This window comes from Tachysurus fulvidraco, chromosome 10 (genome assembly GCF_022655615.1).
Source record: "Tachysurus fulvidraco isolate hzauxx_2018 chromosome 10, HZAU_PFXX_2.0, whole genome shotgun sequence".
Taxonomy (NCBI): Eukaryota; Metazoa; Chordata; class Actinopteri; order Siluriformes; family Bagridae; genus Tachysurus; species Tachysurus fulvidraco.
The window spans coordinates 11,144,148-11,281,810 of NC_062527.1; the positions used below are offsets into that span (position 1 = coordinate 11,144,148).

At 37.6% G+C, this 137,663-nt stretch overlaps 5 protein-coding genes across 10 annotated transcripts in view; 2 read left to right on the forward strand and 3 right to left on the reverse strand.

Annotated features, from left to right (window-relative positions):
* The window catches only part of pamr1b (peptidase domain containing associated with muscle regeneration 1b), a 25,987-nt gene extending 24,211 nt beyond the window's left edge, over nt 1-1,776 (forward strand). Inside the window, exons 13-14 of the mRNA XM_027173508.2 lie at nt 28-377; nt 725-1,776. Coding sequence (XP_027029309.2) covers nt 28-377; nt 725-1,279 — 905 coding nt within the window. The 3' untranslated portion in view covers nt 1,280-1,776. The remainder of the gene's footprint in view (nt 1-27; nt 378-724) is intronic.
* Nucleotides 1,777-11,288: 9,512 nt separating this feature from the next.
* On the forward strand, nt 11,289-36,623 carry slc1a2b (solute carrier family 1 member 2b). 3 transcript variants are annotated; one of them, XM_027173212.2, is made up of 11 exons: nt 11,289-11,521; nt 25,521-25,660; nt 27,165-27,317; nt 27,425-27,675; nt 27,751-27,901; nt 28,002-28,128; nt 28,253-28,486; nt 29,184-29,378; nt 29,704-29,838; nt 31,161-31,392; nt 33,029-36,623. In XM_027173212.2, exons 2-11 carry the CDS (start codon nt 25,531-25,533, stop codon nt 33,101-33,103), a joined length of 1,683 nt encoding a protein of 560 aa, XP_027029013.1. In that variant the 5' UTR covers nt 11,289-11,521; nt 25,521-25,530; the 3' UTR covers nt 33,104-36,623. The 3 variants fall into 3 exon arrangements, with proteins under 3 accessions (XP_027029013.1, XP_027029012.1, XP_027029016.1); XM_027173211.2 differs by lacking the exon at nt 11,289-11,521 and adding an exon at nt 22,014-22,337; XM_027173215.2 differs by lacking the exon at nt 11,289-11,521 and adding an exon at nt 22,015-22,337 and having other exon boundaries at nt 31,161-31,346.
* Nucleotides 36,624-37,783: 1,160 nt separating this feature from the next.
* On the reverse strand, nt 37,784-53,876 carry cd44b (CD44 molecule (Indian blood group) b). Of its 4 annotated transcripts, XM_047819352.1 has the most exons (9): nt 53,471-53,865; nt 45,620-45,788; nt 44,907-45,043; nt 44,643-44,702; nt 43,842-44,219; nt 42,342-42,437; nt 41,515-41,593; nt 39,678-39,938; nt 37,784-39,598 (listed from the first exon to the last, which is right to left on the reverse strand). In XM_047819352.1, the coding sequence occupies exons 1-8, from the start codon at nt 53,535-53,537 to the stop codon at nt 39,725-39,727; spliced, it is 1,200 nt and encodes a 399-aa protein (XP_047675308.1). In that variant the 5' UTR covers nt 53,538-53,865; the 3' UTR covers nt 37,784-39,598; nt 39,678-39,724. The 4 variants fall into 4 exon arrangements, with proteins under 4 accessions (XP_047675308.1, XP_047675309.1, XP_027029017.2 ...); XM_047819353.1 differs by having other exon boundaries at nt 37,784-39,938; nt 42,342-42,434; nt 53,471-53,876; XM_027173216.2 differs by having other exon boundaries at nt 37,784-39,938.
* Nucleotides 53,877-66,294: 12,418 nt separating this feature from the next.
* pdhx (pyruvate dehydrogenase complex component X) lies at nt 66,295-102,366 on the reverse strand. The gene is made up of 11 exons (XM_027173431.2): nt 102,050-102,366; nt 97,071-97,154; nt 91,802-91,902; nt 82,462-82,658; nt 80,913-81,011; nt 76,077-76,251; nt 74,755-74,902; nt 72,859-72,917; nt 70,934-71,092; nt 69,434-69,498; nt 66,295-67,218 (listed from the first exon to the last, which is right to left on the reverse strand). The coding sequence occupies exons 1-11, from the start codon at nt 102,174-102,176 to the stop codon at nt 66,969-66,971; spliced, it is 1,464 nt and encodes a 487-aa protein (XP_027029232.1). The 5' UTR covers nt 102,177-102,366; the 3' UTR covers nt 66,295-66,968.
* A 6,932-nt stretch (nt 102,367-109,298) lies between these two features.
* On the reverse strand, nt 109,299-118,069 carry ehf (ets homologous factor). Its single transcript, XM_027172913.2, has 9 exons — nt 117,945-118,069; nt 115,632-115,740; nt 114,458-114,715; nt 113,605-113,664; nt 113,438-113,494; nt 113,292-113,360; nt 110,327-110,371; nt 109,958-110,153; nt 109,299-109,847 (listed from the first exon to the last, which is right to left on the reverse strand). Exons 2-9 carry the CDS (start codon nt 115,729-115,731, stop codon nt 109,748-109,750), a joined length of 885 nt encoding a protein of 294 aa, XP_027028714.1. The 5' UTR covers nt 115,732-115,740; nt 117,945-118,069; the 3' UTR covers nt 109,299-109,747.
* Between the last annotated feature and the right edge of the window lie 19,594 nt (nt 118,070-137,663).

The window sequence follows — 137,663 nt, forward strand, 5'->3', positions numbered from 1 at the left end:
CTCTTATTTACACTCTCTGCATGCCAGTATGTGGCAAGTTGCAGAACTATGATTCGCAGGGTCCAAAAGACTCTCATTGGCCATGGCTGGTTGCTGTCTACCGACGATCTGCCCAAGCTCAAGGAGAAAAGCTGGGGAAAGTGACTAGCCTGGGGAAGGACGCAGGTCTGCTGTATAAAGAAGATGATACATCTTTGGAGAACTGGCAGCTGGTTTGTAGTGGAGCTCTGCTTAACCAGCGCAGTGTGGTGGTGGCAGCCCACTGCGTCACTGAGCTTGGAAAAATCTACCCACTGGACGTATCTAAAGTACGGGTGACACTGGGAAAACATTACCGCAGTGATCTGCATCAGACTAAGAGCCTGCAACACCTCAGGGTGAGAAAAACAACAGTGGGGGGAAGTGGTGGAAATGATTACTCAGCACTGTGATTGACCCTGAAAGAAGGTGGAACAGCAGTGATAAAAAAAATCTTTACTATTTTTCTTTCCACCCATGTGGGCACAGTGATGCCCATAAATTTTGCTCTTATTGCTAATGACTAAAATGAAAATATGAAAAAATTTTAAGGTTAATGTACCAATGTTAACATAAATGTAAAAATTATATTACTATAAAAATAATCTAGGTAAATGCTAAGTAGTAAAGCACTCATGAAAATGAAAGCTAAATCCTAGATATTTGCTCTAACCAAATCTTTTTGAATTTATCTTTAATTTCCTAGGTGTCCTCCATCACTGTACACCCGAATTATGACCCTATGGTACTAGACTCTGACCTTGCAATCCTCAAATTGCTGGATAAAGCTCGTATCGGTGAACATGTTCTGCCCATCTGCCTTCCAACCACTCATGATGCAGAGGAAGAGGCTCTCCCCAGACAGGCCATAGTGACGGGCTGGTCCCTCATTCCTGATGCCAGTGCTGGTGAGAGTGAGAGGGCACGTGTGGGCACAGTGATGCTGGGTGATGTGGTGCACTGTGAGCAACAATACGCTCAGTATGGTCTTCCCATAAGTGTCTCTGAGAACATGTTGTGTGGCCGCCTGGGTCCTGGCACCAGTCCTTCAAACATCTGCCCAGCTGAGACTGGAGGGGTTCTGATTGCCCCACCCAGTTCCTCCCCTGATCTGGCTTCTTCACCAAACCCCAGACAGGAGTGGAAGCTCCTGGGATTGGTCAGTTTCGGGTACGACTCACTAGACTGCAATCCGGAACTTTATACGGTCTACACACATATCTCTAATTTCCTTGACTTTTTTGAGAGCAATATGAAGTAATAAATCATGTGCAATTTAGTCAACCAATGCCTCCTCTGCTCTGCCCTAATAATCCTTTCATATTTAGCTTGATATAAAGGCTGAACTAACACTGGACTATGCTGCCATGAGAAGATAGAGGTAGTTAGGAAGGGCATTTACTCTATGCTGTGCTATGAGCAGCTTCTCCTAACTCTAACTTTCGCTTCAATGAATAGCAAAGGGACCATAAAACTCGACTTAAAATATCATCAAGGGAAACGTCTTCCAACACTGACCCATCACTTAACCACACGCAGGTCCTCAGGTATTCGGGTGCTGTAAGATTTGACAAGAGAATCAGATCTCCTGATATATTGTATACCAGGTGATATCTGATTTTCTGAATATTGGTTATGTATATATCGTTTAATGTATTATTCAACTGTAAACATGACAGATATGATGTATATATTGTACAAAACTATTGTGAACGTATTGCCTTTTAAATAAAAAATAATTTGGTGGTTGTGTGTGAAGGAATTTTTTTGGTTTTATTTTGCATATTTGGGGTCTAAGGAAAAAAAATATGATGGTGTATGTTAACCATATCTAACTGCCAAACTAAACCGCCAAACCCCATACAATAGTACTCAGTAGTGGCTGTTTACTTTTCATTCTTTTATTTTCAGTCTTGAAAGGAAAGTCTTTCTATTTATAATGTCCAATTTGAATATATTTAAAAAGGGATTGGTTCAGGGGTGGGCTACATGTCCAAACAAAACTTGAAGCAACAAAAACATGTCAAAGAAATAGAATACACTGAACCCAAAGCCTTAAACAAAATTAAGCACAAAAGGACAAAGAAAAAAAAAAAAGGCATCCCGCAAATCCTGCAGGAGAGTTTAACAGAGAAGGTGAATGCACATGGCAGATCAGGCAGTTCACTTTCTATCTTGACAGTTTAGTGGGGAAAACATAAAATCAATGACATTTTTTAACTCAATTTAATGTTTGATGTGATCATTATGTAAAGCTCTTGACCTGATCTGATCTGATGTTTTTTACATCTATTAAAAAATAAACAAATTAATAGTGTATAATCACGATTAAGAAAGTATACGCATATTTAAGTACCATTTTTTTAGTAGCATCTTTTTTTAAACCCGGGACACAGATTCTCTTGTGTGAGCAACAATTTTCTAATTATTAAACCATCAATGGCCACAAAACTGACTGTCAGCTGAAAAGCATATTTCTTATATGCACGAAAACAGTAATAATAACAAAACCCAGACCTATATTTTAAAGTGCCAGCTAAATTTCCAACCTACCAAGGCCATTAAAGTGAGCTTAGAAGGCAAGCATTTATTATAAGCACTCATATAAATGAAAATGAACAACAAATGTTCTTCATGTTCAAGTGCAATTTTAAAAACATAAAAAAGAGTAAATGCAAAAATATGTGTGTGTGTGTGGGGGGGGGGGTGTTGGGGGTACATATATTAAAAACCTCAATTTGCAGCCTGATGCTTCTACATTTGTACTAGTTTTTAATAAAGACTAATCTGGAAAAAAGGATTCATCTGGCGTTGTTTAACTACTTACATTATTACAAAAACAAAGAGCATGACCACTAGATGGCCATAATGCTTCAAGTTTGTTTTAGAGAATCATAATCTGTGGTATGTCTGTAATCTAATCAAATCCACAGCTAACATGTCTTTGTTGTGCTATCATTTTATCTACCATGTATTATATTATATTTGATATAAGACAGTAATCAGTTTTTTGTCTGCGTGTGGGTCTTTTTTCAGAAACAATTTACCTTTATTTGGTTGGTGGACTCTTTGCTGTATGTGTGCATATAATGGTAACTTTATTGGTCATTGGCTTGGATTTTATCCTGCCATGTCATCCAGAAATCTTATTTTTCCCATGTATGATGCAACTTGTTTAAAAAAAACCCTAAACCTATAGGACTAGTACTTACACTACTATGTCAGTAACACTGTTGTCCGCTTTAATACAAGTGATTCCTTTTTATTCAGTACTGACTAACTGTCTAATCTGAAAAGATCAGATGGTTAGTTACTCTATTCATGCAAAGTGACTTGCATGGTTGCTGATAGCAAGGTGGTTGTACCTAATAAACTGGCATCCAAATGTAATGCTAGTCACTGTACTGTACAGCCAATTGTATGTCTGTTATTTACAATTTACTCACATACAAAATAAAGCAATATTTTGAAAAAATGGTTGCATCCACAACTATGGATGATCATGAACTATTAATGACCATGAAAAGAAATAATCAATTCAAATTCCCTTATAGCTTTTTAGATCCATTGTTATATGGTTCTGTAGAAGTTGCTACAGGCAAACCGTCATCTACACACAAAGGAATCAGAACTATTTACCCAGGAATATATAAAAATCAAACCACACATGATTGTCCTCACAAACATACAACTTTACACACACACACACACACACACACACACACACACACACACACACACACACACACACACACACACACACACACACACACACACACACACACACACACACACCCCAATCATTCTCAGGTGGTACAGGATTAGATCCTTCTGTACTGAATCCCCTTTCCGGAAAGATGCACACAGAGATGAAAGATTCTACCATGAACTGATGCTGTGAATACAATTTGTGTGTGTGTGTGTGTGTGTGTGTGTGTGTGTGTGTGTGTGTGTGTGTGTGTGTGTGTGTGTGTGTGTGTGTGTGTGAGTGTGTGTGTGTGTGCGTGTGTGCATGTGCCTGCGTGCGTACATGTGCTTGTGTGTGTGTGTGTGTGTGTGTGAGAGAGAGAGAGAGAGAGAGAGAGAGAGAGAGAGAGAGAGAGAGAGAGAGAGAGAGAGAGAGAGAGAGAGATGGAACCCTTTGTCTTGGGGCACAAACCCTTCCCCCACTCACAAGTATAGCCGCTCACACTCACACAAACACACACACATGGTGACGTATGATTCTCAGGATTTAGTGTTTGTCTGAGCATGTCCAATGCTCTATTTGATACTAAGGCAAAGCCCTCTTGGGCATTTGGATCGAACATTTTTTCCCATTCCTCGACAATTAAGACTTGTGCGAAAGATTTGCTGTTGGAGGTGATTTCACTTGGGAGCCTGTGTGCCCTGCACCCTCTTGTTGTGGTACCTCTTTATTTTACAGGCAATCCTACAGAATCTTTAAACATGTCAGGCAAAGTGAGAAAAAGCTTTTCCAGTGCCATTGAAATGCAGCTTCTTCTCACGCTCCATTAACTCATAGGGCATCATTAGTGACTGAGCAGAAGCTAACTTCTCATTCACCTGATTGGTTGAGAGCCTTAAGTTGACCCAGTGATTTGCAGGGAGCAACTGCGCTGGGAATCGAAAGCATAAAGGCTATAAAATTTTCTCAAGAAAAACAACTACACAAGTACACACTGTGATCACTGAGCTGCTTCGAAAACGGTTTTCGTAATATGTGTGGTGGCCTTCACAATTTTGACATTTTCAACTATATAAAATTATGAAAACAGATTTCCTTTACCTATAATTTATATATTTGAATTACAAGTAAGGTTCTAGTATTTTGATTTTTTTTCCACAATCCAAAGTAAGGAAAAAAGGAGAAAATGAGAGAAAATTGCATCTAAAGATAACATAAAATGTAGTGGGCATTTTTATTTTGAAAGCAGGTATCTGATTACAAACTGACTTGATTAGGTTTTGATGTCCATCATGCTATGGAACGTTATAGACCAACAAATTGATTAAAGCCTGTCCACAAGCTTCGTTGCACATGATATTTTTTCTCAGACTGGACCTGTCTTTCTTGAGAGTTCATTTGATGAAATCAAATTGAAACAAATCAAATCAAAGCAACCAAATTACATTTTATTGGTCACACACACAACCATAGAGAGTGCAAAATGCATTGAAATGCCTTTTCCAGCTCTCTGGTGACATAGATAAAATAATTAGCATAAAATTGAATTTACTTAAATCAAAATAGAAGAACTGGAAAATATTCCAATAAAAGATGGCATAAAAAATGTATGAGCTGAATGTGGTTTAAAGTGCAGATATGTGCAGATGTACAGTATGTTAAGTGCATTGCTGAGCGACATCAAGCCGTGGCAGTTGCAGTGCAAAACCTAACAATACATTTATTTATACACATATTTTTAAATATGGGATAAGTGGATAGGTCATGTGTATTGACAGGAATGTTGGGTATGTGGGTGTTGTGCAAAGAAAGCCAAAGTCCGGGTTTATATGCCAATATATATATATAGGCTCACATTTGTCATTTGTAACCCTACATGAGGCAGTATCTGTCTTTGGCGTGAATGTACTTACATGCCTAATATGTTCACATGGATTTCTTGGGCTTTGTGTTTTGAAGGCTTCTTGCTTTTATTTGTTTCCATCGCAACTAGAAATAAAATGACCAAATTCGTTGCAAACGCTGGATGATAATGATTGTGACATGAGCTCCACATTAGAGTACATTGGAAAAAAGCCACATGAACTCTGATATGAAAGTAGCTCAGGTCTGATTCAAACACATTTTTGTGTTAAACAGTTCTGAAGTAAATCAGATCTGTGATAAATTTAGGCATACGTATTGTTGATTTCATCACTTCAGGTTGAAATGGAGCCATTTGATTTCTGTAAACTGTCAAAATGCGTCATAAGCCCTATTCGGACGGGACTAGTTTTCTCACATGACCTGTGTAAAAATTCCAGAGCAAATTACCTACTGTTTTTCAGCAAAATCGAAAATGTTTTTTTCCAAAACGCGTTTTCTTGTCTGTTTTGGTCAACGTGAACTACCGTATTAACCCTAGCGCACCGGTATTGTTTCTGCTTTCTGCACAGCAATAATGGATGTAACTGTGTTTGCTACCCTGCGAAGAAATATTTTGTATGGATGGACAAACCTCACAAACTTTTTTTATAAACTGCATCCCAAACCTTGTGGTTGTGTATACAATTTTCAAACTGAAATGGAAACGTAGGTTCGCTCCAAACAGAAATTAAACCCAATGTTTCCTCCCAACTCCAGTGTCGTGCCGCTTTCTTTTTCGCCGCCATTTTACTATTGATCGGTCATATGACCATACGCAATTCACGCATCCTAGACATGTTGTCTGTGCAACGCCCACATGTAAAACAAAGAGATGTTAGTCCCGTCCGAATCCATACATGAAATGACAGACGTTGGCTGAAAAAAAGTCTAACTCAAACGTCGTTTGGAAAACTAGTCTCGTCCGAATAGGGCTGTAGGCAGAAATTTCTTTGGCTAATTGCCAAATTTACCCATCGCAACCATGAACTTTTTTCCGACAAACAGACTGCTACACAACCGGGATAACATATCTGTATGTGGCTCAAGGCCAGACATATCTTGCCCTCAAAGGCTGTTGATTTTGATAAAACTTTCTTGTTTTAATTTTGATTATTTATGGGAAATAAATATTAAGGGAGAAATAAGGTTATAATACAAAGATCCTACACAGGGTCAAGGGGATTCTATCTTGGATTCTGTCCTAGGGGACACAAAGTGTGAGACACCCAGCCAAATTCAGTGCACACACACACACACACACACACACACACACACACACACACACACACACACACACACACACACACACACACACACACACACACACACACACACACACACTATGGACAGTTTAGAGTTGCCAGTCACCCTACTACTGACTGGCAACTCACTTGTCTTTGGACTAGGAAGGAACATGGAGTGCTCCCAAAGCACAGTGAGAACATGCAAACACACACAGTCAGACCTGGGAACTGAAATATAAGTTTAAAATAAAATATCTGTAGTACACAAAGAATATTAGAAATGTACCTATTTGGGTATAAACCCATTTTGTCTTTGATCCATATACACTCCTAAAATAACAAATTTAAAGCTTTGTTACTAAGTCACTATGAGAAGCACCAGTGTTTGTTAGCGCTTTTTTTTCTTGCACATGGTCACATTCCCACTACTGTTCATTCATTATGCAATCCAGCAGCTATGACAGACACATTGACACTCCAGTAAAAAGTGCCATTCTTTACATATTATTAACTTCTCATCTGTGAATCTTGGTGTTTCTTGGAGTTTGATTAATACAAGGTCTGAAATAAAATTGCTCTTGGGTTTGACTTATTGATGATGTTGAATGCTGTAAGTTGCTGATTATGTCTTCACTTCATTTTTCACTCAAATAAAATGTGCAGTTTGACTTGATTATTGTATTTAATATGTAAATATAGATGCTCGTATGAGTATAATTTTGTCATCATTCAGCACCATTTAGAAAGGCAGCTATTTTTGCCTTTACTATTGTCACAGACCTGAGGTGATGGTTCAATCTGTCTGCCTGCTGCCCATCACCCATGCTGCTCCCATGAGAGGCCTTGGGCTTTGCTGCTTTATTAAGGATTAAACACGCTTGGGGCAGAGTCGCTGCTTTTCACTGGAATGGTCGAGCTGCATTAGTACACCACAAGATGCTATAACATTAATACTACATTGTGCCTCGCTTACACATGCACCCACACTCGATTTAGTCAATAAAACAAAGTCAAAGCATGCTGACATCAGCTTTCGATAAGTGTGATTGATTGAAGTTAATTTTATCTTGATCTCATCCAAGGATTAAAAGGAAAGGTAAAATCATGCTTACTGCCTAGTAAAATGCTATCCATGTCTCTATACTATCTCTTATCCATCACTACCTATAAAATCTATTAATATATCCATATATTCTCAAATAAAAAAAATAATAGCAGCTTTGACAGTATTCATATTCATAGTATGCATGTAATTGAAGTGGTAGGATTATATTAATGCACTTTAAATGAATTGTTTCCATAGCAACAGCTCATACACAGGGACTTTGGTGGACTTTCCTCACAATCAAAGGCTAATAATAAATAGATTTATTTTTATAAGTGTTATTTCACAAAGATAACGAGAGGCACAGACAGTTTCTAGCTTCTATAAACTGAGTGATAACAAAAACTTATCTTTCCCACACGTCTGCCTTTCAACTAATGATCACAAAAAGGGTTTTACATAAAAAAAATAAAAGATTCTCTTAATTCCGTCAAGATCTAAGTGATTTATCATTGACAGCAAACCTTGTGAGTAAATCTAATTTTTTTTCCCTCTAAAACTACTGTGAAACAGTACATAGTAACACAGCAACACATGGAGGGAAGCCGTCATCTTGAGGCCGTGAAGTGTGACAACTCTAACGAGAAGAGAGCCTTTCTCAGAGATGCAACACCACATCATTATCAGGAATAAACAGACATAACAGAGCTTGTATAATCATCTCATACCTGTATTTGATGACTGAAAAAAAAAAAAAAAACAGAATCCAAATCCACAATTCTTCCACAGAGACTGTCCTGAATGATCGCCTTTAGATCAATTAAGCAATATATCACAAGAGCAACCATGCAGTTATATTGAATATTAGCAGATGTGATTTGGCTAGTGTGATATTTCTTTTATATAATAGTTCTATAAGCAAGGAATTGATTTAGTAAATGACATTGCACATATGGTGTATCCAGATTTTCTGTTCTTTTTGCTTTGCAAGCTGAAACAGATCCTGAAGAAGCTGCACTTAATATTATAGCATGTTGGCTACATGCCTAGGCAACACACATCGATTTGAACATTACAGTTAAAGGTGCTTCTTGAAAAACTGGCATAGTTTTTTCTTTTCACCTTCATCTCACAAGTTTCCATATTTTAAGACAAAAATTATATTTCTGGAAAGTATTATTTGGCATGTTTACTGACGGGAGGTTTTGAGTTCGGAAGTGAAATTGAATGGCTTAAACACAGACGAATAGTGTGCACACAGTGCGGTTATAGGAGACATAAATACTGTTGGAATGCTGCTCAACCTACCAAATTAGTGGACAGGAACTAACCGTTGTATAATATAACATTATAACAAGACAAAGAGCATTTCTTATTGGATTTAATCCCAAACCCAGATTATGGCATTTACTGAGAACCCATGTTTCTTAACTGTAATATATTTTTAAATATGAATATATATGGACATAATGTATTTAATGTACATCTTTACATATGATTGAATAAAAAAGCCATCATGCATCAGGTAATATTAGTTTTCATACATATTCCACAGCTGATCATTTGTTTTTCACATGTTTTTATGTGAGTAATGTTGTATGCAATCACATAGAAACATGTTAAGGTGCATTAAACCTTGTACATGTGAATTTCAGTAAACAAATGTGAATCATGTGAACTAAATATAATTACATGGGGAAAAAAGAAAAACACATACTGAATGTGTGAAAAAATACGTGTTGAAAAAATTGAAAAATTCAAATGTGGGAAATGCGTGAAACATAAGGTGTAATATTCACATGAGGATTGTGTAATTATTTAGAGGAAGTTGGTATCTTTTCACTAAATGGTGCTAAATTATTTTAAATGAGCTCATTTGAAAGAAACCAAACTGCACTGTAAAGCACATTAGATTTTTTAGGCTTGTCATCCAAGACGGCAGATTGGAACTACTACTATCTTTTACTCCATGGTAAGATGAATATATATATATATATATATATATATATATATATATATATATATATATATATATATATATATATATATATATATATATATATGAACTATAAAGAAAAAAAACTGATGAGATTTGACTCTATAATGAATCTTCTTCCATATCATCTCACACAATTCATTCTGACTGATATCCTCTGTCAGCATGCCAGAGAAGCAGTACTATTGAAGGTAAAATCATATCTTTATTCTCTTTTATTCTTTTATTTAGTCAGTTTTGTGACTTAAAATGAAGCCCTCTTTTTTTAGCAGATTTCTACAAAATGTTATGACTTCACAGTCTCAAAATAGCAGTGTGATCATCATCAGCTCCTCGTTACACAGCTCCCCACATGGCTTATATAAGTTTAGGCTTCAATGTGTATGTTTCAGTAGCACTGAAGGATGCTTTATTATTTCCTCAAATGTGCATAAATACTGTTTATGAATGTTTTTGGCTTCAGACATTGAAAATGTCTGTTAATATTAATAATAATAATGCACACACACACACACACACACACACACACACACACACACACACACACACACACACACACACACACACACACACACACACACACAAAACCATACACTCAAAGTAATCAGAAGAAATGTACCTTTATTATCCTAATAATATGGATCGTTCTATATTAAATATTCTTATTTTTAGTATTAGTATTAGTATTATAGGTTCTCCTGAAATATTGAAGGTTTATTAAAGCACTTTTGATATTAAAGCACATAGCTTGATCTTCAGGTGATTGCCTATTAGTAACATCACCTGTTACAGACAGAGAGGGAGACAAAAAGTGTGTGAGAGAGAGCAAAATACAGAAAAGGTGAAGAAGGAGGAGGAGGAGAAGGAGTGTGAACGACAGTGAAGCAGCATTCATTCAGTGGAATTGTTGAGCACAGAGCTCCAAGCATTACCCTGTATCTGAGGACCCATGTTTCTTAACTGTAATATATTTTTAAATATGAATATATATGGACATAATGTATTTAATGTACATCTTTACATATGATGAAATAAAAAAAGCCATCATGCATCAGGTAATATCAGTTTTCACACATATTCCACAGCTGATCATGTGTTTTTCACATGTTTTTATGTGAGTAATGCTGTATGCAATCACATAGAAACATGTGCATGTGAATTTCAATAAACAAATGAGAATCATGTGAACTAAATATAATTACATGGGAAAAAAGAACAACACACTGAATGTGTGAAAAAAGACGTGTTGAAAAAAGTGAAAAATTCAGAAAGTGTCTCAAAAAGAGACAATAAGTGTGTGTGAGAGAGAGCAAATTACAGAAAAGGTGAAGAAGGAGGAGGAAGAGGAGGAGGAGGAGGAGGAGGAGTGTGAACGACACACACTCGGTCGTCAGTGAAGCAGCATTCATTCAGTGGGATTGTTGAGCACAGAGCTCCACGGATTACCCCGTAGAGATCATCGTCCTCTCCCTCTCTCTCTCTCTTTCTCTCTCTCACTTTCTCTCTCTCTCACTTTCTCTCTCTCTCACTCTCTCCACATATCAGCGATTCTTCACCCAAAGAAGTGGATGCGCGACAGCAGAGCGCCAAAGAAGCCTCTGATTTCTTCCAGGTAGACAACAAACGTAAGTCTCTCTCAGCTGACAGAACCACATGCGACAGCGTGCTTTCCATAGAGTAAGATTAAACACTGCACTAGATCATCTATAACAGCTACAGTAACTGTGATTCTAACTACTGTAAGTATCCTTATAGGTTAAGGTAATACGTTAAACGCTATAAAACACAGCCATGTCTTATTTGGTTTAGTGCCAGAATGTCCAGGATATTTCTACATGCTGGATGTCTGTGACTATTTAAACGTTCACGACTGATCCAACTATTCTGAACCCGTTTGTAAAACCCGGCTCAGGATGTAATAAACAAGAGGATTAAACATCACTGAGTTCACAGTTCACTCTCATTCACATGAGCGGTGCGCTTCATGCGCGCGCGATGCGCAATAACGCACCGCGCTTCCGGGAACAAAATAAACCAAGCAGGAAACAATCAGCTCTTATAGTGTTCATCAATCTGCGTGCATTATTGGTCAATTGTCCCGGTGTGGTGTAAGGCGTTTTGGTGTACTGAAACTTATTGAATTCGATTCCTAAGGACTAACGAAGAAGAGCAGCATGTAATAAAGCCACGAGAGATAACATGATATTTATAGCGTCTTTGTGCAACACTAGTCCTTACATAGAACCCTTCTGATCTGGGTAGGAATAAGACCTGTCACGTACACGACACAGGATAAATAAATAGATAGATAGATAGATAGATAGATAGATAGATAGATAGATAGATAGATAGATAGATAGATAGATAGATAGATAGATTGATTGATTGACTGGTTGATTTCTATTTGGGTAACAGTCACATACTGCTATAAATTATTCAACAATATGGTGTTTTGTGTAATTCATGTCTAGGACATAATACACAAACTTTTATAAAGAATAAGAAATCTTTTCACCTCTTAACCTTGTAAATTATGATAGATAGATAGATAGATAGATAGATAGATAGATAGATAGATAGATAGATAGATAGATAGATAGATAAAATAAAAATAAAAAATAATGTGGAAAAATTTTTGCATGTGAAAATTGTGCAAAACATATGGGAAATGCCAAATGTTTGGCCAAAAGATTTACTCACTGTATTGGGTTTGGGGGATCATTGAAATTCCAGTGCGAGATCTAAGCACAGGGCAATGTCTGCCCTAAGGCTTGTAGCTGATGGAATTCTGTGGTCTGTGTAATTGTGGAGGAAATCTGAATGGGTGAGACGAACCATGCAGGTAATTTGTTTTGTTTGTGACCAAAGGCCCTTCTCATTAAATTCCTAACAGCAGAAGAAAGGTGGAGCCTTTGGTAAAACGAACAGTTATTATTTTGTGTGCTTATCGAGCAGACTTGCATTTACCTTGTTTTTCATTATTTTATATAGATACTCGTTTGTCCATCATCCAAATCTCCAACAATCATATGCTAATCTGTCTTTTCCTTCATGTATGTATGCACAGTGGACCAAGAGCATTTGTTTTCTGCAAATGCAATAGACAAGAATTCTTAAGAGAGTCTACAGGATCTGTCAAGTTAAGACAAGCTTCTCTCAAAATAAGACAAGCTCAAAATATGAGATGTGAGAATGATGCCATGTTTCTTGTATTTTGATAAGAATAAAAAAAAAAAATATCAGGCATCATAAAGAGGAATTTCAGTTTATGTTTAAAATTTATTTATTTATTTATTTATTTATTTATTTATTTATTTATTTATTTATTTATTTATTTATTTATTTTCAACTAGGGTAAAAAAAAGTGGCTTCTTGTAGAGAGTAGAGCAGTTAAGATGCAGGGAGTCAAGTCTATCCATTAGATCTGTCTTACAAGTGCAAAACAGGTGAAAGGAGAGAGAGAGAAATGATGAGGACAGTGGGGCTCTGTTCATTTGGGGAGCTGTAGGAGTTTTAGGAAGGGATAATGTGGCAAGGGGTGGGGGTGGACAAGTGATAGATCATGTCAATGCCTGATGCCTGGGGCAGCTGAACCTAACCTGGCAAACTGCTTCTCATGAGAATGGGAAAGAATTGCATGGAAAAGGAGAAGAAATAAGAAGAAAGGAAAAATGGAATAATGATAATATACTGTATGTGGGAATAGATAGTCTTTGAAGTGGAGAAGACTTCAGAATTGTGTGTGTGCCTGTGTGTATGTTTGTGTATATATCCATTTAATCTATTCAGAGCTGTGGACAGGGTGGTACTCGGCGGCATCTACTGTAGCGCTTGAGTAATCCTCATGGGAACATGGAGACACTGCCAAACTCCGAGCCATCCAACTCTTTTTTCTATCCTTCTCATCACTCCTCCCTGTCCTACTCCATCTGTTTTGCTCCACACCTCTCCCTCTATCTCCCTCTCTCTCTCTCTCTCCTTGTGTTCCTACTCATTTAGTGCTTGTGTAGACTATAAATGAATTTGAAGGCACAGAGGGATTAGTCACTTGCTCTTTCCACTGTCTGGAGTGTTAAAATCTGTGAACACTTCCAAGAGCAGTGCTAACAAACCTGAGATTCAGAAAGCTAGAATAGAAGAGCTTGTAATAGACATCCATCACTGTTCTATTGAACATTCATCACGACTTTGTAATTTAATGTTCAATAAATTGTTAACACATTTTTAGCAATTTAGAGAGCTGGACAAAATGAATCCTTTGGGATAATGAGAGATGTTTTTCATGCTCCCTTTTACTTCTGAAATTATTTACAAAAACTTCTCTTAAACCACTGATTTTATAAAAGCGTGATTACACAGCATGCACATATAGTGTAAAATATAATGTATATGTAGTGTTACAAATAAGACTGTCTTGTGCAAAAATCCCAGAAAGGGATCAGGAATTTCTCAAACCAGCAACAGCAAATCCTCTGGCAGAAACATTCATACCACTGTTAAAGTGTATAGAAGCGGTATAAAGGAATGATTAGAAACTTGATTAGAAATCTGCAAAGATGTGTACAACAATTGTGATTTATGCAGTCAAGTGATTGTTTGAACCTCAATTTCATACAAATACTGTAACCCTATTCCTAATCTTATAATCAACAGTCCTAAAGTATGGTTATGGAAGAACAGCACCAGTTGACTCTGTCTAATTTCATAATCTTAATTGAAGGTGTTTGCTGTTATGTCCCTGTTTTGTAGGTGTGATATACTCAGATAATATAGCTATCAATTTAGAAATTAATACTGTTATAAATGGTTGATTATGTCCTACAGGCCTGATCACAGAGACTCTGCATTTGCAAATTCATTCCATTTCATTTAATTGAAAATAAAGGAGAATAAATTTTTTTAAGTATTTTTAAATTTAGCAGATTTGAAGTTTGTTGAGCCCTATGATTGGACTAAAGCTCCAGATCGACCATGACTCTGACCAAGATAAAGCAGTTATTGAAAATGAAATGAACTATTTGTTGAAGAAATATATTTAGATCTAATAGTTAATGATCTACCAAGCTTAGCAAGCCTTTGGATGGATCTATTTTATTAATTAACTTAATCACTATAAGGGCATGATCATCATCTGCACATTTGGAAGACTATGAAAGCTACAGTACATGTTAATCTACTTGTATACAAAATAAAACCTTCTGTACTGTCTCTGAATGTACCCATATATGGTGGAATGTGCCCTTTCAGCTCATATTAATAGATGAAGAAGAAAAAAGCTTTGAGTGGTGCTTTTGGAGACTCAAATGTTAGTGGAACAATCTCTTCTCACCCCAAACCCATCTTAAGAACCAAGGATGAACCTCAGGGCATCTCTCACCCTCTTCTAGTTTCTTCTTCTAGCCTCTCATCCCTCATTTAATTTGCAGCTAAGTCTCTAATGGGCCTTTGAGGAAGCTTTGTGTGTATCTTTGTGCCAGCATCAGGGACTGTGGGGCATTAATTCAACTCTTGAGTGTGTAAATACCCAGAGCTGTGGGAGCGGAGGGCTGAGCTGCCACTTACTCACTTAATCTCGTAGAGCTTCATCGCTTTTACTTAACGATCTTAACGGGCACGCATGTGAACCCTGATGCCACTCACAATGTTAGTTCTCCCCAGGAGACACTACAGCACCCTACACCCACCACCTTCTTCTTCCGGAGGGCCCCCGTTCCCCCTCTTCTGCTGCGCTTTGCCCACCTCTTCCCAGCAACCCCATGGAGGCACACAGGGCTGCCTGTGTTTACCTCCGGCCTGGACCAGTGGAACACTAAACAATCCCCTTCACTGCTTCTTTGTCAGTCCTACATTTGAAAGCAGGAGAGAGAGAGAGAGATGAGGAAACAATTAAAAAACCCCTCCTGAACCTTTGCAGTAAGAGTTTCCCATCCCAGGGAGCCTGTGAATGGGCATGAAGCCCTATAAACTGCTCTATTATTCCTCTGCACTTGGCGCATTTCAAGAGTGGTTTGCTTCAATGGCTTGCCCAAACAGTGGATGTTTTGTGGTGGACTTGGCTCACCACATCATGTGGTTAATTAGGAATCACATTCATTTATTTATCTATCCATCTGTCTGTCCACCTACCTATGACCTCTCCTGCAGGCTCCATAGCTACTCTGCATTATCTGCTGCTGTGTGCCATTTTTCACTGTATGAAAATCAGTGATTTGGTTACATTTCAGTATGCACTCACCTGTGTTTGAAATTTTAACAACAAACAATGGCATAATTTATAGAAATTTATGATTTTGGTTTCAGTTGTAAAAGTTTGTATTATAGTTTATACCATATTAGTAGGTTCCTGTCTTATTGCTTCTTACTTCTGATAACAATCATAGATATGTTGAATCTGCTTTCACTTTTCTTGAGAGCATGGCCAGTATTATATATAAAATGCAAATACAGGGTCAACCTGGCAATGGCTGTTTGCACTGGTATCCCATATAATCAAATTAAATTGTTTCCTGGGAACAGTTGTAAGGCTGTCTAAATAAATGGCTCTACCTCATTCTAGAAAATAGCTGTTTTTTTTTTTCTGAAAAAGCTTTTAGTACATCATTATGCAGGAAAAAACTATTTCAAAATCATTACAAAATCAGTTTAAGGATATTATTAGATTGAAATAATTCTTCAAGGATTTTTGTCTAGTTAACAGTATAATATTTTAAAGAGGATCTACAGGGAAGATTTTCTGCACTCATGAAAAGTTAAACATAATGCTAAAAGAAGAATTTGTTTTTTATTATCTGCATCATTCTGATAATATTTCAATCAAAATGTAAGCTTGTATTGAATAGAAATCATTCTAGAAATGTGATGTATGATTTTCTTTGGATATAGTTCTACACATTCCATCGCAGGTCTTTTGCAGGTTGTGGAGTTTGGGTTTTATTATGGATCGCAATGCTAATCAGAGCTTCACTGATTCTGTTTGTAACTAGTTGCTAAATCAATTTCTAAAGCCTGTATCCAGTATCGTTGTTGGAATTCTTGCTGGTTGCTTAGGATTTGTTCTGTAGAATTTTCAGTCTTTTGTAATGAACACATTAATTCCGTCTTAAGTCTTTAGTCCTTCTTTCAGGGACGTAGCACAGGATCGTGGGCCCTATGCAAAGATACTGTGTGGGGGCCCCTATTTCACTTTTTTAAATGATAATGTAAAATGAATAGCAATTAGTATATTAAAATTTGCATTACTATAGACAGGACATATGATTCAGTGATTTTATAAAAAAGTGCAGTTCACTTTCTGTGGCTGTTTCTGGAACAGAGTGTTATGTGCTTATTTTTTTTTTAATTCATTCATACTTTGCCAGTTTACAATGATATATACCATTATTCATGTAAAATAGTGGAGCACGTTCATAATGTTTTGATGCAAAAACTCACAATGTGCAAACATTGTTTTATATTCACATTGAATCTCTAAAAATACTTCTCACACTTTCCGTGTTACTTCAGAGTTTAGTAGTATGATAAGAACATTTACAGTATCACATGCTTGGAAAAAAGTTGTGTATTATGGAAATAGAGACAATTGTGCAGCAACTTAGCAAGCATTTTACTGGCTAGCACTGACATTGTGCAGTAGTGCTTTAGATCTCACCGGCTCTCTTTAGAAAAAACTTGTGAGGAGTTGTTTTCCCTCATTTTGTTTTCTTTTTCTCTCCTCCCTCTCCTTTCTTTTCTAATAGCCAGATTTTGGTTTTGACATCATGTGCAATGGCGGCGCGATTATCGCGTCTCTCAACACCGGCGGAACACTCACAAACTCCCCTGTATCATCCGCCAAGTCCACGCACTCTCTACTATCCCTCACAGCCAATGCGCGCTTTGCATCGCTTCTAGGCAACCAATAAAATTATGTCCAGTCTGTGCATTGCTGCATGCACGCTGGAGGTGGGAGGGCTCTACGTAGATTCGTGTCAAAGCAGCGGAGAACTAGAAGTAGCACATAATCACGACTGTCAAATAGATCGCGCAGATAGTAAAATAACAACATTAATACAAATTGTAAAATGATCGTCGAGGGCCCCTCACATGCCAGGGCCCTATGTACTCAGGTTCTCTTCCCCCAACACACACACACACACACACACACACACACACACACACACACACACACACACACACACACACACACACACACACACACTTACGATGCCCTGCCTTCTTTGAAATTATTTTATTTATGAAAATTATCCATATTCCTACAACATGTGTCCCATTTTACATACATACATACATACATACATACATACATACATACAGTACATACATACATACAGTACATACATACATACAGTACATACATACATACATACATACATACATACAGTACATACATACAGTACATACATACAGTACATACATACATACAGTACATACATACATACATACATACATACATACAGTACATACATACAGTACATACATACAGTACATACATACATACAGTACATACATACATACATACATACATACATACAGTACATACATACAGTACATACATACAGTACATACATACATACAGTACATACATACATACATACATACATACATACAGTACATACATACAGTACATACATACAGTACATACATACATACATACATACATACATACATACATACATACATACATACATACATACATACGTACATAGAGATTTTAATATGTTATGTGTGAAGTGTTTTTCTCTGCTGTCAAAACTATTCGGTATAAAACTCTTACCACTCCCCATTTTTGATCCAATCAGCTATCTCAATGTACAGTCATCACCCCAGTCTTTGTCATTGTCCCTCTCGCTTTCTCTCTGAGTGTGTGTTCTTATTCCTGTACGAGTGAGTAGTAGAGCGGGGGAAGGGTGTTGGTCCAGGCTGATTTAATGAGATCCTTTGGGATTCGAGTTGAGCTGAGCTGAGCTGAGCTGATCAAGTGCAATGCATTACAGTGACCTGTCCTTAAACACACACACTGATGCAAATCATAAAGCTTGGACTTGCTAGACTTGATAAGGCCAGGAGATTTCCCACTGGGATGTGTTAATCAATAAAGGGGTGAATATGAGATCTACAACCGTCAGATACTAAACACTGATGAGCCCTTGTGGATTTGGACAGAGTTCTTGAGAGTAGAGTAATTTCTTTCTGTAGAGATGGATGACCAAAAAAAAAATTAAAAAAGGAAGAACACAGAAAGCAGAGCAGAAAGTCCTTAATCTCTAGGGCCCAATTTTATTTATTTGCTATTTACCACTTGAATAAGTATCCTCTGGTGTTTTCTAGCTATCAGTCTTGGCATAATGGCTCTGTTAGCCATAATTGCGATGGTGCTGCTCACATGTGAAAGCTCTCGACATGCAGTGGAATGGCAATTTCCCATAATTCCCTAATCACCTCCTCATTATGAAAACAAGAAGGTCGCTCCAAACAAAGAAAAGCACTTTACTCATGCTGATAGCACTGGATATAATAGCCAATAATGTGTTTTTGTTCAGGTAGATAAACAGCTGATGATGGAAACCTCACCTTCTGTTATCTCTTCTCTTCTTCCGTACCTGATAGATTTCTGTGACAAAATCTCTTTATACATTTTATAGAAATGATGAGTCAATGTTATAGACAATGCAGTAACACCTCATGAGTTAGCTATATAATTATGCAAAGCCTGAGGATATCTAATGACCACATTCCTTGCCATAACAACCATATAAATAACGCTATATGACAGCTAATGGACCAAAAATATTACTTTTTATATATAGAGAGTGTAATTAAGAATCTTCAGATATTGCATAACTGCACAACTGACTCATTAGCAGATCAGTCATCCTCATCCATGCATACTGTTGCATCAGAACATCACATGCACAGCCTGTAGCATGTTGTATTTTACATGTGTTTAAGTGCATTTGCATCCTACAGCAGCAGTTTGACCTTTGTCTGGATTTGCTCAGATTTGAGCTGCTTCTGGCGCTGACGTCAGGCTGTGTTTATGTTGTGTAGTGTGTGTGTGTGTGTGTGTGTGTGTGTGTGTGTGTGTGTGTGTGTGTGTGTGTGTGTGTGTGTGTGTGTGTGTGTGTGTGTAAAACTGATTTTCAGATAGTCATGGTCAATTTCTCTCCCTTTTTTCACCTGCAGCACAACTGAAACTGACTGCTATGATATTTCCTCTTGTTCTAGATACAATTCCATACTGTACGTAACCTGAAAATAGGGACAAATTTTACTAGACAGGAATTGAATAAAATTAGAACTATTAACAAAATGCCTGTTTCTTGTTACTTCCAAACATAACTGATCTTAATCATTTGCTAATATTAATGTAGATTTTCCAGTGTGTGATGGTTAAGAATGGAAATCTGATTGTGAAGCCCAGAGGTGCAAAATCTAGCCAAACTGCTGGAGATCAACATGGCAAGAGTTTGAGCTCCCAAACGAGCAGGGGTTGGGGAGGGCTATCTAACCAATATAGAGCCTTCACAATGTGTGTTAACGCCAACATATGAAACATGTCCAGCGTAATGAGAGGAAACATTGTGTTTGTGTGTTTTTTTTTCAGGCAAGACACTACATGTGAATTTCTATCACCAGCTATTATTGTTAAGTATTTTATGTATCAGAACTTATATATTTATGCAAATGAGACCTGATTCAATTCATAATCATTACTGGTTCTCTCTGTAGTGTCTAGCTTTAAACTGGTTCTTCCATACCACTTTTGGCATTAGTGTATATCTAATCACCTGTATTTTCATATTCTTATATTATTCAGTTGCTTCTTTTTTTTTTCTGGTGACTTAAGCGAGAGTTGTGCAAGGGTTCTCTCTCTTTTACCCTCTTTTCTTTCTGTGGTTGCTAAGACAACTTGTCAGAGCCATCACTGCCTTGAATCCTCTATGAAAGGCCTGGAGATTCTGAAAGAGAGAGAGAGAGAGAGAGAGAGAGATAGAGAGAGAGAGCGAGAGAGAGAGAGAGAGAGAGAGAGAGAGAGAGAGAGAGAGAGAGAGAGAGAGAGAGAGAACTCTCTCCGGGAAGGCAGCATAAAATCGGGATAATCGCTGTCGATTATTCTGCACAATGGTCTGCCGTTTCTGAAAGATTCATTCATACCGGAAAAGAAGGGCTGGAGAGAGAGGAGAAAGGCCTTCCATCACCCTCTAAGCCCCTCTACAGCTCTCCCACGGTGGGCACAGGCATGACATCAGTGGCCTAAATGGAGCTGGCATTCTGCATGTGCCCACCATCCCTCCCTCCGCTATGCAAATTCGGAGGCCGAGCTTGGGCAACGAGACTGGGTGCAGGGGGTGGGGGGTTATGGGATAGCAGGGGCCACTGACACTGTTTGAGTATGGGACAAAGAGTTCTCAGATGAGGAGAGGGGTAGTAAGGGAACTTCACATGGTGCTAGCCAAGAGAGTGAGAAAGATAGAGAGAGATTAATATGCCTCTCACTGGGATCTTTTGGCTGAAAACTGTGAGCCGTACACAGCAACACATGCACACAAATGTCCACATTTCCTATACGTTCCCTATACATCAAGATTCTTTTTAAACAAAAAAGCAGGGTGTCCTAGGCCCCTTAAAAAGTGATGGGATTCCAGTGGCTGTTACCATGGAGCTGTCTTTCACTACATTTTAATGTGACTCCAGCTTTCCCTTTCCATTCTTCAACCAAACTTTTAATGGATTTATTGCTTTTTCTTACAAGAGATACATTATTATAGTGGTGTTTTTTTAGTGCTCAAAGGTATAAAATGGATTAATTTCAGATTAACCTACCATTCTTGCATAATACACTTATTTCTAGAGTTTCTGTTATGAATAATTAATGTGATTAATGTTGGACTAGGGATTAGCACCAGTACTGTGCCCTTAGTCATTGTTATACATTGTAAATTCTGAATTTGAATATGTTGTGGACTTTTTATCCATGATGAGGTGTTTGAATCTTTTATCATGGTAGAGGTTCTTGTTAAGAGACCGGTCCTGAGAACGGATAAGAATACATTCTGGGAGATTAAGGTTAGAGACTCCTCCTTCCCACTGTAGCTACCTCCTTTGGAGAGTCTCAGTCTCTCTCTGTCTCACTGGGATGGACTTAGACTGGTGGATGGGGTTCAGAACTTGAAGCTTTGCTGTTGGTCCTTATTGTCAGGATCTGACGCCAGGGGTGGCCTGGGCTTGGATTTGGAGTAGAACGAAAGGCCTTTAAGGGGATCACAGGGTAGAAACCTGAAGCTAAACTGGAAGTTGTTATTAGTGTTAAGTTTGGAGCCTAGGACACTGGAAGAAGATTTGTTATTTAATTTTTTTAGACATTTAAACCTGGAACACAAGATTCTGAGCTTGAAGTGAAGATCTTGTTGGCTATTATTAATCAAGAGAGACTGTGATGACGTAAGTTTTTTCAATTTATTAGTTTTTTTTTTAAAGTAAAAAGTACAGTATTTAGTGCTTTTTTGACAACTTTTAAATGCTTTGCATAATATTAGGTTAATATTTTTGCTTTACATATTGGTAAATATGTTTAATGATACCTTTTGCCTGTATGATTTTAATTTATTTGTATTTTCCATCAGTTCTTTGAATTGCATATGACATAACATTATACATTTTAGGGTATTTTACCAATAACCTCTAAATCTCATTGCTTGAAGCACTTGCCCATTGATTGCACCATGTTTTTTAGGTTCATGTGTTGTGTTGAATGTAATGAAGGAGAAACAGCCTCAGAATATTCATGATCATGACTCAGTGTGCTCTCCGCATTATCTGTTGGCTGGAGTGACAGGGCCGGTGGCTTTCCTTACTGCATATTAGCCCAACTTTACTGCAGGTGATGCATGTAGCTTGTTGTTTGTATGACCTTGTTCTATTAGACGGAAGGTCACTATATGTGATTGGAATAGAAAGTAGGTCATACACTTACTCTATTAAAGAGACACTGTGTTGAGTGAACTTAGGTAGCCTTCACTTTGGTGGTGGTGGTGGTGGTGGTGGTGGAGTAGGAAAGCTAGAAATTCTTTGTTAACTTTAGGAAGTAAAATTATAACTGATATTATAAATTTAGTAAAGTCATTAAATATGGAATGAAAAGAAAATGAGAGATAAAGCTGGAGATACCCGGCAATTTGAGGTTTGAAAAAACAGATGGTATAGAAATATCACTGTGATTGGCACCTTGATGAAAAGCATATATTTTCCCAAGGCTGAACCTAAAATCTGTTGTTCCAGCTCTGTGCCTTGTTATTTTTTCCTTTTATTACATTTATTTGTCTTTGCTCTATAGAAATTCAATTACCTTATTCAGCACAGCCTTAACTCATTTAAAAGGCCTACGGGAATGAGATCCTGCATTAACTTAGATGCAATGCCTCACCATTTTTACCTATAGTTTTCCTTTATTATTCTACGTGCTGGTAGAATAACGATTATTTAAATTCTTGTTTTCCTACCTTATAGCATCACACAATAGCACTGATCCTATATAAGGATTTTCACTCTTTCACTTTACACTCTTTATGATCTAGACTCACTTTGTTAGGAAGGTGTCAAAGCATTTGCTAAGAGACCGTAGTGGTAAAATTCCACTTTTACATATTCACACATATGAACTATTATGAGGCTCCATCTGTGTGCCTGACAGCTGACCAACTGTTCTGTCTATAGGGGGCATGTAGGGAATGCCTTATTAGGACAAAAACATTTAGCCTTTCCTTAAAAAGGTGCTCAATTAGCTAAGAACAACAAACAATAAGGAGGAAAGATGCACATATTCTTGGACATTCTAGCCTTGCACACATACACAACTAGACATAGTCTAGTTTAATTCCATACACTATGTTGTTTAGATGACAGCTACCTATGGGGAAAGGCATGAACTAAATATTCTTCTTCAACGAAAAGTCCATTCATTTATTGTATATAATTATACTGCTGCGGTCCAATAATGATTTCCCTATTAGGTGTTTCTGAGCATGCCTCGGGGGTTTCCTCCGGGTACTCCGGTTTCCTCCCCCGGTCCAAAGACATGCATGGTAGGTTGATTGGCATCTCTGGAAAATTGTCCGTAGTGTGTGATTGCGTGAGTGAATGAGAGAGTGTGTGTGCCCTGCGATGGGTTGGCACTCCGTCCAGGGTGTATCCTGCCTTGATGCCCGATGACGCCTGAGATAGGCACAGGCTCCCCGTGACCCGAGAAGTTCGGATAAGCGGTAGAAAATGAGTGAGAGAGAGAGAGTGTTTCTGAGCAACTCCTACAAATGCCTTCCTTTTCATTCGGAGATCAAGGGTCAATTTTACAGTTTGTGGGGATGTGGTAGCCTTGTGACTATGGTGTTGGACTAACAACTGGAAGGTCATGAGTTCAAATCCCAGGTCCACAAGCTGATGGGCCTTTGAGCAAGGCCCTTAACCCTAAAATTGAAGTCTCTCTAGATAAGGGTGTTTATGAAATGTCATAATGTAAATATTCCATGACTCCAGGAATAGGATGCCCCTTTTGTAGGAATTTAAATTCACATTCTACTTGAAAGTGTTACTCTACTTATAATTTATTACACAGCATTGTAAAACAATATAACATACCAATATAGCATACCAGTTCATGAATAACTTTTATTGATGCTTTCAAATCATCCCCAAAACACTGAGAACTGGGTTTCCAATCCTCCTGAGTATATTTACTCAAATAGTTAGATTGACATCCATATGGTAACTGTAGGAGAAAACTGCTCATGGGTCCTTCATGAGTGAGAAATAAAGCCAGTATGTTCTGTTTTCAGACCTGTCACACACACACACACACACACACACACACACACACACACACACACACACACACACACACACACACACACACACACACACACACACACACACACACACACACACACACACACACATGCACACACACACATTCTCTCTGACTTGCCTCACTAATTAAAACATCTAACAGGCAGTCTGTCAGATGTGTGAGCTCCACTACATCATTAATGGGTATAAAGCAGGATGAATATAGGGAATTTATTATAATGTAGGGAGTTTATGCAGAAGGTAAAAATGGTTGCATATTTGTTTTCAAAACCCCCAGGTATAGCCAAGCCACTAACATTATATATTTTTGGGGGATGTCAGGTCATGAATAGAATTGTGCCTTACATTGTGCATTGTGGAGTATGAGCACAGATTACTTTTAAATCATACGCAAGTCATTCTGCCTGTCTACTTTCTTACTAAATAATAACTGCCCCCATTGACAAGCATACAACTATTGCCTGGTTTCACATAAATTCACATTTGAAGAGTCTGTGCTAGGAGCCCATCAGCACTCCCAACATCTCAACATCTGTTCCTTCTTAACAGCTCAGTGTCTCTTGCAAAGTATACTGCACACAAATCTGATTTTTTTTGCTTTTAATCATCAGCAGCCTAGTCACACTACAACCCTCATCCATCTGTTCATTTTCCTAAGTAATTCTTTACTTGGTATAGTCCAGTTCAGTTCATTCTCTCAGTGTGCTCTGAAGCTTTATGCTACAGATTACAAATATCAACGTGATTCTCTGTCTGACTCTACAGTGCCAACAGCATGCCTAAGCAAGTGGAGGTACGAATGCATGAGAGCCACCTGGAGCCCATCGAGGCCACACCACGCTCCAAATGTGCGCTCATCTGCCAGAAGATGCGCAAGAACCTGCTCCTCACACTCACAGTTATGGGTGAGTATCAGATCTCAGTCTACAGGCTCATCAACCCCAGTTGTCTTTCCATATATAATATGCTTAACCATCCTGATTTAATATTTGACTTATTATAATTATTATTCATTTGTAATAACAAGACTTTTGTCTTTCATCTGAACTGTGGATATCTCCTTAAGAGTTATCCCTGGCTTCTTGTTGTTCATCTGAATGGCCTTTAAGGTGCAGGTGTATTTACATAGAGATCACACTTGAATTGATGTTTGCAATCTGATTCCATACAGCTTTTCATGTGACTTCTGATAGAAACGATATACTCCAGAAGTGATTAAGTAATTTGCTTTATTTCTAAATATACATGTATATGTTAACTTTTTCAAATTTTCGTGAATATTATGGGCTGTACTGTGTAGTTGTTTGCCATAGGGGATGTGGGGGATAGGGGTTTTACAAGCCACTGCATCAACGGTTTTGAATTAAAGATGTGTGTTGTGTTCAGGCTTAATTTACGGGTGTATTGGAAAGGCAGAAACTGTCCTTTCTGAAATGTTAATCAGGTTGAGCAAGCACATTGCGGATTCTAGTACATAAACAACACCATGTCACTCTGTGTGCACATCACGTGTGAAGTCATGCCTTAAGTGCACATACAGTAAACACATGCAGCTGTATTTAGGGCATATCTAAAAGGCATATAGCACCCAGCTGCTTGTTTTCTGAACTGCAATGAGAGCAAAAGCAGAGTAGTGATTCCATTTCAGATATAGATCAGACTCTCAGACTCTATTACAGACTGTTCCTGATGTTTTAGAAGTCAATAGGCTTGATTGAAAGAGGATTTTGTTGTAAAGGGCATGCTTGCTAAGAAATTAGGTGTGCTTTATTAAGGGAAAGCATTATTGAGCAGCTTCTCTGGATCTTAATCTTTGCCACAAGAACAAAAGACCAATGTCTGCTTTCATGGTAGATGGACAATTCCTGCACACTATATGGTCTGGCTGTGAGGGCTCCAGCCTGACTGTTCACTGGTCCACAGAGTCACCATTAATACAGACAAGCCTTGTGTAATCTCTTGGGAAATTATTGTAGGAGGCCATGGTTTACAACAAGATTTTTAATTTAGAGATCAGTAGCACCATTCTTGACATAGCTGCCTTCAAAGACATGGTTAGAGACCCTGCATACATCTTATTTGTAACTATGTTTTACACTGTTAATACGGTGCATTTTTATGTCCTTTTTTTCTTCTTAGTTCACAGTCTTGTCTTTGTTTAACCACATTATTCAGTAGTGTGAACATAAAAAAACATGCCACCAGTATTACCACATGCCATCAATATTACCAAGGTTTCTAAATCTGTGTGTTGGCAATCAGACTGCATGGACATTCTATCACATTTTTAATTTTTGGAAAATCTATGCAAATTACATGCCAGAAAGAATGAATAATGAATGGATCTGTGAGAAATGAATCCATTCATTTTCTCCTTTCAGTCCCGTTTTCAAACTAATATCTCCCCAGGTGTGATATTGGGAGCTGTATTTGGTTGTCTGCTGCGTGTGGCCTCTCCTATTGATGACAATATTGTCATGGTAATTGCATTCCCTGGAGACATTCTAATGAGGATGCTAAAAATGCTTATCCTTCCTCTCATCATCTCCAGTTTAATCACAGGTAACTAGATATACATTATATACTATCATGTCACCAGGATAAAGGTCATAATGCAGCTCAGAAAATAAAAGGTAGATGCACTAACATGTTACATATTCTCAATCCAGGCCTTGCAGGTCTAGATGCCAAGTCTAGTGGCCGTCTGGGTACTAGAGCCATGATTTATTACATGACCACCACTATAATTGCTGCCGTGCTGGGAGTAATACTGGTGCTGATCATCCATCCTGGCAACCCAAAACTAAAGGAGGGACTTGGAGAAGGACTCAAGAACGATGATGTCTCAAGCCTTGATGCCTTTTTTGACCTCATTAGAAACCTCTTCCCTGAGAACTTGGTGCAGGCTTGCTTCCAGCAGGTTAGATAAAATACACTTTTTTCTGAATTTAAATGTCCGTTATCACACTTACTGAGCTGTTGAGTGTATTTACAGATCCAGACTGTTGTAAAGAAGGTTGAGATTGAGCCAGAATATGATGACACCAACAGTACAATGGATGAATTCCTTTCGGGTGCCACCAAGCCTCCTCCCATATTCAAGGAAAAGAAGTCCCTGCAGTTTAAGAGTGGAATGAATGTTTTGGGTATGAAAACACTTGCACATAAACAGAATAAATTCAGAAATTGGATTGTTTACTAATTTGATTAAATTCTGAATATCAATGCCATTACAATCTCTCTCAGGTTTGATTGGATTCTTTATTGCCTTTGGTATCTGCATGGGCAAGATGGGTGAGAGGGCAAGGCTAATGATTGAATTCTTCAACATCCTGAATGAGATTGTGATGAAGCTCGTCATCTTGATCATGTGGTAAGTGATAATATTACACCTGGGATGTCTGAAAGAGATTCCTCACCACAGTTATGTACATGCATATGTCTCTTTTTCTAAAAACTTTGATTGTTGTCAAGAGATTTGATATCTTCACTTACAGGTATTCTCCCTTCGGTATTGCCTGCTTGATTTGTGGTAAGATTATCTCCATCAAGGATTTGGAAGTAGTGGCCAGACAGCTGGGGATGTACATGGTTACAGTCATCATTGGCCTCATCATTCATGGTGCCATTTTCCTACCATGCATTTACTTTGCTATTGTGAGAAAAAATCCCTTCACATTCTTCATGGGTATCTTCCAAGCCTGGATCACTGCCCTGGGAACAGCTTCAAGGTATGACATATTATTTCTCTTATTACCCTGACAAGCACATCTGTGATATACAGATACAATCTAAACTGTAAAAGTAGTAAACAGGTTTAATATGTTCAGCAGTATTGATTTCCTCAGTAAAATGTGTATAAATAAGTCAAATTCCTTCACTTATGATGGCAGATTTAGTGCCATTTTTTGTAGGAGGAGGGTTCAAAAATTGCAGTACCATTTATCCCTCAAGAATGAGCAAATATACAAAACTGGGATAAGCGGCATGCTATGCTAATAAAAATATGGAAAAAATATGGTCCATGGTGTAAGGAATGGTATAGGATGCTAAAAAAAAGAATTGCTATTGTTTGAGGAAACTAGAATGTACATTTTTCATAACCTATAATGTATGGCCTATGGAAAAAAAATCAGCATGTTTCAAGCAAGATGTGTTAACTGGATTCATGCATTGATGCACAAATAATAAGAATGTTGAGAAGGTAAATGTCTTTAATCTTAACCTAATATATCTTTATAAATGCTAATCCTCCCCAATCATGGAATCTCCCAAGGGACCATGTTATAGTCTTCAGCCTTCTTCTACCCAGATTAAGAGTGAAGCTGGAATGGATTCCTAAAACACTACATGAGGACAGATTGCAAATGATTTATCTGAGTAAAAGATTCTGATCATTGACTGATTGTGTAACACTCCATCTTATAGTGCTGGCACGCTTCCTGTCACCTTCCGCTGTCTAGAGGACAACCTGGGCATTGACAAGAGAGTAACCCGCTTTGTACTGCCTGTTGGTGCAACAATCAATATGGATGGCACTGCTCTTTATGAGGCAGTAGCTGCTATCTTCATTGCCCAGATGAATGGCATTGTCCTGGACCCTGGTCAGATTGTCACAGTCAGGTAAGCCTGTGTGTATATAGATAAATAGATATTTAACATCCTTAAAGTTATTGCTGTTTTCATGTTATCTTTCACTAGACACTAAAAATAGGCTCATAAATTAAGTCACTGAGGCAACAAACATACTCATACATATACGTTATACTCTAGACTAATGCTAACTGACCACTAACTGACCACCACTGCCAGTTTTCTCATAGTATGCTGTATATGTTTGTACTTAGTCACAAAATACTATTTCATTCGTTAGTAAAGGTCACATTACATACAACTGTCTCCCTGCCTTTTGTTCTAACTGTAAAAATGTTTAATACCCTGTTATCAGTCTTACAGCTACTCTGGCCAGTGTTGGAGCAGCCAGTATTCCCAGTGCAGGTCTGGTCACCATGCTGCTCATTCTGACAGCAGTGGGACTGCCGACTCAGGATATCAGTCTTCTGGTTGCTGTTGACTGGCTTCTGTGAGTATATTTTGAATAGGCCTCATGGCCTCAGTTATCAGTGATTTTTACATTTTTTTAAATGTATATATTATTTGAACACATGATAGCAATTTCATTTATTACCTTGACATGATATAAATTTTATTTACTATCTTGACATGAAACCAGTGTAGAGGAGAGGAGAAAGCTGTTGATTTAACCCTTCTGCAGACCTCGGGTCAATCTGCCTCGGCTGGAAAATTTAATGTGTCATAACTTGGGTTTCCTTCCACATATTTGCCTGAAATTTTTCAGGATTGTTCCAAATTATGAACTTTGCAAGTAATATTAATTTTGTCTATTTTTGTTGAACATATCACACCACACACACACACATGCACACACACACACACACACACACACACACACACACACACACACACACACACACACACACACACACACACACACACACACACACACACACACACACACACACACACACACACACACAGGGCATTGCATTTCATTAGGCCTCCAGAAAAAAAAAGCTACATATTTGTAAATAATTCACACTTTTGATATGCCTTTGCCTAGCAGAGGGCAAAATATGATCTACCAAAATGATGCTACACACACACACACACACACACACACACACACACACACACACACACACACACACACACACACACACACACACACACACACACACAAACACACACAAACACACAAACACACACACACACACACACACACACACACACACACACACACACACACACACACACACACACACACACACACACACACACACACACACACACACACACACACAAGCATTGGGCATTTTGATTTATAAGCATTCAAGTCAATTTGGCCTGGAAAAAACAGGTTTTATTATTTGCTGATATTAAAAATGGTCAAAATGGTTTCAAAACAATCCCCTGGCTTTGAAATATACCAGCCTATAATTGTGCATTAACCTTTGTGCCTCTATAGTAAAAATAATTCTAAATTTCTGGGGGGTTTTTTTTACTAGAAAATGAGGCATTTTTGCATATTAATGATGTTTGTTATACCAAATATTACAAAAATGTTTGCAAAATATATGTTAATATGTTGGAAACAAGTTATACTAAAAAGGTGGGGAAAAAAAGCTATCATATATACTTCATTTTTTATAAGCAGTCAAAACAGACAAGGTCAACTTGACTCGGCGCTCCTAATTTGCATAGGAATGCAAAGGAGGTCTGCAGAAGGGTTAACACATGGCTTCATGCACAAGTAAATAGATATGAATTTCAGTGAAAGCTCTTGCCGACTCACATTCTCTCACTGATGTATTTTTTCTATTTTAGGGATCGTTTCCGTACTTCTGTCAATGTGGTGGGTGACTCATACGGTGCTGGGATTGTGTATCACCTGTCTAAAGCTGAGCTGGATGCCCTGGATGCTCAGCATGGGAAGTCTGATGACATAGAGATGACCAAGACACCGTCCTACTATGATGACCTCAAGAACCATCATGAAAACAACTCCAACCAGTGCGTCATTGCTGCTCCAAATTCAGTCGTAGTAGATGAGTGCAAGGTACAATTCACGCTTCTGGACATAGAGACTTGTATATAGCTCATCCCTGCTGCATGCCAACTGCATTCCTTTCTCTGTTATTTACTGCACGTCTGTGCTCTCCATGCCAGAGTAAATATGTACACAACAACCCACACGCAATGGTGTATATATTTCAGTGGGCATTTTCAGAGGCAGCAGTTTCCTGTCATTTGTTCTGTCAAAATGTCTGTCAAGACAGGAATTATGTCATGTAAAAAAATACTTTTCAGAATATATATAATATATAATTCCCATTTGCGTAGATATGAAAGTGGAATTCAACTCAAATATTTTATATTCTTTATACCATTGTACATAATATCATCATTTTCAAAACAGTTGGACATTTTTTGAATGAATCATTTAAACAGATGTCTGCTAGGACTTCTTGCACCATAGGTTTAATTCTATCTCAAATGCTGTGACATAACACTTTATCATCAAAATATGGTAATGTTCTAGAAATCAGTCTATGTGCATTCCAATTTCCATGATTTCCATGAAAAAACTTTAGGGCGTGTGTATATAAATACATAAAGACATTTGTACTATCAATATGACAGAAATGCTGCTGCTCTGCTGCTTTTGTTTGTGCTTGCATGTCAATATGGATTAAATTAACTCTAATTAAACTAATTCAGCCAAAGATGCAAACCATTGTAGTGGCTTGGCAAAATAACACTGAATAGATCTAATACTGCTATTCACCTATGTATAGTCTGTTCTGTTTCTGTGCATATAATACATTATTTTATTGTTATTTATTTATTGTGTTATTTAGTGTTTATGTCTTATATAAAGTATTCCATACTGTATATACAAAACTATGCATGCTGAATGAATATTGGCTGTTAAAGTTGGATCTGCATGCTTTTTGAGTTCCAATGAAACATGCATGAAAATACCAACAGTTCTTACATCTACATGTGTTTACATTTTAATAGATTGTTGAATGCGTAACAAAATATACCAGAAAGAAATTTGAAAATCATACAGATACAGGGTAAGAGAGAAGAATGGCCAGAATGGTTCCAGCTGAAGAAAGGCATATAAACACAATGGGCATAGCATAGCTAAAACTGAAAAAAAGCTTTGGCTTTTCCCACTCTTGAACTATCCAGTTTTGCTGATCCTGTGCCCACTGTAGCCTCAGATTCTAGTTCTTGACAGGCAGCATTGAAACATGATGCAGTGTTCCTCTGTTGTAGCCCATCCGCTCCAAGGTTTGACATGTTGTGTGTTCTGAGAATATTTTCTGCTCACAATGGGTGTAAAGAATGCCTATTTGAGTTACCATAGCCCTTTTGCCAGCTAAATCCAGTTTGGCCATTCTCTTCTAGACACTGCTGTGTGTGAAAATCACAGGAGATCAGCAGTTTCTAAAACATTCAAACCAGATTGCCTGGCACCAACATCCATGCCACAAAGTGATTCAATTACATGCAACATTTAGGACCAAGCTGTAATTAATTTTTGCTAATTTAATTAGCTTAGTCATTAGTCAAGGCAGCTGTATTTTGTCAACATTTAAATGAAAATCATTCTGTTATATCAACTTTTATCAACTTTTTTAAATATGCAGTGTTGTTTAGATTTTGCTGATAATTGCTTCCAGGTAACCTCGGCGGCCACAAATGGCTCGACTACGGAGTTTGCACTCATTGAAGAGGAACCGCAAAAGAGTGATTAATGCGAGCACACAGATCCTCCTGTATTCGAGTCCCCAAGTTTTTTATCTACTGAAAAAAGAGAGGAATAAAAAGACCTGCTGAAATCATGCAAACAGAACAAATGATGGGTTTTGTAGTTTAAGCTTCCCCCATTACAGTTCATTTTATCTGAAATAACCTATACTAATGTAACAAGGGATTACAATCACACTGTCTGATAGTGCACTTACATGTGCCTATGAACTAACACTTGCATAGAAAGCAAGGCTTGGCTGAATAAAAGGAGAAATAATATATTGTATACCTTAAAGTATTTCTGATATTAATATATACTGTATCATATGCATTCTGTGTCTCTCAAAACTGGTATGATGTGAATATTTGAATGCTGTTAATGACTTTTAGAAAATAGGGAGAGAGTACGCAGAAAACCCATCACTTTGCTTAGAACTAAAGAAGCCAGTGCAGTGCCAATGCCTTCCTGTTCTTTTACAGCAATAGTCATTTACTCCTGGATAACCTCACTCCATGACCTCTGATCCATAATCTGGCACAATCTGTTAGTGCCTTTGCTATCCAAGTGTGTCTGAGATCCCCAGTCATCTGCAGGCAGATCTGGGCTTGTGTAACAACACCATATCAAAAAAAAATCACCTTGACATTAAAATCCATCCGAATGGTGTAGCATATATGATTACTGACCAGGGGCTAGTGTTTATTCCCCCAACTGTACTGAAAGAAATTAGTACAAGCAGTAAGTTGGTTTACAAATGCTAAAATTTGAATACCTATACCATAAACATAGGCATAAGTTTAGCTACATCGTTTACGTTTATCATCACTTTGCCCTCTGTCGGGTTTGACTGAGTAAGTTATGAGGTTCGCTTTTCTAGCAACTCTTCTGTAGAATCTGTGTACACTCTCTCAAAAGACAGATTTACAAAAAAAACAAAAAAAAAACAATTCTTAGTATGCGTTACATGTAGAATTCGATTAAGAAGCCCTGGTGTTACAAGAAAATTATAATAACTGTAGATGTTACTTCACACGCATGAAGAAATCAAAAGCACAAGCCATGAGACTGAATGCTTCCCCTTTGGGACCTTCTCTTTTTTCCATTTACTCCTTTATTTACATGAGAGAACTGATATGAGAAGGTGGGACTAGGGCCAATTAGAACATCAGCGAATGGACCAAACAAGCAACAGCCCATAGTATTTTTGACATTCCCTAAAACTGATGTGAATAATAAACAATCTACCTTTAGCCTAAAAGCGCACACTGCCTTTTGTAGACAGCATTAGAGCTGGTAAAATATCTCGGACTACTGATATTTAGCACATCATGCGGAAAAGGAATAAATAAAAAGCAGCTTTATTGCTATTTTAACAACATATTTAAAAATGCATGTCTTCGAATGTCATTCACAGTTAATCTCTATGTTTGTCTTGATTGGGTGAAACATTAAGTATTTAAAAAATTTAACTTTGTGCCCGAAACAAAAATTATAATCACGTACAGTACTCTAAATGAGTGAATGCATAGCACAAGGTGTTTAGTTTTCAAATTCTTACACTCTCCTTTCTTTCTTCTCCTATTTGCAGATTGTAGAACGTTAGATACTCAGGCAAATAAAGATGCACTCAGTGTTATCAGGGAAGACATGTTCCTAATGCAGCCAGATGAAATATTTTATACTAAGCCCTCTGAACATGCTGGAGAGTGATTACTGTTTACAATTACACAGTGGGTTTACAGCTTGCCAACTGCCTATTGCCTTTTCATTATAAAGTCTTGCACTGTATGTTTCAGCTTCTCACACTTACTGTCTATGAGTTTCTATTATAAAACAAATAAAACACTTTTTAAAATCAAGAAAGCAAGTTTTACCTTCTACCCTGCCAAAATAAAAAGGAATATTTTTAAAATAACATCAAATGAAAAGCACATTTTAAGGAACAATGTTATGGCTTACATTACAATTCGCATTACCTTGACATGTTTCTTATTTTAAAGCACACTAAACAATCAGAAATTAAGAAAAATGTAGCAAGTCTAAATAAAACGAGAAACGTAAGGCAAAAACGATAAATAAAAGTGGAAGAGAGCAAAAGTTTATGAGAAAACACTACCAGCTAGAGCATCTCAGTACAATAGAGTTGTGAACTAGTGCTACTCACTGCTATCCTTAGATGTCTCTGTCCTTTAACACTCACTCCGTAAAATATTTCCCCTTTCCGAAACATGACTATGACTGTTGTGGCAGACCCACCATGCTGCAATACCTACCTACACTGACAGCACAAACCTCAAGAATTATAATAACTGAAACCAGAAATGCAGAGTATTACCACTTAACCAAATTATGAATGAAAGTGCACAAAACATATACATAGGCATGTTTTTTAATGGATGGTTGTAGTAAATTTGCTTAGTAACCAATTTTAAAATCTGCCTTGCCTCTAAAACCATTAACCGCTATGTATTGTGTGGATATTTTGTATGATTCGTTTTTTTTTATTTTTTTTAAAATCTTAACACATATGTTTGTAGCAGTAGAAAACCACATTGTGAGGAGCACAAATATAACAAAAAGCGCAGCCCTTTGTAACACTGAGTTCTGTGCCAAGAGAATCATCACTGCATCTCTGTCTTGTGTTTTGATTTGCTGTTACTCTATCTCAACGTTAATGCTTATCAGACACTATCACCTATGAGGAGATGTTGATTTGATGATGTTCTAGTACCTAAGGACTGTCATCAACTCACAGAAATGTGGACATTTCATTTTCTTTCTCTCTTTTTTGGGAACCATTTACTTCAAAGCATGATGTGAAAGTGCCTCCATGCACTTTGTGTACATATTGTAGGTAATGGATTTGTTTTCTGTTATTTTTAATGTAGTGTTTAATTGCGTGACTTTTTATAATCCTATAGAAGTGTGCCTTCTATGTCATGGATACATGTATTAGATTAGAAAACATATAAAATTGTGTGTAATATATTGCTTGTTCCTAAGCTTAAATAGCTGTATGTAGCTATCTCACATAAATGTTCTATATCCAATATATATCATTTTTGTATCTAATGTTTTGAATGTTTGTTCCCTGCAGGAAAAGTCATGTGTTCATTCAGTTTCATTGTACATAATTATAAATATATGATATAAACACACAATATATTACAGTCTGCCATTAGGAAATCTTAGTAGAAGGCAAGAAAAGCAAGTCTGACACTATAAGGATGCGTCCGCTCTTCGCCTGACGTTTTGCCATTTGAATGTTTTGCCATCTCAGCTAGGATGCAAAGAATATCAAATTAGGAGCAGTAAGTGTAAAGCTCCAAGATGAGCTAAATGCTTCTTTGAAATTTGGTGGCAGAAAGCAAGAGCAATCATTTTTGTCAAACTGGCAGCATTCTTATTGTGTTCTATGCTCCTTTGTGGTTTCTGTTGGATTGTCCAATAGAGATGTTGCTTGAATTATGGTTCAAGTCCAGAGGTCTTTTTTCACTTCCAGAAATAAAAAAAAACTAGTCAATCCCAAAATATCCTCTTATACAGGCATTTACTGTTTATAATCCATTTCCATTTCCTCTAATCCTCTAATATTCTTTTTTTATTCTACATTAATTTGTCAAGTACAATCTTGGAAACCCCAAGGCAAATTGGTCCCTTCTTCCTACAGTTGAATGGGTCAAGAAAATACACTCAAAGGATATCATATAGACCACAGAGTACCACACAATTATTCCTCTTATGTCATCCTACATGCATAATTGATGTTTTAATTAAAAAATATATAATTTCATATAACCTATCTCACCTTTCACCACTGGGACCATCTGTTCTGTTTTTAAATTCCTCTCTGTATCTTTCTTTCTTTCTTTTTTCATGTTTCTTTTGATTTAAAAAAGAAAGGATAAAAAATGAGCAAAGAGATTAAAAAATGTACCCATGGAATAAAAGTGTGTTCGTACATATCGATATGTGTTGTACCATTGGTGTACTGTACATACAATTATTATAACTAATAAATGTTGATTCATAACTAATGCTGGCCTTTCTTTGTTTCTTAGACAGCTTCATCAAAGAGGAACACACTGCTAGCCTAATTTACCTCAACTTCAGCTAGCTTATCTTATTACTTAGCTTACTTCTCATTGGAAGTTTAAAAAAAATAAAATCCTTAATATCTGTTAAAATCTAAACCATTATAATCTGAATCATTATCCCTAATGAGGATGAGCCTACAGAGGTACTATATATACTATATACTCACATATACTGTATACTGGTCTTGGAGTGTAGTAGAGCAAGTGAATAATAAACCTGCTGATGCCAGTTCTCTATTTTGAGGGACATAAAAGCCACTGGTTAAACAACTGGTTAAATATTAAAGTGTAATTCTAAATCCTGAAGTCTATTTAAATTCAACATAACTTAAAATGTGATGAATAAAAACCATAACCAGAAAAATTCAGTTTTCTCAAAATGGCTTCCATCTCCCCAATGGCTCCAAGCTTGGGTGGAGAAATAATACCCTCTTCCATCATGGCAACTGATACCATGGCAACTGCACTACCTCCCTTCCACCCTTCACCACATGCACCCCCACCTGCCCCCTCTAAGTCTTTCTCAAATACATTGTGCTCACAATCACTCATGCCGTTTCTTATCAACCAAGAATGATGCAAGAAAACACATCTATACATTTTTTTTATTTTATCCTGGACTTCACAATGTTTTTTAATGCACAATAATTTGTTATTTGATCAATGTACACACTCCTACCTCTACTGCATATCCTAATCTTTCTTAAACAAAGCACGTTCAAGAATAGATGCCATCATAAAAAGACAAAAGAGAAAAAAGCAGAAATATGAAACAGAAATGTGGAGAAAGCTTATGTGTGCTTATATGTACATATGTTTCAAGCTTCTGGAGGCAATGTAAGGTGCAAGGTATGAACATTAAGAGACATAATTTAAGCATTTAAACAATTTTTTCCATTTTAAATAACTGCATCGTTGGTGATATTGGTACACTGTATTATTGGCATTTAAAAGACCAGCTGTAATGAGAGTAAATATATGTAAATTGCATATGCATGATCACATGATAAGAATAATGATATAAATTTTTTCAATAGCATTGAATTTTCTTTGATAGACTTTTGGAGATCAAAAATATGAAACCATTGGTAGCAAGCTACAGTGTCATTTTACATCATAAAGGGTGCAAACGGGTTTTCACTTACACTGACTAAAGTAATGGATATGATTCTCTGATTATTCCAAGCTCATGTTGAAGACAATATTAAACAAGTATAGTGGTACGGTATATACAAGAGATAAATTAAGTGGAAAAAAATAAAATATAAAAACAATCAGTCAATCAGCCAGCCAAGCAAGCAACCAACAAGAAACAAACAAACAAACAAACAAACAAACAACAATAAAAAAAACAAAAAACAAACAAACAAAAAAAAAAACACGTCATTCGCAGAGAAAAAGGTTTTGTAAAAAAAAAAAAATTGATTTTTTTTTGTAAAAGGCTAAAATGAATGTCAGAAAAGACCTTTTTAAAGGACTCTAAAACACATATCAGCATCTCTTCCAATTTATTTCACTTTATTTATCCTGTCTTGTTTTATCTCGAGTCGATTGAAGAGGAAGTTGTTGCGCTATGATAGCTATGTGCATGGACTTTAATGGCCTTTAATTAAACCTACATTATTTTTCTATCACCTGCTAAAACCACTCTGCACACCACAATATTAAAATAAAGCTTAACAGTTTTTCCTCACAAATCCAGTTTAAATAAATAATCATTCTAATTATGAAAAGGTTTTTAGGTCAGCTTGAAGCTGTAATCGACATTTACATCTAAATACTGACATTAGGAGATAAATGTGTCTTAACTGTGGTAAGAGGCCTCAGTAGTAACAAGCTTTGAGATTTGGAGAAGTGAGCTGGTGAGCAGTATTAACATCTCTTTGTAATTATTTTACTGATATCAGAAAATTTTTTTTTTGTAGAATCAGAGTGTGTTGTTTAGACCGAATTGTTTGGGGGAAAAGGTGAAAACTGTCCAAAAGAGCGTTTTCTTTTGTGTTAGATTAACTAACAGAGTCTCCTGGTGTTATAGGCAGAATAAAATTAGAAATGATCCTAGATTCAGGTTGAAATTTAGGATGTCTCCAAGCTGTGGTAAGAAATCTTTCATTTTTCCCCTTTGTCTTAAATTGAACAGTTTGTTATGTCGTTTTTTTTTTTTTTTTGAAGCCACAGGACAATTATAGATGATTCCTTACCATTAAGGAAATTGAAATGTTTCATATAAAAAGTCTGAACATAAGGACAGAATTTTGTACCACCCTTATAGATGTTACACAATATTATGTCACCAAAAGTATCTCACTGTTTTTCTGGTTCCCAAAGCATCTAACAGCTTCTCTCTGTTTGGTCAAGACTTAAGCCAAGACCCATCTCTCTCTCTCTCTCTCTCTCTCTCTCTCTCTCTCTCTCTCTCTCTCTCTCTCTCTCTCTCTCTCTCTCTCTCTCTCTCTCTCTCTCTCTCTCTCCCTCCCTCCCCCTCCCTCATCTCATCCTCACTATGTCTTATATTCTCCTTCTGTATTTCATGCTTGCTCGTTTTTCTCTGGCGATTCTTCCAGAGTGATCACAGTAAACTCCTCCGTGTTGCCGTTCTCCTGTATCTTCTCTTTGTTCATGAGCGTCACCATCTCCTGCTCTCTCTCCTGAGCCTGGGGGCTGGCCACTGATGCTGCTGTTCCGTTGCCCTCACTGCTGCTCTTGGACGTGATCATCAGAGTCTTTCTCTTCCCACACCACCTATGCCAATTCACCAAACACACACCGATAGATTTAGATCCTGGAGCATGTGGCATTGTGGATCTGCTGTTCTGCATTCTTCATGCCCTACTGCCTCAGTTTCGTCTGATTTACACTATGTATTGTGGATCTATACTGGATTAGTTGTGCTAAAACCAGACAAACCAGTTAGCTTATTTCAGTGCCAGAAAGTATTTGGTGTCTACAGCATTTCTACTCATGTTCGATTCTGGTGCTATATTTTATACGTATATAAGTTCAATAGATGATTTTAAATGAGTCACACTTTTTTAACAGTGCCTCAAGACTCAAACTCAACATTGCTTCCTCTGTTGCTGTTGTTATCGCTGGTGTTACAAAGGAACTAGTTCTGGTATCAATTTATTCATAAATCAATATGTAGTTTGTTACCTATATCAATTATTGTCACCTATCATTTCTGTAAAAAACGAATACTACTTTGCTCAGAGGATATTATTCAACTAGCTATTCCCTGTGGGGTTTTTTACACCTGGTCAATTCATACGTTTTCTGTGATCCGATAGCTATCTGATCGTAAAAAGACCAGGTGTAAATGCCCTCCGAAACGGTTTCGAGACGGATATAAATCCGATCATTCAAACCACTTCAGGAGTTGGTCTGGGACGCATTTCAGATGAAACTGGACAGGTGTAAATGCATGTGGTTATTAAAGCCACATACATCAGCGCTATACTCCTCCCAAACGGAAGTACGTCACTCGCAGGTGACCACCATTGCTGGCTCCGATCTTTCACCCAAGTGTCTCGTTTGGTCTTAAACTGCACTGCTGCTGAAAATGCTGTTTTTTGTAGCAACCACATACACAAAAAGTGTGTTCCATTTCAATTACCCCGGAAATGAGGTAAAATTTTTGCATATTGGCGGGAGTAGAAAGATCGGATTGATATCCGATTCGCCAAGACGCATTTATCTGGCCTAATGTAAATGGAACAGTTTTAACAAATCAGATAGCTATCGGAACAGAGAAAACACATGAAGTGACCAGGTGTAAAAAGGCCCTGTGTTAGGCCTACTGTAACCTAAGCTTGGAAAGAAAGGTACTGTACTTTAATGCCTCATCAACCTGGAACAACTTACAAAAATGCTTAAAACTTACTGTGCTCCCTTCACTTGTTGAATTTATGGCACTTGTAAAGAACTGTGAGTATAGACATATTGGAGGTTGAATCAAATATTTGATGTATTTGTTTTATGTTCATTGTTTTTGTGTCTTTCATTTTTGTTGTGTCTTTTGCTGCATTCTTGGTTCCCTCCTTGATAAATAAAGGTTACTAACTATCTATCTAACTAACTAACTAACTAACTAACTATCTAACTAACTAACTAACAAGCTTCTCCCAGTAGTCTAGTGATATTGCTATAAGGGGCCATCTGTTTCACTGTTCAATACATTATATTTTATAACCATCAACATCACCTAAATACTTGACTTTTTTGCTTCATCAGTGCACTGATAATGTACATACTTTTAAGTGGTGAAAAACTAAAACCCGTTTATTGTGTTAGTGTAAGTAAAGATCTATGTGAGTTTTACCTGTTCCTTGTTACCACAAGAACACACACAAGAATAATAGCAGCAATGGCCACAATCACAAGCAAGATGACCAACCAGTCTGCAGAGGAGACAGAATAAATTAGAAAAGGTCAAGACTAAAATGCAGATATTCTCTTATCAGGAAACAGTTAATGGTAAGGTGGTGTGATGCAGTTCTACATGAATCTAACGTCTCAAACTGTCTTATTCCACAATTTATAAAGAGTTACTGTTTTATTAAATACAAATGACACATAATACTATTGTAAGTTCATACAGTCCTCACTATTGCTTTTATAACTGATATAAAATATTTTTCCTTCCTTTCTCAGTGTCTGTTGCATTATTTAGAAACCAACCTGAAATGACAGAAAACACCTGAATGGCAGAAAAACTGACCTTGGCACAACTTTGTATCTGTTTAATTTTTAATTAACAAGACAACATTTAATGTAGTTATTATCACTCTTAGTTTATGTCAAGCAGCCAGTATACAAGTCTATGTGAATGAGTTTTTACTATAGTAATAATACTCTATGATATTAAGTAAATTGATATAAACCTTTGATTTAATCACAGCTGCTACAATTGTTTTAGGAAATTAATCAACACCGATTCTGATTCTGACTAATCATATATGAGAAATCAACAGTGTCTCTAAGTTGGTAAAAATATAACATTAAGACATACACAGTATTAATTAACAGTAATAATATGGCTGATGAATACTGATAGTGCTTTAGATGGGATCATTATACTTTTAGAGTATCCAAAGATTGAATTTGGCATTCTGTTATATGAGAATATGAGTGTGTGAGTGTGTGAACCTTTATTACTGCCAGGGCTGGCGTTCTCCTCTGGTGTTGTAGCCATGCCTGGTGCCTTCCTCCCTCTTGGGTTCTCAGAATGTACAGTGGATGCTACTTTAGAAATAATAAGCAGAAGACAGCGCATTAAAGTTTCGTTTAAATGGAAATGTTGTTTTGAACATTAAAAACCTGCACACTAAGAAAAGTGTGTCTCTTTTATGGGATATTTCTTTCATAGTTATTCGACTCTGTTAGAGGCTTTCCAGAGGGTATCCATATGAGTAAACAAACCCTTTTAAGTGTTAGAGAGAAGCTTTTTTTTAAAGATTGTATACACATTAACATATGCATTTAGATATATGAAATAATGACCTTGTAACAGTACACATGGATTAAAAAAGGAATAAAAGCGCTTGCAGTACTTTTGACTGAGCAGCAGGGGGCGAGCAAGCAAGATTTGCTTCAATGTGAAACGACACCTGTTCTAGTATGATAAATGTTAACTCTCTAACAGCAGAGGGGGCTTTACACTAAAATGTGCGCCATGTTTTTAAATGCTTTCACCACTTAGCAAAGGTGAAAAACATCAGATACACTGAAGTCCAGACACAATGAAGGCAAATACACTTAAGAATATTTGGTGCTTTATACTTTCTGTTTCTAATTATACAGCAACAAAAGCCACACATTATAAAGGTGCAAACTCTAAAAGTTACTCATGTTAATAAAGATTTAATCCTAAACATGTGCATGTGAATTATGGCTTTGTTGAGATCATGAATGAACAGACATTTAATGAAGTAACATTTTAATATCGTAATGAATGGGATATCTAAATCATCAATTTGGTCCTACAGAAAATCCCTTTTTCCCCTATAAATTAAGGCGGTATACTGAATTAGCTATTGCTTGGAAATACAGTAAGTTGTCAGGATGCTGCGGATGTGTGTTGGGTTTTAACCCTTTGGTTCTGTTTACTGAGTCTGCTCTTCAAGTGTTGGTATCTAAAACCATCTCTGAATGAAAAAAAAAAAATAATAAAACAAATAAATTGCTTTAAAAAAAAAAGTATATACTGAGTCAGGCCATTTCTTTGTATTTTACATGAAATTCATACTACAGAGACACATCAATACACAAAGTATTGAAGACTTTACTGTGATGGAATACGTATTCCAGCTGTACCTCTGACTTACAAAGCGTTGATGCTAGAGACTAGACTGTTACACTATAACAATAAAATAGTTATCAATGCTTACGTTTTTGTATTAGAAAGTACACACAATTTATAGAATTTGCTGATGTAGAGTGTCCCTACCTACAACATTTAGTTACACTAGAAATGATGACATACTAAATGAGTGCATTATTATAGACCTTGTATCTAGAAATATCGTCAGAGCTGCTGTTATAAAAATAATCCCTTTGACCAATCAGAATTAAGCCCTAATATATAGGCCAGACATATTATAATAATTTGTCATGCTGGAAAAGTGTTTTTTGTCTTTTATCCCTTACCTGGAATACCTGAAATGGTATACACATCCGATTTGTCCACCTCTTCATTGGTTGTTTCAGTTGTGGTGCTAAATGTTGCGTCTCCCATACCTGAGCCAGCACTTTCTAGACTAGTTAGTGCGGTTGTTATCTCATCTGTAATTTTATCCTGTTGTTCAGGTTCAGTAGTCGTGAGGGGAAATTCTGTGGTCAGCACCTCATCTGATACATTGTCATCCTCATGTGAGCTGTTTGGATTTTGATTTTTCTCCTCTAAAGCAGGAGGTGAATCAGTATCAGTTAGTATCTCGCTGGTGGTGTCTACAGTCTCTGGAACCTCTGTAGTAAGGAAGTCGGTTGGAAAGTCGGTGGTGTCCATATATTGGGTTACACTGTCCTCTGAAATAGGGGTAGAGTAGAATGAAGAAACATGTACAAGACAATATCAGGTTTAGTGTTGATCAATATGTGTTTAGAACTCCTCTTATTTGTTACATCTGAAATAAATAGCGGTAGTGCATAAAGTCAATGACACAACTGCTTCAGATGTCCTTATAGTATAATGTTCTGATGGTACATTCTCATGTATGATACATCCATGTGTCATGTGGAAGAGAAAAAAAATCTCAAGTCTACTATTATGTCATTTTTTAACCCAACATATATGTTATAACTACAATCATCAAAAATATAGTTATTGCTTCAGTGTGCAGACACTATTGTAGGTGTCATTGTGTGTGTATTACTATTACAACTACTTCCTCTTCTACTACTACTGTACAACTACTTCTAATATTAATGATAATAAAAATGTGTTCTCACCTGTACTCTTTACAGGATCCAGATATTTTATTTCAAAAGTGCAGTTTCTTTCAGACTGATCTGTTTTGAGAGACAGAATTGCATTTTGTTAAAAGTTTCCACATTTTGTATTATTTGCCTAATATCTGTTGGCAATAATCAGAATAAATCAGACATGCAGATGCTGTACACACCACATCTGTATTTCACAGCTCAACTTGTATAAGTAAATAATAAATAAAATATTAAATGATAACATTCTTTTTTTTTCTTCATTTTTACTACCTGTCTGATCATAGCAGTAGGCATCATATCCATTATCTGTTGGCACCAATGAAATAACGCCCGTCTGATTGTTTGCACACTGTTGGGTCGGCACGTGTCGAGGAATGGTGACATTTCCATTGCTGATCCAACCATACCTGTTCACAAATACCAGTGCAGCTTTCTCATGATCAGCTATATTTATAGCATTTTTACTGAAGTTACAAACAAACCATAATTCTAATTGTTTCACTGCTGTAAGAGAGACAATGGTTTAACATATGGCTCAAAATCCCAATTATCCCAAGTAGTTTGTTCTATTTAATGTCTCGTTGTCTTGGTTACTTCAAAGCAGAACCTGAGATTTTGTATAAACCCAAAAGCAGAACAAAAAGAAAAAAAAATCTTGGAAAAGAAAAAGACATATTAATAATTGTTACTATCAATGTTTTCCAGGTTTTTTATTTAGCTGTATCTAAATTCCCTCCCTAGAGTATATGTCTGGTAGAGAATAGGCCTATGTGACTTCATCCAGAAGATCCCTTGCCAGATGCTGACATTTGCATACATTGAGTGTGTATCTAAACACCCCATAAATAAATATATAAACAAACAAGCAAATAAACAAATAACTAAACAAACAAATAAATAAAACCTCAACATGTGCTGTTAAGCATTCTTTAGGAACTTTTATCAATAAATCCATTGGCATGTAAAGACATAAAAAGAATTACCTGCAGCTCTCCAAGCCCTTGTCATGTGCAGCAGTCACCTGCTCCAGACTGGCCAATGTCGTGCCCAATGCTTCACATAAGTCATTTGCTTTATCAAAGGTCAAAGTGTATCGATCCTTGCCCTGAATATGGAATACTCCTACATAATTGCAGCTTCGCAGCTTCACCTCTGAGTAGAGAAAGAGAGACAGAGTGAGAGTGAGAGATACAGAGAGAGAGAGAGAGAGAGAGAGAGAGAGAGAGAGGGAGAGAGAGTACTGGTGTTTACTTTCATCAGCAAAAATGCTGCAAAATCATACCAAAAGCTTAGAGAAGCAGAAAAATTGCATATAAATATTTCATTTTTTGTCACAAATTTTTAGTAATTCTATCCACAGTGGATGGGGAGAAAACCTCCTTATCAACATGTCCTATACACACACACACACACACACACACACACACACACACACACACACACACACACACACACACACACACACACACACACACACACACACACACACACACACGATTTCATATGAAGACCAAACACAAATTACCCCACAGAAGATTTGATACAAGGCTCTAGAGATTGATTCAGTACTGAGGATTTGCTTCTGTGTGATTTGCTTCCCCGTGTTTTCACTGCTCTTTTCTTTATCTTTATACTGAATATATTTGTGCTTTCCCCAAAGAAACACCCTTGACTCAGCTCAATGCCTAATTATCACACCTTTCATGAGCTGAGCAAAGCTGTATTTGAGCCTCAGAAATACTGTGGATTGTTTCCCAGGACTCAGAGTGAGAGCCGCTGTGGTGGCTCCAGTGTCTATACTTCAGGCATATTGCGAGAGCCAGACTGAATTATTCTCAGTAAAATGCAAATCAGATTAAAACCTATTTAAAATGATGAATGTACAAAGAGAGAGATGAACGTGCAGACGCTGTCAGACACAAAGCACACAATAAAGTTTTATCATAAGAGAACCAGAGCAGTATGTAGAAAACAGTGTGATCAGGGGAGAAAATCTCATTTCACTCCATATTGACTGTGGGAGGATGAGCATGAATATGGATTTAAGTTTTTCATTTTCAAGAGTGTGGCTTGGTCACCATGGTCACACATTCACTTATTACTTCTAGAGTTTGGAGAACCAGACATCTGACCAACAAATATGCAACCTGCACTATTATTCTGAATAAATTTCACATAGAAATAATAATATAAGCAGTGCATGTTGATTTAAATACATACTGTCAGCAAAAATGGCTTTTGAAAAAATGATTTTCAGGCATTTTCTATTACACCAACATCATCATCATCATCATCATCATCATCATCATCATCATCATCATCATCATCGTCATACACTCAAAATAGAATACATTTTATATACCTAAATATACAGTAGATCTTTCACATACTGTATAAATGCATGTGCAACTTTCAAGATATTAAAGTAATCTCTTTTAAAGGTAAATTGAGACAAGATTCTAATACTAATTTAAAAATTGTTTGACTTTCCCAATACTATCAGCTGCATGAAACTAGATGTTATTTGAATATATTATTAATAAACATAAAGTTTTTGAACATAAAAGTCATGGTAACTTCTAAACTAATTGAATATGCATTTCTTTTAGACCCTGTCATAGTCATGACCCTTTAATTCTAAATTACTTTACCATTCTACCTTAAATATACCGTTCTACCTTAAATATTTGTCTCATTTCTCAACCAGATATCATATCTCTAGATAAACCATGACTCATAATTACCAATCATGCTGAAAAGACACCAAGCTTCCAGTTACCATAGCAACAAGGAAAGCACAAATTAATTTCCATTTCCATGAACAAATCCTGGTGTAGCACAGTTCACACAGAGAACACTACAGACTTCACAACCTGTTTCTGTATTTTATGTGCGCTGCTGCAAAAATGCACAGGAAATCTCAAAATGTGTACACTCCACAAGCTAGTGACAACTGGTTACCATGGTGAAGTGCATAAATAGCATGTGTGTTTACATAGATAAAGGCAAGCGACTTTATCAGTCTCATTTCAAGTGTTTAATGGCTTCCATTTCATGTTCAGCCATAAAGTTCTTAAGAGCTAAGAAAATACACTGGATCAATTTTATTAGGAGCTACTGGTTCCCATGATTACTTTTCCATTAGGTTTGAATGTTGTTTAATAGCATTTTCCTCTAACATTTACATAACCTAGAGGAAACTTGCAATTGCACTCTTAATCAAGTTTATAATTATTCACTTGCTTATACCATTTTCTGACTAAATATTAAATCATATCAGTGGTGCAATTCAGAGCGGGTGAAGATGAGTTCAGTGAGATGATCTATATTTACTGCAAATTCAGAGCTGGTTTTTGCAGGAGTTTATTTTCTGCATTCAAATTATTAAAAGTAATCTGAGAGCTGTCCTGTTTTTATTGAGTAGAAGCTTTTGACACATGGAATTTTAATAGCATTTAAATCACCACCTTTAAACATATGCACATGCATTTGGGCCTGAAAAAATAGGGGATAGAAAATCCTGACTGAAGAAGCAGATTGTGTTTTTATTTGTTGCTATCAACTATAATGCTATGTAGCAAGATAAAAATAAAAAACAAACAAATCAAAAACTAGTATGGGTTTTTATTGATATATTGATGATCAAATTAGATGCATTTAAATAAACAAATAAATAAATGTCACCATATTGCTGAAATAATTGTTCTTATCACAACAATCACTGCAAAAATGTCCCTCATTTTAACAATATTGCTTCCATTTTCATCATTCACCAGTTATATATATAATAATATATATGCTCTAGTACATCCTGTCATTTTATATATTTAATTTGAAGTACAGCAAATTGTTACAGATATTAACACTGGCAAATATTTGTTTTGCTTTCACGAAAAAACTACATATTCAAATTTTGACATATTTTTCTTCTTGTTAAGAAATCCTTGTTCATTATAACTCTGGCCAGTTCATCTAGCTATGTTTCACTGATTTAAAATAGCATACAGAGAAAGGGCTCTTCCAGCACAAGTTACATGCCAACCTTGTAAGCACATGGCTGTATGTACTGTATGTGGTTTGTAAATGTTAAATGCATTACATTAATAATGCTGTCTTTTTCACTTGGTCAGCAATTGTAATATCACAGCTTAGCATTGACTTGACATAAACAAGCACAAACAAGCATCAAAGTTCATTTACATTTGTGGTCAGAAATGAAAATGCTGCAACAGCCATGTGTGTACTTTCATTGCTAAGCCTACAGCTCAAAACACACCAAACCCCAAAGAGGAAGAGACGCTAGCATGGCTGTTAATGACGGTTGGGGAGAGGGTTATACTGGCATGCTTTCAGAATAATTCCAGCAGTGGCACACACAGACCTACTCAATAGATTGTCCTGAAGGAAAAACATAGCTTTTGGGCCTGCAGAGTCACTTAATAGATTAAAGACAGCATCACAGGATGAAAAACACCCATCCAAGGTATCTTCATTTACATGCAAAATCGGTAGTCAAGCTGGTTTACACAGCATGTTGAGTCCTGCTTGTTCAAAAGCGCTTATTTTAAAAGCAGCCATTGTCTCTTAATGGAGTTAAAGGGATTTGGGCTGTAAACAAATGATGTGAAAAGAAAGAAAGCATGAGTGATGTTGTCTATAGAATGGTTGCCAGAACCTCCAGCTGCTCTAGGTGGGGTTTGTGACCTGGCTTGTGGGTTTCTGATTAAACCACAAAGAAAGCAGCAGCAGTAGCAACAACGTAGAAGTGGAGTTGCTTCATTTCAGGAAATTATAACTGAAATTGTAGCTTGTAATGTGTCAGCTGAATAAGTGCTATAGCTACAAATTAATGTACCAATTTAACAATATAATGAAATTTGATTAATGCTGATGTCAGTTCAGCATACTGCTCCAGAAACAGTTCACAGTATGTGGTGTTCAGTGATAATTACTCTTTTTCTGATCCATCCTCATCCACTCATGAGTGTAAGCAGACATTGAAACCAGAGATCTAATAGAGCTATGTTATATTCAACTGAAGGACATCCCTCACCTCACCTCCACCTCACATTCTCTACACCTCCATTGTTTTTGGAGGACACTGACCTCAAGAAGTACTCTTCTGTAAAGAAGGCACTTAAAATTTTGTATAAGTGCACTTTGTCTCTTGTTTATTTGCTAGAATATTCTGTTACAGTGTATCTTTATTTAAAACTATTTAACTATATTTGGAAAATAAATCGCACAAGCATGAATCATTTGGTATAAGCCTTTCTAATTCTCAAAACTTTAGAAGCATGCCCAAAATCTTCAAGCCTCCTTTCCACTGGATCCTTTAATAGGACATCTGGAATAATAATCTGGATCCTTTATTATGGATCTGGAAATGACTGCAGCTATACTGTGGTATAGTTGGCATATTCAGGATCTGCACTGAGCTTTTTTTTTTGGAGCGCAGCTTCATTATCCCACAAAGGGCTGAGTGTATGTTAAAAAGAGCGAGAGGAGGGGAAGAGAACAGGCAGAAGGAGCCCACAGGAAGGCTTTAAAATGTAATTAATAACTTTAACAGCAATCCTGAGGATACAGTTCAGCTGAAATGTGAGAGTCTTGTCATCTATTTAAGATCGGTGTCTGGGAGAAGGAGAGAGAATGAGTGAGGGAAAGAGAAGAAGATTAAAAGAGTACACAGAAAGCTATGTGAAGAGGTTAGAGGTTAAACAGGGGGTCTGCCTCTTGGCTCTTATGGGATTTCATTTCAAGTCTGAAACTAATTTTGCTTCTATCACAAATCGAGTATCATTGTTTTACTACTACCAGACATGCCAGTCAGTGTGCTTGTATTAATGCCAGCTGGTCCCTGATCAAAGTTAGAAGAAGATGCAAAGCCAAATCAGTAGCACGTGGAAAAGCTGGGAAGCAGCAGGTGACGCTTGGCCACGCACAAGTCCTCTTTGTGAGGCTTTAGTCGACACCAAATGGCCTTCCTCACCTTGAAACATTACACTCCAGGTAATGTAAAGGTCTTCAAGTGTGTCACTGTGTGTGTGTGTGTGTGTGTGTGTGTGTGTGTGTGTGTGTGTGTGTGTGTGTGTGTGTGTGTGTGTGTGCGTGTGTGTGTGTGTGTGTGTGTGTGTGTGTGTGTGTGTGTGTGTGTGTGCGTGTGTGTGCGTGTGTGTGCGTGTGTGTGCGTGTGTGTGTGTGTGTGTGTGTGTGTGTGTGTGTGTGTGTGTGTGTGTGTGTGTTTTAATGTGTCTGTAGAGAGGGGATTTCAGTGATCCACACATTCCTGTGACTAGAACTCCACTCATATGCCCCTTGTTTGGCGTATCTGCAAATGGCTAAGCCACTTGCTTCTGGTCATTCACCTTACGTAAACACACACATACACCTCACCAGGTTACATAAAGGCACTTGCAAAACATTTGTAAGAAATTTGTATCTATGAAGTGGAAAAATGTAATGTTTATTTTTTTCCAAACCACACACATTGTTAATCATGCGGACGTGTCGGTAATGTAGGAGTAAGATGGAAAATTAACAAAACTTACTTAAAAAGGAACCCTTTAATATGATAGATTGAGGGGAAAAAACACAGGAAACAGAGTAGGGGACATTTATGTTGGATGTTGGATGATGTAATTTCAAATGGATTAATGGTTGGGTCAGTGATTATTAAGGCTGAACAATATTACCTACTTGTAAAATCCAACATCCATTTAATCAGTATGAGGAAGCTAGAGCTTTGAGAGTATGACTTTGGAGGCGCGTTAAAGGGAGGGGTTGCATTTGGTTGTGTTTTGACTTTCAAAACAGGAAACGTCATTTTACTTATGCTCTGAAAATACTGACTTTACTTGTACTAGACAACTGATGATTACAAAGTACAATCAGAAGGCCCAAAATAGAAGAAATCAAATAAGTTTATTTTATATTCTTCATTTTTATTACTTTATTTTCTGCAGGTGACCAGAGCATCATGAGTTCAATTGCTAAAACTGGACAGAGTAAACTTGCAACTAGGGAGAGAGCAGTTTCATCACTCTGTCTTAGCACAGATGGGAAAGCTGACCTTCCTACAAGCTACACTCCCTCTTATGTGTAAGAAGGAATGTCAGGGTATGTGAATAAAAACCTAGCAATCTAAGAGAAGTAATCAGAAACTTATGTTTCTGCAGAATGTCCTTGAAGATACAAAGGAAAGGTCATATACAACTCCAAAGCCAGACTACAGTAAATCAAGCATGTTTCTGAGAGCACCATAGAAAGCCTATCATCCTTCTAGGCTGTTAAGTAATGTAGGCAGTCTGCTTGGCCTTTGGAGGGGTAAAAAACAACCAACAACAAAAAAAAACAGGACTATAGTGGAGACCAGCCTCAACATGGGGTCCAGTAACAAACACCTAGTTAGTATGCATGCTGGGTAAATTTGTGAAATCTGGTCTCAGGTAAAAAAAAAAATGAGCAAGATCGATGTGGTAGGAAATGGATCAGTTTCATCCAGATGAAGTGATGTAAAAAGGTAAGAGAACTAACCCTGCTATTATCTTACCTTAGTCTTATCTTTGTTTCTCTACACAAATAAACTAATTATAACAAACATTGTGAGAACATGTTGGGCTGTGTTGCCTCTCTCAATGTCATATTACTATAGCTTCATGGCACCCGAGCTGCCTCAGGGTGGAATGGATGGTGAGCAGCGGATTGCTTTACCCTTGGGGTCTCTCACAACAAATCTCATTTTCTCAGCTCACCGTGGAGGTTGTGATCTAGTCTGCTGGTTTCTACTTTTGAGCTACCTTAGTTTTGCACTCATTCTTTTCCATTTTCACTTTTGCACAGTCCAAAGCCCTAAACCTACAATCACCATCCCAAACCACCTCCTGTTTCTCTTGCTTGGCAGTGGCAGAAATTTACAGCTCCACAGTGGTGGCTCAGTGGCAGCCAGCCAAAGAGTCTCCCCATTTCTCCCTTACACACACACACACACACACACACACACACACACACACACACACACACACACACACACACACACACGCACACACACACACACACACACACACACACACACACACACACACACACACACACACACACACACACACACACACACACACACACAGATCTAGACCGTAAACATACAGTTGGACCTTCTAGCTTCATTATCAGCTTCCTAAGCTAATGTTCTTCATTGACACACTTAAAGACCACCAACTTCACAATGAGAAAGGACTGAGCTAGAAACAATGAGTGAAAGAAAAGCAGAAGAAAAGCAGCACAGTTGATCAATTTCCTTTGTGTAGCTCAGCTCTGATTGAAAGCTATGAAAGGAAGAAGCACACTGATCCATCCATTCTTTTCAGTATGAAAGCAGAATAAAATTACATAGTGTTAAAGATTAAAATAAAAGACAGACCCACATATTTAAAGCACAGACTCCGTTTCACCAAGTCTATCTGTGCCTCTGCTCAGTTTACTCTCTCTCTTTCTCTCTCTTCATCTGTCTATGTCTCTCCAAATCTCTCTCTCTCTCTCTTTCTGTCTGTCTGGAGAGCCGGCAGCCGTCTCCTTTGTCTGCTCTGTCTGCCACACGAAACACATGCTGCCTCACCGGCATCCTTGTATTCAACACTTATAGCCACACAAATTTGCTCCCACATTCCATGAAAACACTTCGCAAATCAGAAAAAAGCACATAGCAGTAACAATCCCTTTCTTCAAATTCAATTAAAAAATAATAAAAATAAAAAAAAAAAAACAATAAATGCACTATTTTAAAAAAAATCAAGACACAAAAAAATTATTATTATTATTAAAGTCTTTTCTCTCACCTTTTTCAATGCTTCCCCAAGAAGAGGCCAACAATCCAGAGGTGAGTCCAAGCAAGAAAAACCACATGCTGGCTGAGTGGCTGAGGTGAGACTGTAGCAGATTCCTGTATTCCTTTATGTCCTTTCTGACAAGTGAAGCTGCTGAGAATTTGGTTTGATTCAATGAATGAGTATGAGTATGAGTAAGGGACTGAGTTAAAGAGTGAACGAGTGCCTGAGAGAGAGAGAGAAAGGGAGGGAGATGTGGTCCAGTGCTCTCAGGGGAGCGTGCAGTGGGTGGCTGCTGGTCTGTCAGAGACGAAAGACTTTGCTCTAACTTTTCAATGGTGTGTGTGTGTGTGTGTGCACGAGAGAGACAGATAGAGGGAGAGAGAGGTCTTACTATCACTGCTATGATGGAAGAGGGTGGTGCGTACATGAACACACCCTTCTTCCCCTCCCTCCACTGCTCTCTCTCTCTGCTTGCTTTTCTCTCACCCTCTCTCTCACCCTCAGCTTTGGTTTGTAAGGCTTTATAGCTCCAGTTAAGGTCTCCTGTTGCTCCATGTCAAAGCCTCTCTCACTTCTCTTTCGCTCTTCGGTGTGCCAAGGACCTCAACATCCACACAGCACACATCTGCTCCTTTGTAATTGCCTCCTTCTGAACTGGCGCTCAATTCACTACCTTTTCTTTCAGCCAGACGTCTCTCCCTCTCACTTCTCCTCTTGCCAAGTGCAGGAGGAAGAATCCAACTGTCACCCTACACACAAAAATACTTTTCTAACCAATAATTATGCAGTGTTTCTGACTGTTACCTATTCATTTACAGTATATATAACAAATCACAGCATTGTTTAAACTGAACCTCATGCAAAATATATAAAAAGTTAAACAAGCGAGAGCAATGTGGGTGAATTTGGGCTCATTTTGTATGAATTGAGAGAAGATACAGACCTTCAGACTATCCTGCAGTATATATATATATATATTTCATTTCATGAATTTTAGCATTTAAACAGAGTGACAAGGTCTTTCTTTCTGCCATATTCATGACTGTTTTCATGAGCTTTGTCTCAAAATGAAAAATCTGTCTTTACATTTAAAAGTATTATAACATAAATCTAAAAAATAAAGAAGTTGAGAGGGCAAAATTGACCACTTTTTAAGATGAACACTATCTAAGGAAAGTCTAGAGTCTGGAATGTATGTAGTTAATAATGGTCTCGATGTGTAAATAAGCATGTGATTTGAGACACAGGTCTAATTTGTTCATTTTATTGCTGAACTCCTTTGCTAGTGCAGAATATCAGGATAGTGAAAAGACTAAAATACCCTGTACACTCGTTATTTAAATGTGGCTTGTTTATTGAATATTTCAAATATTCAATCAAATAAAACGATGAATAACACAAAAGAGGAGACTGAGACTTTCTTTCGCAAACCCTGTTTGTGAATCAAGTGACCATGTTCCTGTAACTTGAAAATCATGTCAAACAATTCTAAGAATCAGAAGAAGTGTTTTAACGTCTTCATCAGCCAACGCCCATAAACATGGATTAGAAAAATCAAAACAGCTAAACCAACAAGATGGGCAGTAGCACAATGAATCATTCCAGATGTAATGCATTCTTCAGTATAAGCAAAATCATTGTAATGTGTGGAACAAAATCCCTCCCTCCTTGTGTTTGGTGAACACGATGGACCATGACAAGCCAGATCTGTAGAAGAGTAATGTTTACATATTGTAAATGCTTTGATATTCCATGGACAGGTGACAGGCGTAGCATAGATTATGAACGTTGCCACCTCTGTGAGGGTTATCTATGCAGTAAAGAAATATTAGACAAATAAAAATGGTAATAATCTCTTCACAGTTGTTGCAAGGCACAAAATTTCACACAGTATGATCTGCTGTTTCCTCCATACAGAGATGCTTGGGAAAGCAGTGTTTCAAAGCTTGCAGGAGATCCAAGTGATGTATTGTGACACCTATTAGCTTCAACGGCCAAGAAAATTTGCTTTTGAAGAGACAGATCAATAAGAGCATTATAGATTGAATTCTGTTTGACTGTTTGTCTTGAAGCATTTCCACTGATGCAGTCGCAGGATTGACTGTACTGGTGTAAATCTATTCCAGCACATTAATGACAGTTAATCTGTAAACTTAATGATTTAAATTAGGGAAATTCTCAACTTATGAAATGCTGGTGGTTTGGCCATTGACCAATTCTATCTACAGTGTTGTTGGTCCATATGAAGAGGGAATGGTTTACATAAGTGTCCACAAGGCTACATGACACCTACAGAAGCCTGTCATGACAACAGAAATAAACCTACACAAACATAAACAAAGATTTCAAATGTGTCAGCTGTCAATTTTGGTGTCAAGCTGATGTGACAGCTGAGTTAAGTCGTTAAGTTTGTTGTTGCTGATATAATGATGCCATTTTTCATACTGTCAGACATTAAAGCAATCATGTCCAATCTCATCCGCGAAGCTCCCATGTAGTTGTAATTTTCCATTCCAGTCAAGAGGGAGCCACACCTAATTCCACTTTCAATCAATTTGATTCAGTCTTCAAATGGATCCTAGGTATCAGGTGTGGCTTCCACTTGGCATGAAATGAAAACCTGCAGCAAAACTAACACTCTGCTGGGATAACTGGATCCCTGATTTAGTAGTACAGTTTATTTTTGGTATGTAATGTATCAAACATTAAAATCAAACTCACTCTAATTTCTCATCAGATAAATACAAATCATCAGACCACCATTACATCCAGTTATGTTTAATGTTGTGTTCTCGTTATCACTTACATTGTATTAGCTATAAACAATCTTCCCATCATCTTTCTTTCACTCTTCACCATACAACTGTGTGGAAAAAGGCACTGAAGCATTCAGGCAGTTTCTTCCCCCAAGCCAACAGCCTTCTGAATTCCCAGAGCCTGGACTAACAATAATACACACACACACACACACACACACACACACACACACACACACACACACACACACACACACACACACACACACACACACACACACACACACACACACACACACACACACACACACACACAAATAATATATATTCAACTGACAGTCTTTAGCACTTTCACTAGTTTTTGCATACCCACATTTCAATGCTGCTACAAACTGATGCTGTCATATGTCTACAACCAAAGCATCCATACTTGCACTATACATACTGTATACTGGTCAGTGCTGTTCTGTGTACACAACTGTAGTGTCTATTTTATACTGTCTTGTAATGTTTGTCGAAGTTTGCACACATGCATTTTATGTGAAATATGTACACTTTTAGTCTTTAGTTCTGTGTTGTTTTTATGTAGCTCTTTGTCTTTATGTACTGTAGCACCAAGGTCCTGGAGGTATGTTTCATTTCAGTATGTACTGCATCAGCTATATATGTTCGAAATGGCAATAAAAGCTTCTTGACTTGGCTTGATTCTCTATCGGTTTTAAGGATAAAAATATGAAACTTGTCAAATGTAAGAAACTGCAAAGCTCCTATGTTATTTTTGGAAAAATTAGATGCTAGTATAGAAATAAACAGGTGCCAAAACAACAAGACTAGAATCTATTGGAAATGCTGAGCTTTGTTGAGATTTTCCTATTTAACTCAGGTATTAAAGTGTAATACAGTTTGAACGCAGGTATGTTGTATTCTTTGCATTATGGGACTCTGTCATGCATGATATAATAATAATAATAATAATAATAATCTAATCCTTAATATAGAAGTCTTCTTGGAAAGTGTTATAAAACCTTCTGTCGCTTTACTCTGATGATACATCAGTCATTAGTCATCTTAAGACTTTCAAAATAAGCTTTAATAAACATTTATGTAGGCAATATCAGTGTTCCTGGAGGGTTATTCTGGGTTTTTTGTAGTCAGATTTACTCTATATGAAAGATGTTACTGATGAGATTCTAGATGCTCTTCTAGCAGCACTTGGCACTTACTGTAAGAACAAGGGGAACAAAGAAACATGTTGGAGCTCATAGGCTCTGATTAATCTTACACTTGAATTTGATCCAACTTTAGTCATAGTTCTAAAGATGATGTGTAGTGTAGGCCATTGTAGGGTTGTTTATTGGAGTGGGTAAGCAAAGGAACACGGGTTAATGAGTAACTTTGCTTCCTCCATTAACTGATCTAACACCTCCTCTGCTCACTTCCCGTTTCTTACCTTAGCAACGTCTGTTTGTTTAAAACTGTTGACACGTGTGAGAAGATACTGTGTATGGCATTTCTCACGTACAGTATGTCACAGGAATTAAAACTTGCCATATCTCTAGGTCTAAATATATGTTTAACCTGTTTTGTCTCGAAAGATCAACACAAATAAAATGAAATATTTGGAGATTTTCCCTTTGAAATGCAAGAAGAATATAATATGCCTTTTTTATTTTTGTATTGTGGTAAAAACACAGACCCTTCACTTTTTCTCTCAGACACAGCAGTGAATAAAGGAGAAACCCATTTCCATAGCACCTCTGAGAATGAGAGCTGTCCCACTTTCTCTCTCTAGCGGAAATAATAATGTCTCCTACAACATTGCCAAACTGTACTGTAAGTGCACTGGAGCTGTGAAATGTTTGCTGATTTCCTTTTTAACAACTTATAATAAGAGTTCAGTTTGTATATGAAATCATAATGACAAGAGAAAACTTTTCTGCATATATGCAACTTTAGAGTATACAGGTTTAAACAATATTTATTATTTAAACTTTAAACTGCATTAATACAATTCAGCAAACTGTATCTATTTATGAATTTATTTAACTCACATAAACCACACACCTCATTAACTTTTCACACCTCATTAACTTTTTTAAGTATTAAGTATTAAGAATTAAGTATTTCTAAGGTATGGCAAGTTGAAAACCCTCCACATGAATGACTCGCAACATTAAGAGATGGTTCACACTCATGTTTGGCAGTACCCCACAGGTGGTGATAATATCCCACATGTTTTAAAAAGAATGCTGATTAGACGCTACACCGCTGTCATATCGAGAGTGGAAAATACACAGGTAGGCGATAAAGAACTGCTTTCTGACTCACATACATTTCATTAGATAAATTTTCCAGTCCTGTATCTTGCTAACATTTGTAATACAAATAACAAGATGTAATCATTTTTACCAAATTTAACAGTAACATTGTTGACTGACTGAACAACTCGTTGCTGAAGCCATGAAAAATCCTTGAATCTTATAGACCTGCAGGAGAAATGTTGAGCAATAAGGTCATTGCCCACTGGAGTTAAGGTCAATAAGTCATTTAAAATCAATATCGCTATAAGACAGAAATCACTTTTTTCCTACTAAGGATAATCTTTAATTTTTGAGGAAAAAGTTACTTTATGTCTTATCAAAAAGTAAGCAGGTGTGTTGTTGAAAGAATGTGGCTTTTCCCATCGTTACATCAAGCTTTTAATGATATGTAAGGAATAAAACACACATGTGTAAAGTTATGAATTACCGTTGGTGAACTGAGAGTGGTATAACAGACTATGCAAAATAATAGGTTTATCAAACAAAACCTTCAAATATAAAATTGAATTTTATTTATTTTATTTTAATCCATAGACACCATATGCCCAGAAAGGTTAAAATCATGGAGATCCTAGACACTTTAGATTCAAGTTCCAAAATGAGACAGAAATTTTCAATTGAATTCAGTTGTATTTGTATGGCACTATTAATAATAGACATTGTCACAAAGCAGCTTTACAGGATTACATCATTAAATATATCATTTTAAAGCAGATATCATGGCCATCTCTGCAGCACAGGAAGGTACGGATCCCAAGAAATGGTCAGATTAGGAAAAGCCTAACAAGGATGTAATAATGCTGCCCAGTAATGTCAGAATGAGCCATTACATAATGGAAAAAGAGAATGCAGACAGTCCTGAATGAGTTATAATAGCACACAGGAGGTTTATAAGTGTTGCCAAAGGTTTTATCCAGAAATTACATCTTAGGCTTTTTCACTCATCAGTAAGTCATTCGGTAGGACTTTCCATCAGTGCGGTCTTTGGCATGACTCAGGCCATCTGAGCTCTTAATATCATCTGGTGGTTGGTTCGTCCTGTGGTAACGCTCTGACAGACTACTGGAACTTCCTCTGCATTCTTTCAAAGCAACGTGCTTTTCCGTTTTAGCTCAAAGCGGCTAGCCTGGCTTCCTGGTGAGGTCATACATGGCATCACACCTTTTGATAGATATTTAGCACTTAGCTTTTGAAGCATTTGAGAAGCATCCATGTAAGGTGCAAAAAAAAATATATTTTGAATAGCAGAAGTTTCATGTGTGGTGACAGGAAGTGGCTGGTGGTAGAAACGAGAAGGTTTCCTGTGGTACCAAGCATAACCTCAGGAAAGTCAGGCCATCACTTTGGAACCTTTCTACTGAAACCCAAATGTACCAATGTGGCTAATGTAGTAATTTGAAGGTAAACAGAGAAGTCAAAAGAGTGTGGTGGTGTAAAAAAAGGGTAAAATAAAGATTTATTACAGCAGCAGTATTCTTAATGGGGATGCTTGATTTCCAAAAGTTCCTTATTTCAGAATTACATTTCTAATAATTACCCTAGAACAATAAAGTTTTTTAGTCTGAGATTTGGGCTAGGACCCAATTACTCTTACTCAATATATGACTCACAAGTGCTTCAAGTCAAACTCAAGTGGAGGCATGTAAAATAGGAAAATAGTCATTCAGTATTCATTATCCACTGAGACCCGGTCACCGAACACAAACTGGGACCTATTCACCTATTCACTCCATGGCTGATTAACATAGCTGAGTGGACTGAAGGACAGCCTGGATCACAGGGCCATGTCTACGTCTGGTTAAAAGACCAGGGCTTTGTGCTGTACAAACACAGAGAGAGCCCAGCTTGTGTCTGGATGCACTGGAAAGGAAGACGTTCTATTTGGATTCAAATCCCAGGCGTCACCGTCTGTACAGTCAGCTGGATTCCTGCATGTCATATGCCTGACTAATGGAAACTCACAGCACAGACCCAGATAGAGACTCAAGGTGAGGGAAATGCACGAATGTGTGAGCAGTTACAACAACATGCAACACTATAGGTCTCCTTAAACACATCTTGCTTCATGAGAAAGAAGTCAAGGCCATGGTTGGGTTGTAAAACCCGCTTAAAGGCTTACACCAAAGAAACAGAAAATAGCAAAAACAGACTGCTGCAAAAAGTTGTAGAGAGGAAATCCTGTCACCAATTCCCCAAGCCCAGGCATGGCAGGTTGCAGTCAGCAAAGGGTCATATCAGCTCTCTCTGTTAGTCACAAAACTACATCAACAATACTTTAGTATCACTTTGGTATCAATTTAGGAGCTCTCTGACACCTTCACTTCAGTTTAATTTATAAGGTTTTTTTCACAACATAAAACCACAAAGCAGCTTTACAGAAATTCAAATGCAGATTTAGCAAGTGAGTTGTGACAATGGTGATGACTCAAAAAGAGAACACTGGAGTTTATACAAATAGTAACATCTCAAATCTGAACATGAACAAGACACTTTCAGATATTTTTCTTGACAATCAGCAGAATTGCCGAGGCTGGTGTCATTAATAATTCATTCATCATCAGCAACTAAAGTGCAGCAACGACCCAATGTTTTACACGAGTTATCCATTGATTTATAAGACAGTGATTAAATTCAATTAATTTCACAATAATATAAACAATAGGCCTACCTTAGATTCTTAAAGTGGACACAGTGACAGGAGGTTATTTATAAAATTTATTGGTATTTTCAAATATTGAATTGCTTGCCTTGTGAATCGATACTGTATTAGATGGAGGTTTCCACAAACAGCGTAAACAGCAGACAATGGGCATGATAACAATACAGGCACATTAAGATCCAATAAATAAATAAATAAATAAAAAGTTAACAAATCCTTGTGTTTATGTGAGCATGGAAAATTGTGGTGTTATAGTAGCCAAGTCTCTATGAATTAGAAAACTGAACCTATGGCCAGTGCCCTCAATGTTCACATAACATTCTTTGATATCAGGATGTCAAACACTGAGACATCTCTAGCCTTAGAATACATGATTCATTCTCATCCATATGCCAAGGTGTGGAAAGTGGCACTCCTTTGCCATAACTAACTGACATCATTGGTTCATGATATCTTTTTAATTATATGTGGTTAAATTGCTGCCATTTCAGTTCCGATTTAATTGGTGGGGCTTCTCCAGGCAGGTTGCAGGATTACATTAAGGCATATACAGACATGTATAATAAAATGAATACGACCCAGTACCAGGTTACTATGGACAACTAGCCCAGCTGCGGAGGCTATCCTCTTTCAATTTCCTGGAAAAACAACAACAACAACAACAACAACAAAAGCTTTTAAATATGCTTGTCAAAAAAAAAACAAAAAAAAAAAAACAGTGGACTTTCTATATTTTTGTTGTTTTAAAATTGGTAAACTTCATCCTTATTTTAATTACATACCACTAATAAATAAATCACATTTGTTTTCGATAAAAAAATAAGTGTCCATGTCTGGGGTGTGGCGTTTTAACAAGGGTTACAGCAAATGTTTTTTGACGGTACAGACAGGTTGGGACATCTCTCTGGAGCCTTTTTCAGATGAAACTTGAGCTTTAGTTCCTCTTTCAACAGTAACCTTCTTGATGTGAGCTCCTCGGAAAACGAAACTGGGGAAGTTTATTTTCTTTTTAATCTCAGCATGACCTGTTAACTTTACTCATGTGATACTGGTGAGGATCCAAGCTGGAAACAGTGGTCCAGTTCAGTGTTACTCTGCTTGAATCTTAAATAATGATTGCAGCCTGAGCATGCTTCCTGGGACTATGGGAAAGGTTTAGAAAGTGACATTATGGCTCTGTACTGAGTAATATGAGCATTTGGGTCATGCAATGCTTAAAATCCACAAAACAATGTGTGACCAGGCAAGGAGGGATTTTGTCCTAGAGACTTACAAGAGACTAACCGAGACTCTCAGTGGCAAATTTGATTTTCCACCAGCCTTACCTCCAACTGGTTTATTTAATGAGATATCCATATCCCACTATGCTTTTCTACCAAAAGCAAAGAATGTCAAACTGTGGCTAGGGGCAGGTAAAATGTCAAATTTTGCTTTACTGTGCTAATGTGGCTTTTATGCCTGGAAACGTTCCACAAGATTTCCCAACTTCATTTGATCGGAATTAGCGCTGACTTGAAGGTGCTTGTAAAACTCAAGTTAGGCTCATTTTAGAGACTCCACTACAGGGAAGATCTTTAATGAGTCTCCTCCTTCTCTGACTTGACAAAGCTCTTTAGCATTACTCTCAAATTCCATTAACCACTCCTCCTCTAGTAATTAACATACACATTAATTTGGTTGTTTTTAACTACCGGCAATATGCATGAAATTAAAGGCAAACTGGTTTGGTGCTGAAGATTTTCATAGGCTAACACTGTATTTCCATGACTGGCTTCAGTACACCCATCCATCCATCCATCCATCCATCCATCCATCCATCCATCTATCCTACATTGGTGTGAAAAAGTGTTGGCCCCCTTCCTCATTTTTTTATTTTTGAATTCTATTCATGTTTGTCACACTTCATGATCATCAAACAAATTTAAAAAATAGTCAAAGTTAACACAAGTAAACACAAAATGCAGTTTTTAAATGAAGGTTTTTATTATTAAGGGAAAACAAAATCCAAACCCACATGGCCCTGTGTGAAAAAGTGCTTGCCCCTAAACCTAATAACTGGTTGGTCCACCCTTAGCAGCAAGAACTGCAATCAAGCATTTGTGATAACTTGCAATGAGTCTGTTACAGCACTGTGGAGGAATTTTGGTCCACTCATCTTTACAGAATTGTAGTAATTCAGCCACATTGGAGGGTTTTCGAGCATGTTTTCCACAGCATCTTAATAGGATTCAGGTCACTCCCAAAGTCTTCATTTTGATTTTCTTTAGCCTTTCAGAGGTTGACTTCCTGGTGTGTTTTGGATCATTGTCCTGCTGCAGAACCCAAGCTCACTTCAGCTCGAGGTCACGAACAAATGGCTGCACATTGTCCTTCAAGATTTTTTGGTAGACAGCAGAATTCATGGTTCCATTTATCACAGCAAGTCTTCCAGGCCCTGAAGCAGCAAAACAGCCCTAAGGGGCAAACACTTTTTCACACAGGTCCATGTGGGTTTGGATTTTGTTTTCCCTTAATAATAAAGACCTTCATTTACTGCATGTTGTGCTTACTTGCGTTCTTTGACTAATAATTAAATTTGTTTGATGATCTGAAACATTCAAGTGTGACAAACATGCAAAAAAAAATTTAAAAATTAAAAATCAGGAAGGGGCCAACATTTTTTCACACCACTGTCTGTGTGTGTGTGTGTGTGTGTGTGTGTGTGTGTGTGTGTGTGTGTGTGTGTGTCTGTCTGTCTGTCTATCTATCTACAGCTGCCATGGAGGTTCCTCAAACATCTGCTCAGTAGACATTTTGGTGCTATAGATCTTTATCTGACTGAGTTTGTCTCATCATCCACCACCATGCTGCTACCTCATCTACATACAAATGAGCCTTGAAACAGAAACAAAGAACATAGACTATGAACACACCTCTAAGAAGAGCATGACTGTAGTCAGAGCCAGGCGATATAAATCAGATGACAGGGACTTCAATCTCTTTCAAGGAAGAAATACAGTGAAATAAAGCCAAGGAATCCACATTATCTTACTTGCTGAATTAAAGTGACACACTGCTTGAAGCACCACCATTAGTCCTAAAACAGCCAGACTTTATATGCACACTATATTAATGTATACTGATGTTATTTAATGCCTGTATATTTGAGGGTCACCAACAGCTGGTACCAAATTCCTTGTGTGATTTTTTCTAGCCTACACTCTAGGATTCCAGCCGTGTACAAGACAGTAGTGAGAGCAGCTATGCTGTTTGGGTTAGAGACTGTAGCAGTGAGTGAATAGACATGAGGCAGAGATGGAGCAGATGTTGAGGTTCTCTTCAGGAGTGACGAGGATGGACAGGATTGGGAACGAGCACATCAGAGGGACAGCTCAGGTTGGTTGTTTTGAGAACAAGGTCAGACAGGATAAATTGAGATGGTTTGGACAGAGAAGGGAGTTGGTTCTATTGGTAGAAGGATGTTGGAGATGGAGCTGCAGGTAAGAGGTCAAGAAAAAGGTCAAAGAGGAGATATACAGTATGGATGTGTTGAAAGAGGACATGAAGTTAATTGGTGTGAGAGTAGAGAATGCTGAGAATAGAGTTTGGTGGTAACTAATGATTTGCCGTAGTGACCCCTAATGTGAAAAGCAGAAGGTAGAAGAAAAAACGACTCTAGGATTCCACCCACTGACCACTAAAGTTGGTCACTATCCAAATCCTATCCATTATCCAGCTCACCCTGATCACACAACTACTAATGAAGAGGTACTGTATGTGAAGCCAGACAATGTCATCTTTTCGAACTGCTGCTCTTACAACACAGAGCAGCAGAGCAACACAAGGCAAACATCTTCATACATACACACACACATACATGAGTTCACAGACAACAGGCTACAGGCCATTTTTCTGCTAAACCACTTGAAAGTTTTACACAGAATATTGTTAACGGTCATGTCATTGCATAGTAAAACGCACCCTATATTAAGCGTGCACTGGGCCAGTTTATTTTAGCCTGCATCACAGACACATCCAATAACACATTATCAACAGTGAGCTGGAAAGAGAATGTGATATAGCTATAATATTGGGTGTAAAGTCTTTTCAAAGAGTCTAAGCCAACATTATCCAGACAGAGTACAAATTACATGAAGGGCACATTCTGTATGGTTGGAACAACAGAGCTGGTTGTGCAGCTTTTCTTTTTTTAACATGCTTGCTATTCCGAAAAGACACGGCATGATTACAGACTTGAAAATCTTGACAGAACAAAAAACAGTAATCAAGAATGACCTAACTGTCTTTGTGTTTATGTGTTTGTGTGATAGTTTTATGCATATGATGAGATCCCATGATATCAGACTCAGCAATATGGGTTTCATAAGAGAAATTTTCAGCTCTCTCTTTAACAGCATAGCCAAGTCACTGAGTCTAGTCATGATAATGGGGCACAATTTTACTTGTGAAATTTTAACACATTTAATTGTTTCAAATTAGAGCTTTCAAACTAGGTAAGATGAGACTTAAAGGCATCATTGTGCTGGTGTTTTAATAGCTTGGCTGTATTCTAAAGGAAAAAATGGGTGAATGCTGGGCATGAGAAGGTGAGTGACAACAATGACAACACCATCAATGCTGTCCATTGTCAATCTGTGATTATAAAACCAGTCCTTTTGTCAAGACAGGGATTTGTGCTTTGCTTTTCTTCTGCTGTGCACCTTCCATCCCTGTGGTTACTAGGAGACAGTGAAGGGGTGCTTGGGGAAATAGAGGAACAGTGGGTACACTGGTACACTGAAGCAGGCAGCTGCGAGGAGTGCATGCGCACACGCACACACACACCTTCTCTTCAGTGTTTCTCTCACACTCCCATGCCTATTTTGTGCACCCCCCTTCTCACAAAACACACACACACACACACACACACACACGCCCCTCTCTCTGAAAGCGATGCAATGGTAGAGAGTTGAAAAGCAGCACAGACTGTTCTGTGCACATTCTTGCTCCATGCGGTGTAAATGGCTGCCAAAGCTTACACCAGCAATTATGTACTAAGACTTCTTTAGCATCAAAATGTTTACATTAAAAAAAAGAGAAACATATTACACACAAAAATCTTGGTTCAGTTGATAATTTTATTGTGTTACTGTTTGGTGTATGACACCACAGAGTAAAGTGTTGCTAATTAACCTCTTGCCTCTCTGTCATATACTGTAGCACCATGCAATAAAAAGTAAGAATATTCTTCCAACAAGATATGTGGAAGGCAGCAATTTTTTGTTTGTTTTTATACTGCTGCTCATGTAATGTCATAGGACAGCTGAAAGCATATGGAGAGGGCTGTGTGACTGCCCATTTCAGTGACCATGAGCTTGGAGCCAGTTGTTCCATTTAGGAGGGCAGACATCTGAGATTTCACCATAGTTCCTCTGAGATTTCAGAAGAAATGCAAAAAGAATACATGTTTGAAGAATGGTGGTCATGACCGAAGACAAAATAAATTAAAGTGCCATATTTTTATATTGACCCATTTGTGAAATATTACATTAGTGAAATATTTAAATACCCAAATAAGTCCAAATGTACCACAACAAAATCTTGCCTTTCATTAACAGTAAATATAAGTTAAAGAGGGGTCTTGGGTAACAAAGTTCATTTTAATTGTGTGTATATCTTTTTAAATAGCTCTCTGTAGTAAAGGTACTAACCCTGCTACACTACTGTAGATCATAGTAACATTCAGAGTACTAAAAAAATCTTGCTCTCTGACACTTCTTCTTTCCTCTTGTCTAGGCAAGGGCCATGCGCTGGGGCTTCTCCAAATTGTTGCGAAACTTTTCAAGGAAGCGTGAGGCAAGCTCATCGTCTACTAGGCGTCCATCACTGGACAGGGTGACGGTCATCAGGTGTTGTGTGCAGAAGCCCTCTGCTTCTGGTGTCAGCTCAGCCCTGGATCGCCCCACTGCCAGGATACAGGCCTGAGGAGGATTAATTACTGCGCTGAAGCCGTTGATGCCAAACATCCCCAGGTTAGAGATACTGAGAGGGAAAAGAAGAAGCAATATAAGCAGGGCAGCAACTACAGTCCTGTAACATATGGAAAAAATTATTTGAAAGATGGCAGTCTGAGAAAATCGGTCAGATTTTTGCTTTAGCTTAATTCTGGAAAACATACAAAGCTAATAAAATTGAGTTTCAGCCAAATGCTTTTTTGTTTGTTTGTTTTTTTAAGAAAGTGTGAACCTATGTATGAATACAAGTTTTTAAGCAAAAACAGTCAGCCCCACCACAGTAAATGTCACATTTTTAACAAGTTGTTCACAATGAACAAATGCCTAATGAATTCAACTTGTAAGCAGATACAGTACATTCTGCACATTTTAAATACCAACATTTCAGTGTTAAACATAATTTGAAGGGAGATCGACTGCGAGTGACTTCTGACTTCGAGTACAAGTGCTGAGCCAGAGACTAATGTGGATGATGGTGATAATCAAAATGATTACTCATTCTGCTGAAAACCTAGAATTCTTTCAAATATAACAAAATTGTTTTTCCACAACCAGACCAGGCTGAGTGTATTTCTGTGGAACTGGTAATAGTTTTAATTATAAGGGTATAAAATGACTTGTGATTGAGATGCTAATGGAAACATTATGCAAAAGAAAAACATTTCAAATCAAATATTCCATAAACAATGACTACATACAGAAGAAAATGTCCATATTTGGCCATGTGAAGGCTTTGCCCAGGCCACCACACAAACAACATCTTATTTTTTCCACCAGTAATGTGTTTGTCATAGAGACAATGCTTCCACAAACACAAAATCTGTGACTCTATAAGTCATGTGATTACTCGTACGAGGATGGAGAGAGCTCCAGCTAAAATGTCACTTAAAGCTCTCGCTAACTGTATCCTTGTAGTAATGCCACAGATTGAAATTAAGTTCCAAGTTTTAAACTGTGCTTAACCCCAGCATATGTGTCTTCTAAACTGGCATTTAACTCTAGGTTAAATAACATTTCACACTTGTGAATTTGAAGCAGGAATTTTGACCGGAGGTTATGAAAACCTGGTCTGGTGCAGTATCAGCGTGTGTGTGTATGTATTGTTTCACAATGTATTATTGTATTAATTTATGCAATACTAAAGAGGAAATGTGAACTCCACATGATCCTTTGCAACATTTGTTAGACTGTATATTTGTAATCACACCCTCCAGTGTCACCCATACGAGGATGTGTTCCCCTTTGGGTCTGGTTCCTCTCAAGGTTTCTTCCTTTACCATCTAAGGGTTTTTCCTTGCCACTGCTGCCTGAGTCACCCCAGACTTACTCATAGGGGATAAATACATACACATTGTGTACTAAAAGCTAATAAAATACCTTCTCAAGAGTAGAATGCAGACCTGTGAAAGTGGAAGACAAGCTGTTTTTTTTAATAAAGCGGTTGGGTGCTGTACGTATCTAATGATGGAAGGTGACACCGCAAATAAATAAATAAAAACCTTGACCCAGGGTTTAAAAATGTACAATGTAAAACATGGAACTATGAATACCCAAAGATTATTGTTAACCCTGGATAAAATCTGAGCAGTGTGAAACGTTATACAAGATTACCCAGAGTTCTATAGAGTGCATTTACATTATCTGACTGACCGAGGAGTCAGTAGTCAGAAGAGGGTAGAAAAAAAGGAAAAAATAAAGACCCTACACTGCGTAGGTAACATGGCTCAGTAGGAGCGTCAGAACAATGCATGAGATGCAAAATGTGAGTAATAAGAAGATGAGTGATGTCTTACTACTGGGATTTCTGTTCTATCTTTACCACAGAGAGCCCATTTATTTCTAATCGACCCCATTAAGTCTCAGATGATAAAAAAAAAAAAGTGGCAGTCTGAGCCTTGGGTGGATATGAGTAAATTGATGACCATAATTTATTATCCTGTTTGATTTTACACACAGCATTCACAGTCATAAAAGGGGAGGAATAAAATATGCAGGTGCTTAGGCTTTTTTTAGAGATCTTCACAGCCAGGGCAGTGCTTCGACTTTATGAGTTTAACGGTGTGTTTAATGGCTTTTGGTAAGGGAGGTTTCAGGCAGGAAGTAAAGGAGGATGAATGAAATGTTTGACATGATTTGTGGTGAATAAATGCAATTCTCGTTATTCTTTAAGAGCAAAACAAAGAAAGATTAAATTACAAGCATTGGGCAATTTAAATCTAATAAATTCTTTTAAAGCTGTTTACCTGAAGGATCCTCCCTGATATTCTTCTGGTAACAGTTTCCCTGCTCTTGCTTTCTGAGCCAGTGCCTAGTAGAAGAAAAAACAAAAGAGGAAGCGATGAAGGGAACTGCGATAAACACTGTCTATGAAAAGTAACATTACACAAGAGACATATGCCTTATCCTAATAACCTACTGGCCGCAAACCCCTGCTGATCTATCCGCCACACTTCACACTCAACCCTGTCTCACTTCTCTCACTAGCTTTTGTGCTCCTTTCTTAACACACAACAATTTGCTTTTCATTGAAATCAGAAAAGAAATCGCCTGTTATCCAGAGCAAACTCAGACAAAGGGGAAAAGGACATCACCAGGGCTCACATCCTTTTGTCCTTTAGTAATACAGCGACGTTTAGCATTTAAGAGAACGGCATAACTCATAATGAGCATGAAAACACCACAATGCTTCAGTGGAGTGCTTCTAAATAATAAGTCTGACAGGTCAGCCAACAAACACATGTAGACTCAGTATGAAGCAGAGCAAACTCATGCCCTTTTGTTACCATGGCAGCAAATTCAAGCATAGAAAATGACTTGCAAATCAATCTGACTCCACTGATTACATGAGTGTGTGCTAGAGCTGTCAAATCCCTTTACTGCTACGTTTGACATGCCAATTACTATAAAGGTTTAATAATCAAATGCATTCAAATATTAACTAGCGTATACTTTTACATAGCCAGACAGAACAAACATCATCCACGGAGCTATACTATACATCTGGAACACAAACCACAGAAGGTGAAAATGTCTTTTTTTTTCTAGTAAGAATGACTTGCAACATGACTTTAATGAATTATAATATTACTCGATCTTGATCCATTTGACATGAAAAGACTTGATCGTTCCCGATCAATACTAAAAAAAACTATTCATCCTCACTTGCCAGTTAAGTCAACCAATGAGAGCCAATCAGGGTGCAAAAATAATGGTTATTTCATTTGTATTTACTGAAACAAAAGAGAGCTGCAAAATGCGGACCTCTCAGATCAGAAATGGTCGATACAACCACTACCATGTTAAATTTCACATGCCATATGAGGCTAATATTGTTACAGCTAGTACTTAGCGATCATTTGCCTCGTTCTGAAGCTGTTGAACACTTACACACAGTTTCACTATTAGCTAAGCTTAGCTTATACTATTACGATTCTATATTCTTTGCCTTTAAATATAGAAAAACAACAATAACTCGAAATGTCACTGAAAGCCTCAAAGATCTCTAAGAACTTGTGCAGTATATAATGACCCTTTGGCACCACATAAAATAAGACTCGACAAGGACCCTGAGGCTTTATCAAAGCTAAATGAGTCACATTAGTCAGCAAACACAGCAGGTCATTTGCCCCAGCAGCCGCAAGGTTTTCTCTCAGGTGTTTTAAACATCAGTGTGCAGTCAGATTTGCCCTTTCACTTTGTCTCATTAATGTTAGAAACTGCACTGCTGCCATGGTGACTGGTACCTTGGCGTTGGCGGAGATCTCCTGCACGCCTTTGTCTGCCGCATCTTTGATGATGGGCGTGATGAGGCCACGCTCGGTCGCCACGGCAATGGAAATATGGATGGAGTCCAGCGCTTGTGGTCCCTCGCCGGACCAGGTCACATTGACTTCTGGCATTTCCTGTTTGAAAGGGTCAGTGGTCAGAAATAAAGCACTAAAGCGGAGAAAGTTCAAAGACACTGTGAAGAGAAGATCTGACATGATGGTGGATGAAACAGATGTAGTTACATTTCTGAGCAAACTCAATCACCTGTTTTAGTTTTGAATTAATTTCTTAAGGCTATCAAATAAATAATATTATACTAGGATTAATTTGAATATAAACAGTATGACTCAGAAAGCCGTGCTGTTTGTAAGCCAGGGCACAGGATTTTATCAATGTGTCAGTTTAATATGTTATCATTTAGCGACAACTAATTCACAGGAGCATGTATGGCTGGACACACCACAACAACCTAATGATAAAAATATACCGGAAAAAATAGCAAAGGAGATCATTCGGTGATACTAACGTTCACAGTAAGGCTTTCTGTAAGATTATAGGTATTTTACAGCTCTGAAAGTTGCCTTGAGTGTCAGTCAGTTTTCTGCTATAGAAGAGTCTTCAGAGCAGAGTGCTTTGTGCTTTCTAGTTCCTTAAAAGCATGACAAGCCTTTTTTTTCTGTGTGTGCGTGTTTAACTTTAAAAGAGTAAAAAGAAAAAGCTACTAGGGGAACCACTGATATTATACCTGCTATAATACAATAACAGGACTCAATTTGTCTTGTGGAGGTTTCACAAAATTAAATACTATAAAGTAGAATTTATTATTTATTAACAAAACACAGCTGCTGTCAAACTGCTGTATTGTAAGGGAAATTTAATCTGCCTCCAAATCGTATTCAGCTCCACTGTAACCAGTTAGAAGCCTATTTTTTTCCACAAATCTTAAAGAAATTTAAGCTGAATGACACACAGAATTTACAAACAGACATTTTTTTACCTTGTAAGTTATCTGGCTGATTGATTAATTCACTGATTGCTTTTCAACACTTTACACTATACACATTTAGGCTTAACGCAAGACAGAAATTCTAAAATGCATTTAGCTGATACTTTCCTGCATGTGTCCATTTCTGTGAACATTTTGCTGTATAAACCCAGTCAGTCTCTGAGCCATTAATCGCTGTTTGACACATAATCAATAATCTACCATCAACATCCAGTGGATTTTGTCAGTGTCTAAGCATTCTATGATTTCGATCGCATGTCCCCATGCCACAGGTCAGGAAACTAAATATTATTACCCAATGATGTTGTGTTTTAAATTGAAAGGGCTACACCACTAACCCGGAGATGTCTGCCATCTCAAAGGAAGCAGCCGACAAGCTACAAGCTATTGTGCAGCAGAAAATATCGCTGCACGTTTGGTGTTGTGACAGATATCAGCGAGTGTGCTGGCAGAGGCAGGACGAGAGGGAGCTCCAAACAATGGTGTGACAATCAGACGTTAATAGTGAATTTTCCCCCGTCTTTCCATTTTCAAAAGCCTGTCGGTTAATAGTTGCATACATCCGGCTAATTTCCTTTTTACTCCCAGTAACAGATGGTGAAAAAGTGGAAGAGACCTTAACAGGTTCTATTTTAAGGCTTGCCGTCATACTATAGAAGAGTCCTAATGGATCTACAAAAGCAGCTTTAAGAGTAAGACCAAAAGGAAGCTGCAAACTGGGAAATTTATTTTTGACCGGCTTCTCTTTAAAAGTTGCAGGGTTACTTCACCGCAATAAATCAGCAACTTCCACTGTATATACACTATACATCAGTCTCTACACTGACATTTAAGCAGTCGTTATAGATGCCAAGTGATTTCAGACGTGAAAAAGCTGTGAAAATATAAACTTACTTTGAGTGTAACAGCAGCAGCTTTGATAATGAAATCATTGACAGACACCTTGATCTCCTCTGAGAGAGAGAGAGAGAGAGAGAGAGAGAGAGAGAGAGAGAGAGAGAGAGAGAGAGAAAGAGAGAAATGAAAAATGACCTTGGTGAGATTAACAGTCTCTATGCTATTTAACAGGTTAGAATGTTTTCACATAACTTAGTTGACATGAATAATCATTCTCATTGTGTTAGGCGCACATTTGTACACTGTCTGAAGACATTCACATACAAATATATATGTCTATATATGCAGTTGAATATGAATACATAAAGCTTGCCAGAAAGGACCATGGGTCAAGACTAGAGTGCATACGGAATGGGTTTTTGCAGGCACCTAACAGAACTGAGGGCATGGAACGTTTTTACATTCATGCAGGATTAACAAGCAGAAAGATGAACCTGAAAGAACAAAAACTCAGGGTCATGGTGGGTGGTTTAAATAGTTTGTTTAGGAAATATCTCCAATGATATTTCTCCCTTACAGCTCCAGGTCCTGGGTTTGATCTGAGCTCACATTATTTTCAGTGTAAAGTTTGAGTGCATGCTCTCACCATGTTCATGCATGTTTCCTCCTTGTTCTCTAGTTTCTGACGCCTCCCAAACTACCCCCAGGTCTGAATAAGTGTATGAAAGTGTGTGAATGGCATCTCAAAATGGATTAGGATTAAATTCTCCATCTGAGTTGATTCTCCACCCGTGTGCTCAATGTTTCTGAGATCAGATGTGGGACCACCACAAGCCTGAGCAGGACACAGCGCTACTACTGAAGATGCAATGAAGGAATCATAAGTTCACTCAAGTGAAATACAGAGCACATTTCAAAGCCAGAATGCACAGATCCAGCTAGCAGAGTTTGCATTCCTTTCTCTGTAGTTCCCCAAGTGTTTTCAGGTGAGTGAGGACACAGTTTAGCCTATGTACCAATCTGATTTAAAATCCATCCATTCATTCATTCATTCATTCATTCATTCATTCATTCATTTTCTATAGCTTATCCGAACTTCTCGGGTTACGGGGAGCCTGTGCCTATCTCAGGTGTCATCGGGCATCGAGGCAGGATACACCCTGTACAGAGTGCCAACCCATCACAGGGCACACACACTCATTCACTCACACAATCACACACTATGGACAATTTTTTCCCCAGAGATGCCAATCAACCTACCATGCATGTCTTTGGACCGGGGGAGGAAACCGGAGTACCCGGAGGAAACCCCCGAGGCACTGGGAGAACATGCAAACTTTACACACACACACAAGTTGGGGGCGGGAATTGAACCTCCGACCCTGGAGGTGTGAGGCAAACGTGCTAACCACTAAGCCACTGTGCCCCCCTGATTTACAATCCAAATGCAGATAAAAAAATAGATATTTGTAGAACTAAAGTGATACATACAGTGCCATTTTGTTTGGCTGCGTTAATTTAACATAATTTTTTTTTATTTTAGTTATTTGTTTTATTCTGTTTTATGTAAATGTGTCTGAGAGTGAACAGAAAGAGTGCCTGAGTATTCTGAGTATCCTTTTCAGCATCTGTTCTAGGGAAAATAAATTTTCAGAATGATTTCCAAACACTCTGATAAGTCACAGCAAACTAGAAATTCATGGCACTCTGGAACTGTTTAAAACCTTCAAGAAGCAAATAAACCAACTCAGAGTGACTTGGAGTACTGGTAGCTACGGCATTAAAACAAAACATTCATTCCAAACATCAAGGAAGATTTTAGATGTAATTGAGAGGTTAAAAAAAAGAGGTAAAAGATCATTGTGTTGACTTCTCGGTTTTACTCATTTTCCCTTGAAACAGCATGTAGCAAAGTGAACGATCTTTTCCTTCAGACTGTGTTCTGGCTCTTACCTTGGGCTAACTCTTTGCGAAGCTGCATCACGGCTCCCAGATCACAGTCCACTGAGGCATATGCATGAGGTATGGTGGTCTTGGACTGTGTCAGTCTCTGTGCAATCACTCTCCGCACATTAGAGGCTGGGATCTCTGTGAAGGTGCCCTAAAAATCACAAAAGGTCAATTGAGCCATTAATACAAAAAAGCCATTCCAGTGAGACCTTAAATATTGAGTCCATGACTGACTTGTTACAATTTCTGGCCAATTGGAAATGAAATAAAATAGCTTGGTGATATCATTTTTTAGATGAACTCCTTTCAATTGCCACTGATTTAAAAAGCATTCATCACTTCACTGTCTACTGCTGCATCATTTGGTGTGCATGCTGTATTATTAAGACTGAATCAAATTAAGAGAGGAGTAATGATGCAGTAGAAATACTGAAAATTGCATATTGACAATAATATTGTATCCTATTTTCATTCCACTAATCGTACTAGTGAAAGGTTATCAGCACAAGTGCAAATTTCCATTGCAAAGAATGTAATGCCACACTGGCCTGTCACTAGTACTCATCCAATAGTTATATAAAGTCACTAGTACTCATCCAATAGTTATGGCCTGTCACTAGTACTCATCCAATAGTTATATAAAGTCACTAGTACTCATCCAATAGTTATGGCCTGTCACTAGTACTCATCCAATAGTTATATAAAGTCACTAGTACTCATCCAATAGTTATGGCCTGTCACTAGTACTCATCCAATAGTTATATAAAGTCACTAGTACTCATCCAGTAGTTATGGCCTGTCACTAGTACTCATCCAATAGTTATATAAAGTCACTAGTACTCATCCAATTGTTATGGCCTGTCACTAGTACTCATCCAATAGTTATGGCCTGTCACTAGTACTCATTCAATAGTTATATAAAGTCACTAGTACTCATCCAATTGTTATGGCCTGTCACTAGTACTCATCCAATAGTTATATAAAGTCACTAGTACTCATCCAATAGTTATGGCCTGTCACTAGTACTCATCCAATAGTTATATAAAGTCACTAGTACTCATCCAAAAAAAATTCTTTTTTTTCCCTCTGGAGTCATGTGTTAAAAATTATTCAAAAGATTGTAACTTGATAATGGCTAATTTCAGATAAAATGTTTTGTGAAAGTTCAGATTAAAGTTAAAGAAGTTCATTTCTTGAACAAATTAACACACACAAACTCACACACACCCACCACACCCACAAACTTGCACACACCCACCACACCCACACAACCAAAAATAAAAATATTTCATTTCAGGTTTAACCGTTCAGATCAAGGCACTCACTGGAGCACCAGGTTTTCCAGGGATAGAGATGGCTGGGTGAAGAGGCCTTCCTAAGCCTGGAGCTGATGGAGGAACATGAGCGGAGGAAGGAGGAGGTGGAGAAGCAGGAGAAGACACAGACAGTGGAGCTGCTTGGAGGCTTGCATCTATTTTTTTCAGAAGGTTTAAAGCATCTCTGCAGACGAAAGCAGAGGAGCATGACAAAGAGTTTGAAAAGAATGACACATGACACTTCTGAATACCACAAAGTTTCATACTAGCAGTTTCTTTCCTAACAGGACATCAGGTATAATTATTTAGTATATTATTTTAATTATACTCATTAATAGTAAAAACACTGCAACATTGCAAAACAGTACCTGATTCACAATACTCTGATTATAATTTTCTGAATTGGAGAGAGCAAAGTTTGATTATATATAATATTTATCATTAATTTATTTATTTATAATATATATTCTTAGGGTTAGGAGTCAGACTCTCTAACCATTAGGCCATGACTTCCCCTATATATTATATTGATGGTATCTACAGCCAAATGAGACCAATGAGACCAACGGATGATGCTGAGAAACACTTGTAATGTAATACACTAATAATGCAGTTATTTATAAAATAACCATAAAAACAAGTTTAAACCGTAATTCAACACTGTGCAAGCACTTAAATCAACAGAAGTCAATACACACTGATCAAGAAAAAGAACATTTAAATAATGCTCTGAAAATCTGAACTTATATTATTCCAGCTGTTAACTGTGACACTCACTGATAATATCATTACTGATTATCAAGGAATTATTAATACTGAAATGTATAATAAGTATAAGACGAGTGTTTAGAAAGAATGAATGTCTTAAATAAAGCTTTGGCTTGTATGTTAATCTAAGATTAAAGGAAGTGCCTTTTTTTAAATTATCCTTATATAAACATAAGCCTGTGAGGTATGTGAAATCTTAGCTGTTACCTAACCAAGAAACACTTTCAGTGGTTTCCTCCACACACACCCCCCACTCCCACACAATTTGTGCTAGAACAAACATGTTGATTAATATCAGCAACCTGTCAAGCATTGATTATACTTTGTACCCGAATGAAAATACTTCTATACCACAGAGTTGTTCAGTTCTCAATCCTCAATGCTTACAAGCAGCTCTGACCAATACTTCCAGCTATAGTCTAAATCATAGGTTTATATTAATGTGCTGGATCTAAATACATCATTGTTCTAATAGTTCATCGAATAGATAATCTAAATTTGATTAAAAAAATAATAATAATGGAAAAAAACAACTAATTTTTTAAACCTTATTTATAGGGAATTTATTTATATAGGGAAGTGGTAGCTCAGTGGTTAAGGTGTTGGGCTACTGATCGGAAGGACATAAGTTCGAACCCCAGGTCTACCAAGCTGCCACTGCTGGGCCCCTGAGCAAGGCCCTTAACCCTCAGTTGCTCACTGTAAGTCACTCTGGATAAGGGTGTCTGCTAAATGCTGTAAATATAAATATATATAAATGAGTCAGTCAGTATGCTTTCCAGCAAGGGAAAGTCTTCGGTACAAAGGTTTTGACCTTTTTGCTAAGTAATAATATGAGCTGTGTTCTATTATATTGTTCTTGTTAACTACAAGAGAAAGAAAAAAAAGAGAGAAGCTGATGAGGGAAGGACCGTTTACTGTTGTTATAACACAAGTGATAACGGGAACTCATTTATTTGCGGATGTTCCAGAATATTAAGAGAACCCATGAACTGCAAAAATATATATTAATCAGTGATGACTCAAATAACAAATTGCAACGAATGCAAATGTCTGGGCTGTAACAGAAGTTGTGTGCTTGAATGTCTGCGTTTTTCAGTATGACCACATTCATATCATAAATAAACAAATTCCAAGATTCCCCAACTGGAAACATTTAATATTGTTCAGTAAAACATTATGCATAATCCAATGGAAAAGCCTGATTACGGCTGTTGAAGAGCAACCGACACGAAAACGAAAACTGCTGTATTCTATTGGTCTTAAGTGTTCCACCGCAAGTATTCATCAATTATTCTTACCAAGCATCCATCTGACAAACACTTAATACCCAAGCTGTACAGTTAACTCCTCAGGCCAACATTTGATAAATCTCTACAAAGTTAATTAAACAGGGTTTGTTTTTCCCCTAAGAGAAGATTTCCAGAAGATATTACTTCTGAAGTATAACATGGTATCCATGTTTTTTTTTTTACAGCATACAGAAAAATTCCTTAATTAATACAATCCTGTATTTATTGGCATGTCTGTGGTGAATTACAGAGTAGCATGCGAGTCACTTCAGATGAGAAGGTGTGAGAAGGAAATGCAGTGGGAGTGTGGTGGCTCATGGATCAGTGAGCACATGGTTTTAGAGGGCCATGATGGACAGGAATCAGGTGTGCAGCTACCTCTTAGTGCTCGTTATAGTTCAGTGCACTGCAAACTTTGCTCTTTCTACAAACATTAGGCCTTTCAGTGTCAGCCAGCTGGCCTCACATTCTCAATGCGCGCACACACACACACACACACACACACACACACACACACACACACACACACACACACACACACACACACACACACACACACACACACACACACACACACACTTACTTTTGTTCCCTCTCCTTGCTTGTTCTTTGTTGATATAATTGTCCATCTATGTTTGGTGATGTTGGGAATCCCCCAGCTCACAGGCAGAGCAATCAGAGTGTACACAACTCTCTACTAGCTTTTACAATAGGTAGTGATAGAAACAGAATCCAAATGGATAAAAATCTTACAATAAGTAAGTGACAAAAAGTCTGAAAATGAGCCATTCTTTATCTTAATGTTTGAACATAAAGGGGATGATCACGTAACGTGAGTTCCCGTGCACCACACCTAATGGCTCTTTTCAGGACACAAACCATCGGTGCACACACACAGACATGCTCTAGCATGATCAGAAGTGACCTGAACCGTATGACAAAGCTCTGATGCACCCACACAGCTCAGTCAGAACTTTTATAATATTAACCATAAAGGAAGGATAAGAAGTTTGTGTTACTGTCTGTGTGGAGCTTTACATCTTCTTTTATCTGGATAAACATTTTGTCTTCATTCTGTAGTCTAGTACTGCTACTAAAACAGTTATGGTGAAATCATCCTTTCTCTTCTTCCTTCCTCATTTCCATCCAGGCTGACCACTGGGTTGTGAATGAGGATCCAGTTGTTTAATGTTTAACCACAAATCTACTGTAAAGGATTAGAACAACTTAAAAATGCCCTAAATGTTGTGTCAGTGTGTATATTATTTCCATGCAACAGGCCTTTCATTAGACATTTAAGAGACATACTCATTTGGGTGTCATATCCTGCCCACACTTCTGGAGGATTCTGTGAAGGACTTGTTATTTTATATTAGTGTCTCACGGTTTCTGGGAAATCCCAGTGAGCTCCTGTGGACGAGTGTATTATGTAGGCTTTAACTAGTTAAACTGATAAACAGTACTATTAGCTTTTACATGAACTGGTACAATTACAAATATTTATAAAATAGCAATATTTTCTATGCAAGCAAATCAAACTGACACAAGCTGGCAAATCAAACATATTGAAATGCAATAGATTTTTGGTCAAAAAGATGAATCCACTCAGTGCCATTCCCCTTTCTTTTCTTTTAAAGGTTTACATAATCGTGGGTGACCTCATCTAAATGCACTGTACCATGTTGTCATGCCACAAGAGAGCATCAGGAAGGCTTTACTCCAGGGAATATTATCAAATAAACGTGCACCAAGAAGGGGTAGAACCTATTTAGCCTTAAATGGTGGGTCATAAAGGAAAAAGAAGGAAAATACTATTTGTGTGCAAATAGTCATTTTCATGGCTTTCATGGAGATCATGTGCAGATATGATCTCTTTTTAAAATGATAAGGGACAGGGCCATGGACTTAAATGCAACGATGGATCAGGAGTGGTTTTTTTTTATATATTATTGACAGAAAGAGGGAAAAAAAGGAACTGATCTATTGATCAGACCTTTCAAATTCGTAATAGAAATAGAACATGTAAGATGACACGAGTCTTTTTATGTAAAAAAATATATATATTCTTCCAATTATATCTTCCAATCTTTTATGCACAATGCTAAAACACAATTTCACCAATATCTTAGAATCAATAATACCAGCATAGCTGGCATACCAAGCCCAGTTTTGTTCTCAGTGCACATTAAATATTAGAACAAAAAAATAAAAGCGATTAAGCTGCTTTAAATAACAGCAAGTTGCTTAATGACAACAAGCACAACAAAAAATTCACCAAAGGGAACCCCATCGTTGTGTGCTTTTAGACTTCTATCAACCATTAGCTACTTCCTCAAAACAGACTTCCTGTTATACAGTGTATACAAGGTTGCCTAGCCTCTTTTGTACTTGAACACATAAGCACAAACCCCATGGTCATGGTTTCTGTGAAAAAGCGAGGAAGAAGTGTTGCCATGGTAACCCATGTTGCTAATGAGGAGGCTGGTCAATGCAGCAGGCATTCTTTTTTGCCTCCAGTGGCAGAGAGAGTGCATTAGAAACACATGCAGAGGTCCCAAAGCACACATATCTGTCATTCTCTCTCTCTCTCTCTCTCTCCCCCCCTCCCTCCTTTTATCTTTTTCAGACGTTCTGAAACAAACTCCTTTGAGACAAAGCCCATAACAACAGGATTAAAGCAGACCCAAGGATTACCACATAAACCCCACCACTATCTGTGTGTAAGCGTGCAAGTGAGAGCATGAATGTGAGTGTGGTGTTTGTGCTTGTGTGTTTTCACACTCACTCTTTAGTGATTAGCCCTCGTGGCCCCGTGGCAGTAGCCAAGTGAGGATCCAAACCATGTGTGTCTAAAATGTGTCTGGCAGCAGGACTCAACCTCAACCTGAGAAGAAAAACAAACAGACATTTCCACACACAAAATCAATCAACACTTAGATGGGAGGAGGGAAATGCATATTGATCTGGATTAAGATAACAAAAGTATGAGCCATCACCGGTGCTATAGTGGATTACTCACTTAAACATTTAATTTCTTTTTATCGTATTCAACAAAATGGAATTGAATCGTGCTGTAATGTTATATGTATGTATTAGATTTTCAATTCTGAGAGACATTATAGATCCTAGAAAGAATTATCTGTTTAGTTGAGTGTGATAGTAGTTTTTCTCTTAGCGGACAGTATGTAGGAATTATGTGAGTCAGTTCTCTCTGGCATTATAAAGTCAAAGCATTTATTAAACAGTGAGGTCATTTTCATCTTTTAGTATAAAGATCAAGCTAAAATATACTTACTCTATATGCATTATTGTTGTTGTTGTTATTATTATTATTATTATTATTACTACTACTGTGATTATTAGTAAAACACTAGTAATAATAATATTGCATTAGTAAGCACCTAAAAACAGAACATACTGAGAAAGTCTCCTTGTTTCTGGTTCCAGCCCCAAAACAACAAACCCACTGAACACCTGCCACAAAAACCACAGAGTACATGTTGTCTGTGTGAGAAATGATACTCCTTTATCCCCAGTGACGCTGCCATTCTCTTCTCATTACCATCCTCAGTAACACACAGCTCAGTCACTCCACGTGTCAGAAACCGTTTCATTAATGATACAACTGTTAGCGGTGAAGTAATAACGCAAGGCTTCAGCTGGAACTATTGGCTGAAATAGAATTCCATAGTCAACAGATTTGCTCTGCCTTACCTTTTTACAGGACAAAATCACTATAGAAAAAAGAACTGCAATGTTGAATGTGCAAAACAGCCTTAAAATGGTGAAAAAGCTTTTTTTGCACTCCATTATACAATATTATTCTGCAGCCCAATTACTGCACTCTACTCATTATATAAGGTAGGATACAAAGGATTTTTATGTCTAGGCCACACTAGAGGATATTCAAGCCAATTATAAGGCTGATGTCCTTTCCCTGACTACTTCAAACTATATTTTTGTTTCAGACATGTTTTAAACAAGTATCTTTACAGTGATAAATATTAATGTGATTATGGGGTGTGCAGAATCCAGTCTCAACCCTGCTGATCTAGTCACAGTCCAGTCATGGATGTCCCAGCTTTAAACAGAAATGGTTCATGTTCAATATTATGACTCATACTGGGGGAATATTGACAGTCTGTGTGAAATCTCAGTCTAGGTGTAATGAGTGGCAGAACACCAGCCAATATGAACAGAGCTAAATTGTATTGATTCATGAGATTCATGAAAAATGTGGAGTATTTGCAAGTAATTATCCAACATTTGTTAGGACTGTGGTCATGTCTAAGTTTGACCCAGGCATTAAGAGCAGCATTATCATTTTTACATACGGTCCAACGGCAGATGCACTTCTGGAGGGTGGGGCAACAGGTGTCGGGGAAGGCGGTGCAGCAGCAGGTGGGGGCGGAGCTGGAGCAGGCTGGGAGGAGACAAGCGGAGGGATTTCCACTTCTTTCCAGTCTTGCCCTTCTTCAACCATCAAGGCAATGAGAGTCCCTAAACGCACATTCTTACTGCCTTCCTCCATCTGAGAGAGAAAGACAAACAGACAGAGAGAGAGACAGACAGACAGAGAGAGAGAGAGACAGACAGACAGAGAGAGACAAACAGAGAGAGAGAGAGAGAGAGAGAGAGAGAGAGAGAGAGAGAGAGAGAGAGAGAGAGAGAGACAGACAGACAGACAGACAGACAGAGTTTTACTGTTAATGAAAAATATAAATCTGTTCATTTTAAACCAGTAAATATTTAAACAAGTGAAGCTATATCCCTCACATGACAAGTCACTTGACCAAAATGATGAGCAATATTTTCCCACCAAGCAGTCATCATGGGGGAAATTGTAGCTGGTGTGAACAAGTAGCAAACTATTCTCAAACTGATCTGTGGACAGACTTTGAGTTTAGGTAAATTAAGCTATGCAAACCTGAGATTTTCAATATTGAAGTCATTTGCATGGAACATCTGGAAATGAGAACTGCACAGGAAGTTATGAGATTGTTTAAGGCAATAGTTTCAGTTGGAACCTAACTCTTCCAGTATAACTATACAAATATAAATGCATATGCTTAACAATTATCTCATTACACAGACCAAGACAGAAGATGCATTAACAACTTGCCATTAATGGGGTGTATATTTTTCATTCTGCACCTTGAGGTCACAATTTATCAAAGTATTTCAATATCTCAGTATAAGATATCTCTCAATATCTCAATATCTTCACCCTATATATAAATGAGAACAAATATATTTCAGTGATGCTTTAGGACCCTGTGCTGTCTTTTCAAGTGTGTGTGATGAATCCAATGAAGCGAGAAAGTTAGAAAAAAGAAATCATGAGCAAGATCAATGTAAGAAGGGCTGAATGGCAACTGAGTCATCATTCCTCCACAGGGCGCAGTTCTACCAAAGTGAAAACAAGTCATGACTAAGAACACATGGGCATAATTCTTGATTAAATTACAATGGTAAAAGTGGAGTTTAGCTAAAAATAATACTGACATTTTTATCTAACCCAAGTTCAGCAAAGACTTTGTTGATGCTTCATTAATTTTGGTACTGGAGCTAACTAGCTAGTAAACAGATTAGTATCATGTAAACTGTGAGTCTAAATCATCACACATTCCATAGCTAAGAAGCATGAACAGTTAAATAAATAACAAGTTACTTTATTAAACATAAAGATGCTTAAAGAACACACAAAGGATCTAAACCCAAACACAATCATCTGAGCTTATTGCATATTTCCTTGTACTCCCACCACCTATGAAAGAAAACTCAAATTCACATTCATGGGATGCTGCAAATCATGTAAAACACTATGGAAATTCTCTTGGAAAAGTCTTTTACTCAAATCGACATGTGCTCAAACATTCGTCAGGAGCATATAGGCACTTGTTATGCTGTCACTACTGTACTACAGAACATGAATACATGTCAGTTATATACCCAAGATTATACACATGCTTTGAAGACATGGAGGATGGGCCAAGAGAGCTCAGACAATACTTAACAGACTTCATGTCTGATTTTGGAGAAATTCTATTGTTAGTTAAAAGTGCTGAGGATTTGCTTAGAACCTGACAATGAAAAAGCCTAATAAAAGCCCCATTTTGTCATGATTCTCTTTTGTTCCTTTCTAGCCATGTGCTCAAGGAGCCATACAAGCAGTTACAATAAGCAAGTAGGAAAAATGCCACATAATAAGTAGAAAATCCACAGGCTTCTGGGAGGTTCGTAATAACACAAATATATACCACCCACATAAAATCACCATCAATAAACAACAATTACCTGAAAGCATTAACAAAGTCTTTTCATCTGCAGCACTTAGTACTGGTAAGTACATGAACTTGGAAATGTGGCATTTGCATGAATACACTGGAGAGCTGATTTTAATATATAGATCCATGTATTGGTCAAATTTGGTAGCACAGAAGTAATTATTGAGTTTTGAGTCACTACTTACAATATGTCCACTGAGCCGAGGCCGACTTTAAGAATCCTGAGACATCTCCAGTTAGACTCTGTGGTACTCAGGAGATCAGAAGTCCTTGAACCTCACACCAATACCACATTTAACTGACTGTATATTACAATCACACCCCCAGTGTCACCCATATGAGGATGGGTTCCCCCTTGAGTCCGGTTCCTCTCAAGGTTTCTTCCTTTACCAATTTAAGGGAGTTTTTCCTTGCCACTGCTGCCTGAGTCATCTCAGACTTGCTCATAGGGGAATAAATACATACACACTGAACTATATACATCTAATAATAACCTAGAATTTTTATTCTGTTAAATTCTTATTTCTTTTATTATTCGTTAATTCCTTTATCATTAATTATGTTTACCTTCTGCTCTGTGTTTATGACCTGTAAAGCTGCTTTGAGACAATGTCTATTGTAAAAAGCGCTATACACATTAACTTGAATTGAATTGAATGTGCACCCCTGACCATCACATCCAGGTGTGAACCTTCTCCAAAACGCAGCCAATGGGCACATGCATACAGTAAAAAAAAAAAAAAAATGCCACTGTACACAAAGCAATGGGCAAAAGACATAATTACCAAGGTTAGTGTGCAAAAACTTAACTGGAATCATCTCTCATCTGATATGCCTGGCTGACCTCAGTAATGCTCTTGTGGCTTATTGGGCACGGGTCCATAACCATGCTCCAAAATCTAATGGAAAGCCTTCACTGAAGAGTGGAAGCACATATGGCTGTGATTTGTGAGGTGTCCACAAACGTTTAGCCATATAGTTTACATCTATTATATCTATTATGTTTACATCTATTATGTTTATATCTCCTGACACATCATGAGTGATGTTCCTTCAATCGTCTGGTGTTTCAGCTCTTTCAACATCACCCTCTCCCAGATAAGCAGCCGAAGCAGAGCTTGCATCCAGATGGTTAGATCACTAGTGGCTCTTATGCCTTGAGCCACAGCCATCATGTGGTTCTTTCTGCCATTTTATTTGCAGATATGGATTGCTCTTTGTTTCTCCAATCCCACAAAACCGTAGGCTTTGGACAAAGACCTAGTGGCAAAGCACTGGCTTCCAACCGTTATTGGCAAACACACATCCCTCCAGCTGTCCTGCTGGCATTTGCTGAGCATACTCTCACATTTGGCCAGGTTCCTGCCAAAGAACTTTTCTAACCGGTCTTCCCAAGAGACTGCAAGCTTCAGCAAGACAACTGGTTGACTTGAACAGAAGGACATTGTTTGCAATCAAGAAACTTCAGCTGCTGCTTGAGGTCTACCAATAGCTCCCAGACACTTGCAGAGCTCAGAATTCCTGCAGATGTTTTCACTGATGACAATATCGCTCAGAAACTCTGATGAAGGTGATCATGCTCGTGATGGGATGAGATGGCAGTGCGACTTGTGTGCTGATTGCTTTTATAATGAGTGTCCCTTCCTTAGTGCGTGTGAACAGCTGCTTAGAATAGGTTACAGAATACTGCACTTGAAACACAGTGGGCAGGCTGGTGAACTTGTCCCACATGTGAATGTCAAATTAACATAAGAGCACATTATACACTGCATGCATGAGGAACGTGATCCTTTGTGGCATCGTGAAAAGATATGTTTTTGATACCGTTAATGAATTAACTAGACAGCTAGTTATCTAAAATGTTGGTGATAAACTAGTGACTTGAATACATTAAAACTAAAAAAACCTTTTGTTTTAATTAGAGATGGGTTAAAACCATTAGTCAGTATTGGTACTGGACTATATTAGCAAAAAAATAAATAAAGGACTGAATATTGGAGAAAATATACAGTACTTCACATCCTGTAACAAACCAGGATTTTGAAAAGAGACGCATTACTGATGCTTGAAAAACACTTTGATTTTACTGATTATTGTATTAATACTTTACGCTTAAATTACATTTTTAAGTTAGAGATTTGTGTGTAAACGCAACAAAGTGTGAAGTGCTTCCCTTAAAATAATTAACCAATGATTATTGAAAATTATTAACCGCTAATATACTAAAAGGTTTCGCTATCAGTATTGAAAAATAAATTGAGTCTCTGATACTGAAAATGTGACAAGCTTACTGGCTGTACATTCTGTATGTATTGTTTACATCTACATTCCTGAAGCGTTCTTAGTCCGTGTTCAAGAACCTTTAAAGGTCCTATAAAAAAATCTTAGAGTGTTTCCTTTTCAGACCAAGAACACTTTTTAGCCAGAACAATAAACCATCCAAAGAACACGTACGGAACCGGAACCCTATTTTAAAACATCTTTTTGCAACATACATTGTGCAAACCTGTATTATTCATAGATCATGAGAATAAATATGCCAAGATAGTCCTAAAGCATTTTTGTAGCTTCTCAGGCATTACGAATAACATGAAACGATTTATTATTCTACATAGATTATTTCTAATGATTAAAATTGTGTTCCACCATTCTCACATTCCACCATTCTTCCTCTCATCACAGATGGCTAGGCTTAATTGGAGTCTGGCTGAAATGAAGAGCTCAATACTGCCATCGCTTGGATAGACTGGGAAATTGTGCACCAGCACTTTCTGCTTTTGTTTACTTTCCTTTAGATTGTTTGTTAGACTGACATGCTTTAAGGCATTAATAGAAAAATGTGTTCTTTCAGTAGCACCAGCTAAAAGTATTGTCAAACTAAGAGAAAGTCTGCTACTATAAACCAAGATCCATGAGATGTTTATTCAAAGCCCATGACCACCATCTACACACTGAGCTCACATATGAGACTATGGGGGAGGTGAGTTGACTTGCTTACTTCATAAAAAATACACCAGGCACATTGATCAGGTCAGAGGGGTGTCACAGACTTCCATGATCGAACCCAAGACCCCAGCGCTTGTTACTAGGCAGAGTAGCACTGAGTTAGTCATCTAAGAGCTTTACAACACTGGCTTTGATTTTTGTGAATAATTCAAAAACAAATAATGTGTGAGAGAAGCGCCATGCACCTCAGGGCTGCCATTAGAAAAATATGTATTCTTCAATATTCTTCAGATTTTATGAGATTCAAGAGCCTTTTTGTTACTTTAGGGCAGAGCAGATTTGTTTAAATGGATACAGATTTTTAAAAGCAGTGTAGAATAGTAGACTTGACACTCAGCTCATAATAGCAGTTCCTCTATAAAGCATTAGTTAATCACAAGAGACTTGAGTAAAGAGATTTTTTTTTCTTTTCTACAGTGTAGGATTGTTTTTTGTTAAAACTTAAATAAAAACCAAGGCTGTATATAAGCGTTATGCTACTAACCTGCTGTCAGAAGTATGATGCTGTCATTTCACTGAAAATTTGGACACATCTCAAATCTGAGACATCTGCTTACCAGACACGATAACAAAAAAGAAAATATCAGCTATAGTATATTTTTGCATCCACACTATATTTTCGCTAGCTAGAGATAGCAGGCTAGCTGTGACACCCAACTCTGTAGATGTGCAGTCTGAGAGAAAGCCCCTACATTCACCCAATGATCAGCATCATATTTTTAACTCAAATGTATATACAAATGCAGTGATTTATTAGAAAATGAACAATTAAACTCTTCTAGTATCCTTTTGGATTAAAAAAATGGGGTTAAAATAGTTAAGGTGACATTGAACTTAAATAAACCTGCAGATGGTGGATAGTATGGGGGCACAGGATATGCAGCTGTCACTTGTAGTGAAGACAGGAAGCACCAAACCGGGTGTAGTAGAAGGGAGCTGAGTCGTGCTGAGCTAATAAAACAAAAGGCAGCAATGTGCAGCAGCAAGGGTTCACTGACCCAAACAAAGTCTTTAAATATTGGTCTGTGTGTGTGTGTGTGTGTGTGTGTGTGTGTGTGTGTGTGTGTGTGTGTGTGTGTGTGTGTGTGTGAGAGAGAGAGAGAGAGAGAGAAAGAGAAAGAGAAAGAGAGAGTGAGAGAGAGATATCCCTGGGTAGAGAGAAAACAATATTAATGATTTGTGCACAATACAACCAGAGACATAAACTAAAAAGATAAAAAGGTTGGATTTGATGTAAGGCCACATTGCTACTTATACACACCTTACACACTCACACACACTCACTCACTCGCTCACACTCACTCACACACACTCGCTCACACTCGCTCGCTCGCTCGCTCACACTCGCTCGCTCGCTCGCTCTCACTCGCTCGCTCGCTCTCACTCGCTCGCTCGCTCGCTCTCACTCGCTCGCTCGCTCTCACTCGCTCGCTCGCTCTCACTCGCTCGCTCGCTCACTCTCACACTCGCTCACTCTCACACTCGCTCACTCTCACACTCACTCTCACACTCACTCTCACACTCACTCTCACACTCACTCTCACACTCACTCTCACACTCACTCTCACACTCACTCTCACACTCACTCTCACTCTCACACTCACTCTCACACTCACTCTCACACTCACTCTCACACTCACTCTCACACTCAGCAGTGACACTGAGGTGTGTTTTATATGAGAGATAATCAGTGAAGGCAAGTCCATATTGCAGCTTCACAGGATATTTCTAAACATATAAATGCTTAGAATAGCTAGTTATGGGTATTTACCACCACACACCTGCATACACAGCACACACACACACACACACACACACACACACACACACACACACACACACACACACACACACACACACACACACACACACACACACACACACACACACACACACACACACAGAGAGAGAGAGAGAGAGAGAGAGAGAGAGAGAGAGAGAGAGAGAGAGAGAGAGAGAGAGAGAGAGAGAGAGAGAGAGAGAGAGAGAGAGAACATAACCATAGCATAAAACCTGAAGCCGTGTATTCAGGGTGCTTTGCAGGATGGAGCTGGTTAACTAATTCAGGCCATTTTCCTTCTGCTTCTACTTTAAACCCCCAACCCCCATTTCCATGGCCTGTTTCCATGGAAACTCCCTTGCAAAGGAAGCTGAGGTGTGTATCTCTATGTGTATGTCTAAAAGGTCAGCTTTTTACTGCGATATTTTAAATGTGACTATTACAGACTTGTCAGTTTGTACACACATCTATAGACTGTAATGTGACTTTATTCCAAAGGCTGAGATTTAAAAAAAACAACAAAAAAACCCCCACTAATAATAATAATAATAATAATAATAATAATAATAATAATAATAATAATAATCATCATCATCATCGCTGCTGGGTTATTACTTTGCATCTCTAGCAAGGCTTTTTTTTCTGTATTTTAGACCAGGCCAACCAAGCAGCTAAAACACATCAGTATGAGATCCAACCCACCAGACACACCACCCCCACATCCCAGTATCAGACTCAGCTGGATTCCAGACAGAAAATGAGAAAAATGTGGAAATAACAAAACCGTCATTAGCAATGTTTACACGCAGCCTAACGATCTGATTGATAATTCACTAATAACCTTTTTACTCTGATTAGTATGCAGTTTGAGCTAAAACATAATAGTCCCACAGCATACGGCAAACTTAGTAAATTGTAATTCACTTACTCTCTAATCAAACAACTGCAAGTCTGATAATCTGTATAATAATCTCTTTAATAGAAAAAAAAATCATTAATGCAAAATAGAAAAGTTTTATTTGATTATGTTCACAATGGAATTCTGTGCACACATCCAGGACAGTGTGTGTGTATGGAACACAAAACAACCTAAATGCCATAAATCGTTATCTAGTGAAGAAACAACATGTAAACATTTAAATAACAGACAAGCCAGATGGGACAGAAGAAAAGGGTCAAATTAATATTTAAAACGGAAACAATTTTTTTCCTGTCTCTCTATCTGTCTGTCTGCCTGTCTGAATCCTGAACTAATGTGGAACAAATAATTAATGCATGTTAAAGTAACTCAATTTCTAGCTTGGCCATCTACACTCTAAGCTTATAATAGTCATGAAACTGTTAATTATGAGATGACAATAAAAATATAGTAATGACAAGAACTCACACATCAGGCTTTACATGTGTGATGCAATTCAAAGTCGATCGTATTATATGTAACAGATAGATATATATCTGTGTTGACCGGTGTTTCAATCCACAAAAGATGCACAAGACAAAGTCTATACTGCACGTTAAATTCGTTAGATTTAATTTGACACTATTTAAGCCTGTAGACGCACTGAAGTGTACATGTCCCACACCATGAACTTATCAGCATGTACAATAATGCTCTGAGTGCACAGTGTATATAATAAAGGCACTTTAAGGCTAATCATAATTACAGTCACAGATCCACTGTCATACAGCACATTGTAAGTGAACTGTATTGTAAATACAGCTGGCCAAAATGTTGTCTGTCCCTGTTTCAGATGTGAAACATGAGGATGTTTGACCTGTGTATTAATTAAGTGCATTGTTGTTTCTCTGGTGCAGATGGAACAAGCATGATGTGGAATAGCTGGATGGGCAGGATACGCTTACATGCTGCATCTGGTGTGAATCCTGCACTATACTAGATATTTGGCCATAGAAAGATAGTTTGACTGAAATGAACATAGCTACTAAATGTACTTACAGGTGTCACATGCTTGTAGTTGTTATTAAAATGTTGCTATGAGAACATCCTCAGATGCTTAGGTTTGGTTTGGATTATTTGGAACGTACATGCACATTCATTACGACTGACAAAAAACCATGTCAACATAGACACTAAGACGGTTTAACCGTGGGAAGCTGCTTAAGTTATAAAGAGATCGCTGGATTATGGAAATCAGTCTGTGACTGACAATCCCTTTATCTGCTGATGGGAAGGCTTTTTTTACTACAATGAGGCGAAGTGAGGTATTCTACTCACATCTCCTGTTAAATAAATCCTAATACTCTGCTCAACACTTTAAATGTGATAGCAATTGAGGCTGTCCCGCAAATGCACTAAATTCGGAAGGGGAACCAGGAAAAGGCTTATTAGGAACCGGTTCTGCTCTTCCAGTCCATAGAAAGCTTAATGAAGAGCTCTGACTGGAGGAAACAATGTGCTCCCCACCACAGACACCTTCTAAATGAGATTAGGTAGAAAGTTTGTGATGTGAGGACCTCAGGGACTGAAGTTAATATAGTCAATCAGTTTCATTTTCACTCAATACCCATTTCATTTCTGCAATCATCCCACACACACACACACACACACACACACACACAAACAGACACACACACACTCACCAGGATTTTAGCCAGTACTCCGTCATCATTGGATTCCATGGTAACCACAGCCTTGTCTGTCTCAATTTCGCAGAGAGCATCACCAGCTGCCACCGCCTCACCTGCTCGCATACACACAGACACGGACAAACGATTAATAAATAACAAGCAATTTCTCTCTGGCATTTTAAATAGATTTTTCTCATTGACACATGCAGGACACATCTTACTTACACAATAAATAAATGTCTAAATGCTAAATGATCCAGTTTTAGGTCATTCTGCTATCTGATGTTTGTCAGGTGAAATGAAAATTGGTTTAAAATATAATAAATAAATAAATAAACAAAACAAACAAACAAATAAATAAAGTATATTGTAACATAGTGCATATTAATAATATAGAACGTTTGGTGCTTGCTTAAGAAATCCACTGCTGAATAGTCAACAACAAACTAAAAGAGAAACAACGATTTTTTCCTGTAGGTTTCATGATCTTAGCTCATCTGTGCTGCACAGCAGGATATCGAACACAGCAGCACATTTTAATGTACCGTTATATTCACTTGGACTCATGAATACATTTCCATGAAAAATTACTGCAATTAGAGAACAAATGGTTCTCACTTACACACACACACACACACACAGCTGCATGAAGGAAATCTATATGTGGAAAGTATACTATGGATCAAAAAGGAGTAATCAAAGTATATGAATTGAAGAGGATCCTGAAACCCATGGCCCAGAGGCACTAACATTAATATTCCCCAACAGTGCAATCACTTCAGATGTCATTCATCCAGAAAACTGCCATTACTCCCAGACTCTGTCAGACATGGATCATATGAGCAAACCATGATAGTTAATAATAAAGTTTAGGGTGAGGGACAGGAAAATGGTATATATGGTTAATAATCAGAGTACATAACTCCTCCTGTTTAACAGATGCCACTGTAATGAGTTAATCTACGTTGAGTCATGTAGCACGTTAGTGGTTTTTATGTTATAGCGGATCATTGTATATAGGTTTCTTCAACTGAGCAGATTCAGAAAGCCCGTGCCCATGATTTGTGTTCTAGGCTGAAATGAAGTGAAACCTGATATGGTTTTCTGCTGTTGTAGCACACATCCATTCACTGTATAATGTTTTGTGTGCCAAGAAGCTTTTCTGCTCAATACAGGTTGTAAGGAGTGAATACCGTAATCAGCTCGAACCAATTTGGCCATTTTCCTCTGATGTCTCTTATCTTATGTCCCACCCACAGAACTGTCACTCACATACAGCTTTTTTTCATTCCTCAAATCATTCTGTGTAAACTGTAGATGCTGATGTGTGTGAAAATCCCAGGAGATCAGCAGTTTCTTAAATACTCAAACCAGCAAATCTGGCACCACCATCCTTGGCACAATCAAAGTCAAATTTATATTCATTCTGATGTTTGACAGGAATATTAAATGAATGTTTCGACATGATTTTATGCATTGTGCTATGACTGGTAACCTGCATAAATGAACAAGTGTAGGGGTGTTCCTATTAAAGTGGATAGTGAATGTACACACACACACACACACACACACACACACACACACACACACACACACACACACACACACACACACACACACACACCTCTTTGTGAAGCCTATATGCAAATGAATATAAAGCTGATATGCAAATGAAACTATACATGCAAAAGCAAAGCAGAGTTCATGTCTGTTTCAACAGTGAGGGATTTAAAAGGTACTTTAGTGTTTATATCTCCCTCTTGTGGAGAATCTTTAGAAAAAGAAATAGGAGGAATCCTTTACTTAAAGCACAAATAAAAATAAAGTCAAAAAAGGGCCTCTGTATGCCCATTGAAGTGATGTTTTTATGTTTGTTAAAGTTTATGTTCAATGTTTTGTATGTGTGTGTGTGTGTGTGTGTGTGTGTTTAAATACACATAAATCAAACAGAAAAAATATGTGCTAATACTAGGTCAAGAGGAGAAGTGAATGTGAAGATTGGCGTTAAAGGCATTAATGTCATATACACACACTTTGTGTGTTTTAGTCTTAGTGTTTTAGTGGTTTAGTCTTGCACCATTATTAATGCCAGTCTTCACATTCACTCTTCCTCTTGTCGTAGGGTTTGGAGTTGATGGACTCCTAAGTTTTTATTCATCGATAGAGGCTTCAAAGCACTTTTGTTTGACGTATGTAGGTCTGGATAAGTGTGTCTACCCAATTCTGCAAATTTAAATCAACGCTTGTTATATTTTTCCGCACAGTTCACAGCCATCACTAGTACACACAAACCCAGTCCACTCTTTACTAACCATCAGACTCATTAACATTCATTCTCTTTTATATACAGATGTAAAAATTAGATACACAGAGCAAAATGGGAACACTCATGGATTTTCATGACCAACTCCCATAAACTCAGATGGTTCTAGCTAATTATGAACTCCTGCTTTATATCAAGTATAGCAAGCACAATGGGAATGATGAACATTAATTCCTGTAGTGAACAACACGAAGAAAAGGCAATGACCAGACCAGAAAACGTCACCAGAATGCAGGGGGGAAAAAACAGCCATGTTGTAAATGTGCTCTTCTGTTCCTGTTACTGTAATAAAGCCAAGTTCTCAGGAAAGTAATACAAGATAAATTGGAGTATCTAACCATGTCTGGTATAAATAACCACAACAATGATAAATATGTCCACTGTTACACAACATGTTCTGTGATTATTGCACGGGTTGGAGGGGGGAGGAGGGGGAGGCGAGGAGGAGTCAAGAATTTGAATTAATCTGAAGTAGCTTTAAATGTGTCAAGTTCTGTCATGAACCTAAACTAATCTACAAATATTTAACATATTTCTGTTTCAATACCAAGAACAGTAACAACAAGGGGAAAAAAAAAACATTACTCAATGACAACACTGATTTTTTTTTTAAATAAAGTTCTACAGGAGGTCTGCATCGGTTAATGCGCCGTAACTTTGCTTTATTTAATCATTTAACCCTGTGTGATAAGTCATAGATATCATAAGCTGGAGTTTATTGATTGATATCTTTGTCTATTAGCATTGTTGCACGACCCAGTTCTCAGCAGCTGGTTCACATCACTACGGTTCCACTAAGTGCGACTCGCAGTGTGAAGTAACAAAGCAAAAACAAGCATGGAAGATCGTGACAAAGAGCAAATCTCGCCTCAGCACTCCTTAACAGAACATCCATCAGCACGTCTAAAAGATGAAGTGCTTGTGCCTAAAGAAATGTACTTCTGTCACTGGATTCCTGAAACCCGAAGTCACATACTGCTTAAATATTTCATATTGTATACTCCTGTTGTTCCGTACAGGATGATTGAAACACAGTCATGAATGCATGCAGTTATTTTTTTATAGACTGTTTTTTTTCCATCACTTTTAGAGAAAACATTATATATCACAATGTACACTGTTTCAACATATGAAATTGTCCCTGCTGTCATATGTAATTGGGTCCATATTGTCCAGTCCTACTTTCTGTCACTCCTGAAAGATGGAGAACAGTCATATTTCCCTGGGCTTTCCGGACCCCATGTGGGTTTGTTTGGGAAAGAGGAGTGAAGGATGAAGAAACATGATTGACATTTCTACACTGGAACCTAATCAAATGCAAATAAACAGAAAATGACAACGAGAAAGCAATTTGCATTTATTGGAGTATATATTCTCTTGGTAAAATTAGAAAGCTGAATCACTTGGGAGCCACCTGTTTACTTTGACTGCTTTTTTTTCTAGTTCATCTTGAGATCTTGGTGTCTGCTTAACATTGATGGGTATAAAATAGTTGGAATTCGCCCTTCTCATTTTATACAACTGAGTAATTGAAGTTTAAGGGCCTTGCTCAGGGGCCCAACAGTGTTAGCTTAGTGGACCTGTGATTGGAACTCACAACCTTCTAATCAATAGTCCAACACTTTAACCACCAGGTTCTCTCAAATATTTCTCAGATATTCTGCCAAAACTCTAAATTATTCAAATATTCTACCAAAAAATAGTATCAGGAATTTCATACTAATATTTTTATAGGAACAGCAGTAGCATACAAATCATATAAAAGCGTCTGCTGGATATCAGCCCATTAACTCTGAATAAAAATCTTAAAAACATAAAAAATAAGCATTAATATGTGAATAAGGTGATAAGGCTGCATGAATTAAAATGTAAATTAAAACTAAAAAAACTAACACAGGATCTTTGTGGATTTATGAAAAGTTGATGAGGTTTAAAGCCATTTATCATTAACTCAGTGGTTAAAACTAGAGCCTCACAGCTGATCACAAGGCTGTGAGTTCAGAACGCTGCACAGTTATGTCCTGTCTGTATTACAATGGATTACAATGTCCTTTATGTCCTCCTCTTTCATTCTGGAATTGTCTCAGTCTCTCAAATAAATGAAAAATGGAAAAAGGTGTTTTCACGGACATATATATCCTTTATTAATCCAGTAAAAAAAGCAAAACAAAAAAACAAACCTGTTTTTCTCACCTTTCCGCTGACATTTTTAACATATTAATCATTTACTGAAGAAAGACGTCAGGTCTTTACACAAGCTTCAGTCCAGAACAAAGCCTTCTGATGTAACAGATACAGACAGACATTGCTCAATACTCCAAAAATTTTACATTTGTCCTATTTTTATGCTCAATGTGTAAAAAGAGCTTTGATCAACAGCTCACAATCAAGTGGTGTTGCGTTAATATATTTCTTAGTGATAGTGATAGTAGCCTGACATACGGCTAAGTTTGGTGACCCATACTCAGAATTCGTTCTCTGCATTTAACCCGTCCAATGTGCACACACACACAGCAGTGAACACACACACCGTAAACACACACCCAGAGCAGTGGGCAGTTGGGGGGATTCGGTGCCTTGCTCGAGGGCACCTCAGTCGTGGTCGGCCCGAGACTCGAACCCACAACCTTCGGGTTATGAGTGAGACTCTCTAACCATTAGGCCACGACTGCCTTGTGTCTTAATGTAGAAAATAACACTTGTATCGGCTGATTCAGGCCAATTTGATATTAAATGTTTCTTTAATTAACATATAAATAGTATAATATTTTAAAGATAGGCACAATATCTCAGAGAAGCATATTGTGACATAATTAAACCGATTCCCTGCCTGTAGTACATGTAAATGTAAGAGTCGTGTGCTGTGCAACATCAGTGCTACATCATTGTGACCACAAGCTACAACACCTCTGAGAGAAAACTGTCATGATATTATTACAGCGGCTGAATCCTGCTCACCTTCCTTCTTCAGCCATTTCACAATGTTACCCTCTTCCATGGTGGGTGAAAGGGCAGGCATCTGCACTTTGAGTGGGGCGACCCCTGCAGGACACACACAGAAATGCACCATAAGCAAAGATTGACTACATGTGAATGAAGTTAAATTAATTTTTACATCATGCCAGGACGACAAATTTTGCTGGGAAGAAATTCTCCTACTGGAGAAAAACCATAAAACATTTAACATTATTTGTAAGCTTAACTTGGTTAGCGAACTGCAACATGTTTCTGCTGGGTGTTTATAAATATCATTATAACAGCATGAAGGAACAGTTCAGTGACTACAGGCAGTGAAATGCGCAGCAAATACACACACACTCTCGCACACTCTCGCACACTCTCGCACACTCTCGCACACACTCTCACACACTCTCACACACTCTCACACACTCTCACACACTCTCACACACACACACACACACACACACACACACACACACACACACACACACACACACACACACACACACACACACACACACACACACACACACACACACACACACACACACGACAAAAGAACCAGAGCACATCAATGTCACACTGCAGGTCAGAGAAAAAGCAGCACACACACACACACACACTCTAAAACCAAGGCCAGCAGACCGCTTTAGACAGTGTGTGTAGACGAGTGGGTGTTAATGCCTGAGCAGCAGTGACACCAAGCTGCTGGAAAATCTCAAAACAGTCCTTGCAGAGAAGACACACTACTGTTGAGCTTGAGAGACAAGGAGGATATTATATATATATATTCTGTCTGTATATGTATGTGTATATATATATATATATATATATATATATATATATATATATATACACATACATATACACACACACTGAATATTTTGAAGCCCTGTAGTGATGTAACAGCAACATAGTGTTTTTATTTGACACAACTTGAACAGCAATGTCAACCATTTTAGACAGATGCATCAGTGGACCTACATAAGATCTACAAATGACTGCATTTAATAACAGAATTGGTTTTTTTTTTAACTGGTATTCGCGATTAGTAGTCAGAATTTTTAGCTCTACAATATCACTCCTAAGCACTGCAGATTTCCTATACCTTTCATATATCTATATCTTTACTATACTAATATACCTATATATTTACTATATATGTCTTCATGTCTTATCAATGCCATTCTGTTTGCACTGTGGAGCTCCTGTACTAGAACAAATTCCTCGTATGTGAAAACATACTTGGCAATAAAGGCCTTTCTGATTCTGATATTCCTCTCTGTTTTGTCAAAAACTCTCCTACACACACACACACACACACACACACACACACACACACACACACACACACACACACACACACACACACACACACACACACACACACGACTCAAGCATAACAATATGCCTGTCACAGCTTATTGTCTAGACATAAACGCTTCTTCTTTCCCTTCATTAAATGGATTCATTGTGAAGAGAGGAAACTTGAGTTGGAGATTATCTTGCACATTTCTTAACCAAGACAGAGATGCCTGGATGACTGCCTAATTCTCTATGAACCAGTCTGATTGGTTTTAAAGAGGAAAACACTACATATTAAAGGATATATAGTAATCAGATGTGATATGTTTAAAAGCACCCCAGTGATGACAGAAAGAGAGCAGTTTCCAGGCAGCTAAAATCACACTAAAGTTTAGGAGGCTTTCGGTCAACAGACCCTCTAGCACTGCATGTCTGAGTCTTCTGCTGCCATCTAGTGGGGAAACTAATATAGTCTGTAAATATTCAGTTTCTTTAAACTTTTAAAAATCTAAAGTGTTTAAATGATCAGCACCACATGCTGTGCTTTTCTTGAACACACACCTAAACACCCAGTGGCTATTACTGAAGTATGTGATGTGCAAGTTCCTATGTGCTGCCCAGGCTTTTTTGGGTTTCTACATGAAATCTGGTAGCTAATGACCGTTGAGCTAGTTTAGTGCTTTAGTGCAGACTAAGGGAAGCAAATGAGTACATTACTGCATTCTGCTTAACATGGATGTAGCAAATTGGCACGGACACACACACAGACACACACAGACAGACACACACACAGACAGACACACACACAGACAGACACACACACAGACAGACACAGACACACACAGACAGACACACACACACACAGACACACACACACACAGACACACACACACAGACACACACACTGACACACACACTGACACACACACTGACACACACACTGACACACACACTGACACACACACTGACACACACACTGACACACACACTGACACACACACTGACACACACACTGACACACAGAGAGAGAGAGAGAGAGAGAGAGAGAAAGATCTAAAACTCTGGGACCAGGTGTAAGGCAGACCGTTAAGTTTAGGGAGAGCTCAGTTCTCAAAAGTTTCTGCTATTTAAATTCCATTCAAATTCTCTGAAGTCAGCAGGTCAAGCAAAGACATCTGTACCCAAACAAATTTTTCCACCCAAACAAATTTTCAGATATGATTTAACGGTACATCCGTAAATCACTTGTCAGTCTCATATTATATGCTGCTCTGTGATAATGATCATTTGCATATGACCTTTTGCTGAACTGATACACCCCATAAAGTCTACACATAGATCCCTCCATACTATGACTACAATCCTTCTCTTATTACGGTCTCTTTATAGTTACTGAGTAGTTACCAAGTCATATGCATTAAGACGAATAACTAAATAATTGGCAAGACTTTAAAGATTAAAAATGTTTTACTATTTAATAATAATAATAATAATAATAATAATAATAATAATAATAATAATAATAATAATAATAGCATTTAACTAAGTTGAGTGTAGTGTCATATCAGTCATTAATTTTGAGAGACTGATAGGTTAAAAATCATTTCAGTCCGCACTAACCAGAAATACAAGAAATCAGCAAGAAACGGAAACATTTTATGAAGACATACCAGCTGTTAGGAAGAGCTTTAGTCTACGTAGTCCTCACAAAGCCCCATAAAAACACCATCCTTAAAAGTGTTCAACCTCAAACACATAAAAGATATTTCAATGACTCTGGTTATATTTTGTTGACTGATGTTGCTGTTATTTCTATGGGTAGTTTAAAGGAAAACACACACACACACACACACACACATTATAAATATAATCTTATGTTATACACACACACACACACACACACACACACACACACACACACACATACACACACACACACACACACACACACACACATATAGTGGTGTGAAAAAGTCTTCGCCCGATCATTATTTATTTACTTTTGCATGTTTGTCACGCTTTAATGTTTAAAGTGATAACACAAGTAAACACAACATGCAGTTTTTAAATGAAGGTATGTAGGTTAAATGAAGTGTTTAATATGTAGGTTTAGATTTTATTTTCCCTTAAAAATAAAAACCTTTATTTAAAAACTGCTTGTTGTGTTTACTTGTGTTATCTTTGACTAATATTTAAATTTGTTTGATGATCTGAAACATTAAAGTGTGACAAACGTGCAAAAAAATAAAAACTCGGGAAGGGGGCCAACACTTTTTCACACCAATGTATGTATATATACTATATATATAGTAACATGTCAGTAAAAATGAAGTAAGTCAATTTAAAGATTAAACGTTGGATGTTATATTTATATTCACTAAGGCTGGATTAATATAAATATTCCATCACTGAAGGTGGATTGTTTTGAATGTACAATGTACAGTGTATAATATCAGCCAGCAGCGTTTAAGATCCGCCACACCGATATCTAAACAAACTTGAGTAGCAGCATTAAAAATAAGCTATTATTGATGATGAGCAGTGACAGAGTCACAGAGTCAGTACAGACTTATAGCTGGGTCATCATTATAAACTTATACGTAATGAAAACTGCAATTTCAAGATAATGCAACCTGCAATACTACAAAAAATGTTCAGTGATAGTCTGAGTAACATGACGAAGAATTAAATGTGTTTGAATACCTAGATCACAGTCTCATTGAGCATTTGTGAAACGTGTTATACAAACAAGTCTAATCCATGATGGCTCAAAATCACAACTTACAGGATCTGCTGCTAGTGTCTTGGTTAGACTTAACACATTACCACTAATTTACAAACATTTTAACCAGCATCAGAAGTTGTTCTAGTATTACTGCACACGCAATATTGTTTGAACATACATTATTTACACTGTTCAGAGCTGTTTCTGTTTATTGTCTTTTGTATATTGTCTTGTAATTTTTTTTGTCCTGCACTGTCCTGCACCGTCTTGTTTGTCTTGTCCTGCACCGCCTTGTTTGTCTTGTCCTGCACCGTCTTGTTTGTCTTGTCCTGCACCGTCTTGTTTGTCTTGTCCTGCACCATCCTGTTTGTCTTGTCCTGCACTGTCTTGTCCTGCACTGTTCGCACCAGGTTGTACAGTTGCACTTTATGTATCTAGGACTAACTTACTACGTCCTCATAGTTCAGTCTGTGTTCTATGTAGCACCACACTCCTGGAGAAACTGTGCACTGCAACAGCTATGTATATATGGTTGAAATGACAATAAAAGCTTATTATTCAGTCTGAAACACTTTACACAGACACTGTCTTGCCTTATGAGGACTTGACAGGGTCTTGAAATGAATGTTTTAGGTGAAACAGGTGTTGAGAAAAATAGTAGCAGTGCTGTAGAGATGGATTTGGGCATTAGCCTGCAGTTACGTCTGCCCTTGGCACCAAAGCACACACACACACACACACACACACACACACACACACACACACACACACACACACACACACACACACACAGAGTCCAAAATGTACCCAGAATAACACTACATATCTGCACAGACATCTTGTATTTACAGACTATATTTACAGATAAGAACCTGCTAGCAAACAAACTTAGCATTTAGCTAACAAGCTAGCAAATAGACGTCCGGAACAGGAGAAACAATCTTACCTGATAAATATGCAGACTGAAACAGTTGTCTGGACAAACTCTGACTTACGTGAGTGCATTTTTGAAACGGAATAAACCTAAAACCTGTTAAAACGGCTCGATGTCCTAGCCGTAAGGAGGCCGCCATGTTTGCGCCTGTCAGCCTGCCCAAAACAAGCCTGTTCAGAAATGTCAACAATTTTTTTTAAAATCCCGACCAACACTAAATGAAAATATAAATGATGTTAAATATAACCAAATAAATTAATTTGATTGACGTAGGCTCTCTGACGTAGGCAGGTTTTTTGAAATATCCTTTTTTTAGTGTCCTTGGCGATACAGCGAGTTAAAATTTTAACAGTGCCATCTAGTGTAACTTTAGTGAACTGCGCTTTCTAGTGTAGTAGCCCTGGCGCTAATCATGGTGTAGGGAGGAACGAGGAATATTCAAAAGTTGCTCATTTTCAACGAGGTTGATTCCTAGTGGAAGGGACATGAGCTTTTGAATCTAAACTAAAGCACATTTTTTTCTTTCTATCCCTGTCTTTACATTTTGTCTCCATAAAACACATCCTCGTGCTAATGCAAATAGGCCTGGGTGTAAAAATGCAATCAAACTAATACTCTGTTGCAGAGAACCCATTAGATCAAAGTATTTGTTTGATTAAAACAATTTAAAAGTTTGGTGTTCCTTGACTGTCGTCGTTTTATGCCGCCGGGACTTCCTCAGTGCAAGTAAAGTAAATTGTTGATGTCTTCTTTGTACACTAAGAGATGGTGAGTCAATTCCAGTCATACATGTACATGTGATGCAGAACGTGAGGTAATAAGTGACATCAAATTGGTGATAAGTGACGCAGATGCGGTCTGGTCCATTTTTAGCTTTGTAGACAAGCATCATATTTTTACATCTCAGGCAGGTAGCTACTGGAGGCCAGTGATGGGATTGTAGCAAAATTAAACCATTTCTTTCAACAGTATTTTTTAACCTTTTGAACAATGTTAGTGTCATAGAGTCTTAATAATTATTATTATCAATATAACATCCAAATTGTCCATAGTGTGTGAGTGAATGAGAGTGTGTGTGTGTTGGCACTACGTCCAGGGTGTATCCTGCCTTGATGCCCGATGACGCCTGAGATAGGCACAGGCTCCCCGTGACCCGAGAAGTGAATGAACGAACGAATGAATGAATGAATATAACATCCAACTGGACAATCATATCTAGGTGACTGTGTAATACTAGATACTGTGTATACTGTGTATACTATATATCTACTGTGATACTGTGTATACTATATATCTACTGTGTAGATATATAAAGATACACTGTTTTTCATGGGAGGATCACTATGAAACAGAGAATTCTATGGCAAAATTAACTTTAGATAAGAATGAATTCCATTGAATATTCTGACATAAGAGGCAAGATCCATGATAGAGAAATATAACAGTGTGGAAAAAAATCCTTTTTTATCACATAATGTCCTATATATTTTGGTAATTAGAGAGAAATAAATCTGATCTATTGAAAGCATTTTCTATTGCAAGCATTACCATTTTCAGCCCATATCTAGATGATCGGAATGAAGTGTGTTGTGTTAGTGAAGTAATGCTGAGGCCTTCCAAGATTCTGTCATGAGTTATGCATTTACTTAATTCTTAACACCTGAATGTCTTTTTTATCTCTAGAGCTATTATCTGCAATGGATGCATGCCAGCATTTCCCAAAAGTGACTCAGTAGCATGTCAATGGTATTTCACAATCACTATGTCCTTCAGGAGGATGATTACTTACTAAATGCAAACTTTTAATCTATCTTTTTAAGATTATGTACATCTATCTATCTATCTATCTATCTATCTATCTATCTATCTATCTATCTATCTATCTATCTATCTATCATCACAGAGAGAGAGAGAGAGAGAGAGAGAGAGAGAGAGAGAGAGAGAGAGAGAGACAGAGAGAGAGAGACAGAGAGACATAGAGACAGAGAGATGGGAGACGGGGGGGAATCCTGAACGACAAATCAGTACTCTGCCTCTGTATATTCCAACCTGTATCATGCCATTTTAAATATGCAGATTATTTAGTAACCAAGTCAGTATGCTCCAGGAAGTAAGTGAGTTTGAAGATTTTTGCATAGAGAGTTAGCCCACCTGGGGAAACCCCAAACAGACACATGTGTCCATAACAGGAAGTAAAAATGTGATGGATGTACTGTATAAGACACAGGGAGGGAATTTTAACGAGAAAATTTTAATACAGCACCAAGTTCCTTATATGTCTTTAGAAATTATAAACAGATTGGAAGATATGTTAGTCGACACGTAATAGATCACATCTAGAATTAGTTATGAAATAGTTATGAACAATAGTGAGTTAATAAAGAATTTTTTTTAACATTTATTTATTTATTTGTTTGTTTTCCTCTAAGAAAAAAGAATAAACTTAATTTTTCTCTTTTTTACTTTAACTTTCTTTGTTCTAATCCTGTCTTCATGGTCCACATAGCCTGTATGCAGTTCATGTAATGTTTTTGATGCAGCAATACTGACTGTTTCCCTGATCTAGAGCAGCTAAAGAGGATACTTTTGGTTATCTCATAGACTTCCCCATAGACTTTATAGTCTTTTACTGTTTACTGACTGTAGTGTGTATCATAGAAACAGAAGAGAATATAAAGTGACAATATAAAGTGTCATAAAATCATACAACAAGCTACCAAGATAAAGTATCTAAAAATACCTTGTTAAATAACACATGGACATAGAGACACATAACCTAATAATCTAGATTAGCTAGAGAGAGCATTAGAAACAGATGCCAAATCCAGACATATTAACCTTTTTTTTATATTTTAGAAACATGGTAGCAGTAATTTTTACAGAACATTTTTTTGAGAAACATGCCGCTGAGAAACCAATCTCTCCTGACTTAAACTCCACCCATGCCACACACACCCACACTCTCTCTCTCTCTCTCTCTCTCTCTCTCTCTCTCTCTCTCACACACACACACACACACCCTCTCTCTCTCTCTCTCTCTCTCTCTCTCTCTCTCTCTCTCTCTCTCTCTCTCTCTCTCTCACACACACACACACACACACCCTCTCTCTCTCTCTCTCTCTCTCTCTCTCTCTCTCTCTCTCACACACACACACACACACACACACACACACACACACACACACACACACACACACACACACACACAGACACACAAAGAGACAAAGAGTCAATTCTAAATAAAAAACAAAAAACTAAGTCTAACTGGAACTGAAAACTACAAACAGTCTGAAAGGAGATAGATTTATGAAATGCTGTATGTAGAACTACATATAACATAATAGAATAGAATTTAAATATGTGTGCTACATTTCTGCAGCATGCACCTTATTACGCATGTTGATCCTGGTTCCAGCCCTGCCTGTGCTTTGCATTATATTATATTACACTTAATTGAGGCTTAATTGGGCCACATTGTGCTTCAGTTTGAATATACCACGTTGTAGTTCTTGTAACATGATCTTTTATGAGTGTGGGCAATCAGATGCTGTGGCAAGAACAGGGAAGTGATGGCAGATAAGGGGAAAGACAACAGTGCAGATGGCACTGCTGTTAGCAGCTCTGAGGAGTTCACAGGTGCCATTGTGTTCTTTTTGAAGATACTGAATCACAGGCTCTTATCACTGAACCCCACATTCAAAAAACCCTTTGAGATGTCCGATGGGAGACATCAGTTGAGATGACATGCTAAGATGACGGTGCATATGTGTGTGTGTTTATGGCTGTATATATTCAAATTATACAGAATAATAAAGCTCCCTTTCTTTTGTTAATAAGTTTCATAAAGAATACATATATATTTTGACCAGCAAAGCATTTTGAGCAAATTCTTTTGTAAGGTGGAAATGCCAGACCTCATATGATCCACCTGTGTTGGCATGTAACAGGAATGGCTGGTTAGTTAATAGTTTTGAGTTTCTCTTCAGAGAGGGGGAGTGAGGCTAAATTACAACCGGTTTTGTTACATGCGAATCTGGTAAACATATTTTGCCCACTACACCCTAATTCTTTTCCCAGTACTGAGCTGGTCAAGGAATGACCGTGTTAAGAAATCTCTGCTTATGAGCTGCACAGCCTCATCAGAGCATAACCTTTGCAGTGCTATCAGACCAGACGCCTCTCCTTTGCATGTTCTTGCTGCAGTGGTGCGTTAGGTAAATTAGATGGATGCTTCTGAAAAAAAAAGTCTAAGTCTTTTGTATCACTGTTGTACCTATTTGCCTAACTGGTAATGTTAGACACAGAGTTTTATTATATTACAGCATGGGGTGAATTAAGCATAAACACGTATGCTCTATAATCCAGTTACACCTTTTCACCATATTAAGCACATTATACTAGTAAACATGCAGTAATCTACATTTACATTTACAGCATTTAGCAGACACCCTTATCCTATCTTACAACTGAGCAACTGAGGGTTAAGGGCCTTGCTCAGGGGCCCATCAGTGGCAGCTTGGTGGACCTTGGGTTCGAACCCATGACCTTCCGATCAGTAGCCCAACACCTTAACCACTGAGCTACCACATCCCCACATCCAAATCTATCTATCTATCTATCTATCTATCTATCTATCTATCTATCTATCTATCTATCTATCTATCTATCTATCTATCTATCTATCTATCTATCTATCTATCTATCTATCTATCTATCTATATAGGTAGATGGATAAGAATATATTCTAATAAAATAATAATTATATTACTACTTTATGATTGTTTACTACTTTATAATACTTTATTATCACTGAGTGAACCCCATTTTTGCTCTCGGATGAGCCATGGTTCTTTGTCAATTTCCCAACGTTCCTTTGAATTTATGCTGCGTATCTCCAACCAGACTGGACAGCAGACCCAAAACATTTGGTCCATGGATTCATGATGTTGACACTAAATTCTGACTTTACTGTACCATCTGCAGAAATCAAGATTAATCAGACCAAATGATATTTTTATCTTCAGCTGTGCTGGTTGGTTGAACCCATGCTCACCTTAACCTTAGAGACCATTTTTTGGCTAACAGGAGTTAAACTCAGTGTGGTTTTCTGCTGTTGAAACTCATCTGCCTTAGAGTTCAGCATGTTGTGCATTTCAAAACTGTTGTAAAGAACAGGTTCCAAATTCAAATTCACATTTTATTAGTCACATACGCAGTAACATACAGTATAACATGCAGTAAAAGGCTTTTTATGACCGTCTGTGCTATAAAATAGAGTCAAATAGAGTAAAAAAAATAATGTGTAGAATAAAAATAAAAATAACATTAAAAATAAATCAAGTCAAGTCAAGTCGAGAAGCTTTTATTGTTATTTCAACCATAAATAGCTGTTGCAGTACACAGTGAAATGAGACGTTTCTCCAGGATTGTGGCGCTACATAAAACAAAGACCGGGCTAAGGACTTACAGTAAGTCATTTAAGTCATTGTGACCTTACTATCAGCTTGATCTAATTTGACTATTCTCTTCTCACCTCTCTTATCAACAAGCCATTTCTGCCTGCAGAACTGTTGCTCACAAGATTTTTTTATTTTTTATTTTTTTTTGCACCATTTTCCCAAAGCTAGAGAATTCTATAGAGAATGTTCACCATTGTATGCATTGTGCTGTGACAGGATAATTCCATGAATGAGCAGGTGTACCAGCGTTCCTAACAAAGAGGCTGGTAGCGGAAAATACCATACAACCACAAGACAATAAAACAGTTTTTTGCCTTGGCACAGTATCTGGAGTGAGAAACATCATTCATCTAAAAGATATTCCCTTGGATGATGGGGAGGAGAGGAATGTCTACACAATTTTCATCAAAACACTGCAACAAAACATGCATTCAGTCTCATCTGGATGTGGAATCATCATTGGACAAAGGTGCCCAAAAATGCCCCGTTAGTATAATATACAATATATTCTATTATATAATTTAATGAATAATTATACAACTCTGCATTTAAAGAATTTATATAAATATATATATATGGATATGGATATGTTACATTTTACAGAAACAGGCATCAAGTATACTTTTTCTTTACAGTTTTCCTTCATTGTAGTACCGTTGTCATTTTTGGAAACCCTTTGAACATACAGTAATGAGTAACCTAATCTCCTTGTGTTATAATTCCAACGTTTTCCACTACATTGTTACATGCTTGTAGTGTCATATGTCTTAAAAGTTTTCTTTCATTCATTCTGTCTTTCTGATCTGTTTGACCCTACAGTGTTAAAAATATTCAAAATATATTTAACGTAGGCAAATTTTTTGTCATTATAACATTAACACATAACACATTTGAAACGAACCTTAAGTTTTATTATGTTTACCATTCTAAAAAAATATCTAAAAATCTAGAAAACCAAACAAATAAACATCTTACAATTTTGTATTTTGCATTATTGTAATATAAACACATGTGACATTTTCTCTAGCAACAGCAACAGTGATTGTTAAATAAATTCCAGTATGTCATTGTGACTGTTATGGAATGGTGATAAAGCATTAATAGTCCAGAGAGTGATAGAGGCTGGAAAAAAAAATCACACATGCTGGATTTGCCTGTTCAGTGTTAGACATGAACTGAGAGATGGGAACATAAAGTGATGAGAGGCTAATCTCGGAGAGCATCTGAGGGCCAGCAGCTGCCTATTGCCTGGAGGTACACACGTGTTGGCCATGGCACACATCACAGAACAGTTAACACCCTGGCATTTGGTTTTATGAGAGATTAGTTGACTGTGATTGCTCTGATAATGATTTAGTGGCAAGTCAGCACTGATGGATTTGCCCTGATATTTAGCTGCTGATTAGTGACTCAGTAAGGGTTTACTAGTGCTTCTCCTTCTTTGTATTTAATGTGAAGTGTTAAAAAAAAACTTAAAAGTTTAAAAGATATATATTTTTTTTAATTGAAGCACACAGATTACAAATGTACTGTACATTTTACATTGTTTGCTCCTCAAAGACAAAAAAAAACGCTGTATTTAATATACAGTATAATATCCAGCCTTTGTGGTTCACAATAAAATGTTAAAAAAAAATTTGACCAATAAGTGCTAAAGAGAAATTCAGTATAAGATCTAATAGCTGTAGCCGTGGTCAGATAAACTGGTCACAAACAGTTGGAAAACAGATAACAAACATAGCATTGTCTTTCATCAACTTCTCAAACACTGTAGATTTTCAGGTGATATGGAATTATTAGAGTGTGAGTAATGTAGTGTGGGTGTAATGCGGTGTAAACAGTGTCTCCAAGACCAATCATGCACAGCCTAACAGCCACATTCAACTGGCTGCGCATCATTCACTGAAACGCACTGCATGTGAACTGACAGGCAATGATGGAAAAGTATCTGAGTATGGAGTTCATAAATATATATAAAAAGCGTTTATAAAAAAGTCGGTAAATAGCACAATGAAAAGTTGGTCTGTGTTCAACTAAGAAATTTTCACAGATTGCTGCATCAAAGCATTTATTTTTCAGTTTTAAACTAGCAAAAAATAAAAACAGGTATAAATAAAAGCAATATAAAAAAAGACATCACACTCCTTCTTATAGGAAAACAACATAATGTAAAAGTCATAAGGTTATAAATAAGAGACTTCACATTTCCTATTAAAAGTATAAGGGGAAAGTAAACAGGTGTCCAACTCCTTCATTTTTCTGTTTCTCTCCATCCACGTGCATTCCTTCCAAACTTGTAGACCAGCCTGCGTCCATCCACACGTTCTAAAATCTCTCGTTTGTAGTAATATCTTTATTAAGAAACAACCAGAAAGGAAGCAGTGAAAAAACTGGTTAACAGATTATTTTTTTTTATTTTAAGGTGGAATAGATTGATGTGTCGGTAAATAAGGTACGTTACCTCATTGCTCGACTGAGTTTCTCATAGGTCATGCTGCTGTTGTTCTTCTTCTTGCCCCACAGCTGTGCTACAGCCTCAGACTTCAAGAAGCGAAATACACCCTCTGATCTGTTCTCCCATTTAATCAGGCCTGGGTTCCTCTCTGGGTTCAGCAAAATATCCCGTATGAACTCCCACAGATGGGTTCCACGAGGGTCTAAACAAGCCAAAACACACGTATGCTGAGAAGAACTTCAATGGGGCAAAAGTCTATCAAGCTAGTGTGTAAAAACTTTGCTCTGAGTGTTTAGATATAAAATGAGTGAAATACTGTATACATAATAGTTGAAGTGTAAGTACAGGAAGTGTAAGAAGTTAGAAATTACTCACTGTGTTTTTTCACTTGGTGTGAGCGGCTGTGGGGTCTTTTAGGGTCTGTGCAGTCAAAAACAAGTAATTGTTACAAAATGAAAAAATAAAAATAGAAACTTTGAAATTTGATTTAAAGATTGAAATCTATATTTCTGCCTTAAAGTAAACCTAAACGTAAACAAAGTGAAAAGTATCAAATAAAATAAGGAAAACTATTATGCTTCTTCATTTAACTGTTAAACTGAGAAACTGTTTGTCAGTCATCTACGCTGGCTTTGGAAGAATTTTATCCCATTCCTCAGTACAAAGCTTTAACACTGGGATTTTGGTGGGTGTCCTCACATGAACTGGGGCAATTCGTGGCCTAATGGTTAGAGAGTCTGACTCGTAATCCTAAGGTTGTGGGTTCGAGTCTTGTGCAGGCCATGACTGAGGTGCCCTTGGGCAAGGCACCAAACCAACTGCTAAATAAATGGCTGCCTACTGCTCCGGGTGTGTGTTCACGGGGTGTGTGTGTTCACTGCTGTGTGTGCTCACTGCTGTGTGTGTGCACTTTGGATGGGTCAAATGCAGAGAACGAATTCTGAGTATGGGTCACCGTACTTAGCCGTATGTCACGTCACTTTCACTTAAAACTGCTTGCTTCAGATCCTTCCACAACATTTCTTTTGGATTAAGGTCAAGACCTTAATTGAATTGGCCAATCTAAAACTTTATCTTTGTTCCTCTTTAAGCAGTCTTTAGTAGACTGAATTGGGTGCTTGTCTTCATTGTCTTGGTGTATGACACATTTTCTCTTGAGATTCAGTTCATGTCCTGTTATTTTTATTTAGAGATCACTAGCATAATTCTGAATTAAGTGTTCCATCATTGATGGCAAGCTGTTCTGGCCCAGATGCAGCAATGCAGGCACATATGAAGTATGATACTACCACCACCATGCTTTACAGACAGTATAAAGTTCTTATGCATGAATTCAGTATTTTCCCTACTCCAAAAATATAACATTATTTAAACCAAAATGTTTTTATTTTGGTCTCATTCATCCACAAATTATTTTCCTCTTGTCCTCTGGCTTGTCCACATGATCTTTAGCAAACTTCATGGGCAGTAGTTTGTTTTTTGGAGAGTAGTGACTTTCTCCTTGCAACTCTTGCAACTTTCCATGTACACCTACAGTATGTTGTTCAATGTTCACCTAATGGCGGACTCACAAACATTTGCTAAAGTAAGTGAGGCCTTTATTTGCTTAGATGTTACCCTAGGTTCATTTCTCTCCCAACAGACTATCACTGTATATTTCTTGCTTTTGGTGTGATCTTTGTTGGTCGACCACTTCTAGAGACCATGTCTTACATTTCCTCCATTTGTGCAGAATCTGTCTGACTATAGATTTGTGAAGTCCAAATTCTTTAGATCAATTAGGATTACAACTACTTGAATTGGTGAAAATTGCAAGCGCAGGATTCTTCTTTTAATTTACAAGCAGTAAGGACACATATTTAGTCCCTTTCTTTGATAGCTGTGGTCATGTTTGAATCATGTAAATCAAAAGAGAGTTTTGGCTGAATACATGACGTGTCTTTGAGCAAATCCGAAGAACATATGTAGACATTTATAACAATTTTAAGCTCCACTTAATATCACAGAGTTTGCTTTATTTTGTGTTTATTTCTGTGATCTCAATATCATGAAATCCCATAGGGACTGAAATGGGTAACAGTAAATGTCCAGCATTTTTATTTCATTATAATGCTTTACAATATGGTTTCCTTTACGAACATTATGCCCCCCAAAAAACCATAGCAAAAAGTGTCATTTCTATATGAAAAGTTAGCACATATTAATTGACATTTGTTTAAACCTACTTTAATCATCTACCTTGATTAAAAGAAAAATCACAGCACTGTCTTTCTTACTGAACATTGGTCTTCATGTGTAAATATCAGAATTTACTTCAGCCTCATTTTGAATTTTGTCAGATAATAACCACAAAGATGTCGGCACATCATACTCATTGAGGGCTTAACTTAAGTCAGGGCTGTCAAGTGTCACACATTGAGAGTGACAGTCACTCATTTCGGTCTTTTGTCACGCTTTCCCGCCACACATCGTATTTCTCACGCAGAAAAACATTTTGACTATTTATCATATATTTAATATGCCGCAGCGCCCAAAATGTATCAGTCCGCACCTCTTAGTCTAGCCTGACACTTATCAGCCAATCAAAAAAACAGGCTACACAATAGCCAATCAGAAAATAACACTATCTGGGTAAGATTTAATGCAACAACCATTGGAAAGGGGTGGGGGGTGGGGGGGGGGTGGATGTTGGAGATGTCACGCTTGCCTGTCTTCAAAACTTGAAAGCCCTGTTAAGTCATTTGTCATGGTATGAACATTGGCTAAGGCATGTGTCGGTTAGGGTTAAGTGTCAATCAACATAAGTACTTTGTTATAATTATTGATGGAGCATTAATACTGATTTACATAGTGTGTTCAAGCTAACTAATGTGTTGATACAGTAAATGTCAGTACACAGAACCTTAATGTAAAGTGTTACATGTCCAGTTGACTTGTAGAATCAAGTGCACAAGATAGGTTAATAAGAAAAAAATGTAGCACAAGGAAAATCCTTAAGTATAACTAAATGACTCAAAGGGGTTTCGACATGGCCTGTAATTGAACGGCACGCTGTACTTCAAAGGTTAAATTTAATGGCCGTAGGCAGGGAATTGGTTTGTAAATGAACATAATGTGGGCTAGTGTCAGCACTTCTCATCCTTCGTCTTTCATTAACACTGCATTAAATAACAAGTCTGTAAGTAAAAGGAAATAAGCCCTACAATTCAAAAATGTTGCTATCACTTATACACATGGTTGTAGGAACATCTCTCGTGTAGTACATGATTAGCTCATATTTACCATTATTATCGTTATATAGGTGTATTTTGATTTATTTGGACAGATTTATGCTTCATACCTGGACTGCAGGGAGCTGGTGAAGTCATCACTGTTGTTGGCTGAAACTGGGTTTTAGTGTCAAAATGCTCTGTTAAAAATTTGTGTTGGTTAGTGCATGATATTTTATATATCTGCAATCAAACTGAATGAGTTACTCTACAGTACCTGAGGTGGCATAGAAGCTGGGGTCCTCTTTGTAAGGTAACATTGAACATGGAAGATCTGTTAAACATACATGCTGGTTTTACAGTCATCATAATAAATTCATTAAATAATTAAAAAAATTTACAAAATAAGTTAAGGGTCATATGATTTCGTCAAAGCATACTTACCATCTAATTCTGTTTTAATATACCCTGGTGAAAACATATCCACTGAGGGGCCATACTGATCTGCACAGGGGACATTACAAATAACTTTAGATTCAGAAAAGTTTTTCTTTCTGTTTCTCTAACGACAGTACAAAGCAGTTATTGTGCAGTACACTGAAGGCTGTATATTTCAGCTAGTGTTGATTTTGTTTATTTCCCTATATCAAACCTGTAATACATGTTTTTCATGTTCTCACACTTCAACCGAAGATCATTAAAAAGATCACTAACGTTCACACTGAAAGAAATAACATTCATTCATTCATTCATTCATTCATTCATTCATCCATTCATTTGTTTATCTCAGGGTTAGTCACACATTCACGTGCTCATTCACACCTTCAGGAAAGGTAGTCATGTTGGGATGTTGGAGAACTCAGCAAACACCGAGAGAATATGTGAGTAACCTGAGCCCAGGATCAATTGGAGGATCCTGGGGCTGTGAGGTGATGTTCTACATGCTTGACATGTTCTACAACACCGTGTTATTTTAAAATCACTTTTGTTGTCTTGTTCTGGTTACACTTCAGATGCACTACAAATAAACACATTTCACATGGAGGAAACTTTTTAAACATCCAGCTATCTACCACATACAGTTTATGTGACTAAACTAAACACATATTTGTAATGTAGTAGTTCTGTCTAAACATTTTTTAAAACTGTAAAGCTATGTGAGTTAGTATGAATTAGTCATTATTTAGTCATTTGCATGATGCCATCTGGCACTGCTAAGTTTATTTCATTATTAAATATAAAATAAGACTTGAAATTTGTTCTGTATGTGGAAATTTCAGAACGAGCTAAAACTTACTGCAACACTTGAGATCAGTCAGACTCTGGTAGAGGACCGGACCAACAGATCCAGCCAAATGAGTGAAGTCCTGATAGCTCATGCTACATAGTTGCCTTCCATCCAGGTCAAAATTATTAAATGGGATGGACATGGCATCAATCTGGTGCACATCCAGGGTCTGCTGAAGCCACTCCCACACCTGATATTTGGACCAATACTGTGGGTGGAGGTCCTGGGACCACAGACGACTAGCGTAACCCGACGACACCATGGACACTTTAAAAGAAAAGGTAACAGGGTTGAGTTTTGATGGTTTGTTTGGGTCATAATGCAGCTTTAGAAAAAGCATATTATTGTATCATTGTACATTTAGTAATCACATATTACTAGTCAGTAGTGTAAGTATTTCATAGTAAAAAAAACTAGGGATCATCATAAACTTAAGCCAAATCTGGGTTGTCATAAATTTATTCATTCATTTTCAATCGCTTATCCGAGCTTCTCGGGTCACAGGGAGCCTGTGCTTATCTTATGCATCTTTGGGCATCAAAGCAGGATACACCCTGGAAGGAGCGCCAACCCATCGCAGGGCAGACACACACACTCTCATTCACTCACACACTATGGACTATTTTCCAGAGATGCCAATCAATCTACCCTGCATATCTTTGGACTGGGGTGGAAACCGGAGTACCTGGAGGAAACTCCTGAGGCACGGGGAGAACATGCAAACTCCACACACACAAGGCGAAGGCAGGAATCGAACCCCGACCCGGGAGGTGTGAGGCGAACGTGCTAACCACTAAGCCACCATGCCCCCGTCATAAAATTTTAATTTTATTTAATTCAATTTAATTTAATTTACACTAAATTTTGAAATGATTGGATATACTGTTGAATGATCACCTAAGGTTTCATAAGTTCTGGTCAGTTGTGTGTGTATTTAGATGTGAGAAATTGATGGAATTCTAACATTTATTTTTTAGATATATGTTTTCTTAAATATGAGCTATTCGTATTATAATAATAATAATAATAATAATAATAATAATAATAATAATAATAATAATAATAATAATAATAACTTTACATGTCTTGGTATATTAAAAGCTTAGAAAGTGAGAATGATTTCACTTTATCATATGCTGCAATGAGCATGAGGGCGGTTTAATGTAATGAAGGTGCACAGTACCATCTGGGTTGTTGTAGTGGGGGCTCCAGGAGGTGGGCAGCTGGCTCTCAACACTCACACTAGCAGGGATGCTCATACTGCAGCCACTATAAAGGACCATGGTCCAGAACTACAGGCATGGAAAATAAAGTAATAAAAACGTGAATGCATTTAGAAAGAGAGGACATGTATCATACAGAGTCAAACAGCTATATGGTTTAAAATACTGATCAAATATTCATTTCCTAGCAGCTAAAGATGATTAGAGATAAAATTACTTGTAACCTATCCAGAAAGCATATCATCAGATGCATGGGTGTGTTTCATGCTTTGCTTAACCACACAAACCAAACTGCATTTACACAGGAATGACACTGTCTGCTTTGCATAAATAAAGGTTCACCTGTTCTTCTTCAGTTAACAGTACAATCAATGCCTCAGTCATGTTTTTTTTGGCAGTGAACATGTATGTTTCTAGCTGACACTCTGTCTGTCAGTGTTTTATTTTTAGGGGTTGAGTAACAAGGGAAGCATCATGGAATCTGAAGGAATTCACCTATTCTATCAAAGTATATCAACAACATGGTCAAAAATGTTTCATAGATTTCTGTAGAATTGTGTATTGTGGACTTGCTATAACAATATTAAATAGCTACACTCATGAGCCACGATCTTTTAGCATCAGCATGCATTAACCCATCCCATGTGCAAGGAGATAACTTCTTCAAATAATATCTAAGATAGCATCTTGTTTTTTTCTACTCTTTCTTGATGTTATTTCCTTAAAATGACTGTTTATTATGATCTTGCACTAATTTAGGACCTCACCTATATTAGGCCACAGTTACAAACCATCACTAAGTTCTAGTCTTTTTAATTCTGAATCCTTGCAGTTTTTCTAAACACTTTTGGAAAAGTTATTGTGCCCTTCTTGTAATTGCTCTATAATAATCTGCCACATGACTATCATGTCTAATGTGCCATTTTAATTTGTCTAATAATTTCTATTAAATGTTGTCATTGCATCTCTGCTATTCCTTGTGTTTTGGTAATGTCTGGTCATCTGAGCAAAAGCGTGAAATGAAAGTCTCTATGGATTGGATCTGTTTTTCTTCTAAATTACTGTTACTTAACACACTGCAAAAATAAAAAGCGAAAATATCTTACCTGCAGACATATACAGTATATCTATTATTTTTATTAGAGAATTTCAGTAAACCGAATATAAGATTATTGTGCCTCTTTCTAGGCATGTTTTACAATTGGCAGAAAACTTCGCTTCTTGCTAGAAATTAATGCTTAAAATCAATTTAACAATCCTCTAATGAAATAAGAAGACTTAGATAAAAATAGTTTTAAATAGTTAAAACTTTAAAATAAAAATATAACTAGAAATAGGTCTAATAATCATATATTTTTTAATTTAAAAAATTTGAATTTATTTATCATCCGTCAGTAGAGAATTTTTTTTCGAATAAAAGTGTTATTTATTTGCAGTTACTAATGATTTCTTCTTTATCTATCTCTTTGTCTATTTACTTTGACTAGCACTGCCTGCGTCCAACATCCTGAAGTCAGAGGAAATAAGTTTTAATCAGGAATAATTAAATGCATTTTCTAACCCATGTTTAGTCGAGTGTGTGTACTCTTAAAGCAGGTTCTTATTTCATTGTGAGTTCATTATGAACGTATCCATATCACATTTAAAGCAAGTGTTTAAAATGTATAATAATAATAATAATAATAATAATAATAATAATAATAATAATAATAATAATAACTGAGTAGCAGATCTCAGCTGGGTGTCTCGATGCCCCTGAAGTATTGTGATTGCATGATCAGCACTGTACATTTCTGCTAACATAATTTTCACATCACACAGACAACCGTTTGAAGGGTTAAATAAGGATCAGTAAGAGCAATAAGTTCTTTAACATTATTCAATAATAATAGGTGCAGAATATTATCTTTGAAAAGTTTCCTGTTGTGAACACATCGATAAATAATAACTCTTTAAAAAATATTAATGTATTGTATTTTCTTTTTTTTTTTTGTTATCGGTTGTTTTAGATCTAACAGCAGATCTGTACTCTATAAACACTGTGTGATCCAAAACAGGGAAAGCTTTGGGACAGACACCAAAATTCCCCCCCCCCCCCCACACACACACACACGCACCCACCCACACACACACGTACACACACAAACTGAAAGGGGTTCAGAAAATAAAACTGACTTCTGAAATAGTTGTGTTAGAAAATAAAGTGGAATGCAGAAGTATTTCATACACATATTTGATAGTGTCTTGAAGGAAATCAGGAAGTTATTGCTCACCAGAGATGTTGAATAATGTCCACTGCACAGTGCAGACTTGTAAGGTGTCCTTGTCAATGTTTAGCTATGACTTTGGCTCACAGTATAATGGAGAATGTGAGTTCTTGTTCACCAATGAGAATTTTAGCCTGAGTCCTTCCTGTTTCTTGGATTGGTCTATTTTTGTGACAGGTAAGAATTTGCATAATAACAAGGAAAGGAGGAAGAGAAAGTATACCTGTGGCTGTACTCTCTCTCTCTCTCTCTCTCTCTCTCTCTCTCTCTCTCTCTCTGTTGATCTTGTCAGACTGTGATCAAATACTACGCAGCAGGACATTTTTAAAACGATCATTTAATGAAGTGCATGATTTATATGTAACATTTGTGATCCTACAAATCGGAAGGTTGTGAGTTTGATCCCAGATCCACCAAGCTGCCACTGTTGGGCCCCTGAATTGCTCAGTTGTATAAAAAAAAATGAGATAACACAAGTCGCTCTGGATAAGGCCGTCGGCCAAATGCTGTCAATGTAAATTTAATATACAGTAAATTCTAATCAGTGGTAGTAAGCTATACTAGTTATACTAGCTCTTGTTCAAATTTTTTTTAGCATAGTTGTTAAGTCGCTCTGAATGAAGACGTCTGCCAAATGCTGTGGGACGTGGTAATTTATTGCATAAGGTCATTGGCCTACTGATTGTATGGTGGTGAGTGTGAATCCCAGGTCCACCGGTCCACTGGTGGGCTCCTAGCCAAGGACCTTAACTCAATTGCTCAGTTGTATAAAAATGAAATAAAATGTAAGTCCCTCTGGTTAAGACAATTTTTAGTTTTATAGACAATTTAATGGTCATACATTTTAGTTGTATGACCAGTAAAATGTATGACCATTAAATTGTCATACATTTTAGTTGTATTGAACATTCTAAACGTCTTGGAAAATATTTGTACAGTATGTAAAATCATGCTACAGTGATCCAAAGGGAAAGGGATTATGGTGATCAGCAGGCCACCAGCAAGCTCTCTACACACAACAAATCCTTCTAAATAATAAAAATAACAAAAATCATGTCATACCTGCTTTGTCCTATTAACCTGATGACAAATACATGACTTGCTTAATGTAGTGTATCTTCTTTCTCTTCACAGCGAGACTGTGGGAGTTCAGTGGTGCTTCAGAGAGCTGGTAATGGTGTTATGTTGTTGACTGAAGTGGCTCTATTAAGTAGTTATCTAATTAGAAAAAAGAGGAGCACAGGCAAAAGAGGAGGAGAGTTGGGGTCACTCCAGTAAAATCCCTCATCATTTACATCACTTGTAATGTACTGTATAATTACAACACTCAGGTCTTTCTTCTTTTCCTCTTAGCTGGATCAGTGAAGAGACCTACAGTGTCACTTTTCTAAAAGACATGGGTCAATTCCAAGTAGTTAATGAGTGACAGTGAGCTACACACTCCTAATATCACGAGGAATATAATTTAAACACTTAAAGAAATTATATACTGCTAAATGACACTGCTGCTAGTGTCTCTTATGAAACATTGCCCCGACTTCATTACTTTTATGAAGTGTTCTTGCCTTTCTTTCCTCTCCATCTTTAACTTTGATGCAAATCTGACACGCCTAAGATGTTTAAGCGCAAATTCAAATGGTAACTGATAACACCGCACAAAAAAACTATAAGATCTCTCAACTTATTCTTCTGGTTTGATTACGTTTTTATATCTAGCCAAGAATTACACCATCTTGCTTAAGTATTTACCCCCCTGAACTTTTCCACAATTTGAAGTGTTACAACAAGGAAGTGAAGTGGACTTAATGAGGAATAGATTTCATGCGGCTATACAAATCAGCCCATGATTAGACTAGGATGTTAATAGTTGCTTGTTTCATAACACCGGGGGATTTATTTTTATGTTTATTTTATTTCCTTAATTGATTTAGCATTTAGAGGATTTGAGAATGAATTTAGGAGTTTTGTGTGTGTGTGTGTGTGTGTGTGTGTGTGTGTGTGTGTGTGTGTGTGTGTGTGTGTGTGTGTGTGTGTGTGTGTGTGTGTGTTTCAGGGGATACCTGCAGTATTTAATCACAACATTATGTTTATTTATTTATTTGTAATTATTTTACAGGATGATAATAGAAATGGTTTAACCAAAAACTAAATGTTCACAGTTTTACCGCAACATTATTTTTGTTCTCAACTTTTGCTTCTTTAGCTCTACACTGATGAATCAAATATAATATTTTAAACACAAAACATTATATCATTACAATAAAGATGCATTTATTTTACTACGTGTGTGACCTTGCATTCCCAGTAAAGGTATTAAACATCAGATAGTAAACATCTGGGATAAACGAACAACACTATTCGGATAAAAAGAAAATTAAGCAGATGGTTGTGTTGACTGTCTCGGGATTTCTCCTTCTGAGCCGTTAAATCCGGCCCCTATACCCCTCAAGTGCCCTAAGTATGCCATATAACTAGTCTAATTGCAGTTTATTTACATTCGAATTATGCAATACCCTATGTGTAATATCACCGCACATAGTTCACTTAGACTCTAGCTATTACTAGATAGCTGACTAGCTATTTTACACACTCATTGGCATAAAGAGTTGTAAAGAAGATGTGAGGATGAGCAGGAGAGAATCAGAAGGTGGGAGTGCAACTTTATTAGCATGACATACAGATACAAATGACAATTTCTTTGGCTAAATTACAATTTTAAGTTTGTTTTCAAAAGAAACAAAGGATATGTAATTACTCTAATGAGCACAGTAGTGTAGGAATTATTTATGCCAAGTGAAAAATTCTGTGTGTGTGCGTAAATGTGTGAGTGAGTGTATGCTATGACTGTCCACTTGTTGAATATTGCATGCGACAGTTCTGTGTAATTACATGATAATCTCTAATTACAAGCGTCGAACTGGGAGGTCATATGCTACAGTGTGTTATGACTCTGTGCCTGATTTCCTGCTTCGTCTCCTCCAGTCACGTCTACTACTACTGCCACACACACACACACACACACACAAACACACCCGCACACACACACACACACACACACACACACACACACACACACACACACACACACACACACACACACACACACACAGTCAACATTGCAATTTGCTTGAGGTCTCTTGGTGGCACTGTTGTCCCACTAAACTTCGAAGCTTCGAACCCACAACTAAGCAGCTGCTTTAGAGAGAGTCATGTGTTTTTTCATGGCTTATATATGTGAATGTTGGAGTAAGTGTGAATGAGAAGTGTGAATTAGCTGATAAATCAATCAGGATAATAATGACCAACAAATGATGTTAAATAAGGGGACAAAGGGGGAACAGGTGTGAGTGGAGAGAAAGAAAACAGAGATAAGCAAACACTGAGATACCAGAAAGTACAAAGATGAAAGAAGTAAGGAGTGTAAGAGGCACTAGACAGGAGCTAAAGACTCCTAATTAAAGCGAGGCCACAGCCTCAATGGACTGTGAATGCAGTTTTATGAGGTCGGGCTCTTCATCCACATGTGTTTAAATGAACACAGCTCTCTATAGAGCAATAAGTCTTTCACTGTTAGTGGTCCAGCGGCCCTCAGGCACCATTTCGAACCAATCTCCTGAGCCCAAGTGTCTACCAGTAGCACCAGCACATTGCTCTGCATGTGTACCACAAACAGACAGCCTCACTGGGGTGGAAGAGAAATATAATAATGGTCATTTTTTCCTTTTTCGATCTTAACCTGGCTGGAAATTTTACTGTGAGTATTACAGGCTTATAAAGTAGATAGAGGCAATAGCACACATTCACAAGACAACAAGAAAGAGAATTTATAGACTTTATTTTAAAAGAAAATATGTTGACAGGATATTCAAATAATTCTCTCACATTCATGTCTGTTACGGTTCAGCCCGGACTTTTGGCCATGTGCTTGTGTATGTTCCGTGTCACGTGTCTGCCCCGCCCTTGTTTACTCCCCCTTCTCTACACACCTGTTCCTCATGTGTTAATTGACATGTCTATTTAATTTATTAAAACCTATTTATTTGAAGCTATCCTCAGTATGGGTCTGTCTTCCTCCTCCGGTGAGACAGAATGATACCCAGCAGGATAGCTTCCTGCCTGGACCGGCTTATTGGGAGCATTTTTTTTCCTCCTCCTCCTGGATTGTTCTTCCAGTCTTCCTGTTTTCCCCTGGACTTTTTTCATCTTTCGGTGACATCGCTCTGCATTTTATTCGGTGATGGACGCCGCTCCATTTCCGGTTCCCCCGAGGAGGACATCGCCTCACTTCTGTTCCGTGGGGGGTGTTGCAGAGGATCTTTACCGCCCTCCCTCCCTCCCCTTCAAGATGTGGTCTGGCCGCAATGTGTCAGGGGTTGTGCACGGCCCTTCTGCTGGGCTGTGGACATCACTCCGCCCTTCTACTCAGCTGTGGACGTCGCTCAGCCCTTCTGCTCGGCTGTGGACGTCGCTCTGCCCTTCTGCTCGGCTGTGGACGTCGCTCAGCCCTTCTGCTCGGCTGTGGACGTCGCTCTGCACTTCTGCTCGGCTGTGGACGTCACTCTGCCCTTCTGCTCGGCTGTGTACGTCGCTCTGCCCTTCTGCTGGGCTGTGGACATCACTCGGCCCTTCTGCTGGGCTGTGGACATTGCTCGGCCCTTCTACTCGGCTGTGGACATCGCTCTGCACATTCTGCTCGGCTGTGGATGTCACTCGGCCCTCACATGTGCCTCGCTCTCCCTCCATCTGCCTCACCATGTGCCTCTTGACTTTTGACTTCACGTGCTTCTTTTTATGTTCCGTGTCACGTGTTGGCCCCGCCCTCGTTTTCTCCACCACGTCTCTGCATGCCTGTTCCCTATTGTTAATGGTCATGTCTATATAACCGTGCCGCATTGCCGATGGCATCGCGGAATCATCGTCAGTGTACCTTCGTCCTTTGTCCTGTGTACTTGTCATCATTGTTCCTGTTCTGTGTATTATTATTTATTAAACCCAGTTTATTTGAAGCTATACTGCGTATGGGTCTGTCTTCCTCCTCCCAGTGTGACACTGTCTAGGGGTGTGGGATGGAATAATTCTGAACGCCTCAGTGGTAAAGTACGCAACACTGTTCCGTTAGAAAACATGCCCCCGGCATATACTTTGTCCGGAAGGCTGAGGAAATGACGGGGAAACAAAGACAAATTTAAACAGGCAAACAAATGAGCTAAATCAGCCAATTGTGCTGAGAAAAGTCTCCATTATGTAAACATTCTGACTGCATGCACTCCACAATCTCAGTGTCTCTGGAAAAAATGACCAGAATTAGCCAGTGAAAATTTCTATATCCCTTTAGGACATTTTGTTATTTTTTTCTTTATAATAAACTGTATGAGATCTGTGAGGCTGCAGTACAGTAGTGTGTCCTGAAGGCCACTCTCAGTGTCTTTATTCATGCGTTACCTCTGAAGTCTTTCAAAATCCTTCCATTCTTACCTCGCCTCAGGAGGGCTTTCTGCACAGACCTGCAGGGAGCTCGCGAGGCGCATGTGTTTGTGTCATTGTAATGCAGCACTACTTTTGAAGCTGCTGAGTACAGACACATGTGGCATCATTGGTGGTTCAGAAGTTCATTCAACGACACAGTGAGTCTCCTTCACACACACACGGAACATAATACTCTAACTAAATTATACACAAGGACATTGAGCCCTGTACATGAGGACAACCGCAAGCAAAATTTAAATCATGGGATGTCTGTATCTGTGTGTACATGTGTATTGAAAGAAATGGCTAGAGAGCATGAGTAGGAGGGCAATTAGCTTTCTGTTGACTAATTATGTGTGAGGGATATGACAGAGAGGCTGGTGAGTGCTGTAATGGGATCCCTGCTGCTTAATGAACATGTCACAGTCTTTTGTGATGACCACCAGACTGCCAGTTGAGCATGTGCGTGACTGAGCATGTGTGTGTGGTGGGTGGATTTGTGTGTCCTGAATAAGGAAATGTGCATCAACTGTAGACGTCACTTTGATTGGCCCCCATAAGCTATTTATAAAGTGAATTGCTCTTTGAGAAAGTACATGCATGAAATATTTAATCTTTTATAAGACTTTTTAGTAGAGCAGCTATAAGGTAAATGCTAATCTTTCTCTTCTCTTTGTCTTCATTCAGAATTCTGAAAATGTCATTACATTATATGACCACAAAGGTCAACATGAGTAAGGAATCAAACATGGTGTGCATTTAATGTTATATTATCAAGTACAGGCTAAAATATAATACTGTTACTGTTACCACCACGATATTAATTATCATCACAGATTGTTTTCTGTAAAGCACATCGCAAAATGTTTCATTCCTTTTAGTCCTTATATAGTTATTTTATAAATAGTTGGTCCCTCAACAGCCTCACTTTATCTGATATTAAATATCTGATATTAAAAATATTATTATCTTGTCATGTTCCCAATAAACTCAGTGATCTAGACAACATGGCATAAATATATACACATTTTATTTTGCCATACTGTATAAGAGCACTCTTTTGGTTGCTCCAATTATTTGCCAAATAATTGGCAATAATTTTCCAATTATTAATAATGCTCCATTATTAGCCAAATTTGTAAAGCACCTTCCATCAAATTCCCAATGAATTAGTTGTTCCTATGGAAGTGATCAAATTTTATTAGAACAAGTTCATTAATATAATTCTCTAATTAGAATTTCAGCCAGCACTGCTATCAGAGATGAGATGTTATAGGCAACAGTCAGTCTGGAGGATTCAGCAGCTCTGTGATCTTAATGCTTGTCACCTTGAAGGATTTTCATTTTGAAAGCATTTCATCATAATTGCACAGGACATGCTGAAATAAATGAACGTTATATTCAATTTAATGTTATGATAATAATAAAAGACTTTGCCCATTAGCATTCCTTTTTCCTATGCAGAATACGAGTGAATGATCCTGAGAGTATTGTGTATTTAGAAATCTGAGTGATAAATGGAAAATCTCACACATTCTGCACTCCTGCGGTGCGTAGAACGAATTTTCGGAGGATTTTTCATTTTATGGACATTCTGTAATATTCCCCTAGGCCATCTGCTCATACAGTTCATCACTTATGATATGTGTTTATAGTAATGATGAATTATGATAATTATTTCCTTCCTGTCACAAGACGCTTCTGTTCCTGATGCTTTTCTGCACAGCGTGCCTCGGAGCAGGAATTCTCCAGGCCTGGTGTTACAACCTGCTGAAAGTTTATGTTGATTTTAAAAACACACAGAGGCACATGTCTAATGTTCTCTGTCACAGTTCAGAACTTCAGCTCCATTTGATGGTGATGTGCTCTTCTGACAAGGACACTCTCAAGCTGCCAGAAGTTCTCTTTCAGGTCCAGTAGTTTGAGAAAATGTCAGGCTGCATCAATTAAGAATGTGCTGTGGAAGGCTGGTCATGACAGACTAATAGCACAACCACGACTCTCAATGCTTTACAACATTAAGGTCATCCACAAATCACTAACAATAGCTTTTTGCAGTAGCGTAAGACTAAAACGTTTTGCATGTCAGTTGGCGCAATGCTTGAAAAAAAAAAAGTTGAACAGCTGACAAGCGTGTAGGCAGATGATGATGCAAAGGCCAGGTTACAAATCTTCTGAAAAATTACTTAAGGCTCTGTTTTATTTATTTATTTTTTTTATTGGTCACCACTTATCCACTCCATCATATCAAGAGCTGTTTGATTGTAGCTGGGATTCAAACAAATGGCACATCAGTAAGCTACAGCTACATGAAACAGAAAACATCTTTACACACACACACACACACACACACACACACACACACACACACACACACACACACACACACACACACACACACACACACACACACACACATTCTACACATATTATGCAAATACTGTAGGAGCAATGAGCATTTTGATATTTGGAATAAAGGGTCACAGGTTATTGTGCCACCTTTCCTTCATTCATTGTGCCACCCACCCTACATCTTTTTATCTCCTCTGTTCAGTGTTTTTCTCCATTAGTGGTGGAGATGAGTACTCTGCATTATTGAAGCTAATCAGATCAAAAGCAGTGAGGTGAGACGAGAGAAATGACCACCTCCAATCCCTCCTCCTCCCTCTGCATTCGGCCATCATCAGACAATGTGGTGGAGGAGCTGGAAGCCATGTAACCCTTTCACAGGAAACATTGAGGTGTGTGTGCACTTGTGCATGTGTGCTTGTGTTTGTGTGTTTGAGAGAGAGAGAGAGAGAGAGAGAGAGAGAGAGAGAGAGAGAGAGAGAGAGAGAGAGAGCAGCAAATACCAAAAGCAAAAAAAAAGACTTGACTTTCAAAACATTTACCTGAAAAAATACTGCTATTTGATCCTGAGAACCTTTCCACTGTGAAAGCTGAATGGAAACATTGCATTTGGTTGATTTAATATCTCTTATTCTTTGATTAAAGCTCTTATTAGTCTTGATCATAGGCAGCATGGGGAACCTACAGGGACAGAAGCCTCAGCACTCAGCACTCAGCACTAGTGACTGACCACAAGGGGCTCGTTATATACTGGTCCTGCTGGAATCCAGCCCATGAGGATTAAAAGCTGAGGCTTTGAGGATAAAGGATTGGAGTCACTCACCTCCATCTCAAGCTTCTCTCTCTCTCTCTCTCTCTCTCTCTCTCTCTCTCTCTCTCTCTCTCTCTCTCTCTCTCTCTCTCTGGTCTACACTTCAGCTTTCGAAGGCTGTGATCAGAAGGTTGGTTGTGCCACTTTTTTTTTATTATTGTTCCCTGGATATGTGCCATGCTGTATTTGGCTATTTGGTATGGGCAATTTGGACCTGCCAAGCCGTCAACAATGTGAAGCAGAGGACAGCACTTAGTAAAACATGCTTTTAACCCTGCCAGAACATAAAGTGCTCTGCGGCTGACTGCTCTATCACAATTCCAAAGAATATATTCTATATTGTACCTAAAAAAAAAAAAAAAGAGTTTCTGCATTCTTTTCCTTTTGAAAGAAAAGGTAAATTTGCCATACCTGCAAACTAGGGCTGTATAAACCCAATATAAATACATTATGCAGAATAAATATAATGTGTTAAAAACAGAGGGAAATACAAGTCTGTATAATTGGTGTACTATTCATTAGATTTGTGTTTATTTTGTGTTCCCTTAAAAGATTGTTAGTCTGTTTGGTTTATGAATACAGGTGTATATTGGGACTAGGATCCCATGGAACCAAAAGGATGGTCGGATATGAAACTTAAATGATACATGTAGTGCAGATTAGGAAGAGTCTAGTTGTTGAATTAAGCTACTATTTTTTTAATTATTTATTTTTTTGATAAATAAATTTTGTTTTAAAAAAAAAAATGATTAAAATCTATATTATTAATCAAAACTGGAATATTAACCCTGCCAGATTCAGTTAATTTATTATTTTTATTTTGAATGAACTGAATTAATTAATAGATTTTCTTCTGATTTATTCATTAATGTCAATGAGTTCACATGTATTTTCCTAAAAAGGAATATATTAAATGATACAAATATTTTTAGTTTATAACTGTCTTGGCCCTGTAAAGACCGCAATGAGATGCAAAAATCTGGAGATGTCACAATGTGGCATAAATTCCAAGATCCTTGAACTTACTTACTTTTTCACTTTCATTAAAAGAGGGTCCTTAAGTGTTATTTGGATATTTGAGCCATCTTTACTAAGGAAACCTTCTGATAGCTAAGTTTAAGTATAGCAGTGATGTATAAAAACAGGATGAAATGTGAAAACTTAGTTTGTGTAATTTTTAGTAAGTATAATCGTCCAAGCAGCAAGGGTGAGAGCCAAATAGAGAAGGGTCAGAAGCAGGAAGTATTGACAAGTCAAGAAACAAGGTATTAATAAATGCTAGAAATGTGTAATAAGACTTTTGTAAGAGTTAACTTATTAAGGCATGATAATCAACCAGAACAGTGTGTAAGCAGTGTTAAGCACAGAAAGAAATGTACATAGCATAACATAAACAAAGGCACATGGTATGAGTGCATAACAAAACAACACAAAAACACTACTCTGTGCTTTGTGTAACACACCAGGGGAATTTGTGACAGGTGACGGGAACCAGAGACTGACCCGAGGTTAAATATACATATAAAATGTTCTGCCTAAGAACCAAACACACACACACACACACACACACACACACACACACACACACACACACACACACACACACACACACACACACACACACACTCATACACACACACACACACACACACACACACACACACACACACACACACACACACACACACACACACACACACACACACACATGCATCAAGCTTCAGTATGCCAAGTAAGTTTGCACATTCATTGCCAGTGGAACAAAATCTAAGGTGAAACACGCTCATAACTCTTGATTAGGAAACATTGTGATGGTTTTTTTAGTTAGATTAATATGTGACAACAGCATGTTGCACCTTAAGTATAATCATTTGTTCAGAAAGGGATGTTTATCATCACTAAATGTGTGATAAGTTCCTGGATCACACACACAGAACCACACAGCAATGTGACCTTTTAACATCTGTCAGTTTCAACGCTGATCAATGGCCTGGCAATGTCTATCTTTCTCCTTTCCTTTTAGCAGATCACTTCTCTTCCTGTCATTGTGCATTAGATGTGACACAGTGCTGCTCAGCTGAAAATGTAGAAAGCTAAAATGGTTCATTATTCTTTTATTTTAGACCACATTAGACAAGAGCCCACAGAAACTCTTGGCCTGGAAGTCACAGCTATTGTCTCTTATCCATATCACTTCAGTTCTAGTGACAACTGTCATGAATCCACTCTGTGTTTAACTGCCCAGCCCACACTATTACTGACATTAGTTGATTTCACTTTCTGGACTTGTTTTGTCATTCATTTTGTAGGTACTTCTTATCTGTTTAGTTAATGATTCATCTGTGGATTTAATCCCACATTTTTCTGTTAGACTGAAGTTAGACTAGTTCTATGTTTACATGCATTACTGGATGGAGCCTGGCATCCTCCTGTCCTAGATTTTATATCCTGTTCTTCCTCACCTGACCTTTGACTCTCGTCTGTTTCTTGTGTTTTCCATTATAAATGATCCCTTATGTATGCTGCGGACTTGTGTACTAACCACTGCTCCAGACTTTGACAATGAATAGTGGAGTACCTCTAATAAGCAGCATGCTGAGAACACACGCACACGTCCTGCTTCACCTTCTCATGCATGCTTGTTACAGCAGCACGGCTGAGCTAAGTAATAAAGGGCAGCATGGCCAACGAATTTGTAATGTATGAGAATATGGATGAGTGGGGGCAAAGGTGGCTGGTTATGAAACCATGTTATATCTGTCAGACAGGCCTGAATTTGTTAGTATGTGTTAGGGGTTGCATGACTTTAATATATTATAATAACCAGCAATTCGATGAAAACTTGGCTAGTCATTTTTTGCACATGAAAACGGGATATTATACATAAGTCTCAAGGCTTTAATTAAGGTCTAAAAGTGTTAAACATTTTGCTCAAACCTAAAGGACACGATGTTCCTGCTGCGATATTCAGATTAACACATACCTCAGTGGGTGCTTGAATCACCCTTAGGATGCGTTGCATCATCTTCAGACCTTGTGTGAGTGTGAAAGATGTAAACTAGAATAATCTGTTTATAATCCAGTTTGGGAGGTATATTCATAAGTCTTCAGCAAATGCCTATTTATTCTGAACTATTGGGGGAAGGGGGGTAGATTTAGTCAGCCTGGGGTGAACAGAAGGGCTGGGAGATGAGAGGAAGGGAGAGGAACAAGTGGAGATAATGATGTTTACTTAATCATTTGCTGAGTTTAGTTCATAAAATAGTAAAGAGAGAGAGAGCGAGACAGAGAGAGAGAGAGAATGAGAAAGATTAAGAGAGTAGAAGAGCGAGAGAGAGACAGCGATATTTCTTTAAACCCACTTCATCCATCAGATTAGTGCCGTGCTGGAGAGTGGTGCCCAGGGAGACGCCATCCTCACACAAAGCACTTAAAATCAGACACGGCAACAGGTGGGTTTAATTGAAAACGGGGCTTGCTGAGTGTCTAAGCTCACAGCTCTCCTCCCTTAATTCTGATCCACAGAGAATCTATTCTCAGACTCAAACACTTAAGCTTCCATTTCCTGTTTACGTGTGATGATGAACCTCTTAAAAGACAGAAATCGATTATAAGATTATAACACACTGAAGGAAGTCATCTGTATATCAAGCAAATTGTAAGTGCTATGTCACATAAATATCCCTATAGTGCATTGTCCGTAGCCATATAGCTGATCTGTAACTAACATTTGCCCGAAAACGCAAAAAGGAACCATTCATTTTCTTTAGATGTGCAAGTAGCAAAGCCATAATTTTAGCAAATGCAAAAAGAGATTGCATTCAGCTAAAATTAGATTTTCTTCATTTTCTTAAAAGTGAATTAGCATACAGTACAAATCCAAAAGTTTGGCTTGAAGGATTCCTCTAAGTGCAAATTTGGCAACCTGGAATATTATTGATCATCATTGGATATGACACCCATGTCATTGCAAAAAAGGTATGTAAATAGTGAAATTATCTTTCTTTCTTAATAAATAGAACAAACCATAGCATGAATCTGATAAGCTATAAAGAAGCAGTACACACTTATAAAAGACAAACTATAAGCAACGTTAGTGACATCTTGCTTGGAAGGTTGAACGTAGGGTTAGGTAATGGTTGTAGCTGAGAAGAAAAAAGGAGATGGACCAGGAAGAAAGAGAGTGAAACAAGGAGGTAGACAGATGAATGTGGAAACTGGATATAAGGCCATGAGCTTTGAAGTGTGCCTTAGTGGAAATTTGACAGAAGTAGCAGTTTGTCTCAGAGCAGCATGACTTTTCTTCACTTTTGTCATACACTGCTGTTTGTACAAATTCCATCTGCCCATTAACTTCACCCAGAGCTTTTATGGGCTATTTCACAAATCGTCCACACAAACAGCCACAAATGTTTGATAAAACTACACAGTAAAACATATGAAACCCTTTGGAAAGGGACATCTTGTGTAAAAAAAAAGACCATGCAGTATTGCGTCATGAACAGTTTCGTGACAGTCTTGTGTGTATGTGTGAGCGTGTACTCAGTGTATTCTGAGTACACACACAAGCGCAGATTTATAAAGAAGTGCTCATCTGTAGTGTATCTTTTCAGCTTGGCTGCCTGGCTAATCTGTCTCCTTGAAAGCCAGCTATGAGTCTATTCAAGCATGTCGATAAAAGCTTCCTCATTGTGCCTCTGCGTATCATAGGAGCTGTGCTCACGCAAAGCTGCGCTATCAGCCTCGTACCATCCCAGCATGTACGATCCAGGTACTTGCGCCTAAGCCGGAGATTATTTAGGTTGTGCTTATTGCTGAGGTTTCGCTTGTGTTAATTCACTGCATCTCCCAGAGGTAGAAGAGGAAAATTGAGCTATACACATTAAAAATGAAAGCGCTGTCGGCAGCAGGCTTTCTATGCCGTTTCCTTTCCGATTGCGCAGCAGTCATAAAATGTGCACAAGCAAGGCAGAGCAACAAACAGAAAGCTCAAACTAGGCTGCGCTGAGCTATACACTTCTTGGCACAACACAACACAAATGAATAATTCCTCTGTGTGCATTCATAAATAGCAGGTTGCAGATTTCTCATGAATGTGCACCATTCCTTCATTTCCCCCTTAATCTGGCCTCCATGTTTGGAAGGATTTATTTCTGTGCGTTTGCTTTACTGTGAGGGTCCTTTGATCGAAATAGAACAGCTAGTGTGAGTGTGTGTGACTGTGTGTCTATGTGTGTTGTGTTTCTGTTTGTGTTTTTCCTTTGTGTATTGTTGTGTGTGTTTTTTTTTATTTCTTATGTGTTTACATTGCACTTTTGCATGTGTGTGTAAGTTTTGCTCGTGTTTAATATCGCATATGTGTGTTTTATTCCCTTCCTTTTATGTGGAGGTGTGTGTTTTATGCTTTGTGCTTCTCGACTTGTGTAGCAGTGTCTGCTTACACTTTTCAACACATGCACACGGACACGCACACGCACGCACACACAGGATATCAGGAGAACACTAAACAACACTAGGAGAAAGCCCCTTGTCTCAAAAAAACATTGCTGCTTATCTGACGTTTGCTATAGATCATGTGGACAAGCCATGTTTTATAAATGAAAGAGACCAAAATTTGGTCTCATTCATTCATTCATTCATTCATTCATTATTTAAACTTTTTGGTTTAAATAAGAAGCGTTTTGGATTTCAGCAAAGGAACCATATCCCATAGGAACCAAGTATGGTTTAGGCCTGTATGCTGCATCTGGGCCAAGGATGCTTGCCATCACTGATGAAACAATGAATTGTAACTTTTACCAAAAAAAAAAAAATGTTAGGACAAGTTCTGAGCTTAATTCAATAGAAATTAGGAAGGACCCGAAGCAAGCAGCTCATAGACTTGAAGCTTTTCTGTATTGAGGAATAGGATACTGTGTTTTTTTATGTTTTTTCAATGGCATGGCTATGAAGGTTAGAATTTTAAAGGTGAAAATGGATCGGTGGAATGATAAGATCATGACTTGTCTTCCAGGAAGAGGTGTTGTGCATGTGTATACAGTACCTTCTGAGTACTGAGGACATTGAGGACTGCCACATCATAGATCATGTAAGTGTAGGACTGTGCTTGCTGTGATTTGAAAATTTTGTCATGACTGTTACTACTGTATAACTGTCAAAACTTTTTGTCTCAATTACAGATTTTTGAGTAAGAAAAAAAACATTTTTAAACCTATTAAAACTCACACACACACACACACACACACACACACACACACACACACACACACACACACACACACACACACAAACACACACACACACCCACACACACACACACACACACACACACACACACACACACACACACACACACACACACACATTGTCGATGAGATATTTTGACTTGTTCAATAAAGGTTTGGGGTTGTGTTATTGTTTCTCAAACAACTATCAAGAAATATATGAAAATAACATTGATAGCCAGAGGTTACTTAAGAATTACATAGAATATCAAATATATCCATAATAAAAACTTATTATTGATAAAATATTTTAAAAAACCATACCCTGACAATTAAGAGGTAGAATGCTACAATAACAACTCATTATTGGTACATTGGTTTTAAAATAACAGAATATATATTGCTATTTTATGAATGAAACAAGCCGGAGTATTCTGTTATAGAATATTATTAAATGACTAAAATGTCAAAAGGGTTTTACTTCTCCTATACCACGGCTTTGCCAACAACTACCATCCATTTCTCTCTCACTTTTTCTCTCTCTTCCAAACTTAATGAGACAAAAATTCTCATGTTAATAAGAAACTGTAAAGCCAGTCTGAAGACTCGTGTTTGCTTTGGCTTTACCTCAGGCACTGGAGACTCCTTCTAGAAATGTAGAGCTTATACAAGTGCCTCTAATTGCTTCTAAAAACAATAACATATTAAAAGAAGCACACTAATAAAAACCTTGTGGCTAGAAAAGACATTAGAGCTTCATTTATAGCAAATTAATCAACACTAACAGAATGGCGCATTTAACAATACTGCAAAATAAAAAAGAACTGCTCAGAATTTATGCAGAAAAAAATGACTTACATGTAATATTTGTAGTGCATTGCTGTGCTGAGCAGACTACAGTGAACAAACCCCAGCAGGCAGACCTAGAGGAGCTGATTTCCATTTCAAAATGAATAAGCTATCATGAAAAAAAAATTAACATGTATTTTTAATGTTTTCATTTTTAATAACATTTTTAAAGAGGCAGTGCATCATTATCATTATTGACATATAGCTTCACCTTTCAATACCCAGACATGATCAAGGCTCCAGAATAAGAGGAGACCAAGTGCACCATGGTATTAGTGTCAACACCAACATGACACTTAAGAATTACAGCAAACTGGAACAATATGCAATGCCATAAGATTACTTGTAATTGCTATATGAAATACTAAGAAGTAAATTGAAATAAAGTGTTACACTTCTAAAAAATTTTTGAATTATTACCGGCTATTATTATGAAGACAAATATTTTTTTATGTACAAGCTATTTTAACTTTAATATATCTAAAGATTCTGAAGTAATGCTGTAGGGAAAAACAAAACTACTTTAAAAAAACATTTTGTTAACCTCAAACTGTTAGCTGGGTAGTGCTGTGTGTCATCCTAACTCATATAAAGAGTTCCAGTGCCGGTCGCAGTTCAGCCTCCCGGCTCTCTGAAGCCGCTTTTGAGGCCCAGAAAGAGGAAAGGTAATATTATTAGTGGCTATCTGGAAAGGTTAGCTCGTTAGGGAGAGGAATATAAATATAATTGGGGAAAGCTGTGTTATTAGTGTAATAGGCAGCAGCTAAAGGGCAAAGCTGAGTATCCCTGTAGGCCCCTAAATGCTGCAACCCTTTTATTATATCCTAAGGAGCAGAATTATCCAGCATCTTATCAAAGTTATAGGGTTTGCAGTGTTTAACAGATAAATGGGCTCATCAGTTAATGGTGCAGATGTCATGGGCTTGGCATGAATTATACAACTCCATCCAAGTCAGACTGCTAGTAGAATCATATTTATAACATGATTTGTCTGAGCTGTGCTAACTGGGGCAGCAGCACAGTGATTCGAGCCAGACTGCAGGCCAGTACCCATTCAGAAAGACTCATGGGTCCCAACAGCCTGCAGCTAGTGCCCTTGGGCTGGTACACACCGACTGTGCTCTGACCTCAGACTGAATATAGATGTGAATGTTAACATATTTAGTGTCCTGTTTCCATGAACGTATTGGCTCAAACTGCGTTTCAGCTTCTTTTTTTGTGCATGAGGCGGACTTTTTAGCTGTGCAGTTCTCTCAACTTCCCCTCCAGTCCTGACTAGAGCAGATCCATGGGTTGAGCAGAGAGATGGTGCCATTGTTGTGGAGGATGATGCTATCACCCTGGCGATGGCACTATCTTAGGCACCCATCTCTCAGTGGCTCCAGTAATCTAATGAAAAATATGCACTTTGTGGCTCAGAGTGATTAGACTTCAAATGAATGGATAGTTACAGAGCAAGAGTGAGAGAGTGGCACAGATAAAATCATGGCCAAAGGCAAACAAGCCATACAACCTGACCAGGTCTCACAATCAAACCTATAGATCTTAGACAGACATGCACACATGTTTAACCAGATCTAGTCACTAGAGCATGTTAAGTGGATGTGTGCAACTGTTTAATTGATCATACACAATCCACCAAATTAAGATTTTCTCCTGCATGTCATGTGTGAATCTCAGAAATGACCTTCAATAAAAATTAGCATTAAGAATTCTGGCATCCATAATAATTATGTCTCCTACAATAAATGTAGCACCGTCAGTCCACAGAGCCATGATTTCTTATAAAGCACAGAAGGGAGGTGTGTTTATTTATTACTAACATAAAGCATGCAGACCCCTTCCCGTCAGCTATTTATCTGCACTTCTGCCTTCACTTCAATTACATTAGGTGCTGTCTGTTCACTCAGACTCCTCGCTTTATGACATGCACAAGCAAACTGATAGCCAATCGAAGAAATAATCAGTGCTAGCCAGCCCAGTAAACATCATGTTAAATGCATACATCATATATTAATCACTGTAAATTTTATATGCAGTAATATACGAGTACAACGAATTTACTGAAAAATTACAGCCTTGAGGTTATCAGGTGCCATCAAGGTAAAGAGCCATTTCACAATATCAAAGTTCATAGTTTTGAGTCATGACTTAGTAATGCACAAATTTGACCTTGAACTGAAGTCAGTTCAGTCCGTAAAGCTGTCTAACAACATAGTGTAACCACAAGTCACCTTAAAACTATTACATATGATTTGAGTACAATATTAAATTCACAAACACAAGGCTATTAATTAAGTAATGAACCACATCATCCCTGTAAAAATGTCTACAATCTTTTTAGAGGGGCTCAAAATGGACAGGATCCCAATTAATTATGTTACTAAAATTATTATCCTAAATTAAAATGAGTAAATGTAACTGTAGATTGGTGCTTGATCATTGTATCTTTCAGAGCAAAGTCCAGCATAGTACAGCAGAATATATTGAACTACCAGTAAATATTTAATTATATATATAATTATTATATTTAATATTTAATTTTATTCAACAACTAAAAATATTAAATATAATTAAATGTATGAAAAAAAAACCTACATCCTTTTTATTCATTAAGAGTTCATGACCTTAAGTTAGTACCTTGTTATACAAAATTGTTAGCACAATGAACTGAAAAAAAAAATGTTGCTTGTCCACTCACCAAGCTTATGTTTTGTAGTTTCTGTATTAATTAAGAAAATGGCACAGGTTCCGAGGTCACAAATTGTGCTTTTTCTTAGACAGAAAGATTGTATATAATTGTGTTTGTATGCATATATTTTTTTTCTATCCCTGAGACCTGAAATGCCTGATTGTAGAACATCCTTCTTTTCATTGCATGGGATCTTCTTTACAATAATACTTTGACACTCACACACACAAAAAAATACATGAAAAATTAATTGACCAGTGATCAGTGGAAGCAAAAATCCCACACCATAGGACTGTTCAGAATAGATCACTTAATTGTGTTGTATACTTCTTAATGTTCAAGACGGTTGCACAGACATATCTCTGATGCTTGGCTGGTAAATTACCTTCTGCTAGCATCTATACAGGCTCCTTACTATTAAAAATATCTCATTATGTCTAATAGGATAAGGACAAGATGTACAAGTGATTAGGTTCAATAAGCTGTTACTCACCTCTATGTTAAGTCAGAAAGGCTTTATAATGGAAAGGCAAATGAGGCCACAGAGGCTGGGTAAAAAGGAACAAGACCAGAAAATAGAAGAGAGCAAAAGAGTGGAGAGGTGGCAACTGGGAGAAACATGGCACACAACTCTAGTCCATTATTAATGCCTGACAAATTAGGACTATTTTCCAGTGACACATTTTTTACACCACAAGCATAAAACTTGAACACTAAAAATGTGGTTAGCCACTTATTCCCTTTTGACATGCTCTGGGATAGCTTAAAGAAAGTGGTAACAAAAGAGGACAGTGTTAAATATCTGAATACACACACAATCTGTGCATTACCATTTACTAAAATCTTTGTGGAATTTACTCATTTAATTAGGTTTACTGTATATGATTAATATACAGTATTTTCCGCACCATAAGGCGCACCGGATTATAAAGCGCAGTCTCAATTACGGGTCTATTTCTGTACTTAACCCATACATAAGGCGCACTGTATTGTAAGGCGCAGTCTCAATTACGGGTCTATTTCTGTACAAACCAACTTAAGGTGCATTTACCGCCACCTACTGGACTGGACTGAAGTGTGGAGCGCATAATGGTTAGGAAGAAACAAATGTTTTGCAACATACCGGTAGTTATACCTACCGGAGGCGTGGCGGAGGTAAGCGTACGTACTGTACGTATTACGTAATGTACTCTGATTGGTTTATCGCTGCCAGCATACGTAGTATATGTATTATGTCCCTGTGTCAGCGGGAAATGGTCCGACAGTCAATCAAGCGGAGCGCTTAGTAAAGTCACACAACAACATTTTTACAGATTTTTGGAACTCAGTGCACA

Excerpts from the sequence above, each read along its gene's own strand:
- pdhx (XM_027173431.2), bottom strand. The coding sequence starts at position 102,176 with ATGGCGGCCTCCTTACGGCTAGGACATCGAGCCGTTTTAACAGGTTTT. Across the intron at positions 72,918-74,754 it reads TCGCAAAGAGTTAGCCCAAG|AGGAGATCAAGGTGTCTGTC; the intron begins GTAAGAGCCAGA and ends TCTCTCTCTCAG. Across the intron at positions 71,093-72,858 it reads CTGCTGCTGTTACACTCAAA|GAAATGCCAGAAGTCAATGT; the intron begins GTAAGTTTATAT and ends CCTTTCAAACAG.
- ehf (XM_027172913.2), bottom strand. The coding sequence starts at position 115,731 with ATGGTCCTTTATAGTGGCTGCAGTATGAGCATCCCTGCTAGTGTGAGT. Across the intron at positions 114,716-115,631 it reads CCACTACAACAACCCAGATG|TGTCCATGGTGTCGTCGGGT; the intron begins GTACTGTGCACC and ends TTTCTTTTAAAG. Across the intron at positions 113,495-113,604 it reads TATTAAAACAGAATTAGATG|ATCTTCCATGTTCAATGTTA; the intron begins GTAAGTATGCTT and ends TATGTTTAACAG.
- slc1a2b (XM_027173211.2), top strand. Across the intron at positions 29,379-29,703 it reads GGTCAGATTGTCACAGTCAG|TCTTACAGCTACTCTGGCCA; the intron begins GTAAGCCTGTGT and ends CCCTGTTATCAG. Across the intron at positions 31,393-33,028 it reads TCGTAGTAGATGAGTGCAAG|GTAACCTCGGCGGCCACAAA; the intron begins GTACAATTCACG and ends AATTGCTTCCAG.
- cd44b (XM_047819352.1), bottom strand. The coding sequence starts at position 53,537 with ATGTGGTTTTTCTTGCTTGGACTCACCTCTGGATTGTTGGCCTCTTCT. Across the intron at positions 44,703-44,906 it reads CTACTGCTATGATCAGACAG|ATCAGTCTGAAAGAAACTGC; the intron begins GTAGTAAAAATG and ends CTCTCAAAACAG. Across the intron at positions 44,220-44,642 it reads GGATCCTGTAAAGAGTACAG|AGGACAGTGTAACCCAATAT; the intron begins GTGAGAACACAT and ends CCCCTATTTCAG.